The sequence below is a fragment of the Cynocephalus volans genome, chromosome 5 (genome assembly GCF_027409185.1).
Source record: "Cynocephalus volans isolate mCynVol1 chromosome 5, mCynVol1.pri, whole genome shotgun sequence".
Lineage (NCBI taxonomy): Eukaryota > Metazoa > Chordata > Mammalia > Dermoptera > Cynocephalidae > Cynocephalus > Cynocephalus volans.
The window spans coordinates 139,162,358-139,306,536 of NC_084464.1; the positions used below are offsets into that span (position 1 = coordinate 139,162,358).

Here is a 144,179-nt window from a genome sequence, read left to right on the forward strand (position 1 = left end):
GTAAAACAAAGTTGATTGATATGGATAATCCAAAAGTATTGTCCTGGTTATAGGAAATTCTACTAAATAGTGTTAAAAAAAAGCAAAAATGGAGGCTACTGTTTAGATATACCCCAAGGCTATCCACCTATAGCCATGCAGCCAAAACTTGTCATCCTGATTTCCCCCAAATGCTAGCTCTAACCATAAATAAAACACAAAATGTAAACTGTATATGCTTGTCAGCATGATTTCGTGGAATTAAACCAATCAGCTCTAGACAGATCAATTTAAACTGCTCAACTCGCCTTAAAAAGAACGTTAATTTATAACAGCCAGTCATAAAAGAGGACAAAATACTTTGTCTTTCTGCTTTATAAATGTTGCTGTAACTGCTGTGAGCGGGGATTCTTGCCACTTTTGATTTGAGGCCTCCCAGTTTGCCAACTGTTCTTTTGTATGCACAATACGTTTCTACAATTTTAAAATTTAACCTGATTTTATTTTTGATAAATAGATAATTCTGTTCTGCAAAATATTTTTTGGTTCCTAGTCCTCTAACAATTTTCATAATGAAAGGACTTGATTGTATGTATCTTAATTACAAGCAAAGTGAAAACTGAGTTGTAATTAAACTTTTTGCTGACATTATGCACAGTGATCAGTTACATTTTATCATTGTAATCTCTGTCTCCTTTATTTCAAATATCATTCTCAGCCAACAGATCAAAATCCACAGAAACATTAGAACATGGGATAAGATGTGGCAACAGGAATAAAGAATGAGTCTCCCATCTGCCCGTGGATTCAAATCCTGTGTTGCCGCTTATTTACTACCGGTATCTGAGGCATACATTTTATTTAAAGGCTTAAGGACTTGGGATATTGTAATTCTAACTTATGTAATTTATGTCAACAAAATTCCTTTGCACTTTTAAGGAAAGTATGGTTCTTATTGCAGTAGGAAAAAAAAGTTGAAACTGATCGATAAGAATTAAGTTTAATGGAAGAAAATTTTTATATGTTCTTAGTGTTTTCCACTTCTTTAAATCTTGCTTGTATTGTTAGACTTAAATTTGGCAAATTGGGCAGCAATTAGATTGCTAATTGTGTAGGCTGTTTAATAAAGCCATGGGTCTTGACTGTGCTCCCCCTCCTCCTACCCTATTTCTTTCCCCCTTTCCTTCTCCCTCTACCCCCAAACTGCTCCACAACAATATCTTAGAATGTAAACAAATAACAATATTAATAAGTTTTTTTAAAAAAGTTAAATTTTAGAAGGGAAAAAAAAGCTTGTGTTGAGCTTTTGTTCTTTTCCTATTCTGTCAGCTCCCCACACTGGGATAAACCTTAATGAATGTGAAATATCTTTGAATACAATCAAGTGCTGTACACATGTAATATTTGAAATAATAATAATATGTTTAAGGCATATTTTTCTTGTAGAAACTTTTAGCATTGTGGTAATTATATAAGTTTGGCATTGCTAAACCTCAGGGACTACAAAAGTTAAAGTACTCTGTCTCAAAGTTCAGTAGAACGACAGTGGTTAAATTTATCAGTGTTCAAATGGAATTGGCCACTACAGCACCATTTCTTGGTGATGGGCACCATGTCAAGTAGTCTGATACACTTGATTAAAAATTTAGATGATATCTTAAAATATAAGTTTGAGAACTGAATAATGACATTCCTTTTAAACCCACTCATAAACTGAATTACTCTAAAAATGAAAACGTCATAGCCATAACAGTCACAGAATTTAGAGATGCCAGAATTTAGAGCAAGGGCTATGCTTTTCATTATACTTACATAGTGAATGTTTGTTGAATTGCATTGACTATTGTACTCTAAAATGAGATAAACTGAGGCCCAGAGAACTTGAATCTAAGTAACTTCATGTAGTTAATGGCTGACTAGGAATTAAATCTGGATTCCCTCCCCTAGCCCTCAAAATGAGATTTCAGTAAACATTCAGCTAGCTAGCTGTGGTTTAGAGGTGGAGTTTCCACTAGCTTTGTTCAATTTTGCCTTCTGTTTTCTGTTACTGTTTGCATACAGGCTACCTTTAGCATATTAATGATCAGATTTAGACATTAGGTACCTAAAAAGATCTTTGTGAGTAGCCCATGCTACTTGAGAAACTTTTTAACAAGAGCTTTTTAAGATCTAAATGCTGGAATTAATTTTGGTTTTGGTTGCCTTCATTCTGTGTTTACTGATTTTCTTTTCATTTTCTGATGCTCAGGGTTACAAATTCGGGGGCTAGATGAATGGCAGTTATACTCTCTGTAAGGGGAAGAAAATTTCAATTACAGTCATATACCCTTTTAACAGATATGTAAATAGAAAAGTGTCTATTTAACTTGTTTAGAATATGTGTTTGGGGGGATTGGTATAATATAAAAATATATAGAAGGAAAAATGTCACGATCCTCTGCAGCAGCGAGCCTCCAGAAGTAGTGGAAGGAGGCTTGTGGGTGAGGAAGCTACAGATATTGATAAATATATTTCTTATATGTGTCAGTTGATGGGCATTTTGTTTTCAGTTGGGAGACAATTTGGTTTTGTTTTGACAAAGCAGTAGATTTAAAAGGTATACTCGTAATAGGCCTTCCTCCAGTAGCACAGGTGCTGAAGTAGAAGTAATTCTGAGAAGCCTAGGTGGGCCCTCTGCATAAGGGTGACAAGCACTGTCTTGGTCTCTTTGTGCTGCCATAACAGAATGGCTGAGACTGGGTAATTTATAAACAATAGAAATTTATTTCTTGCAGTTCGGGGGCTAGGAAGTCCTTGCTGACATTATGCACTGTGATCAATTACCTTTTATCATTCTAATCTCTTTGTCCCCTTAATTTCAAATATCATTCTCATCCGACTGGTGAGGGCTTTCTTGCTGCAACCTCACATGGCAGAGGGGCAAAAAGGGGACAAATGCGGTGTCCTCACATAGCAGAAGAGAATGAATCCACTCCCACAGGCCCTTTTTATAGCAGAATTAATCATTGCAGAGCCCTCATGACCTAAACACCTCCCATTAGGTCCCACCTCCCAGCATTGTGGTGTGGGAAGAAAGTTTTCAACACGTGAATTTGGGGGGATGCTTTCACATCATAGCAAGCAGGTTTGAAAGCATCCCCTATTAAAAACAAAAAACCAAAAATCAACAACAAAAACGTTCTAAAGGGAAAAAGTAATATTTGAAATCAATAATTGTCTTTTACCTCATTTTTCATGTATAAGTTTGATATCTTTTTGTTGCTTGAGGAGAACTGTGTCTAGGTGTCGTTTTAACAGTCAACACTAAGAATCCATCATTTTATTCACTTTGGGATCTAACTTTGAGATATTTTTGGATTCGACGATGTCAAGTTGTCAGATTTGATAACATTGAGCTCTCCAGTTTGGTTAGGGTTTTCCTTTTTGACTAACTTTTCAGACAGTTTCTCAGGTGTGTCTCATTTTCAGTTTCTCACTATCCTGTGTGAAGCTCTGGTATCCCAGACTCTTTGGGGTTGCTAAACCTGATCACTTTATTTGAATTCCACACAGCCTTAGGGGAAAAAAGTGCTGGTTACATAGTTTCTCTTAAAGAATGAAAATTTTTCATGGCTTAAGGGCTAGCCCTTTAGCTAATTAGCAGTATTCCAAGTTATTGTAGAATCATGGTTTGTCAATCAGTGCTTTCCACTTTCTTGTTACTTGGATCACATTAACAAATCACATTTTTCTGAACCTCTGATGACACAGCAGGTGACTGATGAGGGAAGTAAAGCCAGAGCCTATAGGCTAGTGTTTTTCTGAGTCCCAGAACCCCATGGTTCTAAAAAGAGAGTGATTTGGCAGGGAGGGGGGATGATGGGAGTTCTGGGGGCTAATGTGAATATTTCAGAAAGCTTAATGGACATTATAAAGTTACTCACCATAAGGCTGCACAGGATTTCTAAAAGGTCAGTTTGCTTTTGGCAAGAGTTATAGCAACCTTGGTTATCTCAAGCTGCTAAGAAACACTGGCAACCTTGGTTTTCTCAAGCTGCTCAGAAATGTATGCCTTTGATGAATAATATATGAGAATGCAAATGAATTATTACCTAATAAGTGCTATTTATTTTATAGACATAACCTTTCAAAACATAGCATAGAGTATATTGGGTGGAGGGTGGTCTTTAGTGATGGCAGAGTTGGGGAAATGCCATTTTAAAAAATGTCCTCCACTTTTTCTAGCTCTTTTCCTTTTAATTGTTGTGATGCTTTTACCTTATCTTTTCCCTATTGCCCATCTTTCTCATTTCCTATCTTGTCCTTTCTCCTGCCTTTCCTTTTACTTCAAGTTTCTTAACCATCAGGATACAGTAAATGCCCCCTGACAAACCCAGACATGAATTGATCAGTAAATCAAAAAAAGTAGTTATGAACATAGATACCAATTATCCTGATATGCATCACACATTGCACACAGGTATTAATATTCAATGCTGTACCCCACAGATATGTACAATCGTGTTTCAATAAATAAAAAAATTTTTAAAAATTAAAATGTATACCTATGATCCACATAATCAGGTTGACCAAGAAAAGAATAGCGTCCAGAAACAGACTTACATATACATATATGGCAAATTGATTTTTCCACAAAATGCAAAGAGAATTTAGTGAATAAAAGAGAATTTAGTGAATAACATGTGGAGCTGGAACAATTTGATATAAATATGCAAAAAATTAAAAAACTAACCAAACCTGGATTCATACTCATACCATATTAAAAAAAAAACACAAACCCTCAAAATGGATCATATATATAAATGTAAAATCCCAAAATGGATAAATTGGATTTTATTAAAATTAAGAACTCCTTCTCAAAATACGTTAAGAGAATAAAAAGAAACCACAGACTGAAAGAAAAGAACTTTTATCAAGGGTATGTAAAGAACTCCTGGTATCTGTTAGTGATAAAACAAATGACCCACTTAGAAAAGGGAAGGGGGCAAAGTATTTGAACAGACACTTTGCCCCCAAAATATAAGGGGATGATGAATATATGATTAGATTCTTAACATCATTAGTCATTAGGGAAATGCAAGTTAAAACCACAGTCAGATATCACTTTATACTCATTGGAATAACTAAAATTAAAAAGACTGAGAATTCTAAGTGCTGACGAAGGCATGAAGTAAATGGAATTGTAATAATGCACTGCTTGAGAAGCAGTTGGGCATTTTCTGAAAAAGTGAAATACTATGTCCTAGCCATTCCACTCCTGTGAATTTCCTTAGTGGGAAATGAAAGCATATGTCTACATAAAGACTTTATGAATGTTTGTAGTAGCTTTATTTTTAATAGCTCCAAATGGAAACAATTCAGATGTCCATCAACAGGAGAGTGAATGAACAAAAGCATGATATCCATACAGTACAGTACTACTCAGCAATAAAAAGGAAGAAACTTGATACATGCAGCAACATGGAGAAATCTCAAAATAATTACACTGGGATGAAAAAAGAGTGCATACTGCATGATTCCATATATGTAAAGCTCTAGAAAATGTAAACAAATCTATAGTGACAGATCAGTAGTTGCCTGGGTATGCACAGGGAGAGAATGATGACAAAGGGTATGAGGAAATTTTTGGGAATGATTGATGTGCTCCATAATCTTGATTGTGGTGGTGGTTTCACAGATACATCATCAAAATTTATTAAATTGTATACTTTAAATTTGTTTATTGCATATCAATTATACCTCCATGAAGTAGAAAATATAATCCCCCAAGGGATAACATATACCATAAACATTTTACTTAAATTTAAATCAGTAATACACATTCGACAGATTTGATTCTTTTGTTTGTTTTAATGTGTGATGCCTCTCATTGTAGGGGCTATACTGCCCTTCTTGCAAAATCTCCATTTGTGATGCATTCTTTAAGAATACTTCCCACTGATTCTCTTTAAAATGGAATAAGAACTTAAAGACACATGAGAAACAATATAAATATAGAACCTCTCTAGAATTTTAAGATTTTTGTTCCCTAATCTTGCTGTTTTCTCTCCCATGTTTAATACAACAATAATTTTTGTGTGTATGATTTGCTTTATCTGTTCAAAGCACCCTGCTGAATTATTGAAACTATTTAAAAAAAAAAATTTCATTGGTTTATGCACTATTTTTATTAAATTACATTATTGCAGTGACTGGCTTAATCAAGTAAAAAGTATAACTGGCATAAACAAGTTTGGGAACAAAAACAGGTAACTTTTGGGACGTGCACAACTTTGCTGGGGGAAACCTTATGCAGACTGTGTCTAACAGACAGGAGGCTACCAGCTACCGGCATTTATCCAGCTGAGGTCATTCATCATAGTGTAGTTTTACAAAATGAATTAGTCAGTTAAAGAGCTGGTATGATTAAGTAAAAGTTCGATGAGAGAGGTTCTACTGCTCAAGCTCTCTAATTCTCACTTTTCTCATCTGAAAATATTAAGAGTTTCTACCTGGGCGTGGGGTATTATTAAGGATTAAATAAAATAATGTGAATAAAGTGTTCAGTGCAGTCCCTGCCCTGTAGTAAGTGCTAAAAATAATAATCACTTATGTTATTTCTGATCATTTATGTTATTTCTGGAAGCATTCTTATAATGTTAGGACAAGAAGAACCATAGAGATTGATGCAACACCTTTATTTTACAGATGAGGAAAATGGCTCAATGTTACACATCAGCATGTAGGGTTAACATCCTTACTCATCACCAACAAGTTGGTAACCCCTAAGGAAGCTTGCTCTCTAGGGTGCTTCTTACTAAGGAGCTCCTGAGAACCTGAAGAGTTGTCTAATACTAGTGGAGGAATTGCAGACCCTGTGTCAGACTCAGAGGAGCTTTTTTAGAGAGTGGTCTTGCTTTTATGTCTCTCAAGTCAATGGGCGTGTGCAGGGAGGGTAAAACCATGTCTCAATGAGGCTGCGAGATAAGAAGGGGCTTGAGAAGCTTGCAGGACAAGTAGGCAGGTAAAATTGGTCTTAGTAAGATGGGTTGGAAATTTCATGAAAACCGTATTTGTTTTTCCCCACTTGGGTTTAGCTTCAAACTAAGACCTGTGCTCAAAAACCTTTCTTCTTGCGTTGGAAAACATATCATTTCTTTCCCTTGGTGTGAAAACAGCTTTTCGTTAGTGGAGTTACGGTGATTGCTTTTTTCATCTAAAGTGTGCCTGTGCAGGATGGCATACACACTCCAGACTTCGTGCAGTGAATGTCACTTGCCAATGATAACACTTGAAATGTGATGAAAGCTGATTATGGTCCCTCTGTGCTAATCAAGATAATACTTTTTAGCATCAGTATTTGCCTTTACTGGTCTGATTTGGCTTGGGGGCTGCTATGGTCTGAATGTTTGTGTATCCCCAAAATTTGTATGTTGAAAACCCAACCCCCAAGGTTATGGTATTAATAAGTGGGGCCTTTTGGGACGTGATTAGATCACAAGGGCAGAGTCCCTATGAATGGAGCCCTTGTAATAAAGGCCCAAGGAAGCTTGTTTGTTCATTCCACCATGTGAGGACACAGGTAGAAGGCACCAACTATGAGGAAGAGGGCCCTCACTAGTCATTCAATTTGTGGTGCCTGGATCTGGGACTTCCCAGCCTCCAGAAATGTGAAAAATAAATTTCTGTCATCTAAAAGTTATCCATTTTAAGGTGTTTTGTGATAGCACCCTGAGTGGAGTAAGACAGGGGGTCTAGGTTGCAAGACAGACCTGCTGAAATGCTGCAGGTTTGCAAACCCCTGACAGGCATCTGAACCCACTCAGTTAACTTTGACCAGTGTGATGCATGGCAACAATGCTGGTTTTAGAGTCAGGAAGTCTGGGTTTAAACTGTGGCTCTTACACATGTGATCACTTGACCTTTTGATCATGTTTTCTGTTACAGCGTGAAAACAAGTGCCAACTCTCTAATGTTATTACTGTGAGATGTAATGATTTAATAGGCTAAAAGAATTTATAAATTCTTCAATAAGAAATAGTCATAAGGAGTTAATAAAGTGAGCACGTCAGTCATGGTTCTATTTATTTCTACTTTAAAAAAATAGCATCTATCCCAGATACCTTTCATTTTTGGTCTTAAACAGCTTGGCTGTCTCTTTTCACTTGTCATGCTTGACATGCTAAATGCCATTCAATTCAGCATTTATTGAGCACATACTATGTTAGTGGTAGAAGTTAAAAGGAGCCATGATTATTTTTCCAGAAGGCTGATCATCTTCAATAGCTGTGAACATCTTTTAAAAACAGTTGCCAAATTCTAGTTTTGAAGTGGTGGCATTCCGTGAGAGGTGACAAGACTCTTGGAGGTACATAACCTAAAATAGTTCTTGCTGAGAATTGCTGTGTTCATCTGAGTCTTCTATCCTAACACTAAAATGAATTTTTAAATGTAGATTCGTTTTTGAAAAAACTATTTGAAATTCTAACAAAGTGTTTGACCTAGGTTTGCATTTTTAGATTAAGAGAATTTTACTGGACTGAAAAAATTTCTGAAAGAGAAATTTCACTCCTAGCATGTCACTCATTTACATTTTTATCAGGTTTATTAATGCATATGTAGCACTTTGTGTGCAGAGCAGCAAGATCTTTTTGGAGAACTGTGTTAAAATCCCAATAATTTTCCAGATGTCTTTCATCTGGTGTTTTATGTAGGTGGGATATGGCTGTGGTTCTTATTCTTTTGAAATTGGGGTTTTAACATTAAGCATTCATATGGTGCTCAGTGTAAGAAGTACTACTGTTTTATTATACCTTTCAGGGTAAAAACATTGCAAAGGAGGTGACAAGCATATTGTGTTGCTAAAAACTTTGTGATTTCCCTTAAAGCTGATGCTTTTCTTGTTGCATATTTGGATTTGCATTATTTGAAAGTTTTAAGAAAATATCTCTAGCAAATCATCTAAGCTATTTGAGAAAGTTTATTCAAAATTGCTAAGCATTGAAATTCAAAAGTGTTGATTTTATCTAAGAATCCTGTTCGGAATAGCCAAATTGATTTTTTTTGTTGCTGTTGCTAGAACTGCCTCTATTTTGAGTTCAACTTTGGCACTTAATTTTCTTGGTTTACGTATAATTTTTTTAGTTGAAACATACATAATTCATTATATATATTTGTGGGGTATGGAGTTGACTGTCAATACTTGTGTACAATATGTGATCAAATCAAGATAATTAGCATATTCATCATTATAAAACGTACTCATTCTTTATGCCCATTAACCAATTTCTCACTAGCCCCCCTCTGCCTGCCCCTTTCTCACTTCTAGTAACCACAGTTCTGTTCTCTCCTTCTGAAAGTTCAACATGTTATTGTGATTGTTCTTTCTTTCTTTCTTTCTTTTTTTAGCTCCCACTTATGAGTGAAGACATATGGTATTATCTTTCTGTGCCTGGCTTATTTCACTTAACATAATTTTCTCCAAACTCATCCATGTTGGTGGAAATGGCAGAGTTTCATTTTTTTTTTTTTTTTTTTTTTTTGTGGCAGAGTAGTATTCCATTGTGCATATATACCACATTTTCCTTATTCAGTCATCTGTTGATGGATATTTAGGTTGGTTCCATAACTTGGTTATTGTAAATAGATCTGCAGTAAACATGGGAGTGCAGGTATCCCTTTGATGATTTCCATTCCTTTGGGTTTACACCCAGTAGCGGGAATTGCTGGAGCATATGATAGTTCTATTTGTAGTTGTTTCAGAAATCGACATACCTTTTTCCATAATGGCTTTACTAATTTACAGTCTCACCAATGGTGTAGAAAGGTTCCCCTTTCTCCTCATCCTCACCAGCATTTGTTATTCTCTGTCTTTTTGATAATAGCCACTCTAACTGGGGTGAGATGATATCTCAATGTGGTTTTGATTTGCATTTCCCTGATGATTAGTGATGTTGAGCATTTTTTTCATATATCTGTTGGCCGTTTTTATGTCTTCCTTTGAGAAATGTCTATTCAGTTACTTTGCTCATTTTTTAGTTGGATTATTTGTTTTTTTTTTTACTGTTAAGTTGTTTGAATTCCTTATATATTCTGGATGTTAATCCTTTGTCAGATGTATAGTTTGCAAATATTTTCTCTCGTTCTATAGGTTGTCTTTTCACTGTTGATTGTTTCCTTTGCTGTGCAGAAGCTTTTTAGTTTGATATAATCCCATTTATTTTTTTCTTTTGTTCCCTTTGCTTTTGGGGTCTTATTCATAAAGACCCCAAATCCTACATCCTGAAATGTTTCCCCTATGTTTTCTTCTAGGAGTTTTATAGTTTTGGGTCTTATATTTAAGTCTTTAATCCATTTTGAGTTGATTTTAGTATTTGGCTAAATATATGGATCTAATTTCATTCTTCTACATATGGATATCCAGTTTTCCCAGCACCATTTATTGAAAAGGCCATCCTTTCACCAGTGTATGTTGTTGGTGCCTTTGTCAAAGATCAGTTGGTTATAAGTAAGTGGGTTGATTTCTGCATTCTCTTTTTTCTTCCATTGGTCTGTGTATCTGTTTTTATGCCAGTACCATGCTATTTTGCTTACTATAGTTTTGTGGTATAATTTGAAGTCAAGTGGTGTATGCCTCTGGCTTCATTTTTCTTTTTGCTCAGGATTGCTTTGGCTATTTGGGATCTTTTTTGTTGTTCCATATGAATTTTAGAATTGTTTTTTCTATTTCTGTGAGAAAGTCATTGGTATTTTCATGGGGATTGCATTGAATCTGTGGATTGCTAGTATGGACATTTTCATAATGTTAATTCTTCCAGTCCAGAACATGGGATGTCTTTCCATCTTTCAGTGTCCTCTTCAATTTCTTTCAGCAGTGATTTCTAGTTCTTGTTGTAGAGGTCTTTCACCTCCTTGATTAAATTTATACCTAAGTGTTTTAATTTTTGGTAGCTATTGTAAATGGGCTTGGTTTCTTGATTTCTTTTTCTGCTAGTTCATTGTTAGAGTATAAAAATGCTACTGATTTTTATATATTGATTTTGCATCCTGCCACCTTAGTGAATTTGCTGATCAGCTCTAAGAGTTTTTTTGGTAGAGTTCAGGTTTTTCTATATACAGGATTAGGTCATCTGCAAATTGGCCATTTGACTTTGTGTTTTTGAATTTGGATGCCCTTTGTTTCTTTCTCTTGCCTAATTGCTCTGGCAAGTACTTCCAAAACTATGTTAAATAGAAATGGTGAGAGTGAGCATCCTTGTCTTATTCCTGTTTGCAAATGAAAAGCTTTCAGTTTTTCATCATTCAGGATGACATTGCCAGTGGGTTTGTCATTTTAATTAATGAGACATTAATTATGAGTCTGAAGATTTCAGAACTTATTGTTAAACCAAAAAGAATGGAAATCAGAAAGGTCTTGAAGTAAATGGAGTTCTCAGCTTGTGGAGATGTGTTCTTTTTGAAAATATAGACTTCCAGGTCAGTTGTCTAGTTTAGGCCAAGAAAGTAAACTTTCAACTCTTCAAAGACGATACTGTCTTTGCAGCTGTTGGGTGTGTGGTTGGGGGAAGGGCAGAGCCAGATGAAAATCCATCTTTATAGGATTGCAGTGTCAGCATTTAGCAAGGGTGATCTTGTTAGGCATTGTGAAGGTTAATTCTAGGTGTCAACTTGATTGGAATGAAGGAATGCTGAGAAACCTGGTAAAGCTATCTTTTTAGGTGTGTCCAAGAGGGTGTGTTAAGCAGAGATTAGCATGAGAGCCTGAGTAGACTAGGTGGGAAAGACCTGTCCTCAATGTGGGCAGGAACTATCCAATCCTCTGGGGACCTGGAGAAAACAAAAAACAGAGAAAAAACGTGAAACAATCTCTCTATCCATTGGAGCTAGGATACACTCTTCTCTACTGTCTGTGAACATCAGAGCTCAAGTCTTTTCAGCTTTTGGGTTCCAAGACTTATACCAAGGATACCATCGGCTTCCTTGGTTTTGAGACCTTTGGACTTGGACTGAGCCACAATACTAGCGTCCAGTTTGCAGATGGCCTATCATGGGACTTTTCTTCACAATCTCATGAGCTAATTCCCCTGATAAATGCCTTCTCGTGTATTTATAACATATCCTATTGATTCTGTCTCTCTGGAGAACCCTGACTAATACAGGCATGAAGTCACTGAGATGTGGGATCCAGAGAAGTTGCTAAGCTGTTGTGCTCTGGGAATCATGTGATGGGATTCCCAGTGAATACCACTCTGATTATGGCTCTCCTTGAGGGCAGAGACTATGTCTCTGACATCTTGTATTCATAATGCTGAGTACAGGGCTGTGAACAATAAATTTCTGTTTTTTATAAGTTAACCATTTTAAGGCGTTTTGTTATGGCAGTTCTCGAGGCTGGTAAGTTCAAGATCAAGGTGCCAGCAAATTTGATGTCTGGTAAGGGGCCCGTTCCTCATAGATAGCAGCTTCTAGCTGTGTCCTCATGTCATGGAAGGAGTGAACAAGTTCCCTTGGACCTCTTTTATAAGGGCATCAATCCCACACATGAGAACTCTCCCTTTATGATTTAATCACCTTCCAAAAGGAACGTATCACCTCTTAATACCATAACATTGAGGTTTTTAATTTCAGTGTATGCATTTTCAGGGAATACAAGCATTCAGACCATTGCAGTGATCCTTTATAAGATTATTTAAGTAGTTAAGATTTAAAGGTTTGAATTAGAGAATGTCAGAAATACAAGGCACCTTAAAATCTTTTTCTCTCCATACTACATAGAAAGGTAAACACACCAGGATTGCTTAGAACCAAGACCTCTAGAGTTTGCCATTCATTACAGTAGCCACTGGCCATATGTGGCCATTCAAATTAAATTAAAAATTAAAAAAAAAACAAAACCAGTTTGTCAGTTGCACTAGCTACATTTCATATTCTCAATAGTCACACATGACTAGTGGCTACCATATTGGAGAGCACCAATCGTAAAACATTGCCATTACTGGACAAAGTTCTATTGGAAGTGCTGAACTAGACTGTTTTTTCACCAAAGCTCTTTCCTCTCCACTGTGAACGCTTTAGTGAGTGGGTTCCTGATGACTGGCTCTAACACCATATCGCATACTTCAATAGATTATTTAAAATTGGAAACAATATGTAAAATGTTTCATTATTTATTATTTTTGTTATCCTAAGAGGGAGGTGTGCCCAGGAAACTCATGGTTGTGTGTGGCTCATTGAGACATCAGTAGCCTTAAGTCAGCAGTTACAGAGCCATGTTCCTGAGACAGAATGGAAAAGGGCTTCTTTGGCCCTTGTCTGCCTCATGTGAAACAGAAGGTTAATTTCAGTTCTGTGTTAAGTGAAAGTAACTTCCTAAAGCTCTAGTTCTTATCATCCCTGCTCAATTTATCCTTTTCTATGAGTAGCTAAGCATACTGTTAATTCAGTTTTTAATAACCTAATATTAATGGCTTTTTTGAGTTCATAATCCTTTATAAACCTTCATTGGGCTTAATCCAAGATGATTTTTCTTTTTTGAGTTGTTTTGATTACAATACTAATTGGATTATTCTAAATATATCAGTGAATTAAGTGGAGGCTGAATCTTGGTTTTTACTTCTGATTTATTTATTCAACTGATTAATATTTTGGGAAGCCTCTGGAGTCACAGTTCTTGCAGACATACTTGATTGCTTAGTGCCAATGGAGGGCTGTAAACTGAGAGCACGGAAGAAAAAAAAATCTGTAATACAGTCTTGGATCCGGGAGTCAGCTCTTTAAGCTATTAATCAAATGTCACCTTCTTTATGAAGCCTACCCTGATCATGTTACTTAATTCCTTTTCCTGCACTGTTTTTTAATAGTACTTATCACCTTATGACTCATTTATTATGCTTATCGTTTATTGTGTGTCTCTCCCCACTAAAGTCTAAGCCTGTTAGGGGCATGGGTTTTTGTTTGTCTGTTTTGGGGGTGTCATTTCACTGGTTTATACCAAGAATCTAGAATAGTGCTTTTCACATGGTAGATGCCCAAGAAATAGTTATTGAATGTGTATGAGTTAGTAAGTGAATATGATCACAAAGAGTGATTATTTTCATTTGATCACTCTATTAAAACTAATGTTGTGAAGACCACCCGTGACCCTCATATGTTAAAACCAGTGTCATTTCTTTTTTTTTTGTCGTTTTTTCGTGACCGGCACTCAGCCAGTGAGTGCACGGGTCAGTCCTATATAGGATCCGAACCCGCGGCGGTAGCATCGCCGTGCTCCCAGCGCAGCACTCTACCAAGTGCGCCACGGGCTCGGCCCAAAACCAGTGTCATTTCTCAGTCTTCATCATATCTAAATTGTTATTATTTTTTCATTGTTAATAGCCTTTAGTACAGTGATCACTCTCTCTTCCAGGATACCACTTGTTCCGGTTTTTCCTTCTTCCTTACTGGCTAGCTTCTTCTCAATCCCTCCTTAGCTGTTCCTTCTTTCTGTCCCCAGTCTCTTAACAGTGGAATACCCCAGTGCTCAGTCTTTGACCTGCTTTTCTTTTTTATCTATACTCATTGTCTTGGTGATCTCAGCCTGTCTCATGGCTTAAATGCCAACTGTATAGTGAAGACTCCTACATTTATATATCTAGCCTATCCTTCTCCTCTTAACTCTAGACTATATTAGTTCAAAAACTAATAACCCCCAAATTTCAGTGGCTTTAACTGACTTTTATTTCTTGCTCATGGGTCTGCTGCTCAGCTGCATTTCAGCTCTGGGCTATGGGTCAGGTTCAGATTTTCTCCTTGTTCCATAAATGGATCTTCTCTGCCTGTCTTCTCATTCCAGAACCCCAGGCTGAAGGTACCATCTGGTCTGTGCTATCCTCTTGTAGCTGAGAGTAGGAGCAAGAGGGCAAGTGGAAATTTCTGATGACTTTAAACATGGCATATGTCACATCTGCTTACATTCTAGTGGTCAAAGCATGTCACATGGCTAAGACCAAAGTCACTGAGACAGAAGTATACTTCATCAACTGGAAAGGGAGTGAATAATTTTGAAAAACAATACAATCTAACAGAATGTCTATTAGAGATTTCAGGCTTAGCATGTCCAACATTTAGTTCCTCATCTTTGTTTCCAAACTTGCTCCTCCTACATTCCTGCCCATTTCAATTACTGGTAACTCCAATTGCTTAGACCAAAATTCTTGATGTCATCTTAGACTCTTATTTTTCATACTCTATACCCAAGGTTTTAGAAAAGCCTGTCAACTCAGTCAGGATATGTTTAGAATTCAACCACTTAACACAACCACTGTTACTGCTTGCTGCGAGTCATCATCTCTTGTTTAGCTTATTGCTGTAGACTTCCAGTTGATCTGACCACTCCTGCCTTGCCCACTCACTATATTTTAAATACAATAGCCCCATGCAAAACTGTGTAATGTTTTCCTTTTCCTTTCAGAGTAAAATTCAAAATCCTTACAATGGCTGACAAGGATCTACATGGTCTGGTCCTCAGTTTCTTCTCTAAACTCTCATGGTACTACCCTTTCTTTCCCTTGCTCACTGTGTTTCAGTGAGGTCTTCTTGCTGTTTCTCTGACATACCAGACAGGTTACCACTTGTATTAGTTTTCTACCACTGCTGCAACAAGTCACCAGAAACTTAGTGGCTTAAAACAACACACATTTATTATCTTACAGTTCTGTAGTCAGAAGTCTGACACAGGTCAGATCTTGCTGGGCTAAAATTATGGTGTTGGCTGGGCTTAATTCATTTCTGGGGGCTTTTAGGGGAGAATCTGTTTCCTCGTCCTTTCCAGCTTCTAGGGGTGGTCTCCATTTCTTGGCTCATGACCCCTTCCTCCAAATTGAAAGCCAGCAATGATGGGTTGAGTCCTCACACTGTATCACTCTAACCTCATCTGCCTCATTTGACCACTTTTAAGGACCTCTGTGAGTACATTGGGCCCACCCAACAATCCAGAATAATCTTTCTATTTTAAGGTGAGCTGATTAGCAACCTTGAGTCCATCAAGCAGGGAGGGAGTAAGCAATCTAGTCTAGTCCATTTCTGCCTCACAGATTTCCAGTGACAGAGCAAAATCTTCCAAGTGCCCAGCAGCTGTACTCTGAAATACATCACTGCATGTACTCTGGGTCTTGCATAGGTAGCTCCAGCCAGTGACCAGCCAAGCAAGATTATAAAGGCAGACTCATTCCTGGGAGACCCAGGACCCTGCAGCCTTGCCATACTTTCCTTAGACTCCACATAGTCTAATAGACAAGTGGGCACTGACATCCACCTTCCTTCCTGTTCTCCTTCCCTTTGGGGGTGTGGCTGTCAGCGTCCCTAGCCTCCTCCATCTCCCTCTCTATTTTTTCTCACAGGCACTTCCCCTAATAACATCCTTATATGTCTAATCCTGTGTTGGTGTCTGGGGTCTGGGAAATACATTTTAAGAGGGACAGTTACTAACTGGAGCATGTCACATGAGAGGGCCTGTAGGGTGAGAAAAAAATACCATGTTCTATGCAGCATGGTTGAAGGACCTTGCTAGGAGCCTGGTGAACACACCATGGGAGGATTTTGAACAGGAAAAAGCAAGAGAGGTTTAGGTGTTTAGGAAGACATTTCGGACTGTTGTGGTCAGTGGTGGGTGTGGGGAGTGAGGAGAGAAGGGATGCTGGTGACCACGTGCTGAAAGTGGAAGTGGAGGGAGGTGGAGAGAATGGAGAGATGTCTAGGTGTGAAATCAATAGGCCTAAGTGATTAGGTTTGGTGGGAAGTTACTGTTAGGTTTCTAGCTTCTAATTTTCTTTTAACAAAGATTATTAATTCAAAAAAATTGGAATTATCCCATGTATTTTCTCAGACCACAATGGATTAAAACTAGAAATCAATAACAAATGAAATTCTGGAAACTATACAAACACATGGAAATTAAACAGCATTCTACTTAATGACATATGGGTCCAAGAAGAAATCAAGCAGGAAATCAAAAAATTTATTGAAACTAATGAAAATAATGATACATCATACCAAAACCTGTGGGATACTGCAAAAGCAGTATGAAGAGGGAAATTTATTGCGTTAAATGCTCACCTCAGAAGAATGGAAAGATGGCAAGTGAACAACTTAACACTTCACCTTAAAGAACTAGAAAAAAAAAACCAATCCAAACCTAAAGTTAGCTGACGGAAAGAAATCATTAAGAACAGAGCAGAACTTAATGAAATTGAAACCCAAAAAACAATTCAAAAGATCAATGAATCAAAAAGTTGGTTTTTTGAAAAGATAAATAAAATTGACAAACCATTAGCATGGCTAACAAAAAAAAAAAAAGAAGAGAGAAGATTCAAGTAACAAAAATTAGAAATGAAAAAGGCAATATTACAGCTGATTTATCTGAAATACAAGGAATCATTCGAGACTACTATAAACAACTATATGCCAACAAATTTGAAAATCTGGAGGAAATGGATAAATTTCTGGACACACAGAAGCTCCCAAAACTGAACCATGAAGACGTAGAAAATCTGAACAGCCCTATAACAATAAAGGAGATTGAAGCTGTTATCAGAAGGCTCTCAACAAAGAAAAGCCCAGGACCAGATGGATTCACAGCAGAATTTTACCAAACATTCAAAGAGGAATTGACACTGATTCTTTACAAACTATTCCAAAAGATTGCAACAGACGCAAATCTCCCAAACTCATTCTATGAAGCAAACATCATCCTGATACCAAAACCAGGTAAAGATATAACCAAAAAAGAAAACTACAGGCCAATATCCTTGATGAATATAGATGCAAAAATCCTCACTAAAATACTAGCAAACAGAATACAGCAACACATACGTAAAATTATTCACCACAATCAAGTGGGATTCATCCCAGGGATGCAAGGTTGGTTCAACATATGCAAATCAATAAATGTGATACACCATATTAATAAACTCAAACGCAAGGACCATATGATCATCTCTATAGATGCTGAAAAAGCATTTGATAAAATTCAACACTCATTCATGACAAAGACCCTCTATAAATTAGGTATAGAGGGAAAGTATCTCAACATAATTAAAGCCATATATGATAAACCCACTGCCAATATCATCCTGAATGGGGAAAAGTTGAAAGCTTTTCCTTTAAGAACAGGAACTAGACAAGGATGCCCACTCTCACCACTGCTATTCAACATAGTATTGGAAGTACTAGCCAGAGCAATCAGAGAAGAGAAGGAAATAGAGGGCATCCAGATTGGAAAAGATGAAGTCAAACTGTCCCTGTTTGCAGATGACATGATCCTATATATCGAACAGCCTAAAACCTCTACAAAAAACTGTTGGAATTGATAAATGATTTCAGCACAGTAGCAGGATACAAAATCAACACACAAAAATCAGTAGCATTTCTTTTCTCCAATAGTGAACATGCAGAAGGAGAAATCAAGAAAGCCTGCCCATTTACAATAGCCACCAAAAAAATAAAATACTTAGGAATTGAGTTAACCAAGGAGGTGAAAAATCTCTATAATGAGAACTACAAACCACTGCTGAGAGAAATTAGAGAGGATACAAGAAGATGGAAAGATATCCCATGCTCTTGGATTGGAAGAATCAACATAGTGAAAATGTCCATACTACCCAAAGTGATATACAAATTCAATGCAATCCCCATCAAAATTCCAATGACATTTTTCTCAGAAATGGAAAGAACTATCCAGACATTTATATGGAACAATAAAAGACCACGCATAGCCAAAGCAACGCTGAGCAAAAAAAATAAAGCTGGAGGCATGACACTACCCAACTTTAAGCTATACTACAAAGCTATAATAACCAAAACAGTATGGTACTGGCATAAAAACAGACACACTGATCAATGGAATACAATAGAGAATCCAGAAATCAACCCACACACTTACTGCCATCTGATCTTTGACAAAAGCACCAAGCCTATTCACTGGGGAAGGGACTGCCTCTTCAGCAAATGGTGCTGGGATAACTGGATATCCATTTGCAGGAGAATGAAACTAGACCCATACCTCTCACCATATACTAAAATCAACTCAAAATGGATTAAGGATTTAAATATACACCCTGAAACAATAAAACTTCGTCAAGAAAACATAGGAGAAACACTTCAGGAAATAGGACTGGACACAGACTTCATGAATACGACCCCAAAAGCACGGGCAACCAAAGGAAAAATAAACAAATGGGATTATATCAAACTAAAAAGCTTCTGCACAGCAAAAGAAACAATTAAAAGAGTTAAAAGACAACCAACAGAGTGGGAGAGAATATTTGCAAAATATGCATCTGACAAAGGATTAATATCCAGAATATACAAGGAACTCAAACAACTTTACAAGAAAAAAACAAGCAACCCAATTAAAAAATGGGCAAAAGAGCTAAGTAGGCATTTCTCTAAGGAAGATATACAAATGGCCAACAGACATATGAAAAAATGCTCAACATCACTCAGCATCCGGGAAATGCAAATCAAAACCACACTGAGATACCATCTAACCCCAGTTAGGATGGCTAAAATCCTAAAGACTCTGAACGATAAATGGTGGCGAGGTTGCAGAGAAAAAAGAAACTCTCATACATTGTTGGTGGGACTGCAAAATGGTGCAGTCTCTATGGAAAATGGTATGGAGGTTCCTCAAACAATTGCAGGTAGATCTACCATATGACCCAGCTATCCCACTGTTGGGAATATACCCAGAGGAATGGAAATCATCAAGTCGAAGGTATACCTGTTCCCCAATGTTCATCACAGCACTCTTTACAATAGCCAAGAGTTGGAACCTGCCCATATGTCCATCATCGGATGAGTGGATACGGAAAATGTGGTACATCTACACAATGGACTACTACTCAGCTATAAAAACGAATGAAATACTGCCATTTGCAACAACATGGATGGACCTTGATAGAATTATATTAAGTGAAACAAGTCAGGCATAGAAAGGGAAATACCACATGTTTTCACTTATTGGTGGGAGCTAAAAATAAATAAATAAATTCACACACACACACACACACACACACACACACACACACACACACACACACACACACCAAACCGGGGGGGGGGGGGCGGGCGGGGAGGAAGAAGACATAACAACTACTATTCCTTGAAGTTGATATGACAAGCAAACAGAAAGGACATTGTTGGGTGGGAGGGAGGAGAGGGAGGAGGGAGGGCGGTTTCGGTGATGGGCTACAATAATCAACCACATTGTATATCGACAAAATAAAATTAAAAAAACAAAACAAAACAAAGATTATTGAGTGACCGTTACCCCAGTCCACCTGCTGTAGTATCCACAGCATAGCCACTGCTTTCTCTTCCAACAGTGGTACATATTCTTAGTTTCATTAGTCTCTTTTGATTGAAATGACATTGTGTAAAATTTCTATTTGAAAGTTTCTCAGTTGTGTCTAGTTACATAGTACAGTTTAAAAACCTATTCGAGATTGACTATCAGAGTCTAACTGGCAAAAATTATATCCCATGTGTATGTGGTTAAACATTCTTATTCTGTTGGACTAATCCAGTACCATTTCAGTGATGCAAATTATGTGCCCTCTGGCTTAGCTGAAACAGTTCTGGACTTCTTAAAAACCTTCATCAAATCTTCTGCGTTGTACAAATTGGCCAACTTAGTAATATCAAACTTTATTTTATTTTTATTTTTATTTTTTTAAAAGATGACCGGTAAGGGGATCTCAACCCTTGACTTGGTGTTGTCAGCACCACGCTTTCCCAAGTCGGCTAACTGGCCATCCCTGTATAGGGATCCGAACCCGTGGCCTTGGTGTTATCAGCACCACATTCTCCCAAGTGAGCCACGGGCTGGCTCAGTAATATCAAACTTTAAATGATCATTTGGTTCATTTTCTATTTTATTTTTATTTTGATTAATGCAACAGAACTTAAACAAATGAAATTTGAGCTTTATTTCAAAGATTATTAAAAAATTATGTGTTTGTGCAACTAGCTCTTCAAGACCATAGCTTTCACTAGACTATAGAATATAATCTCCATGTAGTATATATAAAACTACAGGTTGATTTTTCTTGAGTGCTTTATACTCTTAATTTTATTTTATTTTATTATTTTTTTAAAAGATGACCGGTAAGGAGATCTTAACCCTTGACTTGGTGTTGTCGGCACCACGCTCAGCCAGTGAGCCAACCGGCCATCCCTATATAGGATCCGAACCCGTGGCCTTGGTGTTATCAGCACCGCACTCTACCAAGTGAGCCACGGGCCGGCCCCTTTATACTCTTAATTTTAAACTTTAAAATTCTAACCTGGGATTTACATTTACCTGCAGTTAGTAGTCTTTCTCTCTCTCTCCTTTCACAGCCTAATTCAAAGAATCATCTGGATTTTCTCTCATTAACACTTCAACTACTAAATCTCACTTCTGCCCTTACTGCTCTGGGGAAATTGCTGTAATCAAGGAAAGCAGTGTTGCATTATTGCTAAATACAATAAATGCTTTTCATTCCTTAGCTTAACCTCTCAGCAGTACTTGAGGAAGCTGCCCACTACCCTTTTCCTGAAACACTCTCTTCCCTTGCTTTCCATAACTATGTACTCTACTGGTTTTTAAAAAATTTACCTCTCCAGATGTTTTTCAGTTTTTCTAACCATCACCTCAGGCTTCTCTTACTATAAACCCACAGAGAGGAGAGAGAAATTGCACAGCCGTCTGACAACTCTCTTCAGAGACATTCACAGTCACCAATGTTATCTCTCTTTGTTGTACTAATTTTCTTAACTATAAGCTAAAGGTGGTTGACAGACTACTGATGGTGATTTGAAAGAACCTCCTAAGAAAGTTCTGTGGAGAATCTAGCTTTACTTTTTAGGATGTGGGGTGCCTTAGCACTTATCTATCATACTCGGTCTTGGGACTTTAGTTGAAATTGGAGCTGTAGGAAAAAGGATCTCACCTGATGTCCTGTTATACACATGAATCTATTTTAACATTCTTATTTGAAGTCTTATTTTTATTCCAAACTGTTCTTTGCTCTAAACTTTAAATGCCTCTCTCTACCCCATTTGACACGTTAGACAGCCTGCTGAAACAAAGTTTCCATTAATGTGTTAGCCTTTCTGTTCTTGATGGACATGAGAATGTGCTCTTGACTGAGGGAATTACTAAGAAGAGAAGGAGTATTAATTATTTCCAAAAGTCAGGATGAGTTCAAGAAGAAATCATGATAGATCGATCTCATTCTATTTCTTAAAAGGTTGTTGGACAGGTAGTTCAGGGCAGTGTTAACAGACATTGTGAACATGTGCTGCAACAAGAAATTTGACAAGGACTCGTGCAATTCTTGTGAACATGATCCAAATATTGTCTTAGATGCAAGGACAATTGTGATTGAATGATGGTGTGCAAAATGTAGATTGACAACTGATGTGCGAGTGGAAGAAAGTTTCAAGTGCTGTTCTGTGTGTGCACACACGTGTGCATATGTGTGTATGTGTTTCCCTGATGCGGAAGGCAATCTAGTCAGAAGGTGAGAGTGTGAGTGTGGAGCCAGACAGTTCTGGCTTTAGATGGGACACAGATAGAGTACTGGAGTACACAGTACAATGCCTGGCACTTAGCAAGCTTTCAATAAACGTTAGCTGCATCTGGTTCTATTATATCATTTGCTGTATTCTGTGAAGATGTAGCAAGTAAGCTTAGCCAACTTGCAGGTGACACAAAGCATCAGAGATCCTAAATACTCTGAATGACAAAATCAGATTGGGAATAACCTTGATAGACTGGAATGATCATGATGTGACAATTGTCAGCGATAAATGTAAAATATGATTGGGGTACCAGAAGTCACCTGCCTATTATAGGATGGGGATGACAGAATCATTGAGAACATGGATCAGGATGTGATGTTGAAATACAGAATCTAGAACTACATCTGCAATATGTAGCCACTTACTACATGTGGCTATGTAAAATAAAATTAGTTAGATAAAATGAAATATAACATTTAGCTCCTCAGACATAATAACCACATTTAAGCACTGAATAGCCAAGTGTGGCTAGTGGCTACTCAGTAGGACAGTGCAGTTATAGAATATTTCCATTATCGCAGAAGTTGTATTGGACAGTGCTGGACTGGAATGCAGGTGGTGATCATGTCTTTCTCCACTGCATTAATCAAACATCCAGGATAGGGCTCTGTGAGCATCTGGGCAACACATTTTGGAAGGATGTAGACCAAATGGAGCATGTCAGATTAGAGGGCTTGGGGACTAAGGGAAATGAAAACCATGTCATATGAGACATGTTGAAGGACCTGGGTGATTAGCTAAAAGAGACAGCTCCACCTTTACACTAAGCATCAAGGATATCATGTGGAAGAGGAATTAGATGTCTTATGGCCGAAGGGATAGACCAGGAGCCAATTAGTGGAAGTTAGAGGAAGCACAATCATTTTTCTGTGCAGACCAAATCATTTAGAGGGGCTCTGGAGTCAGACAGCCTATGTCCAAATCCTTCACTGTCTCTTCTTGTTAGATGACCTTGGTAGGGTACTTAAACTCTCTAAGCTTCTGTTCCTTCATTTGTAGAACAGATAGTAATAATATCTTCCTCACAGCATTATTGGGGAAAATAAACAATATAATATATATAAAATGGAATGTGTTGAACAAATATTAGCTATTATTAGTGTGTCATATTCTGGCTGATAAAAGGAAGGACTGGCTAAACATCGAATGAGTTGCTTTAGAATTAGTAAGTTCCCATTGCTAGAGGTGTTTAAGACTTGTTTTTTTTGGCAGGGACTGTAGAAGTCTCTGAAGCACTGAGTAACAGGCTGAATTGGAGTTTTAAGGTTCCTTCTCCTATAAAAACCTATGGTTATTTCATTTCATTTTGTTTCATTTCATGTTTATTTTTACAAAGGCTATCCCCAAGCGTGAGCATTTTCGACTTGGTCAGGTGACAGTTAACAGTTCCTTGATGACCTTGAGGGATGGGGCAGGGGAATGAAAGTTGAGGCTCAGCCTCTTGCTCCTGTCCAGTACTTACCAGTTTTGCATACCTCAAGAAGAGACCTAGATAAGCTACAAGGCCTATCCTCAGAACAGCACTGTATTAGTCCATTTTCTGTTGTTTATAACAGAAAACCGGAAACTGGGTAATTTATAAAGGAAATAAAATTAGTTTAGAGGCTGGAAGTCCACGGTCCAGGGACACATCTGGTGAGGGCCTTCTTCTGGGTGGGAATTTTCTACAGGGTCCTGTGGCAGTGCAAGCAATCACTTGGTGAGAATAGCAAGAGTGACAGAGCTAACCTTCTTACTCACTGTCCTTATAAGGTCATCAGAACCATGCCTATGACAACCCATTAAACCATCCACCAGTTACTCCTTGAATGGATCAGTTCATTCATGAGGGCATAGTCCTCACAATCCAGTCACCTCTTAAAGGCCCCGTCTTCTACCACCATACTGGGGGGTAAGTTCCAACATGAGCTTGGACGGACCTTCAGACCACAGCAAGCACAGATATTCTGGCAAGAATGAGGGCTGGAGAGGCCTCAGAATTATATAAGAGTTTCTGAGAGAGGTCCAGGGTGATGTGTGCCTGTTCTCCCAAAAGCACACCTAGTGGCTAACTGGATATGTAGTGGCTGGCAGCAGCCTAGCACTTACACATTTAGTTCTCTAAATCCTCCTTTTTAACTGAATCACAGGAATTAAGTAATAAGATATGTAAGAAAAGTCTATCAGGTTAGCAGCTGAAAGATTGAATGGAAATGTGTTTTCAAAACTACTTTGCATAGACGCTTGCATAAAGGGGAGTAGGAATGAGTTGGAAAGATGATGATTGAATATTTATGGGTGACAATAAGAGCTAACATAAATACTTAATGCGTAATACTTAAATTATTGCTCACATGGACTGTATTCAAAAGTAAAACCATAGTAAAATACCAGAAACTTTAGCAGGATTAACATCTACCTCATCCGATCTCACATATAATTCTCACAATAGTAGCATAAGAAATTTTAGTTTAGGTTATGCATATTGCAATCTGTCTTAAATCTATGAATCTTGCATCCAACATGAACTGCCTTGCCCATTTCCTGTCATTTGTGTTTATCTGGTTTCCTCTTTGAGGAAGAGGTCACACCTGTAGAGCTCAATAGAATAAGCTTGGGTGGTAGCTGTGCCCAGTGGCTGAAACACCAGAGTCTCTCAGTAGGGGAGGGACCCCTTCAGGGTGTGCAGGTTCTGCTGCTCAGCTGCAAATGTGGGACCAAATCAGTATGTGTCAGGCTCTTGACTGAATAGGGGGCTTACTTACTAACTCATGTATGTATGTATGTGTGTGTGTATACATGTATTTAAGTAAGGTTTTTTGATGTCATTAGACACTGAAAACATAAAAAACATATTTTATTAATCATTGTCAGAAATGTGCTGTTAGCATACATCAAGGAGTTTGTGAATACAGGGAAAGGATTTAGCGCTTTGAAAGTTGTCCTGGCAAGATTTTCTAAGAGGCAGGCCAAGCAGATACTTAGGGCATGTACAGAGCAGCTATTTTGTGAACAAAATTCCAAATATATTATTTGTTCATTGGTGATTAAAAACAAAATACAAAAAACAAACCACTGAAGAAGTAACCATGAATTCTGAATCTAAACTTGGTGGCAGTAGCCATAGAATCTAGGGAAAAATAGAAAATCCACATCCCCCATATTCCATCCTTTGAGATATGTTCTCTGTGGAGTAAATTGTGGCTGAGTTCCTTGAGTGTATTTTGTTAGTTTTGGAATACAGATATAGGTTTGTTATCTTTCCATTGCTCCTTTAGTGTAGGTCATTCATACTTCTATTCCCAGTGCCTCACCCAGTGTCTAGCACTGGGTAAGTACTTAATGACTGCATTCAGTGTTCAACTCTGCATTTGCTGGCTTGCTCATTTCTCATTTAAGTGGAACACAGCCTGGATCTCAATTGCAGTTTGGTTTCATTTGTTCAGAGCAGAATAAACTTCCTTGAGACTTTTTCAGCCCAACAGTAGTAAGCAATCACTAAAGTTGGTAGAAGAGAAAGCCTGCTTAATCGCTGTACAAAGGTGGTTTTCAGTCCCCTTGCTGGGTAGGGCAGTCCTGCCAGATTTAGTGACAAGCAGGCTGGGCTGACCCAGATGCTGGCTGCATCTCCTGCGGTTCAGTAGGTGGCACTGTTGTTCTCTCTGTGCAGAAGCTGGTGGCAGCTTGGATGCCCCGTTTGGGCAGCAGGCATGCAGATCATCAATTCAAAGCAGGCTTTCTGGGCAAGCGGCAGCACAAACCCATTATCAGTGCTGTGGCAGCTGCTGCTGTCTGTCGCTGCTTGCAGACAGTTTCAGAGTAAGGGCCTTTAGAATCTGACTGTGAGACTGGAGGTGGCAGGAAACTAAGCCATGGGTCTAAAATAAGCAGGTTATGAATCAGTTATCTGGTTCCCTGCAGTGGATGAGTCTGGGAGCAGCTGGGGGGCTATGACAGCATGCAGGCTCTTCCCTGTGGTCTGGAAAATCTCATCAAAATGGCCAGCTCTCTAAAAGCCCCATCTTGGAACCAAGTTAGTAAAAATCTAGAATATCTTGAATCTGTGACTGAATTGTACTTGTTATACCTATGTGCTTGGTTTTTCCTGGTCAGCTTGATTTCTAGTTTTCTGCTTTCTTGCTGATATAAGAGTATTAGGCCTCATAAGACAGTGCCTCCATTTGGGGTTTAGAAACTATGGTGACCATAATTACCCTTCATTTCCTGACAGCTGAGTCTCAACCAGTGTTATGGACTGAATGTTATTCATATATTGAAATTAGGAAGTGGGGCCTTCAGAAGTTGATTAGATCATGGGGGTGGAGCCTCATAAGTGGGATTAGTGTCCTTATAAAAGACATTCCAAATAGATCCCTCACCCCTTCTGCCATGTGAGGTTACAGTGAGAAGATGGTTGCCTATGAGGAAGCAGGCCCTCACTAGACACTGAATCTGCTGAAACCTGATATCTTGGACTTCTCAGCCTCCAGAACCATGAGAAATAAATTTCAGTTCATTACAATCCATCCAGTCTTTGATATTTTTGTTATAGCAGCCTGTACAGTCTAAGACAACCAGAAATATGCCCTCTTTTTCTATTTAACTCAAACTTATCAAACTCTTATTGAAAGCAATGGGAAACTATGAGTAATTGGGATTTGCTTTTTGCTAGTATTTTAGTTTATGGAGGTGAATAGCTGCCATAGTAGCAAATCCTTGTACACCTTTGAAAAAAAGGCAGGAGAGAGGTAGATGTGTCTCTTTAAGTGGATACAAAGCAGTCCTTAGAGTGAAGGATCCACCTGTGGGTCATCACATCTGTGTCTGACAAATGCCTGGCAGATATGTTGTCACACCCTCTTTCTAGGGTAAGCATTATTAATATATCATGGCACACTTTTCTTCTGGGCCAGCTGTGGCTTCAGACTCTTTGGCACATGGGGTAAAACTTATTTGCCTGGTTTCAACCACAATTGACCTTTAATATTTCCATTATATGAGATAATAATAAAAAAGGTTAAACTCATAGTTAAAGTAGCAAAACAGATCCCCTATAGTTGGTTTTTTAAAGAAACAGCCAAAGTCATAGGGAATCATTTAATTTTAGAGCTCAAAGGGGATATGATGAATCTCCAGAATCTCAAGATGATAAAATTGATGCTCTAAAGACAAGCTGGTGGAAATTCTGCTCCATGTAAGGGTGGAACCAGTTGTTGCGGTGGCAACCCTCCATCCAAGAACAACTAGGGAAGGTTGATAAAATGCATAGAGTATCTGCCAGCATTGGAGAGCTACGTAGAGAGCAAAACTGTGAAGGGCCAAGCAAAGGAAAAGAGAAATCAAATGATATTCAAACTTGTTTTCCCCTCAAGGCACTTGCAAATATGCAAGTTGTGAATGAGAGGCTGAGAAGCTGAGCAAAGCTTCCTACGGTTTTATGGAAAATCAGGAACAAAAATTGGAGTTTAGAGACAGCCAATGGGTTAGGGCCCTGGCAAACACTCGAGGCTTTTAGTTAGGACACTTAGATGACTACACCATAGGAAATGGACTACTCTAAAAAGGCCCAAGCCCAACTTTGAATCACTTCAATTTATGAGTGGGTGAGGTAATCTGCTCCACCCCAGCTGTCTGCCAACAGCAAAAATAAATACTCTTTTCAGGAAGATGACACTATCCAGACCTTTAAATTAGCTCAAAAATTATTTTACAGAAAACTCCCTGCATTCAAACAAAAATTATCATGTATACTTGTAGGGAAGATTATTGAAAACCAAAGAAAAAAACCCTCAAAAGATCCAGATATTGAAATGATCAAGCATGGACTTTAAAATAACTGTGATTAGTACATTCAAGAAATTAAATGATGAGATAGAGAATTGCACAAGAAAACTGGAAACTACAAATTCAAATGGAATATCTAAAACTGGAAAATATGATAATTGAAATTAAGAACTCAATGGATTGATTTAACAATGGCTTAGATACAGGTGAAGAGAGGGATCATAAACTGGAAGATGAATCAGAAGACAGTAGAGAGATGAGTTAGAGTTAGGATGTTCTAAGGCCTTGCCATAGACAGGAAGTGGAAAAAGTAGTATTGTTTTTTAGACTTTAATAAGTCAAAGATGAATGTTGTGATCTCTGTGGTAATCACTAAAAGCATAATGAAAGATTGTAAAACTAAAAATAGCTAAAGAGAGGGAAATGAGATTATAAAAATAATAAAAATTGATACTCCAAAAGAAGATAAGAAAAAAAAAAAAAAGAAAAGAAACATAAAACAGATGGGCAAATATAAAACAAACAACAACATGGGGAATTAATTTTATATATACCAGTTATAATATTATACATAAATTAATTAAAAACTAATTAGAAGACAAAAATGGTCAGACTGGATAAAACAAAACAAACAAAAAGACAAAATTCAACCCTATTTTGTATAGAAGTGTATGTTATGAATGAATTCAGGAAAATTGAAAGTAAAAAGGTGGAAAAAGATATAGAATGCAAATATCGACTACAAGAAAGTTCCTATACCTATACTTATATCAGATGAAGTAAATGTTAGGGCAACAAACATTACTAAAAGTAGAAAGAAATATTTCACAATAGAATGGTCATTCCAGTATAAAGATATCACAGGTATAAATTTGTATACACCTGATAATATATGAGACAATACTCAATATAACAAGATGGAGAATATAAAAATCTGCAATTATAGTATGAGCTTTAACTGATAGAACCAGAGACCAAAACCAAATAAATAAAAAATCATTAGGGATAAAGAAGATTTGAACAACATGATTAACAAAATTGACCTAACTGATATATCTATGTCTTTTTCTCTCTCTCTATATATGAAACACAACAACTACATATAGAACATTTACTGAAATTGACCCTACGCTGGGCTATATAGAAAGTTTAAGCATATTTCAAACGATTTAAATTATATAGAATATGGTCTATGACTATAGCAGAATTAAATTAAATTAAAAGCTGAAAGATAAATAGAAAATTTTCAAGTGTTTAGAAGTTAGTCAATGTAGGCCAGCCCGTGGCTCACTCTGTAGAGTGCGGTGCTGATAACACCAAGGCCACGGGTTCGGATCCTATATAGGGATGGCCGGTTTGCTCACTGGCTGAGCGTGGTGCTGACAACACCAAGCCAAGGGTTGAGATCCCCTTACCGGTCATCTTTTAAAAAAAAAAAAAAAAAAAAAAAAAGAAGTTAGTCAATGTACTTTTAAGCATGTCAAAGAGAAAATCAGAGTGAAAATTTTAAAAAAATATTTTCAAATAAATGATAAAAAACATAAACAATCAAAACTTGTGGGATGCAGTTAAAGCCATTCTTAGGCAATCTTAAATACATATATTAGGAAATAAGAAAGAAAGAAAATCAATGATATAAGAATCTAGCTCAAGAAGTTAGAAAATCTCAGCAAATTAAACATCAAGAAATTAATACATGAGGAAACCTCCTGCACTGTTGGAGGGACTGTAAATTAGTACAGCCATTATGGAGAACAGTATGGAGTTCCTTAAACAACTACAGATAGAACTTCCACATGATCCAGCTACCCCACTACTGGGGATATATCCAGAGGATAGGAAAACGTCAGGTTGAAGGGATACCTGCACTCCCATGTTTATTGCAGCTCTATTTACAATAGCTAGGTGATGTAACCAACCTAAATGTCCACCGATGAATGAATGGATAAGGAAATTGTGATATATATGCACAATGGAACACTACTCAGCCATAAAAAGTAATGAAATTCTACCATTTGCAGCAACGTGGATGAGCCTGGAGAAACTTATTCTAAGTGAAACAACCCAGGTGCAGAAAGAGAAATACTGCATGTCCTCGCTCATGATTAGGAGCTGAATCCACGAATAAACAAGTGAAAAACAAAGAGAGACAGAGAGACAGAGAGAAAGAAAGAAAGAAACAACAATCACAGTAATACACTGAACTTTTTGAAAACTAGGGGTGGAAAAGGGGAGGGGGGCTAATGAGGAATTGGTCAACAGACACAAAGAGTAATTGCATATTGTAAAGATAAATAAGTTAACTATACTGATCTAACCACCACACATTGTACACAATTATTGAAAATCAACATTGTATGCCACGTGTATGTATAATAAAAAAAGAAATTAATGCAAATTAATGAAACAGAAAACAAATGTACAATAGATAAAATAAAATAGAGAAAACCAAAAGCTTTTAGTTGCTTTTGTGAACAATGTAATATAGTTGATAACTCTCTGATAGACTAATAAAAGACATAGGGTGAAGGCATAAATTACCACTGTCACAAGTGAAATAGTAGAAAATACTACAGACACTACAGAATTAAAAGAACATTAAGAAGCTATAATGAACAATTGTTGCCAATAAGTATGAAAATTTAGATGCAATGGATTAATTTCTTAAAAAATATAGCATACAACTGACCCCCAAATTGAAAAATTTATTAAAGAGAATTAAATCCATAATTTAAATATTTTCCACAAAAATTACAGACCCAGATAGTTTAACTAAAGAATTCTTCCAAACATTTAAGAAAAGACAAAGCAAAACAAAATAAAACAAACAAAAAACCACATACACAATAGCATACACAAACTCTCTCCCCAAAATAGAAAAATAAAGCATACTTCTTAACTTATAACAAGGACATCTCAGAAACATAGATGCAAGAATCTTAAACAAAATATTAACAAACCAAACTAGTAATATAAAAAGAATTTTGCTTTATGACCAAGTTGAACTTATTCCAAATATTTAGTTAGCTTAACATTTGAAAATCAATCACTGTAATTCACCACATTAACAGAAGAAAAAGAGAAAAATCGTGATTGTCTGAATAGATGCACAAAAAGCATTTGATAAAATTCACACGTATGGCTGTCTGGTTAGCTCAGTTGGTTAGAACACAGCCTTGTACCACCAAGGTCAAGGGTTTGGATCTTGTATGGCCAGTCCCCTTAAAAAAAAATTCTTGCTTATTTTGATAAACACTTGTAGCAAATTAGGAATACAAGAAAATGTCTTTAATTTGATAGAAGATGTCTACAAAAGTCATACAGCAAACATCCTATTTAATTGTGAAATATTGTAAGCTTTGTGCTGAGATCAGGAATAAGCAAAGAAGCCACATCACTGTATATAATCAAATTTTGCCAGAGGTCCTTACAAGTACAATAATGCAAGAAAAATTAGTAAAAGAGATAATGAGTGGAAATGCCATTATTTGTAGAAGACATGTGCTTAGAAAATCCAAAAGCATCTACACATAGCCTATATTAGAGTTAACCGGTGAGTTTGATAAGGTTGCTAGCTACAAGGCTGATATATAAAAAATTATATATCTATATATTTATATACCAGCAACAAACAACTAGGAAGAAAAATTTTAATAACTATGTTATATTTTCAATAGCATCATGAAACACAAAACACCTAGAATTAAACCTGATGAAAAATGAACAAAGACACCCAGAAAACTATAAAATGTTATTGAAAAATAGAGAAGACCTATATAAATGGATATATTTACCACATTCATGTATTGAAAAACTCAGTATTGTAAAATATTAATTCTCCCCAAACTGATTTAGCGTTTAAGTCCAATCTCCATGAAAATCCTAGTGTGTGTGTGTGTGTGTGTGTGTGTGTAAATCGACAAGCTGATTCTAAATTATGTATAGAAATAAAAGGGCTAAGAATAGTAATACTATCTCAAAGAACAACAAAGCAGGAAGACTTATATTATCAGCTGTAAAGACTGTTATAAAATAGTGATTAAAACAATGTGGTATTGGTGCAAGGATAAACAGATAAATCAATTGAACAGAATAGAGTGTCTAGAAAAAGACCCACCACATACAGACTTTCAATTTATGACTGAAATAGTACTAAAAAGCAACAGAGGAAAATATTTTAATTAAATAGTGCTTGCTCAATTGCCTATCCATATGGAAAAAAATTAAATAAATTAAATGTGATCCTCTGTATTAGTCCATTTTTGTGTTGCTATAACAGAATACCTGAGACTGGGTAATTTATAAAGAACAGAGGTTTATTTGGCTTACAAATCTGGGACAGCTGCATCTGGCGCCAGCCTCAGGCTGCTTCTACTCATGGCGGAAAGCGGCAGGCAGCGGTAGGTACAAGCAGATCACATGGCGAGAAGCAAGAGAGAGAGCAAGAGAGAGGAGGTGCCAGGGTCTGTTAAACAACCAGCTCTCACAGGAACTAATACAGCAAGAACTCACTACCCCCACCACCCAGGGAGAGTGTTAATCCATTCATGAGGGATCCACCCTGTAATTCAAACAGCATCCAATACAGCCACGTTGGGGATCAGATTTCCACATGAGTTCTGGGAGGACAATACATCCAAACTCCATCATCCCCTATGTCACATTACCCTCAAAAATCAATTCTGGGTAGGTTATAGATCTAAATGTAAAAGGTAAAACAGTAGAGCTTCTGGAAGATAACATGGGAGAATATTTTCATAATTTGGGGGTTGACAAAGATTTTTTAAACAGGACACATGTATTTGTCAAAAATAGGTAAAAGATTGATAAATTGGACATTATTAAAATTAATAAGTCCTGTTTATCTAAATATATCAACAACAGAATAAAAAGTCAAGTCACAGAGTAGGCTTATAATTATATTAATTGATAAAGTAGTAGTTCCGGAAATATAAAGTACTACTACAAAATAACAAGAAAAAGACAGATGACCCAATAGGAAAAGAAGGGGAAAAATCATGAATGTGCATGTCACAAGAGGTTATCCACTAGGCCAATAACTATGCAAAAAGGTGCTCAACCTCATTGTAGTCATCAACAAAAGGAAAGTTAAAACTACAGTGAGATATTACTACACACCTCCAAATGGCCAGAATGAAAATGACTGATGACACTATGTGCTGTGGAGGACGTGGAGCAACCAGAACTCTCATACTGGTAGTTGAAATAATTGGTATGGTCTTTTTGGAGAACTGTTTGGTAGTATTTCCTATAGCTGAATAGACACATGCCATGTAACAAATTAATTCCTCTCCTAAGTTTTTGCTTAGGAAATGTCACAGCAACATTAAATGTAGTAGCCAATAACTGGAAACAGTTTCAATATCAATCAACATTGGAATGGATAAATAAATTGGGGTATATTCATACTATAGATTACTATATGACAATGAAAATGGATGAACTACTTCTGCAAGCCACAGCATGGATGAATCTCACATATACAGTATTAAGAAGGTAGACACAAAAGAATACTTTTTTAAAGTATAAAAATGAAATACCTACCCCCCAGCCCCCACACACATGCATGCACATGTACACACACTGGCAAAACAAATCCACGTTCAGGAAAGTGGTTCCCTTTGGAGAGGTGGAAGTGGGGAGCTTTTAGGATGCTTGGCTATGTTTAGGTGGTGGGTTACATGGAAGAATTCGCTTTGTAATAATTCATTTTTTAGCAAGAAAAAGTTTTTAAAGATATGTTGAAAAATTAAAGTGAAAAATGAGATTTTTAAATTATTTTTATACGTCAATTATTATAATTTTGAACTCTTTCTTTTCAGTGCACCACCACACTTTAGCCATTGGGACTTCTCATCTCTGTTACTTGCAGCTCTTTGCATGCAGATGACAGCAACCCAACTCACTCTCTTAAAAAGGGAAACTATCTGATTTGAAAAGACCAGCTAGATCCAGGGGCTCAAATATTGTCAGTATTATGTTTCTCCTCTCATCTTGCAACTCCACTCACCTCCTCTTGACTTTATTGTGCATGCAGGTTCCCTCATGGTAAGCAGAATTCCAGCAGAAAGAACCAATAGCTAGAGATCAGACTGGGCTCTTCTTGGTAAATATGGGCACAGTGGATTGGAGGAGCTTCAATGCCCAACCCCCCCCCCCCAGACAACCTATGAATAGAAACAGTGTGGTTGCTGTGAAGCAAATGCAACTTCATGACAAGTCAAATAGCCTCCTGCCCCTCTTGCAGCCAGATTGCAGTCTGTTAGCTCCTCTTGTATGGAAGTTCTGGAGCTGCTGCTGTCTCTGAACTTAATGTTGTATGGAGTATTATGCTGTTTTAGGCCAGCACTGGGTGAGAGGGCTAGTGCTCCGTGATTGATGGCCCCACTCAGACACGTGTTCTGAGCAAAGCACTTCTGCCAAGGAAGGGATGTGAGCAGGTGAAAGCCATGTGTCTACTCTTTGCTAAATAATTTTTATTTTTGGCACTTTAGAAAAAATATAATAAATATTGACAAACTGCCCTTCAAAAGAACTCCTACAAATGAACAAAAATTGAGAGATGACTCAGTACTGTACCAACAGTTTATGAGTGTACCCATTTGCCGTCATCCTTGCTAATATTGGATATTATCAATATTTAAAGTTTTGTCAGTCTAATGAGCAAAAGCGATAGTGTCTCATTGTTTTACTTGCCTGATGTGTTTTAGTCATTTGCATTTCTTCTTCTATGTACTGTCCATTCATATCCTGTGCCAGGGGCTTACAAATGGGGGTAGAGGCACACAGTGAAAGTGATCATTTCTGGCAGGGAGGACAACTTTACCACTGACGTTATTTAGGATTGCTGTGCATGATGATAATAAAAAGCAGACTGACTGGTGGTAGGTTTTATTACTATTTAAAAATTCTCTATGGAAAATGCACCTGCCACCCCATTACCTGCACCTGGGTGCGCAGCTCCCACTGCCTCTGCCCACTTTCTTCTGAGTTGTTTGTCTTTTTGTATTGTGTTGTACTGTATCTGTTTGTATTCTGGACATTACTGCTTTGTTGTATTTATTGTGACTGTCTTCTCCCATTCTGTTCTTGCCTGTTAATTTTATTTGTATTTACTTGTTTTTCTCCCTTTAACTTTTGAAGAGCATTAGTTAAGTTGTGTGGCAGGCAATTAATTTGTTATAAAAAGCTCTTGCTCTCTTTCCTTTGGGTATTGCTTTAAATTACTCCCGGACTGAATTGGAAGAATTCTGGATCAGTTTTCTATTAATGGGCAAGGGAGCAGCCAGATGGTCCAGCTATCACAGCACAGCTAGTCGATACAAGATATTTTTGGGAGATGAATTGTATTATAGCAAATAATCTCTTGGCTCAGGGAATGAGTCACAGGCATGACTGATTGGCTGGTAGGATCTGCAATCAACTCTGGTTTGCTATCTCTGATTCACTGATTAAAGCATAAATGGATTGGACACTATTTCTCTTTGGCTTTTAGTTCAGGGGAACATTCTTAATGTTCAGGGGCTTGGTTTCAGCTGGATAATAGCGTAGCAGAGATAAAGGGGACTGTAACTCTGCTTCTGAGGATGCCACCCTGTTTAGAGATAGTGGTGGTGTGAAGAGCTCCTCTCTCACTTACGAAGACCAAAATCCACTTAGCCTGTCTGCCACCACTTCCTGTTTCCTGCTCCAGCTGTGGCTGACCTCTGTGAGGAATGCCATGGAGAGTTTCTCAAGACTTTCTCATCGTCTAGCCTGGGCGTGGGAGTTGTGAGTCAGTGGTGGCCATCACCTTGGGCTGGTGGTAGATACAAATATTTCACGAATAGCTGCCACTACATTTGCAGCCCCACTCACCTGCCTGTTTGTTCAGAAGGCAGATTGTCAGCCAAAAAAACCAAAAAACAAAAAACAAAAAACAAAAAAATAAAAATGAGCCCTGTGACACTGTAAGCAAAAGAGAATCCTCAAAAGTCTCAACAAAAGTCTGCAACAAAATGTAATCCTATGAATAATCAGCTAGTCACATGACTAAAATCACACCTGCAGCATTTCAGCTTTTCAATTCCCAGCCCCAACACACACCCGCTGTAAACTTGTACACAACCATACACACTTACATAGGCTCACATCAATATATTACGCATAAATATACAGTCACATACAATTATAAACATGTACATGGAACTACATACATACAACACACAAAACTACATGCATATACTGGCACACAGTACACACAAATACTCTTACATGCCCTCACACGGAAGTACACACTCACACATATATATGTTCGCACACAAATAACCACACATGCTTTTCATAGAACCCTCATTTTCAACCAGAAATCCAAAATTTACCACTTGGACATCTGGGTAATTGTTTGTAACAAAAATGCTCCTAGAGGTCTCCTTCCTGTTTTTTAGTTTAGTTGAGTTTTAGCTAACATTGTAAAGTGAAAGGGACAGCTCAGAATCTCTTCCAACCCCTTCCCTTTGTATTAAGCCCCTGGTGCAGGTAGTGGAAAGAATCGCCTGGCCTGAGTCAGATGACAACGAGCTCTGACCGTGAGCAGTCATGGGATTGGGTGGTCCTAAAAACCTTCATTTAGCCTTGTAACCAGTATCATCCCAGGGGCTAGCACAGAACCTCACACATAGAAGGCCCTCTATGTATTTCGCATAGAATCTTTAATCCTTACTTTGTCTCATTTTTGAAACTAAAAAAAATTTGAGTAATTTCTGTCTTCTTTCCCTTGCCTAATTTTTAATAAGTGACCAAGGTGATGTGCAGGTCTTGGAATAAAATCATTCCTTCCAGGATGGCAGAAAACCCAGTATAACTTCATAATCTCTTGAGGATTTAATCAGAGTCACCAAAATCCTCAGATATTATCTAGTCCATGGTTTTCGTTTTATAGATGAGTTAACTGAGACCCAGAGATATTCATTAATTTCTCCAAAGTCACCCAGCTAGTTGACAGCAAAACAGGGACAAGGGATTCAATAGTCTGATTCCTGGACTAGTGCAATCCTTGATTTGACTTGGGTAATTTTATTCCAGGAATAACTCCTTAATAAGAATGTTAAGAAAATAAGTGACTTGAACATGGATTTCTTTTCCAAGACTATTACAATAGTCTGACTGTGAGGAGTTATAGTGGTTTGGGTAGACCATTTACTACATTCTAATAAATCTGGCCCGTAATATCACACTGGTAGTACTCCCATCTAATACATATTTAACCCAATGACTTTAGGTATGATGAAAAGTATCCCTGTTGTACTATTTCTATAAATTTGAACTCTGACTTGCAAGTTTTTTGGTGTATGGGATCTCTGAATACTCTATGACTTGTTACATCTGCATGGTAGATATATTAGTGCAATCTCAGGTTCACAATGGTTTTTAGCCTCTACTGACTTAACAGATACATTATAGTTAATGTTGTTGACCATCACCTCAGCCGAGCAACAAAACCGACAACTGTCTCATCAAGTTTAAAAGAGTTTAGATTTGGTTTAGAACATTGATCTTTATTTAGCCAATGCTGTGATTTTTGTGTTACCATAACTTTCTTGTAAGTTCATAAACAGGAGTTTGTTTTTTCTCTTGTTTTGTTATTCACTGCATTTGTGTTTCTCTAGAGTTGGTTTTTACATTTTTTTGAGTTGTGTTCAGTTTAAATGTCTCACGCTAGCCCATATCCAGTAGGCTTATGTGGAAACCTGCATATGTGTAGTGGAATGTTTAACTGCAATGCAGAGCATAATCTTCTCAGATAAGGTATATGTGTACTGTGTATTTGTATTTACATAATCATGTTTATTCTATAAATAATGTAATGTGCTCCCATGTTTATATGGCAAAGTGTATGAAATTTGAATACGCAGTGTAAACACTCAAATCTGGTAGCTATTAATAGCTATTACTCTCATTTGAACTACCGTGCCCTCCCTGAAAGGCAAACTAACACGACAAATTGAAAAAGACATTTAGAGCATTTAAAATAAACTATGATATAATGAATGCTGACTGCTTAAATGAGAGTGATGAAATTATGGGTAGTTTTCTCTCCTCTATTTCCTAAATGTTTTATAATGTAATTTTATTATTTTTATACAGAAAATAATGCATTTATTTTTTTTAAAGAAAGGCAGACAAGAAAAAAGACAATGAAGCAGCAATACCAAAACATATTTGTAAAAATTACCCAGGTTGGAGTTATTGTGTTAAAGTTTATTAATGTCATTATGGATCTCGCTCTTTATTGCCATTCTGTCAGCACCACACTCAGCCAGTGAGCAAACCGGCCATCCCTATATAGGATCCGAACCCGTGGCCTTGGTGTTATCAGCACCACACTACCGAGTGAGCCACGGGCCAGCCTCCTTTTATTGCCATTCTGCTTTCTCAAAAGAGTCCGCCAATTAATGTGCCTCTTCCTTTCATTTTTCTTAATAATCTTAAGGCTTTACCTTTTAGTTATTCCTTTTATATAATAGCCATCAAATTGAAAGTCTTTTTTTCCCCTCTTCCTTTCCCTCTCTTAACATAATATCTTCTTACTTGGCTTTTATGGTGTTTTCTGTGTTATTTGTCATAAAATGTCATAGACTGGCTGTCATTTCTGAAGTAATAAGTTTTACACGTAGGTAAGTTTTAGGTATGACATAAGGTAATCAAAAACTTCAAAGTTAAAGTGGGATAGATGTTGGCATTAGTAGAAATCTTGAGCTCTAAATTCCAGCAAAAAGAAGGACTTGCACTTGGATTTAGCCAAGCTTGATGTGCTATTGAAGTGATTTATTCCTTTTGTTATCACTTGGTAAAGTGAAACAGCTTCTGAGAATAAATTTTGTGCCACTAATTAATGAATTTCTAGTTCTATTTTGCTAGTTAAATGTCTCTATTAACTATCATTATTCACATGGGAAACCATTTTGTTTTTACAGTTTATCCTTGTCAGGAAAGATAATGCTAAGTATCCTTTGAAAATACTAGTGTAAAGACTCACTTACAGAAATAGAATTAAACCTAGGTCCAATTTTATACATGTGTATTTATGTGCATGTGTGTATGTGTGTGCATTCATATGTACATATAACAGCAACTAGCATTTGTAGAACTTCTATCAGGAGATGCATATGTACCACCAAAGAGACTTAACTTCAGGTACTGAGGATACAACTCAATAGAGTCAAGAAAATCTTCATTACTGTCGCATGAAAACTTCTGTTCTAATGGACTGCCCTCATGGGTGATCTAATGATAACTTTAATTTTGAGGTTCTAAAGTGCAGAAATGAAAATTATTTAAATCTTGTGAAAATTTATCCCTTACATACTACTTGCCATCCTTGCCTATTTGTGATGGGAACAGACTTTAGAGGCCAGAATCATCATTTTTATTTTATAACTTTCTTTAGCAAATTCTTTACATTTTTAAGTTATTTTATTTTTCCTAAATACTGGATTTAACTACTGGTTAGAGAAAAAAAGGCTGAGGAAATTTTCCTGAAACAATCTCTCCCTTCTGTTCCTTGTTAGTCTTATTGAAAATTAGTCTTGGTTTTGCAATGAACAAATATTATTTATAATCTCAAAAAAAAGGGGTGGGCTATTTAAAACATGTGTATCCATACCAGGCAAAAAGGAGTAAAAATAGCCTTAAGGGCAGGGTTTAACCTATTTTTCCCATGTTAGCTAAGCAATCCTCCCCTCAAAGCACACTAGGAAATGCCATGTTTGAGAAGCCTCTCCCAGATCAATGTGGACTGAGAAAAGAGAATAATCAAAAAGCAGAACTGGGCCTCTTCCAGTCTTGTTAGCAGAAACTCTTGGACCAATCAGAAGAACTGGAGAGAGGTAAAAAGAGCTCCTTCCTTCTGCATGCTCCCCCTTATTCCTCAGAGTATTTCTGAGAAGATTCATGGCAGAGAAAGCTGTGGAAACATGCTCTCATGGCAGAGAAAGCTGTGGAAACATGCTCTCATGGGAGACTGGTCCTCAAGAGAAATATACTGGCCATGTGAGAATTATTCGCCAGCAGCTGGATGGCCAGGCAGAGGAGTCTGGGTTTTGTTCTCTCATTAATTCCGGGCATTGTTTCTAGCTCTTGCCTCTTGTAGGCCTTGGTGGCTTTTGACTGTAGCCTCATTGTTATTTTCTCTCTCCCCTCTTTCTCTCTCCCTCTCTCTCAAAACACACACGCACCCTGATATTTTCAAAGTGTTGATTCTATGTGCATTCTACTCAGAGGCCAGAAATTCAATCAACAATAGAATAAAACCATAATTTTTGTTCGGTATTGTTGAAATATAGAAGTAACAACAACAACAAAAAGAGATAAAACCACTAGTAGAGAATTTGGGAAGAGAAGTGCCTTTTTAATAGATATATAAATCATAGTTATTTAATTTAGAAAACCCTAATGACTCTAGCATTTCTAGAAAGTAGACTTGGCATCTCTAAAAGGAGTTATATAAGCGTGGTAAAGAACAGAAATTGCTTTTGCTTTCAAGTCTTATGAGTTATTGTTGTAATTAGAAAGGCCAAATTCTAACACAAAGGACTATAATCAAACATTCTTTCAATATTAAAATAATTCTCCCAAAACCTATATTAAACTTTACAAATTTCAGGCAAGTTATTATTTCTGAAACTCTGACCAAGATATACAAGATAGTGAGTAATGTGTTGCTATGACAGCCTTTTGGATGAAAATAGTGAACTTTGGGTGTTAGAATATTGGATTTACTGGATTTTGGCTCATCTCCTGCCCATTTCTCTTGTTAAACATTCAGACTGATATTTTACTATGATTATCTAATCTTCCTCCATTCTTGGAAGTTCAGCCTGTGTGAATAGTGGGAAAGGAGACTCTCCTAGACTGATATGGTGAACGTTTGGCTCTGAATTAAATGATTGTTTAAATCACTAAGACTTTCAGTAATGTTGAATTTGGCTGGATATCCTATGGCTATAATATTTTAAGCCGTTAAAAAGACACGGTTCTCAAATAGTGACATTTTTTTTCTCTGATTTTTTTCTTTGACTAGCATTTTTGTTATTACCCTCACTGTCTACTTCAAACAATTTGTATGCAGTTTACAATTCCTGAAGCATATGGTTGCTGCCTATAAGCGCTTTGTGTGCCTTGGCAAACAGCCACAGGCAACATTGAAGAATGAAGGATGAGAAGTAGAGAATATGGCTTTTACCATTTTTCTACTTGAGTTCAATGTTTTTTGTGGGGTTGGGTTAGACATTTTTTCTTTCCTTTCTTTTCCCCGCTTCCTTCTCTTTCATTCTCCGCCTTCCCTCTCTTCCTTGCTATTGTGTTGTTGCAGTCTTCTTTACCCTAGGGAGAGTAATTTACACTGTTAGTATTACTGGAGGTTTTTGTCAAGCAATGATAGTATAATACTCATGTAGACAATCCCAGGTGTTTGTAGCTTTTGCCTTTTCCTGAATCTTCACCTATTTTTCAAATCATTTCAAGTAGGGACTCATTTGTTCTTTGCTTTGTACTTCTGGCCTGTAGAGAAATTCCCAAAGCAAAAAATGTGTTGGTTTATAAGCCTCATTACTCATATTGAGACCCTGTGTGGATTTCTGTTTTGGAATAATAATAGTATTATTTAGCATTAATTGAGAAAATGGCTGGGTATAATTTCCAGCTGCAAAGGAAGGAGTTTGGAAGAAGGAGCAGATGCTCTGAGAATATAGACTGGATCAGTGACAGCAGGAGGTGAATATTCTGTCTTGAGACATCAGTAGCACATGAGACAGGGGACCGAGGCATAGCCTCTTCTCAGTCTGATGTCCCTCAACCCCTCAATCCCTAGACCATTTCTCACTTTCATCCCTTTGCAGGCAGCCAGGAGTGGGCTGCCTCACCACGTGAGGGGGCTGCAAGGCAATGGGCTGAGGACTGTGAGAGAAGCAGCTAGAAGAGGTGAGCTGTCTACAACTGCAATTGTTTCCCTTTTCTGTTTAGGGCCTCCTGTGGCCATCTTAGTGTCCATACTCTCTGCACAGATTTGCAGTCTAACCCAACTGCTATTCTGTCATGTGATCAATTGGTTGAATTTATTGATCTACCACTGGGTTACTTATTTTTGCCCAACATAATTATGGCCTAAATATTTGTGTTCTGAACCTGCTTCTGATTCATAGAGCATTAGCCTACTGTAGTCCTAAGTACAAGTAAGAGAGAAGTTTTTGGTTAGCATGTAAATATTTTGCATAGAGAGAACCAATAAAGGGGTGAAAAAATGCATGTGTAATGTATACATTTATACAAATGTACATGTATAAATATATACATATGTATATGTATAAATATATACATAATATACACATAATGTATATGTATATACACACATATACGTATACAGACACGTATATATTCACACACCTATAGAGATGTATATATACACATATGTATATATTATGTATATGTACTGTTTAAAGGGAATCCGGAATCCATTAATTACTATGGAACTTATTAAATTATATGTGGAAATAAACAGAACATCACATTTCAGTATTCATATATCATGGTGGAAGTCTTAAAACACCAAATCTTACTGTTGATTAAGAAACTGAATTAAGTACCATCTTAATGGAAAAGTAATATAAATTTGTTACTGGTCTGTTTTGTTGCCGTTTGGGAAAATTATACTATCAACCAGTGGTTAAGTAGAAAGCTTCACATCAGTTATAAATTGAGAACACACAGCAAAGCCTGAATGTGCCTTGATCCTAATTCTCTTCCGTTTGACATCCCTAGCCCTTAATGCCTCTTTCAGAAGAGAATCTCTTGTGAGGAAGATGCAAAGTCAGGACGGCATGATGAGGTTTAGTCGACTCCTTCCAGATTGGTGTTGGCCACTTTGAGCTGCTGGGGCCCAGCTGAGGCCCCTGCTACGGCCCCTGTTGGCAGCTCCTCTGCTGCTGCTGGTGGGGGCTGCCTCTTGGGCTCACATCCAGGCACCCTAACTGGAACTTGCTCACTTGCTGGGGATGGTGGAGCGGGGCCATTTGCCTCCATCCCCGCTAGGGAGGCCTCGGCCCAGGACTGTGGGGCCTGATCAGAAGCTTCTGCCTCTGGCTTCTGGGGCTGCTGACCAGCGTGTGCTCCAGCGAGGAGACCCTGGGCTTCTGCTCCCCCGGCAGGGGGATTAGTGGCTTTGGAGGGCAGTTCTGCATCATTGCCTCCTTTGGCCTCTGCCTGAGGAGTTGGGGGAGGCAGAGGACTCTCTGAATCCCCTGAAGGAATCAGAGGGGGTTGCTCCGGCTCCTTGAGGGCGCAGTCACTGCTCCCATGAGAACTGCCCACTTCTGGTCGGATTTCTTTGGACTGGTTGAGGGTTGGTTCTGGATGATGCATTACCATGAAGGCTGTGGTCAGATTTTTCACAGCGTTTTGAACACTGTTGACCTCCTCTGCATCCATCTCTTTATCCATACAGACATTTGACTCTGGCTCTTCATCCGAGGTGTGCTCACTTGGGTCATCCTTTTCCGGCTTTTTCGCTTCTCTGATTTTTTTGTAGAGTTCGTTTCTTTCTTCTTGTAAAGCACGACAGAGGTTCTCTAGCCTCCCAATTTTCAACACGAAGCACTCATATTCTTTTGCTCTCAGTGCTTTCTGTGATTTGAAAACATATACACATATAAAATGACATGAACAGCAAAATTGCCAGGATGCTCTCTGGAGATAAGCAAGACCTTTTGTCTTGGAATTTGTCTACTCAGCTCTGGGGCCTGGCCACAGAGTGGTGGCTGAACAGCCACTTGGTAAGGGACATCCCTTTTTTTTTTTTTCATAAAATTTAAATCACCATCACCTGTTCTTAGGGAAAGAAAAATGGCAAGGCTTCCTTCTGCGTTAGTCCAAAGCCTCTCAAATCTTAAGGTAGATGAATTTTCTGCTTCTAAGACTTAGAAGGTGGAAGCAAAAGCTTGGGGCAAAACGAGTCAGATGGCTGGAACTTGGCCCTCAGCATGCCTTATCCATTCTATGGATAAACTGCTGTATGCTAATCCCAGCAACCATTTGATTTATGTTGATGAGTAATAAGCATATCTCTTTGGAATTGGTTGCAATTTGAGATGAATTGTTAGAACGGTAATTATAACCATAGGTACTTACTACACACTAATTCATGATGCTGGCTGCTCAAACTGTTCATTTCTTCTTTTGTTTAGAATGTAGGTATGTTTGTGCATAATAATGTTCCCCGTCATCTCACTCCTTCACCCTTATCTTTGAGCTACTCTTTACTTTTAAGACCTTTTTTTCACCACTTGTATTTGTAGAGAGACCTCTACCTGTAAGCCCTGACTCTCTGATCAGGGGCCATGTATCTTTGCCTTTAGAGCCTCAAAACCTACTCAGAACCTGACATAATATCAACATTTAATGCCCGTTGGAGGAATTAAAAGAATGTATCCCCCCATCTGTCTGCAAAATAGCACATACCCTAAGTGCTTGGGCTGATGTCTTCTCCCAGTATATTCGAATCAATTAATTTTTCTGTACCTGTTATGTACTAGGCATGGGGGAAATTCAAAGAAAGTAAGGCATCATTCTGCCTTTAAGGAATTCATAGTCCAGTAGGCTGGTGCTGCTCTTGGGACAGCTATTGAATCAACAAATAAGCACGTGAGTTGGTGTCACAAAGCTCTTTATGAGTCCTGGACCTGACTCTAAATGACCTTTGCTCTTATTATGTTTCTTACAATTTAATATGTCACATTCCCCCCAAACTCAGCTCTTTTTCAAACATAATCATATGTACTATTATTAGGTTATAAAATATTTTCTAAGTATGAATATTTTGACTAGACACAGGGGATAAAAGCTAAGGGAAAAACTCCCTCACCTCTTCGATCATGTCCAACAGAGCTTTGTTACAGTTCTCAAACCGGGCTTTCCACATGGCTGTGTCCTTTTCCAGCTTCTTCATTTTCTTGGTTGTCTACAGAAATTAGAGTGTTTTAGTGTTAATCCTGAAGAGTTAATATTTCAAGGAAGCTATTAGGTCCCTGTGTGATATCAAGGGAAGTCCTTTTGTTACCAGCTGCGGAAGCAAACAAATGTTCAATGTCAAGAATGAAGATTGCAGGAGGGTCATGATTTATTTCTGCACCATCTAGGTCAATGGTGAGCAAACTTATTTGCACCTGAGCCAATTCAGAAAAAAAGAAACTACTTAGGGGCACACTGTTTCATTGTTGCTTTTTCTTTCATTTAAAATAAGAATATCTATATTGAGTCTCATGAATAAGCTTGTGATTTACGTTATTTACTTTATTGAATAGAACACTATCACAGTGAGAAAGCTGGTATAGCTTTTTTGCCATTAAAATGTTGATAATAACTGGGCACATGTGAGAAGTAGCCACACGAAAGTAGCTTTCTATTTTCTCAAAGTAGAAAATGGCTCACAAAATGCAATTACACGTATTATTCATTTCATCCTGGAAACAGTCCCACGAAGAAGGTTCTATTTTCAACCCCACTTTATAAATGGAGAAACTGAGGCTCAGAGAGGTGGAATAATATTTAGGCAAGTTAACAGAAGAGTGGCACTGAAGTTATTTGATTCCATTTAATGCAACATGTGCAGAGTGTTTGCTGGTTGTCAGGCCCTGGGCTGGGTGTGGCTGGGTGTGAAGAGAATAAAAAGTAGCTTGTCTTTTTCACACCTGAAGCTACTCATGTTCTTGGTCATAGGGTCTCCTCTCTGCTTGGATGAAGTGAAGGACAAGGCATGTAACCATGTTCCTGGATGAACCATAGCTGGGCCCTCACTGCTTGGTGTCACACTGCCTGAGGCTGGGTACCCATAGAGTCCAGAGGCTGGGCCCAGACTGTCAGCCCCCATATATAGAGAAGCTGGTTTTCTTATTTTGATCATATATTAATCAAGTTACTAGTTTATAAATTTTTAAAGTCATCAACCCCTTTAAGAATTTGATGAAATCTATGGGACCACACTTCAGAGAAATGCAAAGATGCACATCTTTTTTTGTGTGTGCTAATTTCTAGGGAATTTTCAGGTCAACAACTAAAGTCCATAAATGGACGCCAGATTGAGAACCCTTGATTTCATATTTATTCTAATCTTAAAACTATGTAATTTTGAAATTAAAACATTTTTTTCCTGTTCTAATATCTATTCCAATGTTAAACCTCTAGAATTAAAAAAAAAATTTTTTTTAAATGAATAGATCCATCCTGGAGAAGGAAAACTGTAAACTGACAAGTGTTGATCTAAGTTTGCTTTCTTAATTGTGAAATTTATGATATTTTATGAAAATATTTTTAAAAGGATGCTTTCTACACTTAAAAATAGTCAATGCCAATGCCTGTTTAGAAACACAGTTCTGTGCTGATTTTGTATTGAGGAAACACTGAACTGAACATGATTTAAACATTACATCAAATAATAATATTAGTACCTTATTCGTAAAAGACTTAAAAAGTTTAAAACCCTTTTAAAATACATTAATTTATTTGAACTTCACAATCTTATAATGTAGGCAAGGGTAGTAATATCTCAATGTGTCGATAAAAAAAGTAAAACTCAGGGAAGTTAAGTGAATTGTCTAACACTACTTGGTGAGTAACAGCACACTAAGTTCAGGCTTCCATATTCTCATTCAGGCTAAGTCAGTTATATCATATTACATACCTTCCCTTTAAAGAAGGATCCTATAAAATGGTATTTTCTGCTCTAACATTCTACTTTTGCATATTTGTATAAAATTTTTTTGTTATCTTTAAGAGATTAGATTTTTTTTTTTTACTTTAGTATGTACAACATAATGTTACTTTGCTAGCTCTTTTTTTTTTTTTTTTTTTTTTTTTTTTTTTAAAGATATCCATGGAGTAGAAAGAGAAATATTCTTCTTCAGAGTGAAAATGTATCCTAGGGTTTTTGGATTCTTGCTAAGATTAATTCACTAGATACTTACCAATAAAAAAAAGCCTCATCATACCTATAAATATTTCATTACTTCGTGAAATACATTGACATATCTTAGTGAGAGAAAAAATGAACCGAAAGGAAAACTGTCTGTCAAAATAGAAAATGTGAATATTTCGAGGGTGACAGGCGATACTCACCTTATCCATTTCCTGTTTGAAAGTGGCAAACACCTCGTTGCTTTTTGTCAGTGTACTCTGGAATTCTTCAAACCTTCCTGAGTAGAGAGTAAGCTGTAAATAGGGGAAATAATGGATCCATTTTAGGGCTGCTTTCAGAATGCCTCGAGAACAAAACAGCATGTCATTGTTTGTTATTTGAGAAGAAGAATGATTTTAAGGAATTCTCAATACAGTGTTAGCAATATGTTCAGTTATTTTGTTTACTACAAGATCAACCTAGGCCAGTGAGCAGGATTGAGGTGTTTCTTTTGAAAAGAATGAAATAAATATGTCATCACCATTTCATTGTATCATAACTTTTACCGACACACATTTATTGAGAACTGAACATATGCATGGACGGTATGTACAGAAGTGTTTAACATGTGGATCCTGCTTTTGAGGGACTTGCACTCCCAATGAGAAGACAATCTCAAAGACAACTTGACTATAGGGAAGTGAATATAAAGTGCCAAGTCAGTCAAGTGTAGTGGGTGATCAGAGAACATGAGCGTGGAAAGGGATCATGCGAGCCACATGTATGTGGAGAGGTGAGCCTTGAACTTGTTCTTAAAGGGAGGGAGAATGTAGACAAATGAAAAGAAGCAATAAAGGAAATGTGGGCTGGACATGTGCAAGGGCCACTGCCATTATGCAGGTTGTGCACCACTTTAAGCAAGTGCCACTCTGTTTTAGACATCATTGTTTTCTATATTTATCAATACAATGTTCTAGTCAATAGGAATGCAGTGTCTGTTTTCACCATAATCAATGTCCTCCACCAATTTTCTATAGATGGAAGTAATGGGCCTTGAGGAAGGGATGCCTTTTTCTAATTTGCACAAAGACATCTCATGGGTTAGCGTTGCCAAGTGCGCGGCTTACCACGGGGATATAGAGAAGAGTCTTTGTATCTCTGCTGTGTTAATTCCAAGGCTTGCATTTGGGGTGGGAATGGGGCAGTACAGGGAAGGAAAGTGTGTAACAGTAATAAAATAATAAAATCTTGCCTTTGAAAATAATATTAGGAGAGCATGTTTTGAGTGAGTGGGGAATTAGTATGGAAGATTCAAATTAGTAAAGCCTCTATTTTCAAATGAGTCTTTGGTACTCTTCAGTGTCTAGAACAGTCCCAAGTCCTCAAATTAACACAAAAATGTTTTTTTGTGTGTGAAGAAGCAAACTTGCAGGATCCAGCAACACACGAGAACCCACAGCTGCACTTGGTAGACTGGGATGGCTGGATTATCGGAAGGCACCACTGACCAGCAAGTGATATCTGTGGGACCGTCCTTTCTAAAGTAGAGAAGAGCACCCAGACTGAAAGCCAGACTGGATTACCAGGTTAAGGGAGTGGGTGTGAGAGGGAGTGTGTGAATCAAACAACCCTCAGAGCCCAGGAAAGTGCTTATTCAGAATGGTTTATTCCCACATAATTCTGAATAGTAGAGGCTTTACTGCAGTAAACAACAGTAACAAAATGGTAACATAAATTCTTTCCATAGAATATAGTTTATCCCAAGAAAAGCCAAACAATAGCTGGACGTCATTTTGAAATAATTCATTAGCGCTGTGAGTATGACAGAACTAAAATTTATTTCTCGTGATTCCTTGGCATACAGAGTAAAAAAAGACTGAGTAAAGGGGCATCGAGAAATTTATGGCCAGGCACAAATTCCTTGATGCCCCTAAGCCAGGCAGGTGCCCTAGGGTTTTAAACACACACACACACACACACACACACACACACACACACACACACACACACACACACACACACACACACACACAAACAATATGCATGAGACAATTTTTACTCTTATCATATGCAAGGTACTCTGACATAGTCTATTCAACTGAGTTTCATTTTTTTCAAAATACTGGTGGGGGTCTGTGGAATTGATTTCAGGGCCCATGAATGGGTTAAGCCACTTCGTTTGAGACACTCTACTCTAAGGTGAGCTCTTGTGGGACCAGCTACCTACGTTGGGCATTATCCACTGGCCTAGGGTGGGAACAACTACTTCCTGGCCACCACCTTCTATCACAAAATCTGTTGATTTATATTCTTGGCTAAGCCCTTGTAGTTGCAGGCTGTAGACAGGCGGGGGCAGGAGAGAGCGCATGTAGGGCCATTCCACAGATGACCCTTGACTGCCTCAGCAGAACCACCACACCGGGCACTTCAGCGTCCACATTACCTGACTGGCCCAAAGCATTCTGGTTAGACTGTCTTCCCTCAACTGTGATCATGTCTTACTTCTCCTCGTGTACCTGTAGGACTTTTCCATCGTGTTTCAAAGTAAAGACTAAGAAAAAGCAGAATGTTCGTTTTGGTGTATTAATTGGGCAGATTTTATTTCTCTTTCCCATGTTTTCTTGTTGCTGGCTTATGGCCTGGAGAAGACAACACACACCTAAAGTTCCAGGAAATGTGTCTTGTTCATCACCACCTCTTCTGGGCTTTTTCTAGTGACTGTTTTTGTTTTCTGTCAACTTTTTAAAAATGTCTAAATTATGGTAAAATGCACATAATGTAAAATTTACCATCCTAACCATTTTAAAGTGTACAGTCCAGTATTGTTAAGTATGCTCACATTGTTGTACAACCAATCTCCAGAACTTTTTCATCTTACAAAACAAAATCTCGATACCCATTAAACAATGACTTCCCATTCCCTCTGTCTAGTGACCAGTCTTTAATATCCTGTTTTTCTTCCTATTTAACTTCATTGTCATAGATGGCAAAATCTGTGTTGATTATACATTTCTGAGAAAGCTTACTTGAACACTCTCTTCTTACATTAACTACAATTTTTACTTCCTGTTGACTTGATATAAGTTTGGTAATATTTTCACTGTCACTGTTAAATGCTGACATGGTGCATGTTTGGTTTCCAGTGTCATATCCCCATTCTCACTTTGGCATTTCAAGAAGCAAGGGAGAGACATCCAGAGGTCATGTGCAGTATTTCTCCTAGCAGAGGCAGAAATAGAAACAAACTATTCTGTGGTTAGAAATAACAATAATTGCCTCAATATTTCACTTTTAAATGGGCCAACATACAAACACATTCTTTTAACCGAGTACTGAATTTTAATTACAAACATTCGTAGAGTACAGGAAACAGAACTGTGTCCAGGAATTGTCTTAGCAGACCTGTGAGATGTGGTTTGGGAGCAAGTCCTGTTGCAAGAGTAGCCACAGAGGGCGCTGTCCTCTTGTTCTATACAGATATGGTGAGGAATTCTGATTTTAAAAACTACGATTACACTTTTTTTTAACAATTTACTCACTGATCTTTCCCCTTAGGCGATATTTTGTGTCAGAGTTGTCAGATACTGCTGACTTCCCACGTCTACTACTGTCTTCATCCTTATTGATCCAACAAACACTCTGTTTGTAGTGACAATTGCATCCCATTGATCACCTCTGACATTTACTCTATTGCCTCAGTTTGTATACTGAAAGCCAGACATCTCTTCCCTAAGTGAGAAATATGCCCCCAGCTGGCAAGCTGTTGTTTTATGACTGAAAAGTAACTTCAGTCTAGGAAAACAATGTAATCCGTCCTTGATATTTCTTTTGCTCAGATCTTAGAAATGGGGACGAAGGCCTTGGACTCCTGCCATTCTTACCCCTTTAAAGACTGTGTAAAACCAAAAGAAGTGTTTGAGTGCCATGCAAAATAACCCGTGATAGAATTTGTTTGTCAATATTTAAAAGTTTTTAAAATATAAAGTTGATACTTTTCATGAGGAACTTGTTTAGACATTGTTACACATAGGGGTTGGGGGCCTCTATTTTCTTCTTGGTGATTAAGTAATTATTAAAGTTTTGAAAGTGCCTTAGAGACCAAAGAGAAAGACAAAGGAGGATCCTCATAACTAGTGAGGCCCCTGCACTGTTGAATACTGTTGACAGTGCAGGAAGAGGCAGGGGTAACAGTGTGAGGCCACCCTTCCTCAGGTCTGGAAGTTCTTTAACTTTATGAACTAGACCTGAACAGGGTCTTAAGATCATCTTTTCCAGTGATTCTTCAACTGTTTTGCAACTCAAGACTTTCTTTGTCTCATATTTCCTTATATGGATCCTCACCTATGAAATAATATAAATACTAGCTCAAACATTAATTAGTAGCACTTTCATTAACATTGTGGTTATCACTAGATTAGGAGATCAATTAGGCAGGGATTTTTCTCTGTCTTATTGATTACTGTTTCTCCAACACCTAGAACCATGCCTAGACTTAGTTGGTACTCAATAAATATTGGTTGAATTAATTGTGCTTATTATGGGCAGGCGCTGAGCTAAGTGCTTTGCATACATAATTTGAAAACAAACTGCATATATTACTTATTCGTTAACTCGTTTTTCTTTTGAAAACTTAAACACATGAATAATTGCCATCCACAGTTGCTGACTAAAAGCTGGTATCATATCAGAAATAACTACATTTTAGATAGCAGCTGCTGCCTTACGTGCTATTGTTTTGGAAATACTGAAAAGTAATGGGTCTCCTGGAGATTGGAGGACTCCAGCTTGGGATCATTGATTCATTAAAGCATCTTCATTTTACAGACAAGGAAATTTAGGTCTAGAGAGGCTTAGGTGAGTTGCGCAGGGTCACACAGCTGCTCAGTGGAAAAGCTGTGTGACCCTGAGAAGCTGTGTGATCCCGGTGCCTGAACTCAGTCCAGGACTGAGGAATGAATGAGGAATGATGGCAAATTCACTACCCTTCCTAGATGCTTTTTCAAGTTTGAGGGGTTACAGGTGGAAATTGGATCACACCTTCATATTTTTATTTCACAGGTCATTAAAGGCCTAGATTCTGATGCCAGCTGAATGAATCACTCTCTAGCCCAGAGTTTAACAATGTGAATCTACTCTCAAGTTCGTTATGTTCATTTAGTGTAGAGGAGTAGAGATTGCAGGCACAGATGATGTGAACAATGCACAGCTTCAAGTACTGTCCGTTGTTCCCCTCAAGGCTCTGTGTTGTTAATGGGGCAGAGATGGAGTCAGAAGCCCTGGCTTGATTCTCTGGGCTCCTCCACCCCAGACAGTGAGGCCTCCACCCTTCCTTTCCCCTGCCTGCCTCCTGGCTGGAGAGCTGCCAGTGCCTTGTCCCCACCCCACACCATGATGTGATGGGTTCTGTGGCTGCCTCAGGGAAGACCTTGAGTTTGTAGTTCTGGGCGCCTTGGTTGTATTAATAGTCAGAAACACTATGTTTTCAACCTCTATGTAATTGGTATTTTAAAACTATTATCAGAGAATAGATCATACTGGGGAAAACAATTTATTGTCGCATTTTATACACACATTGCAGAAGTGTGCTTTAACAAGGCTAGATATGAAAATGTTATCTGTGCTTTTGTCTGCGCAGTGGAATAATTTGTGATTTAAATTTTCTTGTTTGCTTTTTTTTCTCTTATAATGAACAAGTATTCATGGAACTTGTTCATTCATATAATGAACAAGTATTTTTTTTCACAATGAACAAGTGGTCAGCACATAAACACTTACAAATCTTAAACTAATGCTGCCCAACTTGGAAGGCTTGTTATTTCCTCACTTCCTGTGAATTTGCTATATGTGATCTCACAGTCCCTTGAGCGCTTGGGCATTTCCCCTGGCAGTGGAGCTAGAGCCCTGTGTGCCCTGTGGCGTCCCCAAGGGCACAGGGAAGATGGATAGGTCAGGTTTTCCCCCAGAGTCAGATATGGCATAAAGATTCATTTTTGTTGTTTGAGTCTGAAACGGGAATTCCAGTAGTCTAATCAAAATTCACAAATGGCATCACGGAGCCAAATCACAGTGGTTCCTGACTTGCTTGCTACCCTTAGACACCCACCACTGACAAGGCCAACCTCTGACAGCACAGAAACCTGGGCGCCGACTACCCTCTCACTTTCTTTCTGTTATAAATAACGTCAAAAAGTGAGGACAAGGGCCGGCTTGTGGCTCACTCGGGAGAGTGTGGTGCTGATAACACCAAGGCCATGGGTTTGGATCCCTATATAGGGATGGCCAGTTAGCTCACTTGGGAGAGCGTGGTGCTGACAACACCAAGTCAAAGGTTGAGATTGCCTTACCAATCATCTTTTAAAAAAAAAAAGAGTGAGGACATTTTAAGAATGGCTAGTCATAGATGTGCATCTGAGCAGTTTACATTTTCTTCTTACCTTGATAGGGTGATGGGGAAGGAGAGAGAGAGGAAATGTGAACAGACAGATGGAAATCCAGACAGGAGCTTACTCTGACTGATCACATTGGTGCTGCCACTTATCTGTAAAATGAGGGGACGTTGTGGGCACAGAGCATTTCTTTTTTGTGGATGTAATATTGGGCTTTTGTTTTTGCTTGAAAATAATAAATATGAAGCTGTTCTTCATGTCTAAATCCTGTCCCCTGCCCCCTGCCATATAAAAGGCTTTCTGCAGACTACCATTGGCTCCCGGCCTCTTTACTTGGGAGGAGCAAGGGGAGCACCCCCCACGTCGTTGTCCCCACTTCACCTGAGCCTGCAGGACTGTCTCTTGTTCTTTCAGCACTTTCGCCTGAAGTTTCCACTCTGCTGCCTGGTTCAGCAACTGTGAGAAGACAAATGCACGGAAAAGTGGTCAAATTGTCTTTTAAATTACTGTTTGGCTGTGATTTGTGCATAAAAACTAATAACTTGCTCATTAACCCTCTTATGTAATTTTCTAGAACTTTCTAAAGAATCTAAGAAAACTAAGAAAATAATTGGTCTAAAATGTTGGTTTCTAAACTAAAAACAAGTGTGTTTATTAAAAAAAAGAAAGAAAAAGTCTCTAACTCAAGCATAAATCAAATGAAATTCAACCTCCTACCAAATTCTGGAATCTTCTCTAGCAATCCAGACCAACCATCAGCCTTTGCTTGAAATCTCTAGACCATGTCCACCTGGGGCATTGTTGTCAGCAACTGTTCTTTTATATTAAACCCAAAGTTATTCTTTGCTTACCCCTGCTCTCCACTTACCATGCCTGATACAATAAGAAATATATATTCAGTCCTTGTCCTATGTTCCTGACACAGAACTTCTAACATGCATCAGAATCTCCTAGGCAGCATGTTAAAATGCAAACCCCTCTCAAAGAGTATGATTTAGGAAGTATAGGGTTTGACTGAAATCTGTGCTTATAGCAAATGCTCTAGATGGTTTGGATGTCAGCGGAATGTGGATAACATTTTGAGAAATGCTAAGTTAGAAGTTTAACCTAGTGTTCTAAATCCTGCCCTCTGGGAGTTGATGGTTTAAGTTGAAAAGTTGATTTGCCATAAAATGACACATTCATACGTAAAACATGTTATTATAACTTAAGATGAGTGTTCATTTATTTATCAATTTTGATGTAGAGCTGTGGTCTTTGTTTTGTGTATGGATCTTCTGATTAGAGTTCAGAGTTTTTGTCTTGTTTTTATAGAGAAAAGACATCTGTAATGTGCCATATAAGATTTGCAGGTTGGTGAGGTTTGTGTGTCTGTGTGTTTGTTTTTAACAGCAGTGCTAAAACCTAAAGATACTTGTGAAGCTGCTTGATTGGATAATTCTCTAGTTTTACAACTTCCCTCCAGTCTCTTATAGCTACTCATATCTAGTTTGACAATTTTTTTTTTGCCATTTGCTTGCATCTAGTCCATCATTTCTTTTTAACTGGTTCTATGAAAACTATTAAACATAGTATTCATAGAAACAATTCTTTCTTTTCATATTTGTATTTCATCAGTTTTTGTACCATTCTGTTGATTTACGTAATATGAAAGCAAGTATAACTGGGAAGAAAAGGTTAGGGTGCCAGGAACTGATTCTTGGTAAGCTCCATCTCCCTGAACTAGGGTAAATGTATGCAGGCATCCTGAGAATGGCTTACGAGCCACAGGAGTCAACATGCTGTGGGCACCTCTCAGTGTGTTTTACAGAGAGAACAGTGAACATCATGGATTAATTTGGTTAGTCAGTCAGGTAGTCATCAGTTAAGAAGTTTCAATTGTATTTGAAGACAGGCTGGTTTAAATTTTCTTCTTTTTGTTTATATTCATTGTAAAAAATGTCCACGAGGTCTATGTATTATTTTTGTAATCAGAACAACAACAAAACAATAAAATCATTATTTTTAAAAACCTGAAGGCATCTTTTTCCTTATCCAAGTTTGTCTTTTTTTTTTTTTTTTGACTGGTAAGGGGATCGTAACACTTGACTTGTTGTTGTCAGCACCACGTTCTCCCAAGTGAGCCAACTGGCCATCCCTACATAGGGATCTGAACCTGTGGCCTTGGTGTTATCAGCACCACACTCTCCCAAGTGAGCCACGGGCCAGCCCCCAAGTTTGTCTTTTTCCGTGGTTCAACCTCTCCACTTGTAGAATAGGTAATTCTGTTCCTCTCTGCCTCCCAGGGTATGTGAAGATTAATTATCATACAAGTGCAACCGACTATGAGAGGGCTGGGCAGGTTCGGAGTGGAAGACCTACAGCGCCCCCTCTGGCCATGTGAGGACTGTGATGGCAGTGTGTGTGGCTCCTGCTTTTTTGAGCTCACTGTGCAGCCCTGTCACGATGGGGATGGGTGGACCCTGACCTGGAGGGAGGCAGATGGCTTCTATTCTGTTTGGGTGAAGAAAACTCCAGCTGGGACTTGATATCTCACCACTTTTAAAAGAAAGTGCCAGTGCTACAACCTAGGAAGATGGCTAGCTTCAAAAATCTGAGGAGGTCTATCTCTCTTGGGCTCAAATCTTCTGTTTTTCTAAACCAGGGTAGGAAAGTTGGGCAGTATGCTGGTTTCTTGCTAAGGCTGGGTCATCCTGAATCTGCTCTCCATTCTCTCTCGCATGCATCTTTGCCCAGTTCTTCCTCTGTCATTTCAAATATCATATACCAAAGTACTCATATCCAGTACTTAGGAAACATATTTTACCTAAGAGGGTAATTATGCCAACAGTGGAGTATCTATGTTCTCGGATTTTGAATAATAACTGCATGTTTTATTTCTTACTTTGAGAGCTAGGTTGTAGATGGATTTAATAAATTAATCTTTTTTTTAAGAGAACATGGGCTTCTGATTTGAAATTATCCAATGTCCACCAGATTATGTTCTCTAAAATTTGTCATCTTGTTGCCATGTTTAAAAAGTAAAGTTATTTTAAAATTACTATTCTAACAAATTGAATTGATTCTGGTATGATTTTAGGTAAACGAAAAGCCCATGATCAGATGTTAAGGAGCCAAATTTGAATAGTTGGTCCATTGACAATGTTTTAAATCTCTACCCCCAACAACAAACACATGCTTCAACTCATACCTCTGACACACACTTCTGAGTGTGATGTACTGTCACAGAGAGCTTGGACTTTGGGGACAGATGTACATGGGTTTGAAACACATCTTGGTCACTTAGTGTGTGACCTTAAACAAGTCGTGTCTTCTTTTAGCCTCAGTTCTCTCCTCTGTACAGTGGGATCTACTGTTTTCTTGGGGTGCTTGGGGTTAATGAGATAGCAGTAAACACCACCTCTCAATTTCTTCAACCCACAACTGAGGAGCCATCCTTTCCTCACTGTCATCGTCTTCAGGTCAGTAGCATGACCTGTTGGTTTTACTATGAAAACCTCTTTTGTCCATCTCCATCTCTCCTTCTCTGCTGCCACCTCCGAGTGAGCATCTTATCCCACCTGGATTGCTGTAGTAGCCTCCTAACTGGCAACTTGCTTTCTCGTCCCTCTGTAGTCCCTTTTCCATCCAGGAGCCAAATTAATCTTTTACAGGCGCAAAGCAGATTATGCCACTTCCTTTGCTAAAACTACCAAATACTTTCCCTATATATTCAGAATAAAATCCAAACTACTTTCCGAGCCCTACAAAGCTACACAGTTTGGCCCCTGCTTACCTTTCCAACTTCATTTTGAACTTCTTCCTCACTTGGTTAACATGCTCTTGCTTCCCTGCCCTTTTCCTATGTCTGGGGCCCACCATGCTGGTTCCAGCATCAGGGCGTTCGTCATTGCTGCAGACACTGCTGCTGGACATGACCGTCCACGTGGCAGCTCCTCATTGGGCAGGGCTTGGCTCAAGCTTCCTCCCCTCCAGGAGGCCTTCCTGGTCACTCAGTCTAAAGTAGGTCCCCTCCTTTGGCCCCTTCTCAGTTCCTCCTTATCTCTCTAATAGCACTCACGAATATCTGAAATTACCCTTTCTTGTGGTGTTTCCTTGTTTATTGCCTGTCTCTTCCCGGTGAGACTAATCTCCATGGCGGGAGATGACCCTTCTCTGTCTTGTTCACAGCCATATGCCAGCACCAAGTATGATATTTAGCAGATAATAGGCACTTGAAAAATATTTGTTGAATGGATGAATGACTATTTTATATAAAAAAAATAGTGTAAGTACAGTGCCTTGTGCTAGGCTGGCCAAGGTAGTTCTCCAAGGAAGCTTGGACTCTTCCTCCATCAAAGGCTAGTGCTCTTTGACCATTATCAAAACAACTTTTTCAGAGAGTCTCTGACACCGAGGTGGACCAGATGTGCTCACTGACTAAAAGGATAAGTACATATTCCTTTTCTCGCTTGTGTCGCTCCTCCGCTTCCTTCATCATTTCTTGGGCCTGCTCAAGTTTTGCATCCACCAGCTTCTGCTGCAGTTCTCTGTGTTTAAATATTTTGTCCAGATGCTAAGAAAAAATAAAGTACACATATAAAAGTTGGTTTATATTTGGTGCTTAAAGATGTAAAATAAAAAAAAATTCACATGAACACACATTCTCCAGGTTTTAAGATTTAAAAAAAGAGGGGAATAAATGCATTGGCATTACTTATGGTTTTATAGTAAAGCCATAAATTGGTGAAGCCTGGTGTCAATGCCAAAAGGTCCTAACGTTATTTTTATAAATCTGGCAACTGTTAGGTATAATACTATTTATTATGCTAGACAGCACGGACAATGATATACACTGCAAGGGCTACAGCACCATCACTCGGTATTTTGGCTCTTTCTATAAAAATAAAACCACTGTTAATCACAACATTAATACAATTTATCATGGTGAATTCTCCACATTCTTGCCTCGAGGGTTGGGAGAAAGCCCTGGAGTGCCAGCATGTGGTCCTAGATTTGAGAGTGAGGTCTGAGCCCCCTGGATTCTACTCTGTTGCTCTGGTGGGGATGACAAGGCCAAGGGTCACAGATGAATTGATATGCAAATATCACTGAGTCCTCCACAGCTTTTGACCTCTGGACTTGCTTGGTGAAGAGAAGCTTCCAACTCCACCTCAGTGTGAAGAATCTTGGTCATTAGGAGATCCCATCAGGAAGAGGATATATGGAGTTCTATCCTTAGGCTTTATTAGAACCAATCCCAGGAATATACAACTAGTACACCAGGACATTCCCATCTGAGATCTCTAAAGAGTATGGACATTTTCCTTTCACTCCTTCCCTTCTTTAGTCTGAGCCTCCATTCTGGAGCAGGATTGATCCCTGTGACAAGATGAAACGGTAGCATGGCATTTCGGCTTACTGTGAGGAGTTCTTTCTTGCCTATCTGCTGTGACCATATGCTACAGGCTCAGGGCTAGTTTTTTTTTTTTAATAAAATCTTAATTTGTTGCCAACAGAGGCACTCTGATTATGTTATGCAAAGTTTAGGGCAGAGATTTAAAATTTGGGTGGGATGGGGAAAGGAATATGATGCGTCAAAATCCTGAGGGGGCATCTGGAGTCTTGAAAACATATTAAACACTCAAATATAATTTGGGGATGACAAAAGACCCTGATAGTCCCCGTAGGGTGAATTAACCATTGAAAACAAAAGTCTTTTGGCTTTTGTGACTATGGGTAAGTGATTTAATCCTGTAGCCTCTCTTCTCATCTATAAAATTGAGATAATATGTTATTATCTAGTTCATGACGTTGTTGAGAATAAATGACTTATTGTGTGTAAAATACAGTACTTAACATATTGCCTGACACAAACCAAGCACGGAATAAATATCATTATTTTATAATTATTACATTATTAATACTATTATTGGCTTGTAGGTTACGTAGAATTTAGACTTTTTATTTAGATGACATAGTGATTCTTAAGAGAGAATGTATGAGTTTATTTTTGGCTATACAAAGAGCGTTTTTAAAAGGCTGAGAAATAATGTTGTCAAGGATAATGGTGCTCACAGCCTACCACTTTCTATTTACTGAGTTAACTTTGCAGTGATACCAGTTTTGATGAAATCTGTATAACTTTCAGCCAGGTATATTGTAATACCATCTGCCTCTATTTTGGCTAGTAAAAGAAATCCAATCCTATTCTAAATATTAGTCAGATGAGAGGGCTGGCCATAACATTATTAACCAAGTTCCCCACCTTCTCAGCCCACATCCAGATCTATGCACAGTTCTTCTAAGTTGTTTGATGTGGTTCTCACCTCCTCTCGGAGCTCATACTGATCGATGATGCTTTTCAGTTTTTCTGCAAGTTCTGTGTTCTCCTGACAGAGCTTCATATTTCGCTCACTCTGCTGCTCAATCTGGGCCTGGATATCTGTCAGGGTACTCTGGAAATGACTGGTGATCTCCTTCCTTTTCTCTTCTTCCTCGCGTGCCCGCTGAAGGGTCTCCTCCTGTGGATATAAAACAAAATAATTTGTTATGCTGGTTGAAATGAGTCTTGGGTTTATAGAAAGAAGTCGGTATTAGGTCACTGAAAGGAGACTAGTGTGCAGAGTAAGTGGGATAATTTTTCTCAGTTCTTTAGAGCTGAAGTTGCTCAGCCCCAAAATAAATGTATGAGCAAAGGTTTCAGCTGTGAGTACATAGTCACTCAGAACAGGTGCTGTGAGGGCCTTGAATTTGATAGTTGGTGATGAATAGGCCAGTTTTAAAGATGACGGGTCTCCTGCTGAGTGAATGAACTGCAGCTATTTCTAACAAACACACAGTCACACGGTTTTGATCTCTTGGCTGTGGCCTGGAAAAAAGGTTACTTGGTTTTACTGATTGATGAGACAGATTATATGTTCCTTTGGTTTGGTGCAGAAAGAAAAATAGATCTTAGACTCCTTTATAAAACCATGGCATATTAGCCACATAATTGTATTACCCAAGTTTTGTAAATATAAATATTCACGATATAAGCTTTTTCTTAGCAAGCAAAAACTTTCATCAGAAAGCTTAAAAAAGGAAACTGAGATAGTTATAGGTCAATTATAGCCATTCAAACATATAAAAGGAAATCTTTCCAAAAATGCTGCATATTTTATATTTGAAAGAACTGTTATTCCATGTGTCACACAGGGTAACATAGGGTAATTGAAATGTTCAATGTAAATTCTGAATATGAAAGCAATATTAAACTTCAGATCTTCCTTAACTCTAAAATGAAACATCTAATTTTCCCCCTTCTGCTTGTTAACATTGAAGAATTGGAAATTAACTTTTATGTCATTTCTATTCTCTTTTCTCCTAAATCAAAACCCTCCATTTATTGCTAACCACGCACAATGTGCTCAAATTTCCTCCATATCTATATTGAGAACTGTTGGCTTTGTGATTATTCTTCTCATTCTTGTAGAATAAAAGGGTTCAATCTTGCTACATCATACCAAAGATACAGACACACTGCTGACAAATGATACAGACATTTTAGAACTCCTTTCAGTTCTGATTAATTGTTAATATGAAAGCTTGCTTCGTTGTTGGCAAGTAAAATTATACTGCATCTAGTTGCCTACCAAGTTCGAATTATGTAACAGGATTTTTTTTAAAGAACAAATGATAATTTCAACAGAAATAAATCTTTATTACTGTGCGAATCTTTATTATGCTAGAATAATATGATCAAAATAAAAACTGATGCTGAATATATATGCTCCAGAAATATTTTATTATTAGGTTTTTTTTTTTGTTTCCTCTATGATATTAATACATTTCCTAACTCTAATTTGACTCCTGATATCAGAATAATAATTTATTCATTTGGTGAAACTTTACTGAGCAATAACCTCTCAGGGAGATTGTAGAAGATATTTTCACTTCCCAATTTGAAGGAATTAACTATCTAATATGTTATTTCCCTGAACTTTGTGTAGTAACACTTACTATATATATGTATCTCACTAAAAATGATTATGGCCGTAAATTAAGAGCAACTAAATATACAAATGAGGGGTCTTGAAAAATTCATGGAAAGATTAGTTTTATCTTTTAATTCTATTTTTCTGAGAACTTTTTCAAGTACCCTCATATGATAGTGATTGTCTCCTTATTGCTCCTGATGAGCTTAGAAGTCAACAAGTTTGTAGTCATAGAACTACAAACCATAATCTGAATTCCATTTGCATTTATAAATATTCTATCCATAACTGAACGAGAAGATGAAAGAACTATCTTATGCCACCCAGCATGAGTTTTTCACTGATAGTTGACTACAGAAAGAAGGTAGAGCTGTCAGAATGGCATTAAATGCATGTCAAACCATTATAGCACCCAATTGTGGCCCACAAAATGGCATCTTGCATTTTACATTATATCGTTTTCCAATGAGACAAAAATAAATCTACCAAAATCTTATAAAATTTGAGTTTATTGATAAAGAATTTACAATCATTTGGACAGTGTCTGAGATAAAATTCTCTTTTCTTTGTCAAGCACATTATCCAAAATTAGTAATGCAAATAAGATTGTGAGACAAAGTCTGAAATAACTAAGAAAATAAACTTTGAAAGCATTATTGTGCACCTTAGAACTGGTGCTGTCCCTGGCATATAATCCATAGGTACTCAGTAAATGTTTATTTAATTAATGGATGAATTATTAATTTATGTACAGACATATGAGTAGCTTGGACTAGACAATTCCTATCGTCCTTTCCACTGATAACAAATGCTATTTATTCCATTAGTAAACTCATATTCCCTGAGATACTTGCCCATTTCTTACTAGACAATTCATTTTCTGTATTATTCAAGGCTCAGATTTATTGCTTCAAATATATGTAGTATTTTGTTGAAATAAGCCCATGTCTCAGACTTTCACTAAACATTTTCTAAATTATACTAAATTGTGAGGCTGTGCATGTATGTGCTTGTGCAATTGACTCACTAAAGAACAATTTTAATAAAGAATGGTGAAAGGTAAAACTTATGGTGGTGGAGAGACCTGGTTATGAATTGTCTTTCTATGTCTTCTCAAGCTCCTAGCACATGATTTTTGATTCAAGCCTACTTAAGCTGTTTCACTGTTGTGACCAAGAATGCTCGTACCAAGTTGGCTCTTTTGCAGATAACAACTTTAAACTCTGGACAAAATGCAAGGAACAGCTACATAAAGGCACTGAAGAGTAAACAAAATCAGACAAATTCTGGAGGAAAGTTAGCAATTGTATATATTATAAGTTCCCCCCACTTTTTCTTTTTTTCTTTCTTTTTTTTTTTTTTTTACAGCTTTTGGCTTGGGGAAAGACTACAGTTGGCGACAGGATGGGATGGGTAAAACTCTCGTAAAATCCTGTTATCTTTATGGTCTGAAAAATGAGAGTTCAAAGTTCTGGGGAACATTAGCCACTGGAAGGTGAGGAAGAGATTCCCAGGAAAGAGAAACAGAGAGAGATCTAAATTCTGTGAATAAACTTTGCTTAAATCTCTGACTGACCCTGAACTACACATGTACAGGGTAAACTCAAAGCAGTCCTGTTAACAGAAGAAGAATTGAACTGAGATTTGAGCTGCTGCCCAAGAGACAAAGTTGTAGTTTGAATCTATCCAAATTAATTGCCTGGCTAAAAAAACAATCAACATTCTTCAGAGGGGAATAGTAGAATCCAGATTCTCCACAACATAATAGTCACAGCATCTGGGATACACTTGACAATGACCTGACATGTGAAGAACCAAGAAAATGTGACCCGTTTCTCAAAAGAAAAGTCAATCAGAGGAGGCCTGTTCTACAATGACCTAGATGTGAAATAACAGGCAAGAATTTGAAAACAGGTATTATAACTATGCTCAATAATGTCAAGAAAGATATTATCTCAATGAATGAAGAGATAGGAAACCTTAGGTGAGAAAAATAATCTATAATAAAGAAGCAAATGGAAATTCTGGAATAAAGAGTATCAGGAATGGTAATTATCTGGGTAAATAAAAAGACTTTTTTTGTCTTTAACTTTTAGATAAGTACATATAATTGTTTAAAGTAAAAATTGTAACATTGTCTTATGGGCTTTATAAATGTATGTGCATGTAATACATATAACAACTATAGCTTAAAGGTTTGGGGGGTAAATGGGCATATTTAGTTGCAATATTTCTATGTATTATATGAAGTGATACAATATTGATTCCAGGTAGACTATAAACTCTTAAGAATGTATATCATCATCACAGAGCAATCATTAAAGATAATGCAAAGAGGTATAATTTAAAAATTCAAGAGATAGGGCTGGCCCGTGGCTCACTTGGGAGAGTGTGGTACTGATAATACCAAGGCCACAGGTTCGGATCCCATATAGGGATGGCCGGTTAGCTCACTGGGTGAGCGTGGTGCTAACAACACCAAGTCAAGGGTTAAGATCCCCTTACTGGTCATCTTTTGTGAAAAAAAAAAAAAATTCAAGAGATAAATTAAAATATAATTTAACAATATTCAAATAATCCAAAGGAAGGCAGGAAGAGGACAGAGAAACAAAAAACAGAGGTGACACATAGTAAACAAATAATAAAGTAAAATGTAAACATATGTTCAGCCTCATCAATAATTACATTATAGGTTAATGGATTAGTACTCCAATTAAAAGGCAGATATTGTGAGAATGAAAAGAAGCATAGTCCAGCACTATGTTATCTTAAAATATGCGCTTTAAATATTAAGATCCAGGTTGAAAATAAGTGGATAGAAAGAGATATATCATGTAAACAATGAGAGTAAGACAACTGGATTGGCTATATTGATATCAGATAATGTGGACATCAAGATAATGATTATTGTCAAAGGAAGTTTTATAGTGATGGAATGGTGGATTCATCAAGGAGACATAATATTCATAAATGTATGTATGCTTAATATTAATGTTTCAAAATACATGAAGCAAAAATTGATATAATTAAAATAAGTAAACAATTCCATGATTATATTAGGAGACTTTTAAAACTCATTCCTCAGCGACATAAAGACTAAAAGTCAGTAAAGATATAAATGATCTAAAGCTAATTTTACTTACAGAGCACTACACCCAACATCTGAACAGACATTCTTTCCAAGTACACATAGTATCAAGATAGACCTTATATGATGGGCTATACCAATTAAACAACACTTCTATATAATCCATGGGTCAAGGAAAAAATCAGAAGGGAAATTAGAAAATATTTTAATTTTGAATCCTGATTTTGATACTTAAAATACATAACCTTGAACAACTGATTTGGACTGCTGAGTCACAGTTTCTTTGTTAATAAAGTGGAGATATTAATCCTCATAGGGTTGTTGAGCAGATAAAATGAAATACCATGTGTAAAAAGCTTAGCACAACTCCTGGCATAATAATGATACTTAAATTCATTGTCCATAGCTGTAAGCCATTACCAAAGGTGTGTGGAGTTACCTACAAGGTCTCCTGCCACTTCCATCATTGTCTTTGAATGCTACCCAAAGAAACCAAGCCCTATCATTCCACTATTTAAGTCTCTTGATAAATTTTTCCACCGTATGTGATTTAATTTATATCTCTTTACCATGTAACATTACGGAAAGCCAGGAGATGTATGTAAACTCAGAATATTATTACTTAAATACATGTCGTGGGTTAAGGATGATGTTCCCATCTTCTGGCCCTCATCCAACCTAGGTTTCTGATTGTAGTTAGTGCAATCTCCTAAAATGGTAATTTGAGAGTTAGGGTTCATCACACTAGCCTCCTATTTCCAAAATGTTAAAAACAATTTGGAATATGAAGAACCATTATCTTCTTCTATTTTTCTTCCTAAGTCATTGTACAAACTCAGCAATGATTTTAATGTTTCTGTCTCTTGAAGTATCTCCTTTTAAACACATGTAATAATAACTACCTCACAGGAGTACTGGTGTCTAAATAATTATTGTTTGTCAAAGACATTAGGATCTTCAGCTGGAAAGGGGACTGTGGACACACACAGCATTATCTTGGAGAACCCTGAATCTTGCTTTATTGAATGGAGCTAGTGTCTGTGTGTAATCAAATTAACCACATGGATAGGGCTGATGCTGTAATTAATCAAACCCATGCGGACTGAATGAAGTGATCAGTCTATTATTTTTAGATTGAATAATTAAGTCTGAAGAGCTTCAGTGTATTTTTAAGTGGCTTCTTTTTTCATGTGACTATTGAAATTGGCTCTCAGTCTCACTTTATAGTATCAGTTAACTTTTGGCTAATTTATCTCATGTCGTGCAGATTTCATTATAATACCAAAAATGTTGAATTTTTACCAATTTATATTTTAAAGAGTAGATCTAAGGTCCACCTTAAAAAACAGAAAAGAGACAAACAAAACTCAACATAAAAAAGAGGAAAAAAGAATGGCACACATTTTTTTAAGGGCCTGCTCTGTGTCAGGTACTGCATACATGGGATCCCATTTAATTTTCCCCAGCAATGCAATGAGGCTGGTATAATCCCCACATTATGAATGTGGAAACAATGTCAGGGAGCTAAAAAACTTACTGAAGGTCACAAGCAAGCAAGGGGCAGGGCAGCATTTGAACCCAAGCCTCTCTGATTCAAAAACTCATGCTCTTTTCATGAGTAGCACAGTCCTGTGTCTATGCAGTATGCAAGAAAGGGTGTTATTTCGAGCTGTGGTTACCCATACCTTCAGTGTCTTGTTGTGTCTCTGCAGCTCCCGGCACAGGCTCTCCAGTTTGCTTCGAGCGAGGATAGCTCTGCTGTGTTCGCTTTGTAACTGGTCCTTTTCTTTTTGGATTTGTATCTGTTTCTTTTGTAGAAGCTTTAACTTCTTTTGCTCAGTGCGATGTTCATCCACCTAGATGTGGGGGAGAAAATGGTAAGAATTTCATTGGAGTTGGTAGAAAAGGTGCCAAACCTAAAAGTCACTTGCTCTGTGGTTATTAGGAAACATTTTCTACTGTTATATGTACCTCTGGAAGCAAATGAATTTCACAAATGTCACCTTTGCAGTACTTGTTGTTATACTTTTTAGAGCATAACATTTACAGGTTTTTCATGATTAATCATTAACCTCTTCTTACTTTGATCTTTTCTTGGTGATCTAGAAATATTTTTCTTGAGTCCATCTGATGATACCAACCAATATAGAAAGTCACGTGTCAGAATCTGTAAACTGCCAGAATTCATGATGGTGCCTAGCAATGAAGCAATGGCCAACAATTTGTCAGCTTGGGTTACATTTAGTTCTTATAATTCTTTCTCAAAACAAGCTTTTGTAGCACTATTTTGAAAAATAAGAAAGGGAAAAGCAGCCTTCTGGTAAACAAAAGATGAAGTCCTCTTCTTTATAATTTTGGGGTTTGGTTGAGGATTGTTTGGGTGTGGGAAAGAAAGAGATGAGAAAGTACCTCTCCCATGCCTAAGCATTAATGGTTTTTCACCAAACATCAGAAATAGCCACCTCCCAACTCAACAGCATGAATGGCAAATATCTGTCACATGCCTTGTCCCCCAGCCCCCAGCCTTCTGGCTTGTAGCAACTAAATCCTGATGCTTGTTTCCATTGTGCCTAGGATTGCTCTTCTCACACCCCTCCAGCAGCCACAACGAAAGTATCAGGGAAGGCACGTAAAACAAAACCAGTGTACCACTGTACTTTCCATCTTGGAATGCTGAAGTTCTAGGGCAGGGTTACCAGATAAAATACAGGACATCTAGTTAAATTTAAATTTCAGATAAATAGGAAATATTTTTTAGTATAAGTATATCACAAATATTGCCCGGGACATCCTTTTACCAAAATATTCCTTGTAGTTTATCTGAAATGTAAACTTAACTGGGTGTAATGTATTTTTATTTGTTAAACCTGGCAACAGTATTTCGGAGTTCTAGACCCCGTGGAGGGAGTGTGGGAATCAACCTCCAGAGAGATAAGTGGGCTCCAAGAGTGTTGATCTCAGACTGACCATCAGTGTGGCCACATTCCAGCATCAGCAACTTGTCTAGAGCCACTTCCTCTGCTGAACTCAGTTGCTTTAGTGCCTAAATGGTGCTTAAGCCAGGTACGTACCAATCCTATTAGTGAGCTTGTTGGATAATGGAAAGGAAAAGCTGTGGGGAGGGAACCCCTGGGTTCTCTGGACCCTGGGTATTTCTGGTGTCTCTCAGAGCCTGATGCAGATGGACACACATGCCACAAGAATCCTGACATGTGTCTTGGTTTCCCCATTTTGAAAAAACGTTTGTTCTTCCTGAGCTAGATGAGCAGGACTGTTAGACTTTCTTCAGTTCACATCTTATTTTATTCCTTTCCTCCTTCCTTCCTGCCACACTAAAATAACCATTATAAATCCTTTCTAGATTAAGCTAAGGATAGGCATATATGATATTCTGTCTTTACACCCATGTACAATTTCTACTGATTACTGGGAATTAGCAATGGAAAAAACAAGAGCCACATTATTAAAAATATTGATTGAAATTGATATCCTTTTTGGAAAAGCAATGATATTTCACTATGTATTTCTCATGATAAACTGCTGTTCATAAGATAGATATGGTACTTTCATTTTGCAGCATAGTTATTAGAGAGGGGTAAAATTTCTCATGCTTATATTTGGATTTTATTGTCCTTTCTTGAAATGTATATATTGTTATAAACATGATGATTTAGACTTTATCTCTTGAAAATTAAACCATATGTCAAGGCTTCTCAACCTCAGCACTACTGACATATTGGGCCAGATAATTTTTTGTTGTGGGGGCTGTCCTGTGCATTGCAGGCTGTTTAGCACCATCCTCGGCCTCTACCCACTATATGCCAATAGCATAGCCCAATTGTGACAACCAAAAATATCTCCAGACAGACATGCTTATTGTACCTTCGTGGGCAAAACTGCCCGTCTTTGGGGAATACTGCCCTATGTGGCTTTATCTCGGTGTCAGGATGAAAATATCCAACATGTGTTTCATAAATTGGAAGAGAAAGATGATTTGTGCTTGCACATTGACCATTTAATGTTTTAGTTTTACTGGAAGATCATTCAAATTTAAAATATAGCTAGGTCTGTCTTGCTTTGCTCTAAAATAAAAACCCTTCACTTTCTGACACTTATTTTTAGTATGTAAATATTTTTTTTCTTTTTAGTATGTGGATAATTTTGTTTAAATACTTCCTATGTGAATGCATGGGGTCTCTTAATGAATGAAAGCAAACATATTGCAAAGGAGTCAACTTCAGTCAGATGCTGGCTTTGTGATTTAACGAGGCACTTAGGCACAGCTCTTCTGTGCGACTGTTAACAGGCATATAGGATTTTTATCTGCAATTTCTCTTGTTGTCTTTCTCTTTTTTACTAAGATAGAAAAGTAAAATTAATGCCAAGTACTAAAGTAGAATCGTATTAGTGATGTTGTTTTAACTACATAAAAATTGAGGAAATCTGCAAAATTCATTCATTCAAAATTTCATTCATTCATTCAAAATCTGCATTCATTTCTCCCAGCCCATTTCTTAATTTAGTCATGAGGTGTCCTTAGTTATCAATGAACTTATCCTCATTTATTAATGAATACCATGGCAGATAGTATTACAGGTTTCAGACTCTGAAAGGATGACTGAGCTAGAGTGGCAGTTTGATACACAGCTTTGGATTTGGTTATTTATTCCATACTAACACTTATATTTCAGACATTTTCTGTATTACTATCCAAATCAGTGAGCAAGATATGGTACTTTCATTTTGTAGCATATTATTAGAGAGGGGTAAAATTTCTCATGCTTATATTTGGATTTTAAATGACCTATTATCCTTTCTTGAAATGTATATATTGTTATAAACACGATGATTTAGACTTTATCTCTTGAAGATTAAACCATATGTCAAGGCTTCTCAACCTCAGCACTACTGAGATTCCAAGTAAAAAATTGAAATTCCTCATAATTTTTCCTTTCTGAGAAGGAAATGTAATGGGTTTTGGGGGTCAATTTTGTCCTATTCACTTTTTCTAAGACAGTATTTTAGGTTTTAAAGTTTATTATAAGAGCTGATACAAATGCCAAAGTATAGTGAAAAAGGCTTATATTGAGTAGGGTCTGTGGAAAAATAGCCTCTGTGGGGTTGACTGCTTGGCTAGGAGGGTGAGTAGGTGCAGGGCATTTCCTGGGACCAGGGTGAACAGCCCTGGCTCATGGACAAAATGGTGTCAGACTAGAGAAGTGATTCTTCTCCAGTGAATTGCTGTGGGACTGCAGCACAGTAAATGGTTTTCAGTGCTAGTCAAGAAAGCTGCCCAGTCCAGCCCCATATAGAACATGGCACTAGAAACTGAACACATGTGGACGTGGCATGAGTAGGTAAATTGAAGGAGCAGAGGAAAAATAATGTGGAAAATACTAAAAAGAGGAAGGATAAATAGGTGTGAGTAGAATAAATAGGTAAGAGGGGAAGTCAGATTTGGGGGGTGCTGTAGACTGGATGCCCCCCCAACCTCATTGAGGCTTAATCCCCACAGTTAACTGTTGAGGGTGGGAAACCCTATTATAGTAATTGAAAGGTGGGGCCTTGAAGAGGTGATTAGATTGTAGGACCATGCTGTAGTGAATGGATTAATAAGGGTGATCATGGACGTGGTTCTGAGGGCTTTAAAAGGAGAATGCATGAGGAGTTCTCTCTCTGTTCTCTCTGCTTCCACCATCTTGCAATGTGAGGAGTTCACTGTTGCCACCACCAGATGTGTTCCTTGGACTTTGGACTTCCCAGCCTCAGAAACTGTAAGCAATAAACTTCATTTTCTTACAAAGTACCCAGTTCCATGTATTTTGTTATAAGCAACAGAAACAGACTAATACAGGGGGTAAATAATACTTTTGACACCTACTCATTTTATGGTATTGAAATTATTAGTAGCCAATGCTAATCAAGTTGCAATAAAATTGATACACTGATATGTGCTTCGTAAGTTTCTACCATTCTTTTGGAAAGCCATATGGTCATAAAGCTTAAAGATCAAGAAGCACTCATTCTGTTTGATTTAGTAATCCCATTTCTAGAACTTTTTCTTAAAATCATAAAAAAGAAGAAGGAACAAATACAATGCATGATGATGTTCACTGCAGCAATATCTGGTAAAACAAAACAGTGGGAAGAATCTAAATGTTCCAAAATTAGTGAATCAGTCGATATAGCCAATTAATGGAATATGATACAACTTCTACAAAATATAATTATAAAGACTATATACTACATTGGAAGATGTCTGTCATATGAGCCAAAAACAAAAAACAAAAAACAAAAAACAAAAACCCAGATGCCAACTTATATGTAACCTATGATGATAATTATAGTACAAAGCATCTCTGCATCCATAGTTGAAGTAGAAAGGAACATACATAAAACGAAGTTTGTGTTTCAGATGGTGGGATTAGAGATAATTTTGTTTGTTTTGTGTATTCAGCATTCTTATATCATCATGATGTGGTTTGTGTGATCAAAAAATAATTAAAAAGTGTTGTTGGCAGAGTTAAGCAATCAGACAGCTACTCAGGGTTTCAGAATTGTTCTGGGTGTACTTCATGACAATTCAGCACAACAGGCTGAAGGAAGGAAAGAACAAATAGGGATCACAAGTCTAGAGTCACAGTGAAAAGCGAAGAAAACAAGTCTGTCACTCAACTCTACTCCTTGATAGGGATGAAGGGCTTGTGGGCCTAAAGTTTATTCATTTCTGGAAGACCTCTTTAAAAATATTAAGAGAATTAGGTGCAGGGCCTCAGAGGGACCCATGCAAGTGAGAGGCCCTGGGGCTTAAGCTTCTTCAGCTGCAAGGTAAATCTGCCTGTGGGGGCCGTTTCACCTACTGCTTGGAGGAATTTTTTGCTAGGTGTAGTCTTCAGTTTCATTCTCTGTCACTGCTTCTCCAAAAAAATAAGAGAAAAAATTTTCTAATGAAGAGAAACAGAAATAAAGGAAAGCACATTGCCTGGCTTTCCTTGAGTGTGTGCTGCATCTCAGCTGTCGGTCTCAGTCTGTGGGGGTAGCGCACAGACCTCAGACATCACTTTGGTCTGTATTTTCAGTTCATCTTCTCATCAGCAGGTGTTTGTGAGGGTTCATTGAAACTAGAGATGCCAGCCTCACTAAGTCCTTCCCCTTTCTCCAGCCTGCCAATTTCAGTGTACTGATGAAGAGACAGTCCCTTCAAGGATTCTCTGATGGCTGGGAGTGGCTTCCCTTGCTCCCAGTGGCCCTAACTTACTGAGAGGGAGGCTGCATGCAGAGGACATGGAGCCGAGTTCAAAACATACAACGCTCTGCCATTGCAGGGGTGAGGCAGAAGAATGTAGATCAAAGAATATGGATATGTAAATAAGCCAGACCAGATGACAATGTGCTCATGTAGTGGATTGAATTATGTCCCTCCAAAACTCATTGAAGCTTGAATTGTCTTCCAAGTTTATGTGTTAGAAACTTAGCCCCCACTGTGACTGGTAATTGAAAGGTGGATCCTTGAAGAGGTGATTGGATTGTAGGACAGTGCGGTAGTGAATGGATTAAAAATGGTGGTCAGGCGCATGGTTCTGAGGGCTTTAAAAGAAGAGGAGAGTCTGTCTTTTTCTCTCTCTCTGCTCTCCTTCCACTGTCTTGCAATGTGAGACCACTGGGTCACTGTCACCACCACCAGATGGACTTTGGACTTCATAGCCTCAGAAACTGTAAGCAATAAATTTTGTTTTCCTTGTAAATCACCCAGTTTCAGGTATTTTGTTATAAGCAATGGAAATGGACTAATACAGCCCGTGAACCTTCCTCTGCCTTCCTCCCCTTTACCCCTCAAAAATCCCGAGTAGGAGGACTGAATGAACGACGGACGGTTTGTTTATCTTTATGTCGAGTGTACTTCTGTTTTATTGCAAAGCTAAAAAGAGCTTTAAAATGGTCACAATTTTAAATTATCTATACTTCTCTGTTTCATCCTCAAAATTATACATGGAACTGAGTGAAGTAGACTCCAATTCTATCCTCCTTCCTTTGCTGTTATTTCTCAGTTTTTCTTTTTCTTAAAAAAATTCTTTTATGAATTCTAGCTTTGGCTTGGTTGGGGTAAGCAGCTATGGTCTATAAAGACTACATGAAAAACTAACAGTCTTCTTTTCTCAGCTCTAACCAGAGCTTGAATCTTTCCAACAAAAAGAGCTAATCAAAGATCTTACCAATTCAGCATACTTCTTGAATAAAAAATCAAGCTTTTCTTCAGGTGTTTGTAACTTGCTCAGATTTTGCATTAGCAGGTTGGCTTCTTTGCCTTAAAAAAAAAAAAGATATTTAAAAAAATTAGTGTTGAACTGTTGAACTTACTTACAGTCAGATAATTCGAGCTGGAATCTCAGGCTACTTGCCAGTAACTTCCAAACCATGGCCAAGCCACTAACTTATCTGACCCTCAGATATACCTTTCTTTTTCCGTAAAAAATGATGGCATCTCTCCTCTAGAGTAAGAGAGGATTAGCTGAGAAGATGGTGAAAATGTGGGATGTAGCATCAGGTTCATGGCAGACACTGAACAAATGTCTCCTGTAACAGTGGTCCCCAGATTTTCATCCCAAGAATCCATTCTTACTACTTTCTCCTCTCTATTCTTAATATTCAAAAGATTTTATGTACCAAAACACTGACTTTATGGAAGAATAACACCCATTTTCCCCACTTTAATTAATAAAAAAAGAGCAAAACAGCCAGCCAAAATTTCTGACTAGCATGACGTGGCCAGTACAAATACATGGAGTTCCTAGAAGCCAAAAGCAGAGAAACTTGACAGTGACATCTGCCTGTGTTTTTCCCATAGCTTTTGTTCCTTTGGTACCTCTTTCCCTTCTCTTTTGGAGAAACAGTTCTCTTGTTTCTATGCATAAGCCCATTTCATGAGGTTTGGGTGGAAATAACTCTCATACTGTTTCCTACTGAGCAGAGAATAAAATCAATATAGAAGGAAAATGGAGCCAAGACCTGGATGGCCTCTTCCAAGGGCCTTTTTTGTGTCTGTAAATCTGGACTCAGCCTTCCCAGCCCTTCCTTTCCCCCCCGGGGCCTTAGTTTCTCAACGGTCTCAGTTTCTATTCTCAGTTGGACTTTATGCTACATTTTACAAGTCATCTGTTAATGATTATGTAATGGGAGCCTTGGGTTCTTTCTTTCTTTTCTCCACTGTTCTTCCTTTTGTCTCCTTGACCTCAAATAGCCTGGTCTGCTTTCTGCGATGCCTGGAAGTCTTGTCTGCAAGCAACCATTGGGCTGAGTGTTGGGAGGGGGATGCCGAGGTCTACATTTACTACTAATTATATCTTTCAAACAGTCCAGTCAAGGTGGAGCATTTTCCCCATCTTTACCTGTTGGTGACACCCACCACTCTGTCTAATCTGAATAGGGAGGTCAAGCCACACAGGAAGCCCTTGTGTCCTGATACAAATCTGTTTAAGAATATTAATGACTTTGGCAACCTTTCCCCAAGAACAGGCATTTCCCATTGCCTAGAATATTTGCTTTCATCCTGGAGAGGCAGATACGTCATGGAATTAATATTGCCAGCTGAAATACAGAACATGGGACACACTTGTACTAAAAAATTATTCATTGTTTACCTGAAATTCAAATTTTACTGAGCATCTTATATTTTTATTTGCTAAATCTGACAACCCCACATGGAATCAAAGAGTTTTAGGTCTAGAAGGAACTTTAAAGAGCACCCAGAATAACTGGTTAATTTTATAGATTAAGTATCTAAGGCCCAGAAAAATTCAAAGTTACATAATGAGTGCTGGCAGAGCCAAGGCTTGAATCCAAGGTTAGTCTACTTGTTCTAAGTCACTCAACTCTTATGTGGAATTTTGATGCCAGGGAAACCTAGAGAAGTAAAAGAGAAAACATTTTTTTAAATGACATTGTTCCCAACAGTTTTGTTCATCTTTGCCAGGTGAGTCAGTTCATATTAGAGACATGGCCTAAGACAGGGGAGAAGGTGGGTGGGAACACATCCCTCCCCACACCCCACTCCTTACCCCAGCTCTCCAGTTACAGCCTTGGCATAATGTGCCACCCTTTGCACCCGACAATCACTGCTGCCCACCCCTGCCAGGCATGCTCTTCAGTTACTCCTCTAGTAGCAAGGATGGATTTGCGTTGGTAAGGCCAACCCTTCACCCTTGTCTTCGGTCCAGGGAAGGTACCCATAGGAAGACTACTGTCCTGAGTTAGAGTGTCATCTATTAAAGGCAACAGACTGTACTGTCAATCAGTTTTGGTACAGGACCTAGAACAGAGTTTGGCCCGTGACAAATGCTCAGTAAATACCGATAATAATAGAATAAAACAGAGCCAACTAGTGCAAACTGGTATCACGTGAATCAAATAAACACTGTCCTGAAAACAACTTTGTGATTGGCTAGAGGAAAGACAGGTCTTACTCCCGTCTATGACATTTGGTGTATCCTGGAGCACCTCTCAGTGTGAGTGCTGACAAATAAAACCATTGCGTGCCTTGTTTGGGGCAGATAGGGACAACTGAGTGATTCCAGTGGTTCTGTCTCTGTTCCCACATTAAGCGTCTTCTCTCCTTAGGTTTTGTTTTCTGTAACTGTGAGAAGAGAGTTTAAAAAAAAAATGCTTACGCTCACTGAGGTCTCTTTTTTCTCTAATATCCTATTATTTGGTATAGAAGACTAACATTTAGATGCATCAAGATACCTTCAAAATTTATCTCTCCTTTCAATAAAAAAATCAAAAAAATTGGAGACAGGCTTGTGTGGAATTCATAAATTTGTGACATCAGAGACCTTAGTTTTTAAATTTCCATTGGTTTTGCTGGACTAGGGTGCTGTGTGGGATAATAGTGGAGGAGGGGAATAGTCAGAGACTTGCTCATCTTCTAAGAAGGGCTATAATTACATTTCCATGGAAATGAGGTCATTTGGTGACAGTGTCAGACACAAGACAAGAACTAACTTTATTCAGGGCCATTTTAACAGGAGGGGATCACCTGCTTTCTCTGTAATGTATCACTCCAAAGCAAACTTCATGTCTTCCCCACTAAAGCTGGGAAAGGCATGTGGTGGGCACATGGCCACGGCACTGCAGGCCGCTGTTTGGAAGAAGTCTACATGAAAGTAGAAACACCTGTGCAGTGAGAACGACAATGTCACATATGGCTGCGGTCACAGGCACAGTTTTATTGGAATATGAAGGAATGATTTTTACATCAAAGGAATTAAAAATCTTAAATTCAGACAACTAAACCAGCTGTAGGAATGCGGACCAGGATTTTTCTTAAGGTTTTAGCACAGTATGATTGTTTATACTAAGTTCGGTGACAATTTATGCAGATTTAATGTGTTCAAAACTATGCTCTTTCTCTTTCAAAATTATTTTTAGAACTTTGGGGCTAAAATTTGGCTTTGTATACATACTTGTGTGCCTTTCTGCCCCCTTTCTGATTTCTATGTTTTGTGGCAGAAACTTAAAGCAGGAAAAGATTGTGAATATCCTCTTTCAAATGTTAGACCCCAATTCTTATTTCACCGTTAATTTTGTTTTCCTTCTAGTATAATTTTAAAATAATGAGGATGAGACAAATAATTCCTGAGCATCTATAGATATCTTTTAAGGAAAATGAGATTCATGTCTGTAGAGGATAGGAAGGATAGCATAGTTAAATTCACCCTGGACTAAGGATAGGAGACCTGGATTTAGAACTGACTCTGCTGTCAACTAGTTGAGTAACTTTTTTGCAGACTCTTAAATTCTCTGGCCTCAATTTCCCTGTGTATAAAATTAGCAGGGTGACTAAATGGATTGATTCTGAGTTCAGTCTTTAAGATTCAGTGATTCTACAACTAAAATAGCTTTAATCATTCTTAGCTTGATTTAAATAACAACAACAAAAAAACCCAAAAGCAACATTGTTTGGTGGTATATTTGTCATTCTAGAATATTTTGGTTAATTTTTAAAATTTATAAAGATTATCTTACCCCTCACTGTCATCTCTCATAGTCATAGTTTTCATTTGTTCGTTTCACTTGGTTTTAATAACACTGTCAGTTTTGAAAGTACTACCCTGACTGTATTTTCTAGTCAAGATGTTTTCCATTTGGCTGACATTTTGTATCTCTTGTATTTTAGTGACCTTGTTATATTTGTATTTGGAACTTTGGCCTCTCAGTTGGGGAGTGAACTTGGACTTCTTTTTAGGTGAACTGATGATACGTTTAAACTATTAGCAGTAATTTCTATTTTTAATGTTAGAAAAAGCAGTAAAATATTAATACATCCATTCCCTACCCTGGTCAGAAGAGAGTACTCATCATTTTGCCCAAGACATATTTTTGTCTCCCCTTCCATCTGTTCTCCAAACCCTCCCCCGCTTTCCGGATCTGGCCTAAGTTCTAGCTTCCCTAGGAAACTACTTATGAACCTTTAAGTCTCTGCTGATTCCTCTGTCTCTTGAATTCCTTAGGTCTCCTACCATCTCCTCCAGAAAATTCAGCATTTAAATCAAAGCAACAGGTTATTACACTCTAAGAGTTACAATAAATCAAGCTAAAATGGATGAAACAGACCAGCTGGGAAGGTGACCAGTCTAAGGAAGACTAAGGAAATGATGTCTGAAGACATTTTGGAATACTGACATTCTAATCAAGGGGCTCTCAGAAGGTAGAACTAAAACTCACCTGCTACTAGAAAGACAAAATCCCTTAACTGAGCTATAGTAAATGCTCCTCAACCAATATGCCGATTGTTGCTATACACTTTTGGCCTGCAATGTCAGTGACATCAGGTCTGCCCCTTGCTTTCTTTAGGACTAATCTTGTAGTCACATCAACGAGGTGAGTAACATTTTTTGGCTGACTCTTAAACTCCCTTGGCTTTCATTTCCCTGTCTATAAAATTAGTGGTTTGCTAGATGGGTTCTGAGCTCAGAATGGACCTGTGATCAGCTTGGTTTTTCCTTCCAGACTTATGATTTCCTATTCTCTCAGTTACAACCTAAAGATCAGAAGACATATTTTTTCATTGTTTTGGGCTTATTATCATATAGTGCTTGTGCAGCTCTCATAATGTTATCAAAGAAGTGATAATAAGTTTAGGAAATGATGGACACTATGCCCATCACTTTTTGAGATTTTCGTTGTGTGTGTATTAAAAGTCAGATAATTCTGGCAGTAAAGACATGATTCCACTTTGTCTGAAATCTCAAATATCCCAAGGTATACATTTTCGGACATTTTGGATTAGAGAGTCAGAACATTTCAGCATCTCAAAAATACCAATAAAGCAAATAGTATCTGATAAACACAGTAATTAAAGACATCTTCGATTAAGTACATGAGCAAAGTCTAAGGCTCTATTTTCATGTACAGGTTGAATGAGTTATTAATATTCTATGAAAGGATCAAATAGGTCCTAAAAGAAGACCCCAGCCAGAACTTCATATTTTCTCCAAAAGAGTGGAGGAAGAACTTTCTGAGAATCAGAACCACTGTTTTCACAATCTGTCAAAATGACTCAGGCTGCCTTGGCCCCACTCCACTCCTGTCAATCCTAAATCTCTGTATGTGGGGGGGTGGGAGGGTGGGGTTTGGGGAGGAGGGCTCAGGAACAGCATTTTTGGCAAATACTGTCTTTGATTCTAATGCAAGGTTAGATTTGAAAACCACTGGTCTAGACAACAGTGCCATGCCATTTAATTGATAAGTAGCCAAGAAATATGCTAAAGCCACTTGCAGATGACTGAAATAATAAGTAAAAAATGATGGTTACATGTTTAGGTTAGCCTAAAAATGTTTTAACTCATAATGTAGCTGACATAATACAGCATTTGGAAGAATAGGCTAATGATGTTGAGTGGGATGGCACAGAAAGTTCATCAGACCCCACACAGACAATTAGAGTGGACCAACCTGGGCACTTTGATTCTGGTCAAGCACATTCAGTTGGAATTTGGTAACTTCTAGATAGTGGCAGAATTAGAGAGGTGGAATTATTTCTTACTCCAAAAAAATTATTCTGGTTATTTGGTAACTGTAATGTTAATATAGATTATTAAATAACTCACTGAAGAGAGAGTAGAAACCAAAATTGGTTATCTTTACCATTACCCCAACTTTCTTCATATCTTTTCCCTCAATACCACGCACACACACACACACACACATTCCTATATAAAAGTTTAAGGGTGATAAGGCAAAAATAACTTTCCTGGTTAGGAACACTTGAAGTTCTTCACCTCCAGGATGAGATTTTGTATACTGTCTTATGGAAGAATTAACAACGGCTGATGCAAAGAACACATCTGAGATGTTTTGGTTAGAGAAGGAAAAAAATTTCTCTACAAAAAAGAGCAACTTTATCATGTCTCTCAATGTTTCAAAACACTACAGTGATTCCAACCTTGCACTTTGGAACTTGGAGATATTTTAAAAGTATTATCTGGGTTATTTTAATCTTTAGGCTGAATGGATCAAGTATGCTATTAGAATGTGTTATTTAGCCCTTCTTGAAAGCACTGCAGCAATGAGTGTTAAGCATCATAATGATATCCTACTCCAGTATAGACATACTTTTGGGTTTACAGATAACCTGTTACTGGAATTTGAACCCAGTTCTGACTCCAATACCTGTGACTTTTTCCTCTACCATGCTGTCTTCCAGACATGAATAAGATGTGTTCACTGCCCTTGATAAATCCTCAGTGCAGCATGGGAGGCAGGTATCTAAACAAATGATTGCTGCAGAAAATTTAATGCGGGACTGAGGAAGGTAATGCTGCCTGTACCTGGGCATGTCAGGGAAAATATCATGTAGAGGTGGTATTTGTGGTGAGTGTTTCAGTGAAGCATTCAGTGTCACCAGGAAAGACAGGCAGAGGGACTTTCCTACGTGCAGTAACGTGCTTTCACTTGTAGCTAAAAAAATTAACATTCTTACCCCTTCTTTTATAGCCATTCTTAGTGTTACCAATTCCCCATGCTCTCCTAAAAATTTTCCCGTGCCTGTTCTTGCACTTGTCCTATGTAACAGTTAGTTTATATGTCTGCTTTTCTCTCTGTACCTATAGCTCCTTGACCAAAGGGCCATGACATTTATCTTTGTGCAATTAGCACAGTGCCTCATGAAGACTAGGCATTAATAAATATTCGTTGGGGATTGAGGAATGGGTAGAAATTTTTAGGTAAAGAAAACAGAATGTTCACAGTCCCTGTGGTGGGTGGAGTATGACATGTTCAAAGAACTGAAAGTGAAGATCAGAATGACTAGTTGTTAGGCAGTAGTAGTGGTGGTGGTAACAGGGGCAGAATGTTCAGGAAGGGGGTGGTGTGGGGTAGAGTGATATGAGATAAAAACTGAGACCAGTTGGGGTTAGACCATTAGGGCCTTAAGGAACATGTTAAGAATTTTTGTCTTCATCCTAAGAACAATGGCAAGTCTTTGGGACAGGATAGATGGGTAATATATTGAAAAGTTCACTTGAGCTCTATCTAGGGACAAGTACAGCAAGAGAAAATGTAGGGAGACCCGGAAGGAGGCTATTATCCAGCTACCATATGTGACTTTAGTAAAGGTTGGAGGAAGTGCTCCTTTTTAGAAATATTTCAAAAAAAAGTCATGTTTTAGAACATAACTACTTGCCTAATCCTTTCAGGATTTTCTTTTCCAATTTTTGCTCTCTATTGCTGATAGGCTCTTTGATGGTGGATGGCTCTCCAGAAGCAACAGGTTCTCTTTCAGCCTCTTCAGTTGTCTCTTCACAGTCCCCATCCTCATTGTCAGGGGATTCTGCATTCTCAGGCTGTTCCTTGGCCTTGGCAAGGCCTTCGTTCCCTCCTGTACTGGCCACAGACCCGTACATGTTTATGATGTCTTCCAGTTGTCGGTTCAACTCTTCAGAGATATCATGAGCTCCCTTTTCAGGGTGTAAGCTTGCCTCTTTCTCTGGTGCTTGGAGTGGAGTTGAGGAAGAAACAAGATCCTGACCATCTTGTTTCTCTACGCCGTTTTGATCAGGTAATGATGAACTGTCCCCTGGAGGTGTTGACTGTTGCTCCGTTGAGAGCTGTTCAGAGTGATTAGTCTCCATACTGGGAGCGTTATCTAGTGGCAAGCACAGTTAGGTTTTATGTAGTTAACCCAGTTACATACTAATGGTAAGGATATCCCCCAAATGGGTACCAACTAATTATGGTACCAATAGAATGAGTGTACTTTCAGAAACCATTGATATGACAGTTAGTAAGGTAGGAACGGTGGGAAGTTATTTTTCCATGTCAAGTCATATCACTAGCATATTTTTGGTTTTGATCTTTAACTTTTTAGTAGTACCCCTTACTGACATTAACAGAATAATTCATGCTATTGCTTGTCATTTTGTTCAGGCTAGCCAACTTTTATCATTTTCTTATGTGTAGATTCACAATCATTGAAGATACACGAATGTATATGGTTAAAATATCCAAATTTAAAATGGTGCTAGTTTTCTTTCAAAGTTAAAATATTTAATACAAGAGCCATTGAACTTATTCAAATGATTCATAACTATAACATCCCTAAACTCTATTTTGATCCATAAATGAAGATTTGATTAGTATGAGTACTTTGATATAAACACGTTATTATACTGGATACAGGAGATATTCCTTGCTTTTCTTGTATTTTCTTTTTCCAGATGAGCAACATGTAATTATCAATTAGCAAAACGTTTTTTTTCTGAGGTTCAAACTAGCATCATTTTTGGAATAAGACAGGGAATGAGGGAAAGTATAAATAAACCGATTAAGTGTGGAAACATGATGATGCTCATAAAAACAATTCTTTAAATTTCTATAGTATCCTTTTGTTCCTGTATAAAAACTGACTTGCTTTTTAGAAGAAAACAGATTACAACCTTATCTTCTAAGTCAAGAAGCTCTAGGAAAACGTAATGATTTTAAAGAAGTAGCAATGTGTAACAACGGGGGGAGGGGGTGAAGTAGGGAAATAATTCAGATACGGGCTCTTAGGAAATATGGGATGAAGGATGAGCTGAGTCAAAGTTTCCAAGGTGTCTGGCTATAACTATTTCAAGGGTTGCAATGGATTTGGTTTGGGCCTTTAAGTTATGGTGCATTTTATTTGTAAATAACACTGAATGGTGATGCTGCTAATTAGATCCTCATCATTCACAGGGTTTGCTGTTGTGGTGGCATGAAAGTGAAAACCAAAACATGTTCTACTGTTCTACAAACTGCACAGCTTCCTCCTCTGGGTCTCAGGGCAGTAGAGGTCAAACGCTAGGACACCGACAAGTAGGAAAATTCAATCTACAGACATCGCCGTCCACTTGTGGCGCTCACCAAGTACTCATTAACTTTGAAGGAAGTACTTTTTTCTTTCATCGATTTTAGTTCACCAATTTGATTATCAAGTAATGCAGTAAATAGCTTCATGGTCTTTGTGGCTGCCTTTTCTTTATCCTGACCTCTACTTGTTAAGCACCCTCATCTATATATAACTTCTGCCTCCCCTAAACTCAGAGAATGACACATGGCACCTGCTGTCCAGCCAGAAGTTATTTTAGGCTATTCTAAAATGAGTCATACCATTGAGTACTTCATCCTTGAAAACCAAGAGGATAATTTTTAAATCAAATTGAAAACAGCAAACAGTTACTGATTTAAATCCATATGTAGGTTTTGAAGTGTTGGGGAGACTATCTTAGGATGAAACAAAATCTAAAGGAAACCAAACTTCAAAGCAATTAATTTAAAGTGGACTGTCTGTAGGAGTTTTACTGTAAATCGTAGTCTAAATACAAGTGTTTTGTTTGTATTTGATTTATTCTTCATTCATCAGATGCTACAATCATTGATGTTTTTTATACTTAATTTAAAATCCTGTTCCACATTTACTTTAAAGCAGAATAACTGAACACTGAAAACCACAGGACAACTCAATTCCTAAATGTAGCCTCAACAAGAGGAAAAAAAAACCAAAGTCAAAGAACTTTGTTACTTTTAAATTATCCCTTTTATATTAATTAATTTTACAGCAAAGAAATTATTTCTAAATTTTATCTTACGTAAACTTTATTGTTGTTTTTCCCTCCTCTGAGAGAGCATTTTTCACTTGTACTGTTAGTCCCAGCAGACTATCACACACACACACATCCCTTCCTGAGCAACACATTTTAAGTATAAATACAACAATGGAAAGTTCCTCAACAGTTCCCTGGCAATCTCAAAGCTTCAAGTTTCCAACACCACAAACCGCACCCTACATCTTCTCACAAGGCTTGGGGGAGTGTTTGTCATACTCACCAGAAGGCAAGGAGCTAAGCAAGAAGAGAAAGAAGAGGAAAAAGGCAGCAAAAAGCAAGTCAGAGCAGCAGATCAGCAGGAGAAGGCAGGCTGGCTGTGTTCTCACAGGGGAGAGAGAAACCAAATACACACACACACACACACACACACACACACACACACACACACGCACACACACACACACACAGGCACACACACAACAGGCACCAGGAGGGAGGGGGTAGGGCTGGAGAGAGGAAACTCACATGACACAGCAAGAGAGAAATACACCCCAGCTTCTGCAGCTGTCACCAGGGGAAATATTTTAGAAAAGAGAAGCAGCTGGTAGATCTTATCAGACTCTCCCTGTCATGTCCTTTGAAAACTTTAAACTTTGAGTATACAAACCCTTTTGCAAGTGCAGTTTTTCACCACTGTTGTTCTTTTGGGCAGAGATGGGTTTTTCTTATTTCTTGGTTTATCTCCAGTGTGGTTTATGATTCATCTTTTTTTTTTTTTCTTTCTTTCTTGTGCTAGCCTAATTAATGTCAGATTTCTTACAGGAATCAGGGAAAAAGAAAAACAATGGCATGACAAAAAGGAGGTGGTGGAGTTACTTTAATTCTGATGTCATTGTTTGGTTTGTTTCTAAAATTTGAAATAAAATTTTCGATGGGTGTTTGGAACTGAGTTTAGTGTAATCTTCATGCACAAGGCAATTGGCGTGACCACAAATCAGCCTTCCTCAGGTGCTTGCCTCTCAGGTAAGCCCTTAGGGAAGCTGTCCCTTTTTCTTCCTTGGTTGGTGGCTTTCCCACCTTCCACAGCAACTTTTCCTCACTTTTCAAAACCTCAACATGCTTCTTAATCCTTCTCAGAAAACAAGCCTCCTTCTCCTTCACCGTAAAATACCTCTCTCTTGATTTGCATCCATTCCCCTTTTCTTTCTGTTTCTGGAAAATGTGTTCCCACACTTTTCCAAAGCAGAGTCCTCTATCAGTATTTCTGCTCTGGGGACAAGTGGGGAATAGTGGCGCCCCCTGTGGCAGGTAAAATAATGCCACCCAAACATGTCTATATCCGAATCCTTGGAACCTGTGAATATGTGTGAATGTTACTTTACATGACAAAAGGGACTTGGCAGATGTAATTAAGGACCTTGAGATGGGGAGATTGTCCTGGATTATCTGTCTGGGTAAGCCCAATATAATCACAAAGGTTCTTTTTAAATAAGAGAAAAAGGCGGGAGGGTTGGAGTCAGAAAAAGAGATTTGATGACCAAAGCATAGATCAGAGTGATGTGGGCCCATGAGTCAAGGAATGCAGGAAGCATCTAGAAGCTGAGAAAGGCAAGGAAGTGGATTCTCCTCTAAAGCCTCTAGAGGAACCTGCTGATTTTAGCCCAGTGAAACTCATTTTGGATTTTTGACCTCCAGATTGTAAAATAATAAATGGGTGTTATTTATTTATTTATTTTTCTGCAGGCCTTTTTCTATTGCAGACTTTTATTTTTATTTTATTTTTTTTAACTTTTATTTTGTCGATATACATTGTGGTTGATTATTGTTGCCCCTTACCAAAACCTCCCTCCCTCTTCCCTCTCCTCCCTCCCCCCCAACAATGTCGTTTCTGTTTGCTTGTCGTATCAACGTCAAGTAATTGTGGTTGTTATATCTTCTTCCCCCCCCGTTTTTTTTTTTGTGTGTGTGTGTGTGAATTTATATATTAATTTTTAGCTCCCAGCAATAAGTGAAAACATGTGGTATTTCTCTTTCTGTGCCTGACTTGTTTCACTTAATATAATTCTCTCAAGGTCCATCCATGTTGTTGCAAATGGCAGTATTTCATTTGTTTTTATAGCTGAGTAGTATTCCATTGTGTAGATGTACCACATTTTCCGTATCCACTCATCCGATGATGGACATTTGGGCTGGTTCCAACTGTTGGCTATTGTAAAGAGTGCTGCAATGAACATTAGGGAACAGGTATACCTTCGACTTGATGACTTCCATTCCTCTGGGTATATTCCCAGCACTGGGATAGCTGGGTCGTATGGTAGATCTATCTGCAATTGTTTGAGGAACCTAAATACCATTTTCCATAGAGGCTGCACCATTTTGCAGTCCCACCAACAATGTATGAGAGTTCCTTTTTCTCCGCAGCCTCGCCAGCATTTATCGTTCAGAGTCTTTTGGATTTTAGCCATCCTAACTGGGGTTAGATGGTATCTCAATGTGGTTTTGATTTGCATTTCCTGGATGCTGAGTGATGTTGAGCATTTTTTCATATGTCTGTTGGCCATTTGTATTATCTTCCTTAGAGAAATGCCTACTTAGCTCTTTTGCCCATTTTTTAATTGGGTTGCTTGTTTTTTTCTTGTAAAGTTGTTTGAGTTCCTTATATATTCTGGATATTAATCCTTTGTCAGATGTATATTTTGCAAATATTTTCTCCCACTCTGTTGGTTGTCTTTTAACTCTTTTAATTGTTTCTTTTGCTGTGCAGAAGCTTTTTAGTTTGATATAATCCCATTTGTTTATTTTTCCTTTGGTTGCCCGTGCTTTTGGGGTCATATTCATGAAGTCTGTGTCCAGTCCTATTTCCTGAAGTGTTTCTCCTATGTTTTCTTTAAGAAGTTTTATTGTTTTAGGGTGTATATTTAAATCCTTAATCCATTTTGAGTTGATTTTAGTATATGGTGAGAGGTATGGGTCTAGTTTCATTCTCCTGCATATGGATATCCAGTTATCCCAGCACCATTTGCTGAAGAGGCAGTCCCTTCCCCAGTGAATAGGCTTGGTGCCTTTGTCAAAGATCAGATGGCAGTAAGTGTGTGGGTTGATTTCTGGATTCTCTATTCTGTTCCATTGATCAGTGAGTCTGTTTTTATGCCAGTACCATACTGTTTTGGTTATTATAGCTTTGTAGTATAGCTTAAAGTCGGGTAGTGTTATGCCTCCAGCTTTATTTTTTTTGCTCAGCATTGCTTTGGCTATACGTGGTCTTTTATTATTCCATATAAATGTCTGGATAGTTCTTTCCATTTCTGAGAAAAATGTCATTGGAATTTTGATGGGGATTGCATTGAATTTGTATATCACTTTGGGTAGTATGGACATTTTCACTATGTTGATTCTTCCAATCCAAGAGCATGGGATATCTTTCCATCTTCTTGTGTCCTCTCTAATTTCTCTCAGCAGCGGTTTGTAGTTCTCATTATAGAGATTTTTCACCTCCTTGGTTAACTCAATTCCTAAGTATTTTATTTTTTTGGTGGCTATTGTAAATGGGCAGGCTTTCTTGATTTCTCGTTCTGCATGTTCACTATTGGAGAAAAGAAATGCTACTGATTTTTGTGTGTTGATTTTGTATCCTGCTACTGTGCTGAAATCATTTATCAATTCCAAGAGTTTTTTTGTAGAGGTTTTAGGCTGTTCGATATATAGGATCATGTCATCTGCAAACAGGGACAGTTTGACTTCATCTTTTCCAATCTGGATGCCCTCTATTTCCTTCTCTTCTCTGATTGCTCTGGCTAGTACTTCCAACACTATGTTGAATAGGAGTGGTGAGAGTGGGCATCCTTGTCTAGTTCCTGTTCTTAAAGGAAAAGCTTTCAGCTTTTCCCCATTCAGGATGATATTGGCAGTGGGTTTGTCATATATGGCTTTAAGTATGTTGAGATACTTTCCCTCTATACCTAACTTATAGAGGGTCTTTGTCATGAATGAGTGCTGAATTTTATCAAATGCTTTTTCAGCATCTATAGAGATGATCATATGGTCCCTGTGTTTGACTTTATTAATATGGTGTATCACATTTATTGATTTGCATATGTTGAACCAACCTTGCATCCCTGGGATGAATCCCACTCGATCATGGTGAACAATTTTACGTATGTCTTGCTGTATTCTGTTTGCTAGTATTTTGTGAGGATTTTTGCATCTATATTCATCAAGGATATCAGCCTGTAGTTTTCTTTTTTGGTTATATCTTTACCTGGTTTTGGTATCAGGATGATGTTTGCTTCATAGAATGAGTTTGGGAGATTTGGGTCTGTTTCAATCTTTTGGAATAGTTTGTAAAGAATCGGTGTCAATTCCTCTTTGAATGTTTGGTAAAATTCTGCTGTGAATCCATCTGGTCCTGGGCTTTTCTTTGTTGAGAGCCTTCTGATAACAGCTTCAATCTCCTTTATTGTTATTGGTCTGTTCAGATTTTCTACGTCTTCGTGGCTCAGTTTTGGGAGCTTGTGTGTGTCCAGAAATTTATCCATTTCCTCCAGATTTTCAAATTTGTTGGTGTATAGTTGTTTATAGTAGTCTCGAATGATTCCTTGTATTTCAGATGAATCAGTTGTAATATCACGTTTTTCATTTCTAATTTTTGTTATTTGAGTCTTCTCTCTTCTTTTTTTTCATTAGCCATGCTAATGGTTTGTCAATTTTATTTATCTTTTCAAAAAACCAACCTTTTGATTCATTGATCTTTTGTAATGTTTTTTGGGTTTCAATTTCATTAAGTTCTGCTCTGATCTTAATGATTTCTTTCCGTCTGCTAACTTTAGGTTTGGATTGTTCTTGTTTTTCTAGTTCTTTAAGGTGAAGTGTTGGGTTGTTCACTTGCCATCTTTCCATTCTTCTGAGGTGAGCATTCAATGCAATAAATTTCCCCCTTCATACTGCTTTTGCAGTATCCCACAGGTTTTGGTATGATGTATCATTATTTTCATTAGTTTCAATCAATTTTTTGATTTCCTGCTTGATTTCTTCTTGGACCCATATGTCATTAAGTAGAATGCTGTTTAATTTCCATGTGTTTGTATAGTTTCCTGAGTTTCGTATGTTATTAATTTCTAGTTTTAATCCACTGTGGTCTGAGAAAATACATGGGATAATTGCAATTTTTTTGAATTGATTGAGACTTGATTTGTGACCTAATATGTGATCTATCCTGGAGAATGATCCATGTGCTGATGAGAAGAATGAATATTCTTAGGTTGTTGGATGGAATGTTCTGTAGATATCTGCCAATTCCAATTGGTCTAGAGTCTTGTTTAGATCTTGTGTTTCTCTACTGATTCTTTGCCTAGATGATCTGTCTAACATTGAGAGTGGGGTGTTCAGGTCCCCTGCTATTATGGTATTAGTGTCTATTTCCTTCTTTAGGTCTAATAGAGTTTGTTTTATAAATCTGGCTGCTCCAACATTGGGTGCGTACATATTTATGATTGTTATGTCTTCTTGATGGATCAGTCCTTTTATCATTAAGTAGTGTCCCTTGTTGTCTCTTTTTATGGTTTTTAGTTTAAAGTCTATTTTGTCAGGTATAAGAATAGCTACTCCAGCTCTTTTTTCTTTTCTGTTTGCATGGTAAATCTTTTTCCATCCTTTCACTCTTAGTCTGTGTGAATCTTTATGGGTGAGGTGGGTCTCTTGTAGGCAGCATATAGTTGGGTCCTGCTTTTTGATCCAGTCAGCCAGTCTGTGTCTTTTAATTGGGGAATTTAAGCCTTTTACATTAAGAGTTGTTATTGAAAGGTGTTGATTTATTCCTAGCATTTTATTGGTTGTTTGGTTGTCTTAGGTGTCTTTTGTTCCTTGCTTTCTGATTTACTGTTTGTTTTCTGTGTTTGTTGGTTCCTTAGGTTGTAGATAGTGTTTTTGTTAGCTTGTTTTCTCTTCATGAATGCCATTTTTATTGTACTAGCGGGTTTAGATTTTTCTTAGGTTTTTATGGCAGTGGTAGTTATTTTTCAGGAACCAAACCCAGTACTCCCTTGAGGATTTCTTGTAAGGGTGGTCTTGTGGTAGTGAACTCCCGCAGTTTTTGTTTGTCTGAGAAATATACTATTTGCCCCTCATTTCGGAAGGATAGCCTTGTAGGGTAGAGTATTCTTGGCTGGCAATCTTTGTCTTTTAGTATTTTGAAAATATCATCCCATTCCTTTCTAGCTTTTAGGGTTTGTGATGAAAAGTCTGATGTTAGTCTGATTGGGGCTCCTTTATAGGTGATTTGACGCTTCTCTCTTGCAGTTTTTAAGATTCTCTCTTTGTCTCTGAGTTTTGTCAATTTGATTATAACATGTCTTGGAGAGGGCCTTTTTGGGTTGAATACGTTTGGAGATCATTGAGCTTCCTGGATCTGAAGATCTGTGATTTTTCCTATACCTGGGAAGTTTTCTGCCACTATTTTGTTGAATATGTTTTCAATGCAATCTCCTTTTTCCTCCCCTTCGGGGATACCCATGACTCATATATTTGAGCGCTTAAGGTAGTCTGATATCTCTCTCAGATTTTCTTCAATGTCTTTGATTCTTTTTTCTTTTTTTTGTCTGCTTGTGTTATTTCAAACAGCCCATCTTCAAGTTCAGACGTTCTCTCTTCAACTTCGACAAGCCTGCTGGTTAAACTCTCCATTGTGTTTTTTATTTTGCTGAATAACTTCTTCAGTTCAGCAAGTTCTGCTACATTTTTTTTCAGGACATTGATTTCCTTGCACATTTCCTCTTTCAGGTCCTGTATACTTTTCCTCATTTCATCATGATGTCTAGCTGAGTTTTCTTGTATCTCATTCAGTTTCCTTAGAATTATCACTCGAAATTCCTTGTCAGTCATTTCAAGGGCTTCTTGTTCTATAGGATCTAGAGTTTGAGATTTATTAACTTTTGGTGGTGTACTTTCTTGATTTTTTGTATTTCTGCTATCTTTTTTTTTGATGTTTATTCATTGTGGCAGGGGGTTTCACAGTCCACCGGTTTGAGACTATTGACTAACTAAGATGTTGCTGTGGTTGCCAATTTGGTATGGCTACCTCTGTGACTGCTCAGTTGGCCTCTAGTGTCTTGTGTGTGTGGTTGCCTTGGGTCTTGGGCCTCTCTGGGGAACCATCTCTCTGGTCAGCTTGGAGTCTGCTGGGCTGCTGAATCACGGTGCGGTACCGCAGGGTGTGTGGTCTCTGCTGAGTTTCCAATTCCTGTGCAGGACTTCTCCCTGTTCCGTGTGCTCTGGCCCTGGTTGTTGGATCATGCAGTGGCGACCCCACAGGGTGTGTGGTTTCTGTCGAGTCTCCGCCTCCCTAGCCGGACGTCTTCCTGCTCTGTGCGCACTGGGCTGGGCTTGGATGTATCTTCTGCAGCCCTTGTCTATCAGCTGGGCCTTCAAGACCCTGCTCGGCACCACCTCACCCAGGAAGTCTACCAGGTTTCTGCTAGGCGCAGACGACCAGTCGCTCTGGGTGCCTTTGTAGCACTGTGTAGGTCTTTCTCGGGACTTATCACCTTCCTCCTGGTATTGTGGTTATTTGTGTACTTGTCTTATCTCCCACACCAGAGCGTGAGCTCCTCGGGGGAGGAGCCTGCAGCACATGGTTCACCTTTGAATCCCCCTGGCGCAGACCAAATCCAGTGCCCGCCTGCAGTCAGCTCTCCGGCAGGTTCAAGCAAACTCGGGAACTCTCCAACTACACTATTTCTAACCAGAAATTGGTTAGGCGTTTTTCCAAACTGGTGGCCGCAGAGATGGTATCTGTCTCCCGGTAACAGGAAGTTTACCGGGGACCGGAGCCCAGGGTGCGGTGGAGTGACAGTCGGCCCAGCCCATACTTCATTGCCCTCCCGACGCTGGCCAGGGATGCCCCACTCCACCAGCCCTGCCAGAGAACCACGGAGGGAGTGGGAGGGGAGGCCTGCCCGCAGGCCCCGGGAAGCCCTGCACCGGGCAAGCAAGTGGGAAGGCTCAGTGAGGAGCCGAGCCGGGCGAGGAGGACAGGCTTGGCCGAGCCGGGCCGGAGCCGCTACCACCTGAGAAAATGGAGGCAGCTCCGGGGCCGGTGAGTGGCCCAGTGGGGCAGGCAGAATCCGGGCGGGCATCCATCCCCTGAGCAGGGCCGGGCCGGGGGTTACTCACAGGGCTGTGCCAGGTCGGGCAGCTCCCTCTCTGCCTCTGCGTCATCATTGTCCCCGTTCTCGGCCGCCACCGCCTCGGGCTGCTCACTCGGTCCCGCAGCGCGGCTTGGGCACTCTCAGGAATCTTCTTTTATGCTGGCCTGAAACCTCGAATCCTGAATAGGTCAGTTGGCCGCCTTCAGCGCGGCCCCGGCCTCCGGGATCCTGGCAGCGTCAACAGCAGCCCCGGCGCCGTGTTCCCTGTTTAGAGACTCGCTTTTGCAGCTAAGAAACAGTTCTTTTCCTGCTCCATACTTCAAAGCTGTTGCCTGTAAATGAGTCAGCCTCTCCTGCCAAGGGCAAAGTGGTGGTCAGCCCCCACGACCGGCCACCAGCAGCGGTCCTCCCTTAAGAGATGATGAGAGGAAGGTCCACAAGTTTCCCGCTGCCTGAGGCCCAGTGGCCGCCTTTTCCACCTCAGCTACTCCGCGCCAACCGCCGCAGCCACCGCCATCTTAGGATCCACCTAAATGTGTGTTATTTTAAAGCCACTAAATTTGTGGTAAATTGTAATAGTAGCAAAAGGAAACTAAAACATACCACCCCCAGACTTTCTCCTATCCCTTTCTCTGAGTTCGGGGGAGATAGAGGCATAAACTAAATGTAGTTGAGTGCCCCCAACAAGTAAAGATCAGGATAAAATTTCAGCAATGAAAACAAGGAAGATGTTTACTGCATTATTTGATAATGAAGTTGGAGAGTTAAAATCGATGAAATCAAAAAGGATTTCCTTCTAAGTTAACGAGTGGAGTACTTGATGAGTGCCAAAGGTCGGGTGACATTCCATCCTGGATTGTTGCAAACTGAGCCAGTCAGATCTCTCAATAAATCCAAACAATAAATCACTGCTTCTTGAATTTAAGTAAGGTACAGATTCTTTTAACAGAATAACTTAAATAATGTTAAAATTAACTTAAAGGAAAAAAATCTCACCATGATTGAACTAACTTTTTATATTATTATTTGTGCCAATATATACTAAGATGAAAATAGGGATAAACTTCTTATGCTTACAGTTATTATACAATATGAATTAAAAATATATATAAGTATATTATTTTAAAACCCTAAAAACCAATAAATACAATTCAAATTAATAACACTACTTTTATGTGACAGATAATGTTTTACTGAACCCAAATTGCTACTTGCAACATGAATATGGTACTGATTTCTGATCCTTTTGAGTTCATGATACTCTTCTACAATGTGCTATGAGAAGTGACTCCATTTCCTCAACACTTGGTTCATTCCAATTATTACATACGTTTTATTCATATAGCCTGCTGTGGTTTCATTTGGACTTCATTTGAAACTAATGCATTCTTTACTGCTTGCTATGCTCTGAATGTTTGTGTCCCACCCAAATCTATATGTTGAAATCCTAACTCCCAAGGTGATGGTATTAGGAGGTGGGGCATTTGCGAGGTGATTTGGTTATGAGGGTGGAGCCCTTAGAAATGGGATTAGTGTCCTTATAAAAGGGGTTTGAGAGAAACCATTTGCCGCTTCTATCATATGAGGTCACAGTGAGAAGGTGGCCATCTATGAAGAGGGCCCTCACTGGACATCGAAAACTGCCTTTGCCTTGATCTTGAGCATCCCAGCCTCCAGACCATGAGAAAAAAATTTCCATTGTTTATAAGCCAGCCAGTTTATGATATTTTGTTATAGGAGCCTAAACAGACTAAGACACTGTTCATTCTCATTTTCCTGCAATTATTAGTGTTCTTGGCCCTAAATTGAATAGATTTATAGTGAAAGCACCAAAATTAGTTACATTGTGGCTACCCAGATGATCCAGAATAGGCTAAAATGTTTTCAATTACAATTGAATATAATGAATACAAATGCACAAAATTGTGTCTCCCAAAAATCCATTTGTGGCCCAATAGGGGCCCAAAAAACTGAAGCAGGTTAATAAAGACAAATTAATAGAGCTCGGTGTTTTGTTGTAAAAGAGAGCACAATTTACACTTCTAAAGGCCTTAGAGCTATTGTAACGAATAACTTTTTTTTTTGAAAATAAGATTTCAATTTTTATGAAAATATTGAAGGAAAATATAAGGGTACTTCAAAGATTTCATGAAAAAATTGAATTACAAGATAATACAAATCCTTCCATGAATTTTTTGAAGACTCCTTGTAGTTTAAAAAGTTAAATGATACTGAAAAGCTTATCAGAAGAAACAATCCTTTGTCCCCCATCCATCCCCCAAACTTATTCTCTCCAGAGGTAATAACCTTAAACTTTTGTAGCTATTTCTTCTGGGATTTACTTTCTCATTTGTAAATAAAATGCTTATATTGCTGTCTGTCAATTCTTCAATTTTTGACATCACGTATGGTTTTCTTGTAATAATAGTTGAAGATATTTATTATTGACACTCCCCTTCCTCTCTTCATTTTCCTAGTAAAATCACATTTCAATTTTTAATTCATCTTGTATGTTTTCATTATTGAAATAATGTTCACTGCTAAACCAGGTAGAGCACTGTGATTATAATTCCATTCTTGTGCAACTTTTTGTTTTTCCTGGAGTTAATGATAACATTTTCTTTTCATTTGCTTAGTATTGTGAATGTCCTCTCTTCCTAAACCACACAAGCCCTATAAAATATCTCTCTATGTGATTTTCTGCAAGCTCAAATCTATCAGACAATTTATACATCCCAGTATTTTCCTGGAGATATCATCCCCACAGATGAACATCCTCAGAGCTTTGCCCTCCTGCTCCAGCCTGGTCTGGTGGCTTTCTAGGCCTGCTGCACAGCTGTGGTCATGGCACGTCTCCTGCTGTTATCCTGGGAATTCCCTTCATCTCTCTCCTGTTCCCTGGTTCCCATTCTTCCTCTTTCTTGGTTTACTTCCTCATTTAGTGGAACAGATCCTCTAGCGGCTTCCTGAGGAAGCGTTTATGGGAAACTGTGTGCGTCTGTAATGTCCTTTTGCTACCCTTACTTCCTTGATTGATAATTTGGCTGGCTGTAAACTTTTAGGTTGAAAATCATTTGTATAAAAAATTTTAGGACATTTTCCCCATGTGTTAGCTTTCAATTTCTTCTTTAAAAAAGGTCATTCTTATTTCTGATCCTTTGCATATGATCTACTTCTTTTTACCTCTCTGGAACCTTGTAGGAACTTCTCTTTCTCCTTCATGTTCTGAAGTTTCACAGTGACAAAATTTGATGAGGTTCTTTTTTCACTTATCATGTTGAATACTTAATGGTTTTTTAAATCTGGAGACTCATGTCTATAACCTCCTTCCCCTTTTGTCATTGTTCCTTGCCTTTGTCCTCCTCTGGGCCTTATATTCCTGAGTCCGGAGACTTTCTGGTTAAGATTTTCCAGAGAACAATCCTCAGGTATCCTGAAAAAGATTTTATTTTGTGGGGTGAGATTGGGTATCCTTCATACTAACTGTTCCTTCTCCTAACCATCCTATTTATAGTCTCCTGCCTTACTACCACTTTCAGTAGTATCTCCACTTGCTGAGTATTAACCTCCAATTCCTTAGGTTTTTTGGAGTCTGCCAGGCAAATTAACTTGTGTCTCACTGGTAGCCTTTCCCACTGCTACACACCCCATTCCTGTGAAGTGCACTTTTTCTGATGAGTCATTTACCATTACATCTTTCGTTCTAGTCCTCATCCATTGTAGTTTAAGATTTTTGGATTCAATTCTTCTGGTTTTCTGATGTTAGAATTTCTCTTTCTGCTTCTTGTTGGCTGGTGAATTTTAGAGGAGAAAGAGGTCAGAAACATCTTTACACTGTCATTTTGGAGCCAGAAAGATCTTTTTATCCATTACAGTGGTCCAATAATGAAATGAACTATCCCCCAAAATGAAAGGTTCCAGCACTGGAAATATCCCTGTTATTCTTTTTATCAGGGATACTAAAGAGGGTGGTAAATTAAATAACTCACTTAAGATCTCTTTCAAATATAGGAGTTTATAAATTCTGTACTTTTCTACTATGGGCTGAGGAAGAGAATAAGTCATGTAATTGTGAAGACTGTAAACCTTAAAATCAGGCAGCTTCCGTGTGAATTCCAGATCTGTCTTTTACTTGGGCGATACGAGTATTTTAATTTGTTTAGCTTCAATTTCCTAATCTATAAAATGGGGACTACCTATTTCATATGGTTGTTATAAGACTAATACAGTAAATGTGGCCTAATATAGTCTGTTACCTAATTCTGCTAATGGATGTGTTTAAATTAAGCCTATGAATGGAAATTAATATTTTCTACACTACTAACTTCCTAAAGAATGTGTGTCTTTTTTTGAGGGGGAGGCAACAGCAAGCAAACAAAAATATACACTCAATTGAAACAATGAAGCTTTATTGGATAAAAGCATATGATATAAAGAATTTGTATTTGAATATTTTGCTTGAATGGATTTACATGTATTCAGCTAAAAAACAGGATGATAGTATACACGTATGTATATACAAAGTTAAGTGTTAAATAATCTAAGATGTTTTAAACTAATACTATTTTATGTCAGAGATTTACGCTCAAAAAGAGAAATTTAATTTTGTGCTAATAACAGGAAAATAGCCAAGAAGGAGGTAAGTAAAAAGCTTGGGCCAGAGTAAAGGTCTGAGAGGGGGGAAAAAGTGACTTTTAAATCTGTCCTAAGAGTAAAATCCCCAGTTCTAGAAAGACAGGGGTTTAACAATAACAAGAACAAACATTAATCTAGTGGGTTTTCTGTAATATTTATTCCAAAATTGGATGATTTTGTATTATAAATCTGTTAAATTTCTAAAGGTAACCACATCTATATTGTGTAATAAAATGGGAAACATAATGTGATTTTGTATTTTTCTCTATAAGGATAAGTGACAAATTTTGATTTCTGCATATAAAGTGACTTGAAAATATGCAATTATCTTATGTAAATGTACATAATATTTCTGTTAAACTGTGTTGTTTTGATATGATCTGCTTATTTTCTGATATTCCAACGTAGTTTTTGGAAGTTTGCATAATAAAATATTTAAGTAATGAATAGTTTTATTTACCCGAAGACCTCTGAGAAATTGAAGTTCTATACAAGTTGAAGTCTGAGAATCTATTATATCATCTCTTGATCATTATATATATATGTGTGTGTGTGTGTGTGTGTGTGTGTGTGTGTATATATACACATATTTATTTGATCTGCGTGAGATCTGGCTTGGGGATAAATCTTTGAACACTCTGTTCCTATTCAGCAGACGTCACCTCTGTCTTTCTAAAATGGGGGAAAATGTGGGCTTGTGGCCAAGTAGTGATTATTTTCTGTCTATTATTATTCTGTCTATTATATTATTTCTGTCTATTTTCTAGTCTACATAGAAAACCATGCAGCAAGTTACAATATTCAATTCCTGTGGTGACAACTCTCTAATATGTGCTAGCTGTTTATAGTAGGTCTCGGGAAGTGAAAAGCATATTCATACCCTGTAAAAAGAATTTGGTTTTATTACTTTAAGCAAGAATTAGGCAAACAAAGATTGTTCTAGTAAAGGGTAAAGTGAACTAGCTTTCATGAATAAAATAAATAGTTTGAAATTTGCATAAATATTGGGTGCTACACTTGCACTTGGGAAAAGCTCCACTTCTTAAGAAGCCTTAAGAAATTACACTTAAATTTTTTCATGATAACAATTTAATCATGAACTTTTTGTGTATACTACAATAAAATTGAGGCTAAGCTTCTTTATTCCAATTCTCTGTTTAGTCTGAATTAACAAGATTTTGCTGCATGCATTCTACAGGGGAGATTTGGCTCACGTCAATATTTTCTTCAAGGAAGATCAGAATAAAGTCTGTCATATTGCAGTAACACTGAACCCCCTCATATTTGAAGAGTCCCTCCCCACCCTATTGCTGGATATGGTAGAGATTCTGAAGCGTGAGACTATGTGTCGACTTGCTCATCCAGAGTGTGTTCACTGAGGGTAGAGCTGGGTTTTATGGGCTGCAGCAATGACTTCCCCCTAGAATAGGCTCCACTGTGCCGACTCCTGTATGCCAGCAAGAGGGCTTGAAGGCCACACAATGGAAGCATGAGACATTTCTCCTCTTGGTCCTGATTAGAACAGTGACATTAGTGGCTTGCCCAGCACAGTTCCAGGCTGCTCCGTTGGATAGGGGTCTGTTTGTTGCTGCAGATGACCAGGAAAGCCCAGTGAGCATTTGAACACTCTTCACAAAACCCTGGGGGCAGAAGTTGCTGAATTCCAGGGGCACAGTCACTTTTTATGGTGTCCTATTTCCTCTGGCTCATGTCACTATAGAAAATTTGGGAAATAGGTTCCACTCGAAAGAATTCTGGCCACAAGGTATCAAAATTATCCTAATTAATGATAAAAAGAAAGCAATGATGCAGATTGACTAAAATGTCTGTTGCTGATGGTCCCAACTTTGAGGTTGCCAGGCCACCCACAGTTTTGAACTGTGCCCTCCATCAGGGATCTTTCTTCCATCCCTCCTCTCTTCTCATTCCACCTTGCTCTTGGGTTTGATGGCTACTGTGGGGTCTGTAGTATCTTGGTGAGGGAAGGGACCTCATAGATCATCTTCCCACCTCCCTCAGACTCAGAGGTCCTGGCCAGAGCCATCCAATCCATCCTTAAGTAGATGAAATCTGATTTTTGAAAAATCAGCCCTTCCTAATAAAACTTGCCAATAGTGAAATAAAGAAATAAAGCCTCCAAAAATGATACATCTATGGTGTTTTACCATACAAGCACTGTGACTCATTCAGGTTTGATAATGGCATCCCTTTCAAATAGCCTTTGTAAGGTCTTCTAAGTAATGACTACAAGGTTCATCTTTTTTTTTCTGTTTTTAGTATCATAAATTCTTTCAATTTTCTTTCCTAGTGATCATGATTTCTTCTGTTCCCTACCTTAGTGTCATGAAGTCCCTCCAGCCCTGCTGATTGCAAAGCAATTCTCAGAAGGGGTCTGAGGTTGAACTTGTGTTTAAAGGAAAGCCTGTCATTTTGGTGAAAATGATTAAAAAAATGGTGTTCTGGTCACCTGATTACAAGCTGGTGGGTTCTCTTCTCCTTCTTTCTTGCAATGCAGTTCTTATAAAGAGCATGGACCTGTTTTTAAAGTCTAAGTGTGTGATCTTCCCCCCCCCCCCCCAGTAATTTGGTATAAGTTTGATGAGATCTAAAACAACACAGACCCTGAGCATGGCAGAGATGGCCAGGAGGATAGGGGGCAAGTGAGCAAATGTTTAGACCCCTGATACCTACTTCTTTATCCTCATTATGTCTCTTTCCCTAGGAGAAATGCCTAGGCTAACTCCATCTGTTGAGAGGCTTTGTGGTCTTAGGGACAGACCATTAACTGAGCCTGTCTATCTGCCTGTCTAGCCTTTGAGAGCCTTTCCTGCTCCTAATATCTTTCATGTGACTGGTTTGTCCCTAGACTAGATTAACTTACCATGTGTGATCCTTAATTCAAGTTCGAGGACTAGGAAGGAAGTACCTCATCTCTTCTACTCATCTTTAAACCATTTTATGGCCTCCATCTGTATCAATTCAGAACTGTACCAATTATGGCCCCAAATGGTAGTTGGATCCTAGCTGAGCTGCCTTATTTCTTAACTCCAAGGGTCACTTTTCAAACAAAATAGATGGGGGAGGCTTCTGGGATTGGTAGTCCTAGACTCACCTTGGGACCTTGATACCAGGAACCATGGCCAGAAGGAATAATGGTTTCTGTGAGAAGGACAAACTCCTACTTGTCTTTCTCTCAGATACCTAAGAGAGGTTGCAAAATCATCAAAAACATGAAGGAAAAATTGCAGGAAAATCCTCTCAGGTATCTGTATAGTGTCACCAAGTTCAAAAGATGATGCCTTAGAGGACCTTACTGGGGGAAAATATAACTATTATTAAAAGTAATGATACCTGCTAATAGGGACATATGTGCCAGAGTAAACCTCTGCAACCTCCATTGTGGCTCTGAGCCCCAAATCTATGTTCCTGTGAGGTCCCCATAAACCTCTATGTACCCCTCCTCTAGGGATGCCAGGAAATCTTCTATAGATTGGAAATACAAGCAAGCTCTGAGGCTTGATCTTAAGTCTTCCATGGGTTAGAAGAGCATGCCCGTGAGATACTGGGTTTGGAATACTCACAGTCCTCACCAAAGGAAGTGCTATACTGCAGTGTCCCTACTGAATGGGACAAAGCCCCACCAGAAGCCTGTCCACAGAAATCAATGCTTCCACTTCCTGGACCTTACTTTCACAGTAACTAGGTAAAGATGAAATGAACGAATGCCCCCCAGAGTACATACATAAGAATTTAAATATATATAATTGTAAGCAACTCTGCATGCATTAACAAAAAGACTACCCCTCCCCTGAAACAAAACTAAACAAACAAATAAACAAAAACAAAGCAAGCAACCTTGGATAGGCTGCTAACATAAGTTTTAAAAATTTAATATTTAAAATCTCAGTATCTAAAGAATGTGTATCTTTTTTGGGGGAGGAGGCAATGGCAAGCAAACAAAAATATACACTCAATTGAAACAATGAAGCTTTATTGGATAAAAGCATATGATATAAAGAATTTGTATTTGAATATTTTGCTTGAATGAATTTACATGTATTCAGCTAAAAAACAGGATGATAGTATACACGTATGTATATACAAAGTTAAGTGTTAAATAATCTAAGATGTTTTAAACTAATACTATTTTATGTCAGAGATTTACGCTCAAAAAGATAAATTTAATTTTGTGCTAATAAGAAGAAAATAGCCAAGAAAGAGGTAAGAAGCTTGGGCCTAAGTAAAGGTCTGAAAGGGTGGGGGGGGGGGGGATGACTGTTTTAAATCTGTGCTAAGAGCAAAATCCCCAGTTCTAGAAAGACAGGGGTTTATCAACAACAAGAACAAACATTAATCTAGTGGGTTTTCTGTAAAATTTATTCCAAAATTGGATGATTTACTTTATAAATCTGTTAAATTTGTAAAGGTAACCACATCTATATTGTGTAATAAAACTGGGAAATATAATGTGATTTTGTGTTTTTCTCTATAAGGATAAGTGACATAAATTTAGATTTCTGCATATAAAGTGACATGAAAATATGCAATTATCTTATGTAAATGTACATAATATTTCTATTAAACTGTGTTGTTCTGATATGTTCTGCTTATTTTCTGATATTCCAAAGTAGTTTTTGGAAGTTTGGATTAATAAAATATTAAAGTAATCAATAGTTTTATTTATCCAAAGACCTCTGAGAAATTGAAGTTCTATGCTAGTGTCAACTGTAATCAAATTAACAATGTATATATTTTTGATAAGTGAAGATTCATCAGATAATATATTCAAAAAATATAAATTTTGGATCATGGGTCAAAGGAGAGACTTTCAGTCTAAACCTCAAAAGCCTGCGTTTACATGTAATGTTATTTGAATACAAAATTTTTCCTTGATCTTTCTGCATAATATTAAACATTTTGAACTGGGCTGGCATCAGATGGGAGTTGTACTAACTGGACAAATCACTTGGGTTTATAAAATGCAAATAAAACATTCCATGATAGATTACTCAGAGAATGAGGAACTGTTGCATGGTGTTTATGAAGAAGTGTTTATGGCTCAGGAAAGGGAGCAACATACATTTAAAAAACTTTAAGGTAAGGGCCAAATTTAGGAGAGCTAAAATTTAATTGAATATCTGAAATAGAAATTACTAGAAATTAAAGAGTGGGAAGAATCATTTGCCCAGCATCAGCTTGTATAAATAAACTTGTACTTTTAATTACATACTAAGTCATTGTGTACCACAAACAAACTCTTTCCATCCTCTCAAAGTGTACTGGAGTAGCTCTTGAACTCTCTTCCAGTAGCTGACTATTGTAGAGCATGGTGCTGATGACATCAAGGTCTGAGGTTCAATCCCTATGCCTGCCAGCCACACACACAAAATAGCTGACTATTAGCACAGGAAAGGAGTAGCAGCCTGTAAGAAAATAATCTGATTCATTTTCAGAAATAATTCAGACCCAGCCCGAAAGTTGTCTGACTGGCCCAGCCCATTCCTGGGGGGTCACTGAATAGATAAAGTTGTCCTTGAGATAGTAATGAGTCAATACCTTTATTGTTCTTTTCATTTCCTAATGTTTCTCCTTTCACATGGTTTTGGGTGGGCCTTTTTCATGGGCTTGTTCTGAGCCCTCAGACAAAGAAATTTCCTACAAAGGGGTAGTAAATTGGGGTACTTTTAGATGTCATCTGGGAAGATTGTGTACCCCGTAGTACTCTCAGCCAATGAGGAGGTGGGGGCAGGGACTCGCACACTAGGAAATAAATTGCTTGTTAAAGCCCTTTTCTGTGTGCCTGCCCGTCAGACACCCGAACCTTGCGAGGCCATAATTAGAGTCTTGCTTCACTGTACCTTGTGTCTCTGTGTCCATCCTTTGGCCTTGGATGGGTGAGGGTGTTTCTTGACTTAATGAGAATGCAAAAGACCTCAGACTCAAAACTGAATGAAACAAGTGAAACAAGTCACCTGTCAAATAAGCACCTACATAGGTAGCTACGGTGAATGAAGGCTGAAGAATGAACCTAGAACCAAGTAGTTGGAATGCGTATCCTTTCTGGGATCTCTTCTACAACCAGAAGTGATGACACAGAAAATGTGGAACTTCATTCAGTTCTTTGCTGTTCATATTGATATGAATGTTGGTTTCTTGGAACTCTTTTTTTTTTTAAAGATGACCAGTAAGGGGATCTCAACCCTTGGCTTGGTGTTGTCAGCACCATGCTCAGCCAGTGAGCCAACAAGCCATCCCTATATAGGATCCAAACCTGTGGCCTTGGTGTTATCAGCACCGCACTCTCCCAAGTGAGCCAGGGGCCAGCCCATCTTGGAACTCTTTAGTCAAAGAAAATAAGTAATTATTCTTACTTGTGTAAAAATGTGCTACAATGATAAAATTCCTCAAATTAAAAGGAACATTGTAATTTTAGAACAAAATCAGAAATATCAATATAAACTTTAAAAGAAAAATTTTGTAATTTTGACACAGAAATAACCTAGGAACAGTGTTAACCCCCCATTGCACTCTTTCACCCAGTTCTTAGTCTCTGTTTTGTCTTTTTCACTAAAAGAAACTAAGGTTCCTTAGAGAAACATTTCAGTCTATGCTTGGCCCTGAAACGTACAAGATAGATTGGATCATCTTGTGCCAGCAAGCAAGAAAGCTTTCAATGATTTATAAGGTCACATCAAAAAGACATGGGAATCTGTCTGAAAGAAGCTACCACTAGCCAAAGTTGCAACATTAAAAATGATATTAAATCCTCCAGTCAACTGGAATGCATTTAATCTATGAAAAAGCCATGATTCCCTAATGATGAACAAAAAGAAAAAATATAACAGGAAGTATTTGAAAAGAAGGTAAAGAATTTATTACCGCCTGAGCCTTGTTATTTATTTGGCCCTATTGGTTCATTTACTGTACCTATAAAGAATTATCCAATGCTAAATATATCAGTTAGAAAGTGAAAGGAATAAAATTCAGCACCAGTTAAAGGATGAGACACAAACGCAAGGCAGCTCGCCAGAGGTTTTTTATTCAGCGGGCACATCTGCTTTTATAGGGTTAGAAGAGAGCTGATAGGTTTGCTGAGGACATGGGGCGTTCGGGGATTGGATGGATTGCGTTGCTAAGGGGCCAGGAGCAGGGAGCCTGTGCTGAATGGCCTGCGATTCGTGCCGGCGGGAAGGTGTTGTGGCGCCGGCGGGAAGGAGAAGGCGGAAGAGAAGGGTAGCCAGCGCCATGATGGAGCGCGGCCGAAGGGGTTCTCATACGACCTAATAGAAGGCAATTCCTGATACAAGGAGGGAATATCTGTAGAAAACCTCCATAACTTGTAACGACAAGTCAGACAAAAGCCATGGGAAGTATCCAAAATTCAATTATATCAGTTTTTAAATGATGCAAAGAACTAGAAAGAATGTATCACATACAAATGTCTTTAAAGGTAAATGGAAAAGGCAAACCCCACCATGATGCATAAAAGGAGGTCACTTCAACTGACAGAGCAGAACAAGAAGAGTTCAAGAGGTGACAGCAAGGTTGTCAGTCAACCCTGTTCCTGCAAATTGAATGAAAGCCACAAAAGGCAGCAGGACAGGACAAATCTTCAGACAAAAATAAACGCAAACAAAAGAGAAAAGGCAGACAAAGGAAAAACAGGCAGAGGTGACTAACCAAGAAAGTAAGACATCTCCTCTGCAGAAAACAGACAAACTACAAATGGAGTCCAGTGTCTGCTGAAGGAAGTGATAAAGCAACCAAGTCCAAATGGTGTCACGCACCAAATTCCACCAGTGGTCCTCCTACATCTCTTCTTGTTAGTCTGGAGGTATTTGCATGCGCTCTCTTACAAATGTAAGTTTTTGGTAGCTCTAGAAGGAGAGTTTATTTTTTTTATTTTTATTTTTATTTATTTATTTATTTTTAAATTTTATTTTGTCGATATACATTGTGGCTGATTATTGCTCCCCATCACCAAAACCTCCCTCCCTTCTCCCTCCCCCCTCCCCCCAACAATGTCCTTTCTGTTTGCTTGTCGTATCAACTTCAAATAATTGTGGTTGTTATATCTAGAAGGAGAGTTTAAAGGAGGAAATCCCACCTTATTCCATAAAAAAAACCAGATTTAGGTGAGCACTTTCATGTGTGAACACCTCTTTTTTTAAAAGAGGTCTATGTGTCAACTTAACATTCCAGAGGCTGTAGAACAGCAGTTTTTAGAGTCTACAATATGAAGTATAACTAAATAGAAATTTGGAGTTATAATCATGTTTTCAACATGACTTGAACATTTTAAATTACTTATCCTTTTCACCCACCTTTAAGCAGAATTGTTCCCCCCAAAGCCTGAGCCTTGTCCATAGCTCTTCCATTGGAATGGTGATATCTTTGGCCATGATAGTTTTGTTTTCCTTATTACTTTACTGATGTGTTGTGAAAGATTAGAAATTTTTGAGCATGTGGTGTGTGTGTATTAAATCATAAATTCGAGGGAAATTAGGCCTAACAGCTTATCAATATTTAAAAATACTGGCATTTATAATCCTCTATTTAAGGACAATTTTTCTACAAATTTTGCAAAAAGTTGCTGGAAAAATACATATATATCTATAGTACAAGCATTTTAAAATATTTGATATTTGTATTAAGAGTTGTTTACAAATGGTTGTATAACATTTATGGTCTGACCATGGAACAAAAATGTCGGTTATGAAAAACTAAATGGAAAAATATCTATATGTTTTATATTATTAGTTTATAAGACTTTAGAGTAAAAAAGATATTTACACATCTTAAGAATCCCAAACACACCGAATGGCTCATCCTGGACAGGATGCTGTAGATTTCTATAGGCAGATGGTAAAATTAGGTAGTATGTGTAATGTAAATCCAAGAAGGAGGCTGTATGGCAACTTCTATCAGAGTTTTGGAATTATTAACATAATAACTATAAGTAGAGTTTTTCATGTATCATCAGGTCTTGGGAAAGGATCCAGATCCTCCATCTGTCTTAATTAATTAGGAAGGGATTAATCTTTCTTAGTATGCATAAACACCTTTTAATTCTCAGAACATGTAAAATTCGGTATAGAAAAATTTAAAAGGATCAACACAATTTGTTAATGTTCGCATCAAGTAGGGAACCACAAGATCTACCTAGGAAAATAGCCCTGATTGCAGCGTTTCATCCAGTTGCACTGTTTCATTACAATGATCTGTTTGTCTATATGCTCATGAGACTGTGAGTTCCTTTGGGAACAAGGATGGTGCCTTTTATCTCAGCATTCTCAACACAGTGCCTGGCCCAGAGTCAGCGCTCAGTAAATATTTATGAATGAATACATGAAGTCCTTAAGGTTGTAGTGAGATTTGTTGTCATGGGTATCTCCTTCCAAATAGATCAGAGAAAGTGCTACTGCACTGCTCCCATTTTGAAGGCTTCCTCCTGCAGCCATTTCAGAATGTAGTAGAAACAGAGAAAAAGTTTTCTCTGATGTTTTTGGTGTTTAGTCCAGGGCATGCTTACACATGGAAAGGGTCAAACTCCCAGGATGCTGCAGAGACACAGCCCCTGGCATTCTTTGTGAAAGAATGTGCTGTACAAAATGTGCCTGCCAGCAATTGGGCTTGAATGGCACGTGGTTGAGGCATGAGGAGTTTTCCTTCCAGACCTTGGCTAAGGATTTGTTATCAGGAGCTATAGGTAAATTTCAGACCACTTCTTCATGATAGCCCTTTTCAGTTTTTGAAAACCACATGGGTCTTTTATTGCTTTCTTCAATTTTTCCATATATGAAGGACACAGTCTGCCCACCTTTCCTCAACGTTGTTTTCTTCCTCAGTTTGCCTGTGTTTCTCCCATGTATTGTTGTGAAGATCCAGAAGCAAGCAAAGTATGTGGACATAGCCTGACTACAGCAGAGAGCAGGGGACCACTGCTGCCTCCTTCTGGGCACTGCACTTCTGCTGCAGCAAAGATGCCCTCATCTGCTTGGTGACCTTACCATGTCCTTGACTCTCGCCATACCACCAACTCACATTTCTGTGTTTGGTTTTATGTTTTTTTAATATGATGTTTTAAAAAATCTGATCCTCTAGTTCTATCCTTGGGTAGTTGCCGTTTTGAACCTAAGGATTTAACTTGTATCTCTACTGAACTGACAGATTTGGCTCATTATTTCAACTTATTGAGACATTTTGGAATTGTCGTTCTACCATTAAATGTTTTAAATTCCAAGCTGTTGTCACCTATACTTCTGATAAACCAAATGCCACATCTTCATCCAAGTCACTGATAAAAGTATCGACCAAGATGGGTTTAGGGGAGAACCCATAGCAGACCACTAGTGCTCAACAAATATTTATGAATTAAATCATGAATCTGACTGAGGGGAAAGAAGTAGATTATAGTTTTGTCTGTAGTACCATACTCAGGTCAGCCGTGCCCTTTCAATTATCCTCATTAGAGAGTACAACATACTTTTCCAAGGCATAGGCTTCTTGCCTTTCTGGAGTTTTCCAGGGCAACCTTATTATTCCCACTCGTTTTTTCTCTTCTATTCATTCTTGTGCAAGACAGTATTCAGATGGAGCCAAAGGCTACCCTCTCTGCCTGCAAACAGGCATGCCGCTGCCACGGAGCCTGCCCAGGGTCCTGAGGCAGGAGCTGAGGTCCGTCACCCCTGCCTGCAACCAGGCAAGGAGCATGCCAGAAACACCACTTCCCTTGGGTGGCCCACCACAGCCACCACAATAGCCATGGCTGCCACAAAAGTGGCTAGATGCTACAGTAGTAGCCATAGCCATCATGCAGGTGGCCCACCAGACACTTGACTACATTGACACAAGGAGAGTCACCAGCAGAGACCAAAAAAAAAAAAAGGATGTCTCTCTCCACAAAGTCCACTCCAGAGTAATAGAAGAAACATCTGCTCTATGATAATAGCAGGGGACCTGAACACCCCTCTCACAGCAGTGGACAGATCATCTAGGCAACATATCAACTGAGAAACCATTAATCTTTCAGAAGGAGAGAACAAATTTATGGTTATTAGAGATGGGAGGGGGAAGGAGAGGGGATGGGGAGAGATTGGATAAGGGACATAAAGAATAAGTATGATTTGTAATACTGAATATGCTTTGATTTTGATTTGATCAACATATTGATTTGATCAACATACATTGTACACAGATGATGGTAGTCAACATTGTACTCCCAAAATATGTATAATCAATTATGCTTCAATTAAAAAAGAAGTATTCAATATAATAACACATGACATTTGCAGTATATTCTATCAGGTGTCTAATGCTGCATAAGGAAACACTCCAAAACTTAGAAGTCTTAAAGAGAGTTGATCACACTTCTCTTGGTAGGCTAGTCAGCTATCCTGCTGGAGTCACCAGGATTCACTCACGTGGTTGCATGCAAGTGATGGCTCATCTGGGTGCTAGGCTCAGCTAGGACAACCGAAATGATTTGGTTTCCACCTCCACGTGGTTTCATTTTCAAGGAGGCTAGTTTGGGCTTTGTCACATGGCATTTCAACAGGAGAAAGAGGAGAAAGCCCCACGTGCAAGTGCTCACCAAGCCTCTGCTGGCATCATGTTTGCTGATGTCCCATTGGTCAAAACCAGTCCCATGGCCAAACCAGAGTGAAGAATGGAGGGGACAACCCAGGAATGGATACCAGGAAGTGAGATTTATTGGGGGACATTAATGTGACAGTCCACCACCAACACTTACAAATTTAGGATTTAGTATAACATGCCTTGTAATCTACATATTCTTTATAATTAGCTTTAGAGAGCCTATCTATTGCTATAAAACTTTACTGAGCATGTGATATGGGAGGCTTTTTATGAAAAAAGAACTGGGTATTGAATAAGTATTAAGAAACAGAAATTAAAAATTTCCAGTGTAAGTAGTTTTTACAAATCTACTAATAGTTGAAGTATATTTTTCCATTGATTTATTGTCTTAGTGATGAGTATCTCAAAATTTCCACCCTGCTGTGACTGTTCTTATACATAGAGGGTTAAATAAAAATGGATTTGCATACTTTTATTCTTTGGGTATCTAAACAAATGGCACTTAAAAGGCAATATTGAATTTATTTTAAAAAGTTAATTAAATTTTCAAAATATAGAAATTATCAAAGCCTAAGAAATAATTATATCATTTTATCTGTATAAATGTCTTCAAAATAATTTTGATAAATCGATTTTATTATGACCTGTTTTAACACAAATTTGCTCCTGATTAGCCAGAGCACACGGGTCTGGGAACCTAGAGTGAAAGTGGAGGAGCACACTGACACCTGGATTCTGCTGAATTCAAGACTGCAGAACCCAAGTGAGCAATGCTATCACAGGGCTATACTTGTTCTATTAAAATGAAAGTTGAGCTGATACTTAGATGCTTGGAGCTCTAGATGCAATTGAACAAAGAGTCAAATAGACAGGGGGAGGGAGTCTGGTGGTTGTTAAGAAGCTGTTTGAAGTCACTGATTTTGGCTATCATGGGCATGTACAGCTGTCACTGTATAATGGGGGCAAGGAGAAGTATGAATGAAACCTAAGTGATATACCTGCCCAGCTGCATCGCTATATCAGAAGGACCACCAAAGCCGAGCCCTAACCAACAAAGATGCTGTATGAAAGCAAAAGGAAGATGCAGTAGGTAGCGAAAGAGGGAAGTCATAAGTACCACACATCATAAATTGTTGCTTTGCCCCCCATGGATTTGTGACCCCACTTCCCCTGGGTGACAGAGCCACAAAGGATTACTCAAAGCCCATCTCTTCTGAGCAGTGAGAAGCCCCAAAGTGGTTAACTTCCCTGGAACCCTCAAGCGAGAGGCATCCTTTCCTTGGGAAATTAACCACAAATTGGGGTTCTCTTCCTGTATTTATTCTTCAGACCAGGAAGTTACAGGAAGAGACATAGGTGGGGTTATAGTTTAACAATATAGGCTGGTAACTTTCAGTGAAACAAGTCAGATGAAATTCCATTAAGGCAATAAAGTGATCCATTAACAAAAGCTTGATCTTAGCAAACATTCCGTCTTAAAGCAATTTCCCAGTATCTTTACATATCAATCAGTAACTAGTCTGTCTTTGAGCCAGCAACCTTGCTGTGTTAGAATTCTTTATTTTACATCAGAGACTTTATAGCCTGAGGAAAATTTCCTGTCCTTTGCAAGGTCAATATTTGAAACTGCAAGGCTTTGGAAAACCAGGCCCTGTGAAGTACATTTGCTTTAAGAATCCTCTACAATAAATACCTTGTGAAGTTACAGGTAGGACTACCATAGCCTCTACTTGTACTTACTTTGTTTTGCTATATATTTCAATTAGTCCTTTTTTTCCCTTTAATTTCTACTGTCTTTCCAAACACACTACTGTGTATGGATTATGTTCTTAGTGGCTGCTGTGGTTTGAATGTCCCCCTAGACTCATGTTGGAACTTAACCCCAATATGGTGATGGAAGGCAGGGTGTTTAAGAGATGATTGGATTCTGAAGACTGTGCCCTTGTGAATGAATTGATACATTTGTGTGGTAATGGGTTGATGGTTTAATGGGTTTACATGGGCATGGTTCTGATGGCTTTATAAGGAGAGCAAGTGAGAAGGCTAGCTCTCTTGTTCATGCCGTTTTTGCCATGTGAATCCATGCATTGTTGTAGAGAGTCACTGCGAAGGCCCTTCCAGATATGTTCCCTGGACCTTGGACTTCCTAGCCTCTAAAACTAAGAAATAAATTTCATTTCTTTGTAAATTACCCAGTTTTGAGTATTCTGTTATAGGCAACAGAAAACGAACTAATACAGTGGTTTATTTTATAATTTAGTCCATAGTTACATTATGTAAAGATGGGATTATATCATCACTAGAAGAGGAATGAATAGCACTCAGAGATCTTAGATGTGGAGCTGAACATAGAAACTATTGCAACTTCGTGTCATTTCCCTTTGGGAAGATGAGTAAAATTTTCACTATATAATAGGTCAATGGGTCATTGTATTATGTCACACAACATTTATTTTAACATGTAAATGTTAATTTAACATAAAGGATGAGCGGTGTGTATAGATATTAGGAAGTCAAAGTGGTGAATGACATTAGTGCTTATTATATTGTTGGCTGTCCAGTATTTAAGTCTTCTTTCCATTTCAAAGCTTGATTAATAAATAAATCTTGGTGAGGGACAGGGCCTATCCCTCTGAAAGGTAAAGGGGGCATACATTCCATTTCCTATTGGGCAGGAGTAAGTACATGATCTAGCTTTGTCCAATCACACTCCCAACTGGAACTTTGAATCTGAGGAGTTATACAATGGTGCAGAGAACAAAGGTTATTTCCTGGGGTGGTGGTAAGTGTCCAGAGGGGTGGAGAGTTTCCAGCAGCTCCACTCCAGTATTATGTACAGGAGAAGGTTTCAGCAACATAATATTAATCAGAATATTTCCGGGCCACGATTCATCTGCGTAGATTTCCTTGATTTCAAATCATTTCCAAAATCTGGTTCTCCATATTTCTTAGATTCAGTAGGCTAGCTATGAATTCCCTTTCTGTTTAAATATGCCCAAATCAGTTTCTATTGTTTTCAACAAGATCTCAAACAGTGCAACACACAAAGTGCACATCACAGGGCTTTGCAGATGCACATTAAATGTTATATTTTTCCCTCCCTCCTCCCTTTCCCAGTTACATTATTAGCTTTTTAGAGGCCTGTTTCTCTTCACTAACACCCTCCAAAAGGGTGTTTAGTATGTTACTTTGTACAAGGAAGGCAGTCAAAGAAGTCCACTTGTCCAACCTACATACTTAGTAAAGTGGAATTTGGTGGGGCTCAGAAAATTATACTTCAAAATATGGCACTTTGACATGCTGAACTAAAGAAACAGGCTCAAGTTCTCTCTCTGACCTCCCCTACCTCCCTGTCTCTCTGATCCTCTTTCCTGAATCACCACCGGGAAGAACACTCTCTAAAATTTCTTTACCTGACTAAAGAAAACTTCTTTCCACAAGAAATGCAATTGTCTTAAGATCCCCACCCTAGGAATCTTACTAAATAGTGAAGATGAGAAGAAACTGGGAGTTGTCACTATGCCCAGACAAACTTTTCATTTATTCTTTTGAGGCATCTTTGAGAGATTACCTGCGGGATGGTACCGCATAATAAAACAACCTTTTTTCACAGTAAAGTTCTGCCCGTCACATTCGCACCATTTTCTGAAAGCTCAGAGGAACTTTGTCCCATGTCGTTGTTCTTTAGGCTCATTTGTTTCTCCTAAAATCATTACTCCTATACCCCCACGCCTCTCTCCCCAAAGAAGAGGGTATTTAAGCATCAACCATCTAGCCCCTCCTTTTTGTCTCATACTTTGTATATGGCTTCCAAATTCATATGCACATTAATAAATCGTGTATGCCTTTTTCTCCTATTAATCTGCTAATTATCAGTTTATTTTCAGTGAACCATTAGAGGGCAGAAGGGAAGCTTTCCTTTGACCCCTACAGATTTACCACTAATCCTTCAAAGGTTCTAGACTTTAAAATATAAAAACACTAAAAGGTTTGGCAAGAAAATTGAACAGAAAATTGGTAATGTAGTCCTGGCTCGCTTTTTAAATTATAAACATTTTTAATGCTTAGGTGGAGGGAAGAGTTAAATATGTTTATTTTTACTTATCGAACAGTACTGGAATTCCTTCCTGAAGTTTTTTTGAAGTGATTAATTTCTAAGAATGACTCCAATAAAAAGTGGTATTTCTGTGCACAAAGGAGGAGAAAAAAACTTTTTATTGTGTTTTTTTTTTTCCTTTAGTGATACCTTTAAAAATTTGTGCCTTTCCTTCCTTGAAGACCTTAACACTAAGAAACCATCCAATAGGCTGCCGTCCACAGGGTGGTTCAGAAATTCTTCTTTGTGGAAGTGACATTGGAGCTGAAATGCAATTGATTATACAGAATTGGTCATATGCAGCACCAGCTCAGGGTGTCCAGGCAGAGGAAGAGCAGGGGTGCCCCTGGCCTTCCTATCCTTGGCTCAGGACCTTCGCCTTTTCTTTCCCTACCCAGGCTCCGTGGTCCCCATACCATTTGTCTTGTCAGATCAGGGAAACTGACAATTTCTTTAGAATAAAAACATCCTTCATTGGAGAAGCACTACTTTGCATGGGACAATCTTTAACATTATTAACAGAATACTTACCGTCTCAGGCTGTGCATCTAGTTTGCTTCAGCCATGCCCAGAGCTATCCAAAGGAAAATAATCAGGTTCCTGACTTCGATATCTTCACTACAGTGTTAACTCCTAAAACAGAAGCTATCTACCCTAAATACAAATTCCCTCTCCCACTTCAGTCTTTCAGAAGTATATTTCTGGCGGTTTAAGGATAGCCATTCTCTCTCTTTTTCCAATTAAGAAGCCTTCAGACCCAGCTACCTAATGAAGAAGAGTTTTAATTATTAAAAGGGATATGTATATGTCTTTATGAGTAAATTTTAATATTATTGCACTGGAGACTAAAATATTATTTTGTTTCAATAGCACACAATTAAATCTTATCATACTTGTATATAAGTACTAATATATAATAATTGATAAAATAATAATCTACGTATCATTCAATTAATCGAGGGTTGAGGCAAGCACACAAGTTTTCCAGCCTCCTGAGGAGGTGGCCAGTGTTCTCCCCCCTACCCCTCCCACCCCCGCCTATGCTGAATCTTGTGTCACCTGGAATGCTGGTCACAACATCCCCCTAAAGCTTTCTAAAATCTTGATCAGTAAAAGCTGGAGAAACTTTTTAAAGAGTGGTAAGCAATTCTGTTTGCTAAGATAAAGACTTTAGCTTATGTCTGAGTCATACCATTCTTTTATTTTGCATAGAAACTCTCGAATGGATAATTTAATTATACAAATGTAAATCAAGAATCTATGGGCAGATCTGCATGCAGGACACTGTTGCAGAATGTTCTGTTTGGTGATGCAAACTGTATGTCCTCAAACTCAGGTCATGCCTCTGAGACTGCTTTATGGTGTGTGTGGGGGTGTGTGTGTCTAGGATTATAAATTTAGAGTCTGCTGCTGAAAAAACCTCTTGCATGACCTTGTGAAGCTGCATATTTTCTGCCTTAAGTAGTTTTGATAGTTTTGTTTTTACATGAGATTCAGTGAACTGGAGAAAACTGAAAGAAGGACAGTCAGAAAGAAGCTTTACATCATGTGGAGGAAAAACAGTCAAAAGAACAGTACTGGGTTTTTTTTGTTAGGTTTTTGCAGCTCTGCCTGGAAACTGGACTGTTGCTGTGCTGTGTTAGTTGAGGCTGCAGTAACATAGTACCATGATCTGGGTGGCTTAAGCAACAGATGTTTATTTCTCACAGTTCTGGAGGCTGTTAGGAGATCAGGGGGCCGATATGGTTGGGTTCTTGGTAAAGGCTCTTTTCCTGGTTTATAGATGGCCATTTTCTCATTTCCTCTCACATTGTAGAGACAGTGAGCTATAGTCTCTCTCTCTTCTTATAGGGGCACTAATCTCATCATGAAGGCTCCACCCTCATGACCTAATTACCTTCCCAAGGCCTCACCTCCTAATACCAGAAAATTTGGGGTTAGCGTTTCAACATATTAATTTTGGAGAAGTGCAAACATGTAATCTATAACATGTCCTACATACTCTATGAGTTAAGAGTGAAGGCTGGCAGATTAGCTCAGTTGGTTAGAGTGCTGTGTTATAACACTAAGGTCAAGGGTTCAGGTTCCCATACCACCAGCCACCGAAAAAAGAAAAAAAGAAAAAAAAGTGAATAATCCGAAATGATTAACACTACAGTATTATATTTTGTTGTCATTGTTCTGATAGGGTCATGATGCAGGATCACATTCCTGAGGGTGAGAGATGGACTTTCCTGTGAAGGAGACATTTCTTTTCCTTGAATAAGGTTAGGGTGTTAGGTCTGAGGAAAAGTAAAGATCAATCTCTCTCTCAACTTGTCATAGATGATCTGGTCTCTTAGGCACAGTTATATTAAAAAAATTCCTGCTAGCTGTGTAACCAGTGGATTTTCAGTTAAAATTTATTCCTTGCTTAAATTTCTCATTCTTTCAGTAGATTGTTATAACTAATCTCTCATTCTGTTTCTTCCTAGCTGCCTTTTAAGGTAACACCTGCAGAAGTCATGAGTGTGTGCCTAAGGTGTTTCTGCAGGACTGTTGGAGTTGGCTTGGGCTGACACAGACTGGGCTAAACTGGTTGAGCCCAGACCTCTTTTCTGAGCCTGCATGAATATCTGATGGATGACCTTTTGATATCAGAGGGCCAAAAACTCCACCTCCAGATCTTGCTAATGCTGCCATTTTCTGAACATGCAGACAGCTTGTGCCTGAACAGATTGCTGAAGAACTCCCTCACCTTTTAACTAATCACAATCCCCCACACCTTGCACCACCCCTAACAACATCCCCATAGATATATCCTCTTTCCAGCAATGGACAAGTTGTATTTGAAATATATGTCTCCCATTTTCTTGCTTGGCCACCTTGTGAATAAACCTTTTTCTCTGCTGCAAAGACTGGCTTTCCATTGCATGTGGGCAAACTCCACTCAGTTTGGTAACAGTTGGAAAAAGCTGACCCTTCCTATGTGCTAGCTGGCTGGAGGCAACCCTATAGGGACTCTGAAGGCAAGTTGTGACTAAACTGTGATTGTAGCCACCTCTAATAGCATTTGTAAGATACTTTTCCATTTGGGTACATTGCATCAGAGAAACTGCAGCATAGTTTTGTTAAATGCTGCAGTCTAAGCTTAGCTGCTTGATAAAGAGTTAAGGAAATGGTCTGTCCCCTAGGCCTGGGTGGTGTTAGCAATGACCATCATCCATAGAGTTGTAAGAATATGCCACCCCCAAATATGCCTCTGGCATAAGTATTATTTTGAGCTAATTATTTTGAGAAATGGTTCTGAAAACAGAGTCTAAGTTATGCTTTTGTAAGGAAATCCTTATAAATATGCCTTCATGGGAAATCTCCATTTGCGATGGTGTCTCTCCTGCTATACTTAGGAAGAGAAAGATAACTCTAAGTCACAAAAGGCTCATGTCATTGGAGAAGGCACTGACTTAAATCTGCATAACAAACTTTACCCTTGTTTATCATACTTTGCCTGATCACCTTCTTGTATCTTGCCTCTTCAACACCCTGTGTTTTGTTTTAGTTGAAGGTGTTATTTAAGCTCAAATGGTAGCCACCTCTTTGAGTTATTCTTCCCTGAGTTTCCCTGATGTATATATGAGATGTATATGTTAATAAAATTCTGTTTGTTTTTCTCTTGTTAACTTGTCTTTTGTTACATGGGTCCTAGCCAAGAACCTAAAAAAAAAAAAAAAAAAAAAAAAAAGGGAAAAGACTTTTTCCCCTCTTCTATAGTGTAGCTTCTCCTGCATCAAGGTGGTCTTAGAATGTGTATGAGGAGGAGAAGGAAAGAGTACCTTGACCAGGAGTTTGGGACAGAAGAGCCACACGCAGGATGTTTTGCTGAGTGTATACAAGAGAGAGCTCTGTGTGCTTTTGGAAACAACTGAGGGCAGTTTGGTATCGAAAAGTTCATGCTAAGAAGGTAAATCCTGAATATCAACTAAACTGCCATATTATTTTTTAAGTCGTCCGTGTGGCAGGGAGCCTAAGTATTCATTTATAAGATTTTTTTTTCGTAAAATGGTATTTCAAACTTTGTGATAACTTGTATTTGGAACCATACAGGGTATTTCCCGCCCCCCCAACTTGTTACTGACATGAAAGAAAATAAATTACAAGTAAAATTCATGATCATTTCATTCTTGGAGGTCTACACCCACGTAATTATTTGTTAGTCAGATCTCTCACTGAGACTGGTACTCACATGAATAGTGTAATAAAGAAACAACTATTTGAGTACAAATTCTGCACATATAGAATATTTGTAACATCCTAGAAAAGTTTAAATTTCAGATTCTCTTTAAGTAGAATATGTTATAAAAATTGGGAAAGGCAAGGATGGATATTCAGGGAAGGGAGTTTAAATTTTTTTATAACAAAATAAGTGATAGAAGAAAAAGAATTTGCACCAAGATGAATAAAATGTATGTGGACTAGTTTTTAAAAAGCTGCAATTATTTTCTTTTAATTTTAGAAATAAAGCCATTTAACCAAGATAATTACAATGAATGTTATTTTAGACATAGAGAATATACAAAGAGATTTGGATTTTGAGATCAAGTTATAGGCCAAAGAGAAGCAGAATTTATAAGTAATATAGGTTTAAATAAGTAAGAAGAAATTTGAAAACTAAAGTATATAATGTAATGATAATACAGGTTGAGTATCCCTTATCCAAATGCTTGGGACCAGAAGTATTTCAGATTTTGAATTTTTTAAGATTTTGGAATATTTGCATATATGTTATGGGATATCTTAGGGATGGGACCCAAGTCTGACCACAGGATTCATTTATGTTTCATGTATACTTTATACACATACCATGAAGCTAGTTTTATCAATATTTTAAATAACTTTGTGCATGAAACAAAGTTTGTGTACACTGAACCATCAGAAAGCAAAGGTGTCACTATCTCAGTCACCCATGTGGACCATCTGTGGTTGTCTGGCATCACCATCATTCTTGACTCTGAATATATGTGCTACTGGTAATCAATCATTTTCTTACAATTATTCACACATGGGTTCTTAACAGTAAAAAACATGACATACCTTTAATACAGTGAAAAAATGTTGTGTTCAGGGTAAGCAAGAAGCATAGTAGCATCATCAGAACTGCGTCAGCTGCTACACACAGCAACAACCAGCAACGGCAGGCTCTCAGTCTCCACCCATGATGCTGTGTTTTGATTAGAAGCTTACTGTACATTGTATTTTATTTTTTTAGGTGAGAAGAAACATCAGAAGCAGTTGAGGGACCAGGAGTGGTCCTCTAAGTATGAGGAGGCATTCTACTGGATGGCTTTTTAAAATGTTTCCTCCAGAGTCATCTGCCTCATTAACAATGGTTTTTGTCTTAAGAATGTCTCTTTAATTTTATAAACTGACATGATTTTTATTCTGTTATAAATACATGCTGCTCTAGTCCTTCAATAAACTCATTACATATTTTCACCATGTCGACTAGAGGTACTTTTTCTGCAATGTTAATGTCACCTTCATCATCACTGTTATCACGATCACCTTGATTCAGAACCATTTCAGCTATTTCACCACTAGTCAATGAATGAACTGGAGCCTCAGTACTGATATTGAAAACTTCTTTGATATTCACTTCCTCTAGCTTACCGATGGACTCTGAAAAAAAATACTTTTTGCATATTTTAGGATGTTGGACTCACTATTTTATTCTCACTTGACATACAAAATTCTTCTAAGTCTCCGCCTTGTTCATCATCATCAGGCCAGAGGTTGTGCCAGGCATGAACAACTGTGTCTTTAGTCACCGTGTTCCAAGTGTTGACAACAGGATATTTTGGGCATTCTTTGTGGTAGACTCCCTTTAAAAGCCTCCCACACCCATGCCTCTGTTCACTGCTGCTAGCATGCTGTCCAAGACGGTGTGTTTACTCTTCCCTGGCCACATGGCTGAATTAATGAAGTGACATTTGGGGAAAAGTACATGGCATGAACATTATTTTTGATGAGAAATTCAGCTGGAGGATGAGCAGAATAGTTGTCAAGGAATAACAAAATCTTGCAGTCATCACCCAGTCAGCTTCCATGCAGTGAGCACGAGCTGCTGGTACAAAATGTTTGCAAAACTGATCAGAAAATATGTCCCTGGTGGTCTATGCCTTTTTGTTGGCTTAATAAACTGGTAAGAAATTCACTCTTATAAAACAGTGAGAGACAAATTTTGCCTATCACTCCAAGTTTACACTTGTGTGTGCCTATTGCATTAACACATCTCAGCACAGGTTTCCTGTCCTCTGCATCCTTAATTCCTTTAGGGGCTGTCTCATCAGCTATGGTCAGTGTCTTTCTGATGGTGATGATAATGCCAAAACAGGGATGTTTCATCAGCATTTACATGTGTTCTGGCATCAGATATTTATCACCAATGACCCTGGCAAACTCATCAATGAATTTCCCTGCTGCTTCATGATTAACAGATACTTTATCTCCACGAATCTTTAAAAATTTAATACCACGACTTTTCTTAAATTTCTGCAGCCAGCCTATTGAATAGTCACAGTTATCTTTAATTTTCAGTTCATCATGATAGATCTTTGCTTGTTTAATCATCAGCATACCATTAGGGGCATGTGTTCACTGTAACACTGCAGATTCACTCTTTCAATACACAATCAAGGTCTTCATTTTCAGCTTTATGCAGTGCTTTTCTTTTTTTTTTAATTATCTTTTGTTCATCACTTTCAGCACAGAACTTCGACAGTTTATCTTTCTGTTTCTTCACATCATATGTGAAGAACACCATACTCTTCTGAAGCCATTTCATGCTTACACCATTGTCTAGTTTCTCCAACAGCTTGAATTTCTGTGCTATAAACATAAATCCTTTCTCTTTTTCATATCACTATTACCCACGGGGTATATGCAGAGCTTTTTTGACATTTTCAATAGTATCTTTACATCACAAGGCAGAGAATAAGCAAAAAAAGCCCCCCCAAACAAAAAAACACACAGAGAGTAATTCATGTAGGTGTTGGCCCCATGTGGGGCATCACAGGGGATTTTCTCTTGGTATGACTGGACTGCATACATGCCATTTGTGGACCTGCTTATGTGGGGGAATCTGGACATGTGTGGAAAAGATATATTGCAGCTGATAGGGGCTGGAAGGGTCTTTTTTCCTTTGGGGATACTGAATAAACTGTGTGTTGTTCACCTAAGTTTTGGCTGCAACCTGTCACATCAAGTCAGGTGTGTAATTTTCCTTTTGTGGCACCATGTGGGTGCTCAAAAAGTTTTGGATTTTGAAGTATTTTGGACTTCAGTTTTTTTGTATTAGGGATTCTCAGCCTGTAGTAAAATTTCATCAATCTTAAATAATAAGTAAAAAATGACAAAGAGAAACTATATTTGGTGGAGATATACAGAGAAGAATGCAAAAATCTTGTCAGAAACTTTCCACTTCTAGCTATGGCACCGTAGCTTGTACCAGACTAACTCCCCTCCCCCAACAAGTTATACAGATTTTTTGCTTGGTCAGCAAAGCTCCTGAACTTTCTCTTAGGCCCATCTGTGTACTTCCTTATAAAATCCAGTTTTAGCAAAAAAACAAACAAAAAACCCCTGATAAGTCAATTTAGGAAGAAACCCCACCCTTGGTGTAGGATCATCCTCGATATCTGATCAGATTCTTCATCCTCCTCCTCCCTCCCCAGACAATGTCTGACCACCCTGGCCTATCTTCAGCAAGAATCCAGTTAGGGTGATTTAGCCAGAATCCCTCTCACCTCTGATGTTTTCTCTCAGTAATTTTCCCTCCACACACTTCCAGTCAAGATGGTGGAATAGACAGTCCCCAGCGTCACTCTCTCCCACAAATCAACCAATTTACAACTATTAAAAAGCAATGACAGCCAAACTGGGGCCGCTAGAGCTCAGGGGAAGAGGAGGAGAGACCTGTGGAGTTTATGAAGGTGGGAGAAGCCATGATGAGGAAAAGGAAATGCTCGGGCCATTTCAAATCCCAGCTGCTTCTGGGCATGGAACAGGAGCTGGCAAAAGCCACAGCTGTGTGCTTTGGCTGCAGGGGAGAAGAGGGCCTTGGTGGCTCCCAGGCCAGCAAGACCACTAACATGGACCCACATAGGAGCGAGAAGCCACAACAACTGAGAAAAGGAGCCACTCAGGCTGGCGAGTCATTTCAAGGGACCAGCACATGGCCTGTTCATGCGAAGTGTTTAGAGTACAGGTGGTGGGGGGAGACGGGCCTACCAGGAGAACACTGGGGCACAGCCAGGACAGCTGATCTGCCCCCCAGTCAGCACAGGACCACTCAGTGGAGACTGGTCAGGAATACAGAATTGTATGGGGGTGCAGTTTGATGAAAAGACTCAGGCCCAGACCAGAGTTTCTACACAATCCAGGTGTACCAGATCTCACAAGACCTGGAAATACCTATAAAGTCAACCATTAAAACCTGAGCTGCACAAAAAGCCTTCCCCAGGGAATCAGCAGGAAAGCAGCAATTTAGCTCAACCACAGAGCTCAAGTGCTGGTCCCCACAGGAAGTTCTCCCATTTTAGAAGTAAGCAAAGGACAACAAATTAGTTCCAGTGCAGCGCTTAAGTGGTAGGAACAGCAAGTAATCCAACACAGAACTGAAAGAAAAAACAAAGTACCCACAGACTAGAGACTAAGTTTGTTATTAACTAGTAAAGGTCTCACATCACCAAAGAACACCTATAAAACCTAGAAGGACTGGAAGTTCCCTGGGCTACTAAGCTGGGGGTGGGGGAGTTGGGGGCCTCAGCCATGCCCCCTGATACCTGCAACCAGTCCCAAGGGTGGGGGTCTGAGGGCCTCAGCCACACACCCCCAAAACCTGCAATCAGCTCAGAGATGGCCACTGAGCTGCTGCAGGAAGCATCCCGGGCTCCCAAGCTGGGGCAGTGGGGGGGCCAGAGCTTTAGCCACACCCCTCTGACATCTGCACCTAGCTCAGCAATGACCAGGCCACCGCTGGCAGCCCCCTGGTCTCCCATGCAGGAATGAGGGAGGTGCCACAGGCCTCAATTTCACCCCTCCTCCTTCCTCCTTCTCCCACCCTATTTCCTTCCACTTTCCCCTCTCTTCCTCCCCCCTAGCTGCTCCACAACAACATCATAAAATGTTTAAAAAAACCCCAAAAAACTAAAAAAAAATAATTTCCATCCACTGACCCCCACCCTCTTACCTGGCTGTAAATTCCCGCTTGCTCATGCTGTATTGAGTTGAGCCCAATCTCCCCCACTTCAAGATCCCATTGCAGTGGTCCCTATACCCATCTTGATGGTCCTGAATAAAGTTTTCATTACCATGCTTTAACAGGTATCATTGAATAATTTTTTTCTGTAACACAAGAACAATAAAAAGGTAGTAAAAATATTTTTTAAAAACAGGTTTTAGAAGCATCAGAGGAAAATTGTCTGTTATATTAATGGGACAAATCCTGCAGACAAGGGAAATGCATCAATGTAACCTGATATTCTGTGTTGGTTGTCCTCTCAAGTCATTTTTCTGTACATAAGTGGCACAGGTGAGAGGAAAAAGCAAAGGCAAAGGCTTAGAACTTTTCAAGGCTTGCGGAGCTGGGGAGGCAAATGCTGGCATTCAGCACTACAAGGTAGCCAGGACTTGAGGGGCCAAGACTCTGGAAAGAAGGGAATTGTGGAGAAGCAGGCCTGAGACTCTGCAACTCTTTTTCCCACAGGGCATTTGGTGATTCCTAAGGTGCTCAGTAGGAGAATATAAGCAATAAAGCAGAAACTGCAAGTTAAGGGGCTAAAATTCTAAGCAGAACTTAAGACAGTTTCACAGTGTTTGAGCGATACAAAAACTGGATTCAGATATTTCCAAGAACCTCTAGGATTTAAATCATCTCAATCCCTGAGTGGATCAAGATGACGTGTAGCTTCCCTGTATTTCAGGGAAAAAAAAAAAAATCCTCTCTTAAGGGAGATATCATCCAAACTCCTTATATAAAAAATCACCAGGCATTCCAGGAGAAGGAAAAAAATGACCGAAAATAAAAGCAAAAGCAATAGCTGATCTAAATAGTAGAGTTATCATACAGAGGCTTTTAAATAATAGTGATTAATAGATTTAAGAAAATAGATTTTAAAAACGTAGAATTTTGCCAGAGAACAGGAACCTATAAAAATGGTTCAATGGAAATCACAGTTCATAAATATAAATAATAAAAATTAAGATCTCATCTGATGAGATTAACAGCATATTAGACAATAGAGGTAAGGATTGCTGAACTGCTAAGGAGAAAGTATGAAATAGAAAAGATGAAAAATACAGAACAAGAGATCATGGCAAGTACTAAGAAGTTCTTGCATGTAGGCAATTGGATCCCCAGAAGGAATAGAGGGGGTGATGGGGGATAAGCAATATTTGAAGAGATATTGGCTGAGACGTTTGCAAAACTGATGTAAGACATTAAGCCGAAGATTTAAAAATCTCTATAAAACTCAAGCACACCTAGGCACATCATAGTAAAATTATTAAAAATCAAAGACAAAGAAAATCTTAAAAGCATCCAGCAGACAAAACACATCGTTTCCAAGGAGAAAGACAAAAAGTGATGAAAGGTACATGACAGTGGAATGATATTTTTAGCATGATGTGAGAAAATAGCTGCCAAGTTAGAATTCCACAAGCAGTGAAAATATCCTCCAAAAACAGAGGTAAAATACTTTGTTTAGACAAATAAAATATGAGTGTAGTTGTTGTCAGTACAGCCACATTAAAACTGATTGAAGTAGAGATACCCACAAATATTAATTTATACAGACAAATAAACTAAAATGATAAATTCACAAATGGTAGTTAACTTTCTTTTAGAGCACAGGAACGTGAAGCTTTGGCCAGGGTTTATTAGGTGATCCAACACAAAGTCTTATTAGTTCTATCTTCAATACGTCTGCAAAATTCAACCACTTCCCATCATCTTCACTGCCATCACCCTGGTCCATTCACCGCCCTTTTTAAAAGCAGTGATATGAGAGCAAATAAATCCTTGTAAATGAGTACTTCACATTAATTAATGAATAAGAAGTCTCTTTGTAGTATTTGATTAGCAATTATAATAGGAAATGACGGGACAAATTTAGAAGGGCTTAGCAATATGCAATGTACTAAAATGGGTAGAAAGTCAAAGGATTATCATTTAAAAAATGTATTTCTACTACTTTAAAATATTTTATTAATACCCATAATATAGAACTGAAATATCCTATAATTTTTAGTGGTTATTGAATATAATATTTTTTGTCTTGTTTTAAATTAAAATTTCTTAAAATTATTAAGATCAAATGAGGTATTCAATTATTAACTCTTTTAAATAAATATTAGTGACTTATTACTAACTTTCCTCTCTTTCTCTTAAATAAGTTACCTAAGTAACACCTTTTAACTGGTGATGAAGCCTATATATTTTCTAAAATACTGTACAACATACTGGTCCTATTTAACCAATTTGAGAGTATAAAATTAGATCACATCCTTACCATTAGTATCAACTGTGAGCAACAATCTATTCTTCCTTTAGGTTTTTGTTCCCAAATAATTTTTGGAAACCATAAAAAATATTTATGCAATGAGGCAATCGCCTTCATTGCTAGCTGGTTATGACTGCCAGTTTTAGTTCTAGAGAAAAACAGTCACTGCCAGTGAATTCAGTTTTCTTCCCTAAAATGCCGTGATCACCTAAAACCCCAAATCTGGGGGCTGGGTTGGAGATGAGTCACTAGAAACCAAACGGGTTTCTGTTTATTCAGATTATTATTTGTTTAACTCTTACAACTCCACTTTTGGAGCATTTACTATGGGTAAGAAATTTTCTAAGCGTATTATCTCATTTACTTTTCCTACTACCCTAGGGGTAAGTTGTGTCACTGTCCTCATTTTCAGAAGACGAATCTGCAGCAGGGACAGTTGATCAACATGGCCAATGCCTCACAGCTTTGAATTGGTGGAGGAATGATTCTCACCCAGAAATTTGGCTTCAGAGTCTGTCTCTGTCTTCTTCATGCTGTGTAAGCAGAAGTCATTGAGTGGCATTTCCAGGAAATCTGTTTTTCCCTTTCCCATTTTCTCCTTCTTCCTGCCTGAAACAGATGTATTGGTTAGAGCTACAGTGGCCATATTTCACCTCTGTGGGAACTGTGACGATGGAAGTCATGTGTTTGGGATGGTGGAGCAGAGAACCTAGTCCCTGTTAATATAATGGACCTGCCGACTAGTCCTGGAATACTTGCCTCCAGACTTCTATGTTAAGACACTGTTATTTGGGTTTTCTACCATATCTGGTGGATTGAATCCCGACTGATACACAGCCTGTCAGTGTCTGAGTATCCCAGGGTTTATTTGTTAGCCCTTGCTACGGTCTGAATGTTTGTGTCCCTCCAAATTTGTATGCTGAAGTCCTAATTCCCAAGGTGATGGCATTAGGAAGTAGAGCTTCTGGGAGGTGAGTAGGTAATTAAGGTGGAGCTCTCACGAATGGAATTAATGCCCTTATAAAAAAAGGCCCAGATGTCCGCTTCGCACCTTCTACCATGTGAAAACACAGCATGAAGACATCATGCACGAATCAGGAAATGGGCCCTCACCACACCCTGAATCTGCTGTTGTCTTGCTCTTGGGTTTCTCAGTCTCCAGAACTGTGAGAAATACATTTTTGTTATTTATAAGCCACCCAGTGCATGTTATTTTGTTACAGCAGTCCTAGTGGACTAAGACAGAACTCTTTACTTTTTTATCTATAGAGACTCCATCTATATAATGAAGACTTTTACATTTATGTTTTTAGCCCTGACTACTCCCTTGAACTCTAGATTCTTGTGTCCAACTGCCTATTGACATCCCTACTTGGGCATTGTCTTAGTATTTTGTGCTACTATAACAGAATACCACAGACTGGGTAATTTATATGGAACAGAAATTTATTTCTCACAGTTTTGGAGGCTGGCAAGTCCAAGATCAAGGCCTGACATCTGGTGAGGGCCTTCTTGCTGCATTCATGTGGCAGGAGATGAGAGGGCAAGTGGGGTGACAAATGCCATGTCCTCACATGGCAGAAGAGCAGAAGAGAGCAAACCCACTCCCACAAGCCCTTTTTATAGCAGCATTAATCCATTCATAAGGATGGAGCCCTCGTGACCTAAACACCTCCAGCACTGTTGCATTGGGGATTAAGTTTCCAACATACAAATTTTGGGGGATGCATTCAGACCATAGCATGCATTTAAAATTTAAAATATCCAAAACATTTCTCTTCATATTCCCCTCCAAAGAAGTTCCTCCTCCAGTCTTCCCCATTTCAGAAAATGGCAACTCCATCCTTCAGTTACTCAGACCAAAAACTTTGCAGTAGTGCCTGACTCCTCTCTTTCTTTCCCATCCCATATCTGATTCAACCCAAAGTCCTATTAGTTCTATTTTCAATACGTCTGCAAAATTCAACCACTTCCCATCATCTTCGCTGCCATCACCCTGGTCCATTCACTACCATCTCTCCTAGAATTACTAAAATAATCTCTTACCTTGTCTGCCTGCTTCCACCCTTGCCCCCTCTCACCTGCTTTCAACACATCAGTCAGTGTGATCTTGCTAAAATGTAGGTCTGGTCACATCACTCCTATGCTTAAAACCTTCGTGATTGATTTCCTACTACTCAAGAGAAAAGCCAAAGCCCATTCATTAAATGACCTGTAAGGCTGTGCACAGCCTGCCCCAACCTCAGTCACTTCTTTCCCTAGTTTACCCTATTGCAGCCATATGCCCTTTCTTGCCTTTCCACCAACACTCCAGGGGGCTCCTGCCTCAGGGCTTTTGCATTTGCTGTTAGTTCTGTCTTGAAAGTTCTTTCCTTAGATAACTGTAAGGAGGGTTCCCTCATTTCCTAATTCTTCATATAAAAGCTACTTTAGTAGCAATTTTTTCCCTGGCCGCCCTCCTAAAACATCAGTGCTCCCCAGCCCAACTTTATATCTCCATTGTTTGTTTCTTCTCTTTAGAAAAAACGTATTGTACATTTACTGTACATATTACTGATTCACTTTGTTTACTCTGTCTCCTCCTCTGTGTGTTCCATGGGAGCAAAAATTTTTGTCAGATTTTTTCCTCTGCTAAATACTCCATAAATATTTGCTGATTGAATAGTGACTGTCCCAGGACAGACACCCGTGTGGCAGTCACATTTTTAATGTCCATTTCCTCAAATCCTTTTATCTCTTCTGGACCTTTCCTCCTTGTTAAATGCTAAACCAGGATTTCCATACGAGACTAGGAATGATTTCACTTGTCTTTTCAGTAAGAAGCTTCATTTGGGGCCAGCGACTCTGATTTTCCTTACTTAAAGACACAGGAAATCATTTTCTCAGTGTTGGCGTTTCTGGTCAGCCCAAGATGAAGTAGGGATGTGGATCAGAGTGTACTTAGGGCTCCTTCCTTTGCAAGGAACCTCTAAAGATTTATTATAGCAACCCCAAGAAAAAGTGTTTGTTCTTTTTTATTTATTTATGTAACAATAAGGACACATATGGACTGAGCTAGGGATGAACAGGAAAGTCACCAAGTCACGAGGCACACGGTTTGTCTCTCAGCATCTTCTCTCTGCACATCTGCTCCACTTTCCCCCCCAGGCTGACTTATCAGCTTCCGCAGCTTACTCATTACTTCTGTTTCCTCTTTGTGTTTCAAAGGCCCTAGTCTACCTCAAGGCTTCCATCCCCCACTTCTGACTCATTCAGCCTCTGTTTCTCCAAATTGGACCAGCTCCGGTTTCCAATAGGGGACAGTCCACAGATTGCTCCGGTCAGTGTCCACTCTGTGTGCTTTCTGGTGTTGTCAGGGTTTGGAAAGTGTCCTTTAAACCAAAACATGCCCCAGAAGCTTTGGGCAGGGAAGCTAGATGGGAGTCACCAACCTCCTTCTCCCCACACAGTGGGCTCCTGTTTATTCAGATTACCATTTATTTAACTCTTGCAACTCTGCTTTTGGCTTTGAAAGTGCTCTGGGACACTGACATTAATTTATGATTCCCGTCTTTGATTGCCTTATCCTAGCACCAAATGTTACACATGTGGCTTTTAATGCTTGAGCTTAGATTTTTTTTTTTTTTTTTTAAACTCCTGCCCAAACTTTCTATCAGGTTGTCCTTCAGCATCCCTTTTGAGAAGTGTATTCAGTGCAGAATTTCCTTTTTTTTTCTTTTCTTTTTTTTACTAGGACTAGTTCAGGACCACATTTTACAAAATGCTTTGCTTTTTGTATTATTATTTCTGGAAAGAAAAACTCTATTAAAGTTGTCTTAATTTGAATACAGAGCAATGTTTTTAAAAGGGCTTATTTTGAAAAAATGCTACATTTAGTTCAAATGTATGCCAATACTTTTTAGAGTCAGGCAATATTAAGAGACTGTTGTTCTCAATCAGATGGCATAGAGAGAATTCTGAAGTATTCATATTCCCATCACACAGCTGAGCCATTGCTGGAGTTTTGTCTTTTGCTGCTGTAAAGAAATAGACATGAAGAAATATGTGGGTAAGAGCAAAGCCACATAAATTTGATATCAGAATATTAGTCACATGCCATTTGGGTTCTGAACATCATCTGTGGCAGGAAGATAAAATTAGTTGCTTTTTTCCTATGCTTTTATGATACTGTGCTTCCTCACGTTCTGAAAAATGCTAAGCTGTGTTTTTCACGGTGCAAACTAAAATATATTTCCTGTAAGAAAACAACAGGCAGAGCCCAACTGTAGAAATTATATTTACTTTGTAAATCAAATTTGTTGCTAGCCTGTGCTTCTGTGGTCAGAGGATCAAAACAATTTACTAACTGTAATTGTTACTTCCTCTTTTTTCAAGGGGTGTTAATTTTATGCATACTTATAGCCACAATTTCTCTCAAATTCGAACACACAGAGTCAAATAATTTGACATGAAATTGTCAAATATTTTACATTGTAGTTATAAAACATAAAACCCCCAAACTCTAAGCTGCATGATTCTCCAAGTCAATAGTACCTCTATTTTATGAGGGAAAGAAAATGAAGCATCCTTGGAAAATCAAGAACTAGGACAGAATTATTCTGGGCAAGGCTTTCATGGTGTCACCAAAACAGAACCTCCCCCCACCCTCTCCCAGCTTAAGTGGAAAGTTCAATCCCTGTCTCTTGGCTGGAGAATATTTCCTTTGCCGCTGGAGCCTTGGGCTCTTGCCCTGTGTTCACAACTGCTTTACCCACACCATTGTCCACCCTTGTCCACCGCTGCTTTCTGCCGTCCTTTCTCCATGAATGGCCACTTCCACTACTGCTGATCTATGAACTAATTCCAGATGTTTGTCTGCTTGTTTGTCTTTCTCTTCCCTAGACAGACTGCAGGTTGTAGAGGGCAGAAGAGGTGTCTGTTCTACTCACCTTTGCATACCCCACCCCAGCTCAGTGCAAGTGTTGTCTAATGAGAGAATCACTCAGCATAAATTAACAGCAAGCAATCATGTATTTTTTGGAAAAACTCACTTTATTAAAAATCCAGTACCATATACACATATTAGTCTCAAACTGAGTAGTCTAACAATGAGAGTCTAAGGGTAATGTATCTACCATATCAATTGCTGTCTGCCCCACTGTTGGCTTTATTTGACTGATCCAGCCGTTTAAACAGGTGTGCATTTCTGTCTCATGTTTCTGCCACTCTCCCCTCACTCGTCAAGGTGCCACCAGACTGGTTTTTCAGTTCCTCCAATGCACCAGGTTTTTCTTGCCCCCGGCCCTTCCGGCGGCTTTTCCCTCAGCTTGGAATAGTCTCCCTCCTGCCCTCCTTGACTGGGCTAACTCTTGCCATTCTCTCTGAATCCAGCATAAATGTCATTTCCTCAGAGTTGCTTCCTCTGGTTTCCTGCTGTAAACGCTTTCTTCTGTGTTGTCCCCCTAACATTCTGTTTTCAAACGCTGCACAGCACTTATGACATCTTTATCTGGCTTTTTGTTTTGTCTGTTTAAAGCCCGTCTCCTCCATTTGGCTGTTAACTCCATAAGAACAGAATTGAAAATTTAGTGCCTAGTACCTAGTGGGTGCTTAATAAATATTTGTTGAAAGAATAAATAAATGGCAGAATGAAGAGTATCCTCTTCATCCCTTACAGCTCAATGAATGTTAAAAGGGTTGAACTACTCTGAGAGAAGGACACAGTTTTTTTTTCAGATGGCAGCATATACACGATAGAAATCAAGCAGTGAATGAGTCAGAGCAAAATTTATAGAACCTATATCAAGAGACAATGTGGCATTCCATTCCAGGCTACCTCACTTTTTATGAATCACCACTCAACTGAAACTTGTGTTTCCTCATTTGTTTTTAAAAGCTGAAGCCAACGCTTTATGGCTTGTGAACCTCCACAGTGCTCTCTATTTCTGCAATGCTTTTGGCTTTAGTCGCAAAAAATTCTCGTGCATAACTCACCTTCAACTTTAACTATGTGTAAATTAGGAAGGTAACATACATTAAAATACATTATTATACCTTTTCTTCTAAATAAAATTTGAGGCCACTTTTATATTATTAAGACATTTTTCCAGACATCAAACAAAGCAGGTAATACAAAGATTAAAGGAATGGTTAGAATTTTAAGAAAGAAACATTGATTGCCATAGAAATCTAATGTATCATCTGTGTAATTTAATATATAAATAAGATGTAACATATTTGGCAATATATATATATGTATATGTGTGTGTGTGTGTGTGTGTGTGTGTGTGTGTATATATATATATTTATTTATTTATTTTCCTGCTATACAAGACCAAAAAGGGAACATAATGGTTTCTAGAGGTCTCTTTAGATATTATGAAACAAACATATGTATTCATTCAGGAAAAAAAAAATCAGCATTTCTAACATAGTGTTCTAGGCAGGAGTATGTTCCAGGAGAAAGTCCTTGCATGGATCCCTACGGAGGAGCAATTGATAACACAGTGACCAGTGCCTTTAAATACTGTTTTGTAGAAAATAAAAAAAGTTCTATGATTTGCAATTTCTTATATCAACCTTTGAAGGATTCTGAGAAGATAATATTAAATTTTATAAAGGCATTTCAGTGAGGAACTAAGATAATATATGTATGTTGGTTTTTGATGAACTAATCTAAGAAAAAGACAAAATTTATTAAGAAAAGAGATAAGTAGAGATCAACATGTCCTTCTCAATTATCACTTATAGCAATAGAACTCTGAAATAAAGCAGAAAAAAGTTATTTTTGCCTATACCTCCTACCCAAGTTTCCACCCTATATTCCTGTGTTAAGAAGGGCATTATTCTAAATCTAATTTTGGTTATAATTACATTCTGAGAATTATTTGCAAAATATATCACTATCTGCAGGATTAACTGTCCTGGTAAATGGAGTTTTTTCTTATTGTCCATGTAGATCTGAAATACGTCCCAAAGTATTTTCGTATAGTTTATCCAAGCTGAACCTTCTGACCGTCATTAGGTAGTGAGTTCAGCTGCTTTCTAACTGTCCTTACAGAATTTTTTTTTTTTTTTTTTTTTTGGCTGCTGTTGGTGTTACAACACTACACTCTGAACAACTGAGCTAACCTGCCAGCCCAAGATTTTTATACAAATACTTCGAAAATGAAAGATAATTCTTATGTTCTGTAATGGACTTTTCATATAGAAGATAGTGGTTTTTGGCTTCCTACCATTCATTCGCCATTTTGGTAACAGGGAATTTGCAAAACCAATCTGCACATTGCATTTCCCTGATTGCTTCAGAGATTGTCCTGAGTCAAGGAGGTAACTGACATTTGCTGATTTCTGGCAAAGAAGGTCTTCCTTGCTGGACAAGAAGAGTCACCTAGAGCTGCTGCCCCTAACATGCTACCATGAATAGTCAGGGACGACAGGCTACAAAGTGTAAAGTGGAGTAGGGAGACGGCTTGAAGACAGCTTTTCAGCCCTGATGCCAGCCATGTTTGGGGAATCCTTTTTTGTTTAGGCCAATTTAGTTTCCTTTTTCTGTTGTATGCAACCAAAAACATCTAACTAAAACATCTTACTAAAACATCTTCTTATTCAGAAGATGAGAATACTTATATTTAACTAACATCTAAATAATATCCTTTACACACACATATACACATACAAATTGAAAGGACTAAAGTAGACTCAAGTTCTAAAACATTAAATTAAAACTCTGACTGTCAGAATGTCACTCATTTATTCTCATTCTGCCAGAATGTTAGATGCTAGCTGGAAAAGAAGTCAAAGGCTGGTTTCTACACCAAGATCATGCATATGAAATGAAAACCAGTTAAAATGTTTAATGAATGCCAACATGGTTCTGACATTAATTTGACTACTTCATGAGACTGAAAGGAAAGTAAAAGTGTTCAGTGGTCAGATGGTTGTGTTTTGTTTTGTGTTGTTTTTCACTTTACAAAAGACCTGAACTGAAGTCTGCAATCTGTCCTGTACTTTCAAAGGAAGACAGAACAGACTGACACATTGTAACTAGGAGTAACAACAGAGGTATCTCTTGCATAAAAGACTGAGTCCACGTGGAATCCAATCTGAGGAAACCATACCTAGGTATTAATGACAGTGAACAGTTGACCAGGACTGAAATTTGCCATTCAGGATAGTTTCTAAAAAATTCTATAAACAAAAGTTCGTCTCTTTAGCCTCTACTCCTCCGGAGGTGACTGAGTAGATACCATCATCTAGCTTTGAATGTTTATTCAAATAAATTATTGAGTGGAGAGTCCTTGGAGCTATAGATGAGGAGAGATTGTTGTAAACCTGTACAGCTGAGCAAAACAGCTCAGTTGGTCAGAATTGGAATTTGTGCTTCCGTGGTACTTGGGCAACTATGTTTTCAAATCTATACCTATTATTGATCTTATTAGCTATATCTGAGACCCTTTATTCTAGTACTTTTTAAGGAAATGTGGATTAAATATTTGGATTTAATATATTTCAATATAACTATAAAGTTGATAACTATGTACATATTTATAAACCACAAACAGCTATTTATACTTTTCAGTTGTTTTGTTTTCGCTCAGATTAATGAAAGTTCCTTATGAAAAGCTGTCTCTAATAATAATTTAATTAAGATATAAAATCAACATGTTGCTTCTTGAATAGTGGAGAAGCTCAAACACCAATTAGAATTTTTTAAATTGCAAATCATTGAAAATTAAATGTTGACTTAGTATTTGATGTTCTTTTTGATGAAAGAAACCATCCAGGAACAGAGCTAGTTTTAGGTGCTGCTGATTCTGTGGTCAAGCAATATCACCAGGTTCCATTTCTAGGCTCTGTACTGTGGCCCATAACAGATCCAGACTATATTGTTCTGCTTTTACTTTCTGCAGAGGGAGAATTGCTTCCTGCAGCTTCCTCATAGTTTTAGGGATCCACACACTCTCTCTCTGGCCCAGATTGGGTCGATGTGCTCATTTCATCTGTCAACCAATCACGTGGCTGGAGGATGGGGGGATGATAGTGAAATGAGCTCCACCCCAAAGTAAAGTGGAGTTACTGTTTTCTGAGCACGTGGAGTGAGGATGCGGTTGTTCACCCAAAGCAAATTTGGGGTACTGTTACTATCATAAGAGGAATGGGTGCTCTGGACAAAAAGAACAAATATTCACTCTAATATAGAAGGCAGGTGTTCCAGCGGCAGAGCTGGCCAGAGTTTGAGGCCTCTTCATGATATCCTTCCTTCTGATTCAGAACTTCAGGAATGTAGGGCATAAATATTAGTTGAGATATTAAATATTGTTTTATCGTTGCTATGAACCAAATTGTGTCCCTCTCCCCAAATTCATATTTTGAAGTCCTAATCCCCAGTATGATGGAATTCGTAGATGGGGATTTGTGGAGGTAATTAGGGTTACATGAGGTCAGGAGGGTGGGGCCCTTGTGTGGGATTGGTGGCTTTATAAGAAGAGGGAGAGAGAGAGAGAGAGAGAGAGAGAGAGAGAGAGAGAGAGAGAGAGAGAGAACCCTTTCTCTCTCTGCCCTGTGAGGACACAGGGAGAAGGCAGCCAGCTCTACTGGCACCTTGATCTTGGACTTTCCAGCCTCCAGAACTGTGAGAAACAAATGTCTCTAGTTTAAGCCACCCAAACTGTACTGTGTTATAGCAGTCTGAGCAGACTAATACAATCATATTTGGGAAAAAAACAATTCTAAGAACTTGTCTTTATAGTCCAAATATTCTAGTGGAGTACATGGTGTATTCTGAAAAAGGACAAGTGTTTTTATTGGACGAGCATTCAAAGGTGAAATTTCCCTCAACTGTTTAACAGGTTTTTTCACATATCTATCTAATAATGTTATTGTGCAATCTTATCTGTATCTCATGGACAACACAAAGTGTTTTGATTTGGAAATATATATACCACATATTCATATTGAAAGTATTATCTAAATATTTAGAAAGATATTTTATAAGGAAACTAGAGATCCCATATTTCAGTCATTTTGTCCACAAAGTCTCAATCAATTCACCAGTTTAGGAGAGAGATTTATTTTTTTCCAGTTTATGACATGAGCATTTGTTTCACAGCCAATATTTAACTGTTTTTTTCCCCATCTTTAATTCTCGGACCCCAGGTAATAAGGACAAAATGAATCACACGGTCAAATTAGATGATTCTGCATAAGCTCAAAGAGAAGAGTTCTACTTCAGAAAAATAATTTAATTCTAAATCTGTGTCTGAAGAAATGTCATATATAGGTTTTAGCTGGGAAACTGTTCTAAGAATATAGAGGTATCCCCCATGGTTTTGATTGTGTTCATCTTGAAATTTTCAATTTAATCGTAGAAAGGTTTGGCTCTTTTGAAAACAGCGAGAAAATCAATTATCAGGGTTTCAAATTTCTTGGGGGCAAATTTCACCATTTCAGCATGCCCAACAGAGAAACGGCCTATAATTTTGCTATGCTGAAGAATTTGGCAAGCCAGCTAATGGTTTTACTAAAAGTAAAGAAATCCCTTTGGTGGTATTTGCAGGAAGTTATGTCTGAATCATTTGGAACCATTGTAGAGAAACCTTTGTTCCTGAAGAGATCTGTGGGGATTTTCTTGGGAAGAAAAGGTGTCTGAATATTCTTAGACCTTGAACAGATTTATCAAATGTGTTGTTTCAAATAACCTTTGCCAAATGTGACTCATCTTCCCTCAAACAGACTTCTCCCTAGCCATCTTCAAAAAATCAACCCCCAAAATTGTCTTGCGTTTCTTTCACTGCCGAAATAATGAAATCTGTCTCAAAAGAAAAATATTTGTACTGATTTTATAAACTGAGAGGCTGTAACATCCAGGTGAGTCTGTAACATCCAGGTAAGGCTGTTACTTAGAAACATACTCACAAAAAGCTTTTGCGGGGAGGATTTTTTTAGGGGTGAGGGAAAGGCTGGAGAAAAGCTGGATGGTGAACAGAATGGGCTGAAAGCATGAGCCAAGGAAAAAAGCAAAAATAAATCAAAGTGAAATCATCGAATATCGGTGATGATAAAATGAATTTAAATCAGACTACAGAGAAAAATGAGTAAATTTAGTATCCAGAAATAGTCTTAATGGGAAGTTCCATTAGCTTGTCTCCCAACAGGGATTGGTGAAGCAATAATCTCCAAAAGGTAGGGCCATGACCTCCTCAGGCATTCAGAACTGGTCTGAACAAAACACCTGCAAGCTCTCTGTGGGGAATAACGCTGCAGGGAGGAGTGAGACAGCAGGTATAAATACGCTTCTGACTTCCTCTCACTTTCACCGAATCATGTACGGGCAGTTCAAAAATCCTGCTGCTCCTTTCTTGCCAATTTGAGTACAAATTCTCCTTGGCCAGAAAACTGATCATTTGATATATAAGCCTCTTTTTCTGTTGGTTCCTCAGGTTCTCTGCATATCACCTGGCATTCTGCTACACGAATAGTCATGATTTTAAATAAAATGTGTTAACACATAGATAGCTTGATTCCCAGATTCCCTTCATCATTGTCCAAATGAGACAGTCAGGGAGCCTGGTTCCTCCTCCCAGTAGGAACTGGTGCTTTATTGGATGGTGCAAATGCATCAATCCAGGACTTAATTGTGCACAAAGTAGAGCTTTTTTTTTTTTTTTTTTTTTTTTTTTTTTTTTTTTTTTTTTTTTAAAAAGATGACCGGTAAGGGGATCTTAACCCTTGACTTGGTGTTGTCAGCACCACACTCAGTGAGCGAACCAGCCATCCCTATATAGGATCTGAACCCGGGGCCTTGGTGTTCTCAGCACCACACTCTCCCGAGTGAGCCACAGGCCGGCCCTAAAGTAGAGCTTTTAAAATTTTTCTATAGCCAAATTTTATTTCTGTCATGAATGCTATTTCTACCTGTCAGAATAAACATCGCTGACTGGGATTCTTAAAACATTATTTCAGAATAAACTCATTCAGTTTAGCCTCTTCCCATGAATTTCAATTTAACCCAAATGGCATCTGACTTTAGGGAGGTATTGTGAATTATGTAACCTTGGGTTATATGCACATCTTCTTTTTCTGAGAATGGAAGTAGCAAAGTATTAAGTGTTATAAAATGCTAGTAATTTGCAGAAGAGTAAGTCAGATTATCTTACAGGATGTAACCAGCTTGCCAGAATTGTTGTGTATTTTCAGTTAAGTGCCAAAATTGTATAGCATTAGTTCCAAGGAAGACCGTGAAACTGTGCCAGCAGAAGTTGCCATGAATTGGCAGGGGCTGCTACAGCCTTGAGGCAAGGTAGTTCTTTGCCACTGGATCAAAAGAGAGACTGTAATAAGCTATGGGTTTCTGGTAATTTCCTTGTAATTAAAACTATTATAGAATCAAAATTTTGTTTAGGACTTCTTTATCCTGATCAAAAAAGTCAGTACATTCAACATTAGTAATTTACTGATCATTTGCTCTAAGAACACTGTAAGATGAACAATTTAAAAAATATGAGTGAAGCTCTCCCAAAGTGGCTGCTGTAATTCCAAATTATTGTTGGCGAAATTGTATCATTTTGTGAGATGTATGCAAGAATTTATAGTAATAATGAGGAAGCAGGTGTCTGGATTGGCAGAGTGCCAGTGTGAACGGAGACTACTCCTGGAGAAATAATCACGATCAGTCTAAGGTGTAGCTTCTACATCTCATGTCTTGAGTCCCTAACCAGTGATTGGCCATCTTTGATAACAAACAACAATTTGTGGCCCTTGGCAGACAGACTTTTTGGATATTCTGTCTTCCATATTAACTCTCAAGGTTGTAAACACAGAACAGAGGAGAATGGACCTTGTAAAGTTTTTGGCTGGTGACACAAAATAAATTTCATCCACTGGGGAACATTAACTTGACAAAATTTTTATTAACAGCTTTATTGAGGCTTAATCGATATACAATATAATGCACATAAAGTATAAAATTTGGTAAGTTTTGACATATATATACAACTGTGAACCCAACACCACGATCAAGATAATGAAATATCTGTCACTTGCAAAAGGTTCCTCATGCCCGTTGGTAATCCCTCTTTCCTTCTCCCCACTCCTTCCATCCCCAGGTCCCCAGGCAACCACTGATCTGTTTTCTATCACTATAGATTAGTTGGTATTTTCTACAGTTTTATGTAAGTGGACTATAGCAGGCATTCTTTTCTCTCTGACTTCTTTCAATCAGCATACTCATTTTAAGATTCATTCATGTTGTTGTTGTGTGTGTCAATATTTCTTTGTTTTTATTGTTGATTACATTACATGGGTATACTACTAATTGTTTATCCACTCACCCGTACATGAACATTGGGATTTTTTTTCAGGTTTTTGCTATTACATATAAAGCTGTTAGGAACATTCATATACAAATCTTTGTGTGAATATATGCTTTGTGGGGTTTTCTGAGTAAATATCTAGGAATGAAATAGTCACATAATATGGCAGATATATATTTAGCTTTTTGAGAAACCGTCAAACTGTTTTCCAAAGTGGTTGTACCATTTTACATTTTCGCCAGCAGTGTATCAGTGTATGGGGATTCTAATTCCTTCACATGCTCACCAACACTTGGTCTATCTGTTACATTTTAGCCATCTTAATAGGTGTGTGGTGGTATCTTATTGTGGTTTTAATTTGCATTTTCCTAGTGACTAATAATATTGAATATCTTTTGTGCTTATTTGCCATCTGTATATCTTCTTTGGTGAAGTGTCTATTCAATCAAATCTTATGCCCATCTTAAGATTAGGTTGTTATGGGAGCTTCATATAATCTGTTATCAGATATAAATCATATAATCCTTTATCAGACAGAAGATTCATAAATATTTTTTCCCAGTCTGTGGCTTCTCTTTTCATTCTCTTTTTAAAATTATTTTAACATTTGCTTGTACATATTTGTGGGGTACAGTGTGTTGTTTCAATACATGCATATACTGCACAATTATTCACATAGGGTGGACAGCACAGTTTCGTACCCATTAGTCCACCACTTCTCCTTCCCCCCACCCCTCTCCCCTCCTGGCCTCTGGTACCCATTATTCTACTTTTTTACTTCTATGAGAACCACTTTTTTTTTTTTTTTTTTAAGATTCTACATTTGAGTGATATCATGTGGTCTCTGTCTTTTGGTGCCTGACTTACTTCATTTAACATGAAGGTTTCCAGTTCTATTCATATTGCTGCAAATGATAAGATATAATTTCTTTTTACTGCTGAATAGGTTTCCATTGTGTGTGTATTTTTTTATCCACTCATCTGTTGATGTGCATTTAGGTCGATTCCATCTCTTGGTTATTGTGAATAGCCTTGTCACAAACATGGGAGTGCAGGTGTCTTTTTCATATGTTGGTTTCATTTCCCTTGAATATACACCTAGTAGTGGAATTGCTGGCTCATAAGGTAGATCCATTTTTAGTTGTCTGAAGAACCTCCATACTGTTTTCCACAATGGCTGTATCAATTTACATTCCCACCAACAACGTAGGAGGGTTCCCTTTTCTCTGAATCCTCCCCAGCATTTGTTATTTTCTGTCTTCTTGGTAACAGCTATTCTATGGTATCTTATTGTGGTTTTAATTTGCATTTCCATGATGATTAATGATTTCGAGCATTTTTTTTTTTTTTATGTGTTTGCTGGCTATCTACATGTCTTCTTTTGAGAAATGTCTGTTCAGGTCCTTTGCCCATTTTTAATTTGGGTATTTGTTTTTTTTGCTGTTGAATTGTTCAAGTTCCTTATATATTCCAAATATTAGCCCTTTGTCTGATGTGTAGTTTGCAAACACTTTCTCTCATTCTGTAGGCTGTCTCTTCACTTTGTTGATACTGTCCCTTGCTGTGCAGAAGCTTTTCAGTTTAATGTAGTTCCATTTGTGTATTTTGCTTCAGTTGCCTGTGCCTTTGTAGTCACACTCAATAAAGCACTTCCCACTCCCATTTTCTGTAGCATTTCCCCTATGTTTTCTTCTAGTAGACTCATACTTTTGGGTCTTAAATTTAGCTCTTTAACCCATTTTGAGTTGATTTTTTTTGTGTATATTAAGAGACAGGGGTCTAGCTTCAATCTTCTGCATGTGGATATCTAGTTTCCCCAGCACCATTTATTGAAGAGGCTGTCCTTTCCCCACTGTATATTCTTGGCACCTTTGACAAAAATCAGTTGGCTGTAAGTGCACGGATTTATTTCTGGGCTCTCTATTCTATTCTATTGGTCTAGCTGTCCATTTTTATGCCAGTATCATGCTGTTTTGGTTACTATGGTTTTATAGTATATTTTGAAGTCAGGAAGTGTGATGCATCTGACTTTTTTCTTTTGTTCAAGATTGCTTTAGCTACATGGGTTTCCATACAAATTTTAAGATCATTTTTTCTATTTCTATGAAGAATGTCATTGGTATTTTGATAGGGATTGCATTGAATGTGTATATTGCTTTGGGTCATATAAACATTTCGATGATGTTAATTCTTCCAACCCAAGAATGTGGGATATCTTTCCATTTATTTGTGTTGTATGAAAACTCTGGTCTGTGCTTGAGTCTTTTCAGCAAACTGCAGCCCCTGCATTTCTGCATTCCTGACCAATCTCTGCTGAGTGTTCCTGCATTGACTGGGGGCAGATCAGCTGTCCTTGCTGTGCCCCAGTGTTTCCCTGGTGGGCCCATCTCCTCTACTGCCCATGCTCCAAACACTTGCCATGGGACAGGCTGTGCGATGACTCACTGGCCTCTAAGTGGCTCCTTTTTTCAGTTGTTGTGGCTCTTCACTCCTTTGTGGGTCCACAGGAACCCTACTAGTGGTCTTGCTGGCCTGGGGGTCACCAAGGCCCTCTTCTCCCCTGCTGCCTCCAAGCAACTCTAACCGAAGGGCACAGCTGTTGCTTTTGCCAGCTCCTGCTCAGTGCACTCAGCAGCTCCAGCCTGGAAGCAGCCGGGGCTCAAAACAGTTGGCGAGGTTCTTTCTTTCTCTCATTGTGGCTTCTTCCACCTTCATGCACTCTGTAGGTCTCCCCTCCTCTTCCCCTGAGCTCTAGCAGCACCAGCTTGGCTGTCATTGCTTTTTAATATTTGTAAATTGGTTGATTTGTGGAAGAGAGTGATGCTGGAGACCGTCTATTCTGCCATCTTGACCGGAAGCCCCCATTTAGTATTTGTTTTTGCCTTTTTGCACTGGCTAGAACCTCCAGGAAAATGTTGGATAAAAGTGGTAACAGTAAATATCCTTGTCCTGTTTCTGATCTTAGGGGAAAAGCATTTGTTCTTTCAATACTGGGAATAATGTCAGCTGTAGGTTTTTCATAGATGTCCTTTTTCCTCTTAACAAGTTAAGAAAGTTCTCTTGCTGAGAATTTTTTTTTTAACCAGGAATTAAGGTTAGATTTTTTCAAATGCTTTTTTTGCCTTTATTTAGATTAGCATGTGTGTTTTTTCTTTTTAGTTTTTTGATATAATGAATTACATAAATAGATTTTGAATGTTAAACCATTTTTGCATTCATGGGTTAAGCCTCCCTTGGTCATGATGTCCTTTTAATATATTCTTGGATTCAGATCACTAAAATTTTGTTTAGTAATTTTACATCCATATCATGAGGGCTAATAGGTCTGGAGTGTTCTTTTCTGGTACTTTCTTTGTCTAATATGGATCTAAGGTAATGCTTGCCTCATTGAATGAGTTGGGAAGTATTTATTCTGTTGAAATTTTCTGTAAAGTTTTGTATATAATTGGTATTTTTTTGGTAGATGTTTGCTCAATTTTACCAGTAAAAATATCAACCTGAAGTTTCCCTGTGGAAAACTTTTTAACTCCAAATTCAAATTCTTTGTTAGGTATAGAGCTATTCAGATTACCTATTTCTTCTTGAAGTTTGGAAGTTTGTATGTTTCAAGAATTTTTCCTTTTTATCTAAGTTAACAAGTTTAATTGGCATAAAGTTGTTCATAATGTTTCCTTATAATCCTTTTAATATGTGTAGAATCTGGACTGATATTGCCTCTTGTTCTGGATATTAGTAATTTGTGATTTTGTTCTGTTTTTTTTTTTTTTTTTTTCTGGTCAGTTTGGCTAGAGATTTGCCAGATTTATTGATCTTCAAAAAAAAAAAAATCAGCTTTTGGTTTTGTGATTTTCTCTATTGATTTTATGTTTCTATTCATCACTTTCTGGTTTGATCTTTATCATTTCCTTCCTCTGTTACTTGGGCTCCACTTTCTAATGCTATAAATTTCCTGTAAGTACTGTTTTATACATATCCTAAAAATTCATAAATATTTCATTTTTATTTTCACTCAATTTAAAATGCTTTTTAATTTTCTTTTTGATTTATTATTTAATCAATGGGTTATTCAGAAGTGTGTCATTTAGTTTCCAAATATTTAAATATTTTCTAGAGATCTTCCAGTCATTAATTTTTAGTAATTCAATTATGTTCAGAGATTATCCTCTGCAACACTTAACTTCTTTTAAATTTATTAAGACTTTTTTTGTGGCCCAGAATATTGTCTATCTTGGTGAATATTCCATGTGCACTTTAAAAGAATGTGCATTCTGCTAGTGTAGAGTAGTATATAAATTTCAATTAATTTAAGTTGTTTGATTATGTTGTCAAATTTTCTGTCTCTACAGATTTTCTGTCTACTTGTTATACTAGTTATTGAGAGAGGAATATTTAAATCTCCATCCATAATTATAAATTTGTCTACTTCTCTTATAGTTCTATCAGTTATTAGGTACATAAATATTTAGATTTGTTTATGCCCTTTTGATAAATTACCCCTTTATCATTAAAAAATAAACTTCCAAAAAATTTCTGATAACATTCTTTGCTTTGAAATCTATTGTGTCTGATATTAATATAGTCACTCCAATGTTTTTTAAAAATTAGTGTTAGCATGGTATATCTTTTTCTATCTTTACAAATATGTATATATATATGTGTGTGTATATATGGAAGGGGGGAGAGAATATTTGTTATATGCAGCATATATATAGCTGGGTCTTGTTTTTTTATTCTATTTGACACTCTCTGCCTTTAATTGGGATGTTTCGACAATTTACATTTAATGTGATTATTGATACAGTCAGGTTTAAGTCTATCATCTTACCGTTTGTTTTCTATTTGTCCCATCTGTTCTTTTTCCCCTTTTGTCCTCGTGTTCTTGGTTGAAAAATTTCCTTTAACGTCTCTTACAGAGCAAATCTGTTGGTGATAATTTTTTTTAGCTTTTGTGTGTGTGCACGTGTGTGTATATTTAAGTGTTTATTTCACCTTAGTTCTTGGAAGGTATTTTTGATTGGTCCAGAATTCTAGACTGACAGTTTTGTTTTTTTCTGTCAGTAAATTAAAGATGTTGTTTCACTATCTCCTTACTTGCATCTTTTCTAACAAAAAATATGCTGTCATCCTTATCTTTGTTTCTGTGTATAATGTGATGTTTTTCCCTGCTTTTACAGTTTTCTATCACTGGTTTAGAAAAATTTGATTATGATGTCCCTTGGTGTAGTTTCTCCATATTTCTTGTGCTTTAGGTTCATCGAGCTTATTGGATATATGGATTTTATACTTTTTATTTATTTTGGAAAATTATTGGCCATTGTATTTTCAAAATTGTTTTCCGTCACCCTCTCTTTGTTTTCTTTCAGAGACTTTTATTACATGTATATTAGCATCCTCTAGTTGTCCCAGTTCACAGACACATTGCTTTTTTATTTTTATTTTTTTCTCTTTCTCTGTTTTATTTTGGGTAGTTTCTATTGCTACATCTTCAAATATACTAATCTTTTGCAATTTCCAATCTACTTAAAAAAATTATTTTTTATTGTGGTAATAAAACACATAACATACCATTTACCATCTTAACCCCTTTTAGGCATACAGTTCTGTGGTGTTAAATATATTTACAGTCTTGTGAAACACCTAATTTATTCTTCATTTCATCCAGTGTATTTTCCATGTCATCACTAATGTTTTCATCACCAGGAGTTTGGTTTAGGTCTTTTTCGTATCACTTATGTCTTTTCTTAACTTTTGATCATATGGAAAACAGTTATAATAAGAAGTGTTTTAATGTCCTTATCAGCTAATTTTAACATCTATACTGTTTTTAATTAATTGACTTTCCTCTTCATTAAGGCCTTCATGTTGCTTCTCTGCATGCCTGGTAATTTTTGATTGGATAATGGACATTGTAGATTTTTTCCTTGTTTGGTGCTGGATGTTTTTATATTCCCCAAATATTCTTCAATAGTTTTATGGGATGCAGTTAAAGTACTTGGAAACAGTTTAATTTTTTCATGTGGCAAGACCTGCAACAAATGACCCAGGCAGAAGCCCTGGGCAGTCCTCCTCCCTCCCAAACAGAAGGCAGGAGCATGCCACAAACACTGCTTCTGTGCACTGGAAGCACACAGCCACCACAGCTATTGCCACCATGATGATGGCTCACCACCACAGAAGCAGCCAGGACACCTTGTAGGCAGCCCACCACACATTCAACAGCATTGACACAAGGAGAGTCACCAGTGGATCCTGCAAAAAGAGGAGAAAGTCTTTATTCTCAAAGCCCAGTCCAGAGTAATAGAAGAATCACCTACTATATCAGATGACCAGACATCAATGCAGAGATTCTAGAAGGAAATAATAATAAACAGGAAAATATGACAACACCAAAGGAATACAGTAATTTTCAAGTACCAGACCCCATGGAGCAGAAAACCCTGGAAATGGCTGAAAAGGAACTCAGAGCAACAATCTTAAGAAAACTCAAAGAGATAAGAGAAGACCCAGTTAGAGAATGCAATGAACAAGAAAAAATATCCAGGAGATGAAAGGGGAAATTTACAAAGAGATTAATACCTTAAAAAAGAATGTAGCAGTATTCCTGGAACTGAAGAATTCATTCAATGAAGTGAAAAACACAACTGAGAGCTTAAGCAGCAGGATAGAGCAAACAGAAGAAAGAAGTTCAGATATCAAAGATGGTCTTTTCAAAATAACTCAGGCAGACAAAAGAAGAAAAAAGACAAAAAAAAGACAAAAGAAAAAATAAAGAAAAAAAAAATCTAAGAGAGTTAGCAGACAACCCTAATTGCACAGACATCCAAATCATGGGTGTTCCAGAAGGAGAGGAGAAAGAAAAAGTCATTGAAAACCTATTCAATGAAATAACAACAGAAAATTTCCCAGGTATAGTTAGAGACATGGACCTTCAGATCCAGGAAGCTCAAAGGTCCCCAAACAAATTTAATCCAAAAAGAGCCTCTCTGAGACACATTATAGTCAAGGTGGAAAAGCTCAAAGACAAAGAAAGAATGAGAAAAGCACATGAGAAAAGAATCAAGTTACCTATAAGAGAGCCTGCATCAGACTAACAATAGACTTTTCAACTGAATCTCTACAGGCCAGGTGAAAATGGGATGATATATTCAAAATACTGAAAGAAAATAACTACCAGCCAAGAATATAATACCCAGCAAGGCTATCCTTCAAAAATGAAGGAGAATTAGTATATTTCCCAGACAAGCAAAAAATGCAACAGTTCACCACCACATGACAAGACATGCTAGAAATTCTCAAGGGAGTCCTGCATCTGGAATCCAAAAAATGATAATTGCTACCATGAATACTCAAGAAAGTACAAAACCCACTGTTAAAACAAAAATACAAATGCAAAAGAGAAAGAAACTAAATCTTACCACCTCAAAAAGCCACAGCCATTAGAGGTGAATAATAAAAGGGAATGAAAAGTATAAAAGATATTTAAAACATCTAAAAAAACAGTGATAAAATGCCAAGAGTGAGACACTATCTTTCAATAACAGCCCTAAATGTAAGTGGATTAAACTCACCACTGAAAAGACACAGACAGATTGGATTAACAGGTAGACTCAACTATATGCTGTCTTCAAGAGACTCACCTCACTTGTAAAGACACACACAGACTAATAGTGAAGGGCTGGACCATGCAAATAGAAACCCAAAATGAGCACGTATTCTTATATCGGATAAAATAGACTTTTAACCAAAAATCATAAAAAGAGACAAAGAAGGCCATTATATAGTGATAAAGGGATCTATCCAGCAAAAAGACATAACAATCATAAATATATATGTACCCAACACTGGAGCACCCAGATATATAAAGTGAACACTATTAGACCTAAAGAAAGAGATAGACCCCAACACGATAATAGTATGAGAACTGAATACCCCTCTCTCAGCACTGGACAGATTATCTAGGCAACAAAACAACAGAGAAACACAGAATTTAAACTACACTCTAGACCAATTGGATTTGGCAGATATCTACAGAACATTTCATCCAACAAATACAGAATATACATTCTTCTCATCAGCATATGGAACATTCTCCATAATAGGCCACATATTAGGTCACAAATCAA

The 144,179-nt window shown here is 38.1% G+C and overlaps 1 protein-coding gene and 1 long non-coding RNA gene across 2 annotated transcripts; both read right to left on the reverse strand.

The window, feature by feature from the left end:
- Positions 1-6,122: 6,122 nt before the first annotated feature.
- Positions 6,123-34,431, reverse strand: LOC134378719 (uncharacterized). Its single transcript, XR_010023684.1, has 2 exons — positions 34,355-34,431; positions 6,123-11,784 (listed from the first exon to the last, which is right to left on the reverse strand). It is a non-coding gene; the product is annotated as an uncharacterized LOC134378719 (long non-coding RNA).
- Positions 34,432-42,914: 8,483 nt separating this feature from the next.
- Positions 42,915-83,229, reverse strand: TXLNB (taxilin beta). Its single transcript, XM_063096778.1, has 10 exons — positions 83,038-83,229; positions 80,375-80,836; positions 72,909-73,000; positions 66,381-66,551; positions 59,961-60,155; positions 58,088-58,207; positions 54,034-54,108; positions 47,488-47,580; positions 45,239-45,334; positions 42,915-44,001 (listed from the first exon to the last, which is right to left on the reverse strand). Exons 2-10 carry the CDS (start codon positions 80,820-80,822, stop codon positions 43,210-43,212), a joined length of 2,082 nt encoding a protein of 693 aa, XP_062952848.1. The 5' UTR covers positions 80,823-80,836; positions 83,038-83,229; the 3' UTR covers positions 42,915-43,209.
- Between the last annotated feature and the right edge of the window lie 60,950 nt (positions 83,230-144,179).

Coding starts and splice junctions, on each gene's coding strand:
- TXLNB (XM_063096778.1), bottom strand. CDS start 80,822: ATGGAGACTAATCACTCTGAACAGCTCTCAACGGAGCAACAGTCAACA. Junction 60,156..66,380: donor GACACAACAAGACACTGAAG/GTATGGGTAACC, acceptor TTATATCCACAG/GAGGAGACCCTTCAGCGGGC. Junction 45,335..47,487: donor TCAAACAGGAAATGGATAAG/GTGAGTATCGCC, acceptor TAATTTCTGTAG/ACAACCAAGAAAATGAAGAA.